General features: G+C 38.2%; 1 protein-coding gene across 1 annotated transcript; it reads right to left on the bottom strand.

Annotated features, from left to right (window-relative positions):
- Nucleotides 1-67,526: 67,526 nt before the first annotated feature.
- SYT9 (synaptotagmin 9) lies at nt 67,527-135,849 on the bottom strand. The gene is made up of 7 exons (XM_075712662.1): nt 135,702-135,849; nt 101,157-101,508; nt 97,652-98,198; nt 70,204-70,324; nt 68,973-69,144; nt 68,199-68,328; nt 67,527-67,634 (listed from the first exon to the last, which is right to left on the bottom strand). Exons 1-7 carry the CDS (start codon nt 135,847-135,849, stop codon nt 67,527-67,529), a joined length of 1,578 nt encoding a protein of 525 aa, XP_075568777.1.
- Nucleotides 135,850-144,179: the final 8,330 nt, after the last annotated feature.

The raw sequence follows: 144,179 nt of genomic DNA, 5'->3' as shown, positions 1-144,179 counted from the left end.
TTTAAATGGGAATATGCACACCTGTAAACCGTCTTGAGCTGGTATGACAGCTATTAGGGGATGGTATGACATGGAAAGAGAGAGCTCTTTGATAAAACTAGTTGACTAGTTAGTGGTAATTACAGATCCAACTATATGCTTTGTAACATGGAGAGTGGCTCCAGCTGGATGGTCTGGTAAAAGTGAACTCAATAATTTCTTTCGTCTTGAAGTTGCCATTGACTGAAGTGAGTTGAAACCCATTTTCCTTTCTTCCTCTAAACTTTACCTGGTTGCTTAGCGTTATTAAGCAGTTGTTATGTTTTTCACAGTTACTGCATTTCAGTCATAAACATGATAGGTGAAATACACTTTGGATGAAAGATGCCACAGACCACTGAGTGCTATTACAGGACCTGTTTCCAAAGTAGTTATTGGGAATGCAATTGTACACTTGAGAGTCTTTCTTACCTACCTAATTACCTAGTGTTTCTGTCTGCAACTGGGCAAATAAACTTTAAAAGCTGTGCAAAGCTTCTACAATGCGAGTGATACAAACAGAACATTTGCCTTTATTCTTACTGCTTGAAAGCTTCACAAGCTGTGCTGTCCCAATTACCTTTTTTCAAAGAACATCATCCCATGAGAAATTTCAAATCCCCTACAATCTAGCTGAATGTAGGCAAGACGGAAAATGCACATGGAAAAATCAGTTTGCCCAGCAGGACTTTTGCACATGCTAATTCTTAGAGAAGAATTTTAATTTACTCCAAAACACCTAGGGTGATTCCTTCGGGTAGCAATTGCCAATTTATGCTCAATGAGAAACACGGTTTCCACAACTACTTCATTAGTATGATATACTTCTTTTCTCTACAGCAGTATCCTTGATACTGTAGAATAGCTGTAAATTACTCTTTTTTCCAGATTGTGACATATGGGGGATGGTTGGCTGCTGTAATGCTTCTTTTGATAGTATCAGATGGGATTTACTTAGAGTAGCATTGGGGGCAGGGGGAACTTCTACAACCTCATAGTCGAGGTTACAGTCAAGCATGAAATGAGAATGGAATTCTACTGTTTTAAGGATAGCATTGCAGATTACAAGAGTTAATTGGTGATTAGTTATTCAGAAAATATGGTTCTAGATCATAAATGTAGGTACATAGTGATTGATCAGTTTGAACAGTTCACATACACATGGAAAAACTGCACAAAGAGGTTCAATATAGAACAGTGTGCAGATAGTTTGTGCTGGATTTAGATCCTTAGGGTAAACAATCCTTCTGTGGAATTGTATTTTTAAGTAAGCAACTGTCTAAAGTTAGGAAACATTCCTAAGATGGCAAAGTATTCCCCAGAATTCTATAGAAATGGTGACTACATTTGGTTTTATTTACATGGAATCTATCCCACCACTACTTTTTTAGGACTAGTGTCCCATTAAGTTGAAATTTACTCCTCTCCAACTTCACTCCTGCTTAGGCCATTGAAATAAGTAGTAATTATTCCTGGATCCGGTGCTCTTTTCAGTTTTTTTTTTTCCTTTTGGCTTGAGTTCGACCTTTTTAGGTGGTGCAGCTTAGTCAAGACTGCTTTGATGTCTGCAGTGCTCCCCTTCTGCAGCTTTCTCCAGTCCTTTAGTATCTTGAGAACCCAGTTAAGGAACTTGTGCAAACTTGCCGAGGTTTACATCATTCACTTACTTTTGCATTCACATAACATGTTCATGAGAATGATGCAGCTAGAAATGGTATGGGAAAGAATGTTGATGACTATGAACTATATCATTATGCCAATATATTGGCATTATAAAGGGTTTTGGTTTTTTGTTTTTTTTTTTATCCAAAAGCAGCAAATTTTCTTTTTTGGAATTGTATCCAATACAGAATGATTTTTCAATTGAATTTTAAAAGCCTCTTTTTGAAATTTATGCTTACCTGTTTTGGAATGTCCTGATGATTCACATGTTCTGATTTCCTTTTTCTTCACTTTCATAGCTGCTTGTCATGTTAACTATATACTTATAAATAAAAAAACAGCTTTCTTGCCTGAAGGAAGTTTATTGTGTGTTTGTAAAAGATTGGTTCAGGGAGTTGAATTCCACTAGACCACACATACTTGCAGGAGCAGTCATAAATTTTGCAATCGCAAGCATGGTTAAATCTTTTATTTATAAGTTAACGTACTTTTTATACTGTCAGAAAATAGTGAGCAGAATGTACTTCTAGTACATCTGTCTTAATGTCAGGAATGTCTGCCAGTTTACAGTTTTCAAACAAATAGTTTGTTGTCACCTCAAACATCAGTCTTCAGCGTGAACCCTTGAGTACTAAATTAAACAAACGGAAGCCCTGTCTTACTATAAACAGAAGGCAAACATGTTCTGATAAATTAATTTTAAAAGAACCTTAATTGTATGCAAAATATGGTGGGGAAAATATAAATTGTGAGGGTCTATTTAATTACAAGTGGCAAACAAAGGGAGCTGGATAGATTGTGGCTTTTAATTCTCAGGACTGCCTATGGGGGCTAAAGAACCGTAGTTCTCCCAGAACTGATTATAATACATCTGATGTAGCACTGCCATCTCAGAGATTTCGGAAAGATGTGAATTTTGAAGTAAAATTGGAACAAAAAAGACTAAATATGGACATCGGTCTGTGTTCTGTGGTTTTTTTAACTCCATCTGCTTGGCTTGTGTGCATATATATGTATATACACACTAATTAACTTAGAAGTAAGCTTTGTGTGTTTGAAAGCTTGCTTGTTTTTTTCCAGCTGCATCACTTGATCTAACAAAAGGTATTATGTCTCCAAATAAATCTTGCCTGGTTTATATCCTTAGGCTATTGTAGCTACAACAATGTTAGTTAATTTGCCAGCTTTTGCACATATATTGCAGCCAGGTTGTGGAGAAGTGTAACATAAGATAGACAGAATTTGATACATTAGATGATCAACTACATGTCAGTATTTAGATTATTTTTAGTCTTGCTGCTGTAAAGAGTTGGCAGCCAGGACAGAGCAGGAATAGCTGGAAAAGCTGCACAGCAGAAATGATGAGTAGGAAGGCTACTTGTTTATTTCTTAGCAAATAAATGTGCAATTTTGCAATTTAATTTTGCATTCTGCACATGAAAATCAAATTCTAAAAAGCTGTCTCTTCACAGCTTTCTGCACTGAATAGTTTTCAAATTATTAATTAATAGAATAGGAAATGTTTCTGGAATGCTTAATCTGAATAATAAATAAGCAAAATAATTTACTAGTCACCCTTTGGTAAACAGAGTCTCAACAATTTCAGTTAAAAGCTACACTCTGCTGCTGTTCAGTCAAGGCTGTATTATATGAGGTTCTGACAGTAAGAATTGCCAGCAGGAAATCTGAAAGGCATTCAGTAGCTCCATTTTTATATTACATACAATTTCTTTTTTTACTTATAGCCATTATAGTGAAGTAACATAGAAGTCCATTCAGATATTAGGCTTAATGTCCCTGAAGACAAAGACAGAATGGAATTTAATTGTTTGCTTTCATATATAGCAATATTTATAATATTAATTAATTACTGACTGAAGTGAGGGATACCAAATCTTGTCCAAGATTTCTATATCACATGAATTTAAATGTAGTTAACAGCACAGTATGGAATCAGTGATACAATAACCAAACAGTGATGGGCTTTGGCAGGGATGTTTTTCAGATTAATACAAATGCAGTAATTTTTTTGCACTATTTTTCAACCTTTTTTTTTTTTAATGTATTATCGGGGAAGAAGGATATGTGATGTAGGAATCAGACAGCAGATACAGCCCTGAAACAACTGAACAATAGAGAAAAGATTGTGTTTGCTTTCTCAGGGCTGAGTGGTTAATTGCTTTTCTTTATTATGGCTTTGTTTTGGCTTTGCTGCACAGTTGATTATCGCAGCAATCTTTATGCCATCTGCCAGCATGGCCTAACTTTTCTAATTGTGGAACTGGACCTTGTTCTGGGCTCTAGGCATGGGCTGCACCATGACCTTCTGGGTCTGAGAGCTTGTTCATGGACTGCCACTACATGTTCTTCTGTTCAGCCTCGTCTGCTACCTTGCCTTCTTTGAGATAGAGTTGGTGAGCCAAGTTGGGCTGTCCTATGGGCTCTTTTGGCTGCCAGCTGGACCAGCCTGCTGTGTCAAAGTGGTTCCACATATGAATTTAGATTATTAAAAGAATTTTCTGCTGTCAAGCCAGGAAGAATAGCCACTTTCTTCTCTTGCTTTTTAAAGTTTTACCACAAATCTCCGATCTATTTTCTCTTTTCTTTCATTATTCAGGGAATGCTATAGACAAATCAGAGTAGAATATCCATCATGGGATAGACCCTGATGACCTTTTACCTCTCAGATGTCCTTCAAACTAATTTGGACAAAAGTAAACAGTGGAATTTTCTGTCCTGAGTGCTTCAGATGTGATTGGTCACTGACTACCTCAAATGGGTATTTTGTCATTTGGCTTCTTCAAGTCAGGAGGGTAAAAAATGGATACTGCCAGTTGAAAGCACTCTAAATAGCTTAATAGCCATTACCTTAGGCAGTACCTCTTACTCTCCATTTTGTCTTGATTCCAAAATATGACTTTATCCTTACCATTTGTTGACTACTTTCTCAGATTTGCTGTCTCAGAAGATGAAGGTGCCTTCCTGTACCCAGAATAGCTCCCACAAATCTGTCTGAGAAAGTATTTTAAAAATGCACCACTATAAATCATTAAATATTTGTACAAGGGGGGCATACCTAACCACCCATTAAGTGAATGATAGTTCTTTTCAGTGCCTGGGCTGGAAAAGATACAAGTATATTGATGCTGTTAAGTGGAGTACTGATCTTTGGTTTCTATTCTTTTCACTGTGATATATGCAAATATATCCCAGTCCTTCAGAAGGTGAATGCATACCAATGTGGTTAAAAGTAGTTAGTATCCGAACATGTTATTTTCTCCGAATCTCACATGGTATTTAATAACCATAGTAGATTGCACATAAGTGCACCATGTCTGTCTGTTTATAGCCAGGGGTCTAAGAATATTTTATGGACAATACTTTGTGAACAATATGCAATAACACATATAGGGGAAGACATTTTCTTTTAGTTTTAATTCATCTTTCTCTGAGTTTGAAAATCCTTTTCAAGCATCTGGAAGTATTAGGAGCATGTTCTAGTGACTGAGATATTTGTTAATATCTCTGAGGACACAAATCACCTCGTTTTTTCGCTTGAAAGTTACCCAAGACTTGACTCTAAAATCTCATTTTAAAAACTAGAATATAAAAACCGAATTCCTAATTTAAGGCACTTTGGTATAGATGCCAGAGTTCAAATAATAAAACAAAATTTTATAATTTTATATTCTTAGATTTCTAGTAGTGTACTTCCTTGGCAAAAAGACTGAGCACTTAAGTGGCCTTCTTGAAATGCTTAAAAATTACAGGAATTAGAGCTGCAATTCAGTGATGGAAACTGCTTTTGAGAGACTGAAAGTGTTCTGGAAGCTGTCGAGCAAGGCTTTCACATTTTAAACTGTACTAACCCTTTTTGGACACTTAAAACGCACAATCTCAATGCTGTTCTATCACATCCTATGGAATACTGCAGAGGAATTTTCTGTGATTTTCATGCTGGGCTGAGTAACCTACTACTTACCTTGGACATGCACTGAATAGAAATGGCTATTCTTTAGCTGAAACTATACAATGGGCCGACTCACAGGTGCGGCTGCATGAGCAGGCATGTGCATACAATAACAGATGGTTGGGTGGTAGAGCTCTGTGTGGGCATACATGGTCATCCAAATCATCCTGTGCAGAAGTGCTAGGATCTCATATAACAGCGTGGAGTGATTTTTACCAACTTATTCTGACAACTCAGCATTTTTTCTCTATACAAAAGTAATAGAGCTAGCATGGCTTGCTGAAGTAAAAGAAAGCAGGATGGTAGAGACAGAAAATCCTTGAGATCAGTCAAGCTTGAAGAATGTGGTTTTTTGTTTGTTTCTTGTGGTTGCTTGAGGGAGTAGTTAGTACAGGCTCTGAAAAGGCAGTCTGTACAAAATCGGATGTATTAATATTTTGTCCAGTGCAAGTTGGGAGTTGCACTAATTTACATATGAAACCAAGAAAGGGATTGAGTGCCTGTGCAGCAAGCATAGAAAAACATTTGGCTGAAAATCACCTAAAATGGATACTGTGTGCTGGAACAACAGAGACAGCAGCAGCAGCAGCAGACTGTGCTACATGTACATTATCTGTACCAACCCTAGTGCCTTTATGATCTGTATACCATTAGAGGAGTGAGTGATTGCTTCTGTGTATGACCAGATGTTTTATTTGAAGACCATTAATCAAATTTCCCAAGGCAAAAAAAAACATTAGGCAATTAATTAAGATGTAATACTAGTCTTGTAAGAGGTTTCTGACTACACTAATTAATCAAGCCAAGTTGGAAGATTTTGTTCAAGGAGCTCTGAAACACTTTCTGATATACTTCAGAGAAAGGAGCTGTGAGTATTGCAGAGAGGATGTGAACTATTCAAGGCACCCATTTTGCACTCATGTCCGCTGTTGATGTGATGGATTGTATGTTAGAAAGGCATGGTGAAATCGAGATTTTTTTTTATAGCCACAAAGGCCTTTGTAATGAGCTGCAGTTGAGTGAGACAAGGAAGCCCGTCTTTCTGCTGAAATAGAAGAAAAATGCTTTGAATTTTGAAGGTGAGGCTAGGCTGCTGTTTTAATTATTCATTTTGGGGGAGTATGGAAAGAATATACAGTTAGGAAGAGCTATATCAATGATTATGTTCATTATTTTTAATGTTTAATGCAACAGCATCAAGGATTCGTAGCTTGAAGGCTCTTTCTTGTGGACATTGTACACTTTCTGAGGAAGGAAATGTTCCTGTGTCACTAACAGAATTTTAAAACTACAGAAAATTCTGAAAAAGGTAAAAATCAGACAGTAGTAGAGCAGTAACTAACAAAAATTACTGTGAAGTAGACTTTCTTAGATTCCTCTGCTGTATGAAAACAGGAACAGAGGCTTTGTATGATGAGAATCTGTTCCCACCTTGCCATATTTTAAGGATGTTAACTTCAAGAGAAGTTATTGTAGAAGAAGATTCCACTGCTGCATCTTCTTGGCAGTCCTGCAAAGGAGAAGAGTGTTCATGGCTGCTAGAGAGCCTGTGGGAACTTCCCCTTAAGTGTTGATAATTGCAAGTGACTTATGTCAGTAGTTACTTGAAAATTTCAGCCCCAGTGATGTAGGAGGACACTGCATGTTTTCTCATGATGGGCACAGGCAGACTCTTTGGAGGAAAGTGAGAGGTTCTTTAGGTTGATAGGAGCATCTGGTGCTGAAGGTAACAAGGACAGTTCTGTTATTTTTTATTTGAAAGCTTTTGAAACCAGCTCTAGATAGAACTCTTAGTTCTCGGTGTGTTGTCTGAAGGACCTGCACAGATAAGTTTATGAGAGGCTTCCTATGGTCAGTAATGCAGGAAATAAAGTAATTGGGAACAGAAGATCAGATGATTTGAAGACTATGTTTAAGAAAAGTGACCATTAGGTATGAAAATAAGTAAGAAAAGATCTTTTTTGACACATTACCAGTGATAGCAGTCAGGAAAATTAGTGAAATATTGTTGTAAATTTTCAGACTAACAGTTAATACACAAATGGGTGTACTTGTTTCCTTGGTTATTGAAACACATTTTGCTTGATATGTAAGGTGACTTCACAGAAACTGGCCTGACTGTTTGGATAGGCATTGTCTGGAGTTCTCTCCAGAGAATATGCCTGTGTAGAAGGCAGAGGAAAAGCTCATTAATCAAAAGGATCTAAAGCACTTAAAATTGAAAATGGAGAACCTGCAGTTATGAAAAATTAAGAAGTAAAACGTTTCAATGTCATAGAAGATCTTTGACAGCTAAGGTAGCAAAATGGATGGGGTTTTGACAGACTGAGTCAGATAAGAGGTTGGGAACTGTATTGTGTGGGTTTATGATGAACTGTGGCTGTCAACCAAAAAGAAATCTGCTAACTCAATCAAGGTTAAACAAATACCAATCAGAACTAAAGGGCAAGCAGTGGCTGTAGCATAGTTTCTCCAAAAAAGACGGGCATGAGAGTAAACTATGTTATGATGGTTAAGGGGAAGGTACCAAAATAAAAGAACATGACTGAGAGGCTAACTTGACTATTAGCTTGGGAAAGCTGCAAGATGTATGTTTCCATAGAAACAAAAATGACAGATTTATTTAAATGGTTGCTCCATGGGCCAGAGTCTTTCCTTACTGCCTAGAGAGGGTTCATTGGCAACGGATAGAACAGGCAGGTGCCAAACTGATGAAATCATCACTGGTAATGAAACCATTAATTGAGATGGAAATCTTGCAGGGGAAGGTATTACAGTAGCTGATACATATGGAATAATAAACACGCTATCATGCAATGCTCAACCTTCTTTGACAGGCTGTCTTTTTAAACCGTGTTAATTCATTTAATAAAAGATATTAGGTCTTCCCACAAACTTTATCTTTGTTCAATTGTCAGATTATCATGGACTGAACATTACCATTTAAAAAAAAAAATTGCTATTTAGTTAACGCTGTTATAGTTATTTATAGGACCTCTTTTTTTTCTAGAGATTTTTCAGGAAAAAACGTAAACACTAATTTTTCTTCAGAAAAGAACAAGAAAGTGAAAAAAAATAAATATATATGTACACAAATATCTGTGAGGAAAAAGCTCCTATAGCTTATTGAAAAACTTTTGAAAATTTGCACTGATTTTTGAGTACATAGTGAGGTGGCAGAAGGACATTTCTAGGGCCTACCTGTGTAGCATAGGATTAAAAGATGGGGCAAAATGTTAAATAATATTTGGCAAAATTTTTTAGGAATCACTTAATGCCAATGACATTTTACCATCTACATCACCATCTGATGAAAATGTGAAATTATTCTTAGCATTTTTAAACTTAGGGTTGTGAATATTCTAAGTTTTTCTTCAGGCTGTTTCTTTCACACTGGATCTTCTAGGTACTTCTAGAGAATAAGATAACCTGAAAGCAAAAGTGTGTCTTTTGGGTCCCAGTGGCAATATAACTATTATAAGAAGAAAGTTTTAATTTTTCTTAATTCTTTTCTTCTCAGGATGGATGCCTGGATAGGATTACACTAAAAGGAGATTTTAGGGTAGTTTAGTAAGCTAGCTTACTAGTTAACAGTAAGCTTCCCTTGAAAAAAAGTAAATCATATCTGTTCAATTAATTTCTGTGCAGGTAAATTTACTTAGACAAGTAAGAAGGTTAAAAAAAATAGATTACTGTTTTGTGTCCATTCATGTAGTTTTATTTACACAGAGCAATATGTGACATTCCTGAGATGCCATTTTGATCTCAGACACCAATGGGCAGACAAGGAAGCTGGTTCTACAATCACTAAGCACTTGTATATATACTGCACCCATGTTAAGGCTTAGTACCAGTGTACTGTCTTGGAAGAAAGAAACATAGTTCACTGGAATAGTGACCCCAATGTATCTTTTCTAGAGAGTCCATGTCTAAGGATTGCTCTGGCAGTATAAAAGGAGTTATAAAGCAGGCATGAATTTTTGTGCCTAACTGCAGTGCAACTGCAAAGTACAGAGAAAGTGAGAAAAAGAAAAAATAAGATCCCAAGTCTCAAAAGAGAGGAAAATATGCTGAATGAAGTACCAGATAAAATTAGAGGTACAAGTATTTGGCCAGAATTTCACGTTATATCTATGTAAAGCTAATGTAACCAGAAAAACATATAATATAGTAGTGTTTTTTGATGATATGCCATCACCATTTTCCTCTATGTTCCCATACTTTTTGCAGCAAAACTTCCATTCATGCCTGGGACCAAAGTTTCACAAAAGGTTCTAGCAACATTAGTAATAACTGAATGGTATGCCTTTTCATACTGTTTCTATGCAAAACTACTATACCACCTTGATCCTGTCAGTTTCTGCTTTCTCTTGTCTTTGATACCCTAATGATTTATGGAACACACTTGACTTTAAATTCATGTATAGTCAAGTTGAATTGATTTATTTTACTCTGAGTAGTAAGCTTGTCCCATATATCCTTGCACTATGAGATATTTGTGTATTTTGAATGTACACAGCTAATACAAAAATGTACTTAAAACCAAACAAAAATTCTGATACAAGGAAACATTCCTATCCAGAAAAACATACAGGTATATATACCTAGGACTCACTGAATTTATAAAATTGGGTCACATGTTTAAATATATGCTTTGTTCCTCATTTGAATAGGGATGGACTTAGACACATCCATAAGTGTTTCCTTTAGTCAAATATCAATAGAGTGTGAATCAAAGTGTGTAGGTAATAGACTTTCTAATGCTATGTCTAAATTGTTGGTCTAGGTGTTTACATGATTCCCTGTAAAGACAAGACTCAAGCGCAAGCCAGGTTTTCCTTTCTTCCATTCCTTGCTTTCCATGGGAAGGAAACGCACAGAAAGATCAGAGGACAGCTAAGGCACATGTCCGCCTAGGTGGTGTCAAGGAGCATTTCTATCTATCTTGTGGCTGTATGGAGTAAGATTGTTCAGGTGTTCATCTACAAAAGTATATGATGCATTTACTAACCCAGAAATATTTCCATTGTTCCTTTTGTGGAAATGTGAAGGGAAGTATAACTTCAGAAAAGCCTAAAGAAATGCATCGTTGGATAATGAGTAATTCTAGTGGTGAGATTGTTCAGAATAACAGCTTTTTGTGAATTCCAGTGTGAACGTCAAGAAATTCTGTTTTATGATTAAATATTGAGATAACCAAGCACAAACGAATCTACTGCTATTTATTAATCCTCATTTAGTAAGCCTCTTCCATCATTCTCCAGATATTTTTGTGTGGCTCTTTTCAGAGCCCTTACTTCAGTATAAATGGAAATGAAATTGTTATGTGAAGATGCTTTGCTTTCATTTTCTGTGATGACACCATTTACACAATTTATTATTTGTCTCTTGTTAACTCACATCCCTTCTCAGCTTTGCTACAGTTGAAGTAATTTACTGCAGTAACTGACACAGAAGTTGGCCTTTACCGGGTGTATTGTGCATGCAAAGACAAGCATGCTAGTTCAGAGTGTGCTAGGAGATTGAGATGTGAACAGCCCAAAGCCCTCATTTTCTCTAAAGACTCCTTCTCTCAGGCACAATCACACCAGTCACATCACTACCAGTATATTGACATATGTAGCAAGCCAACTAATGTCTTCCTTTGTCATTAGATGCGAGCTTTGTACTCTATGTAGCATGCGCGTCCTTTCCAGTAGGAAAAAAGCATGCTACAAGAAACATGAATCAGTATAAAATCAAGGAATTTGCATTATAATCTCAGTCTGGACATTGTCTTTCTTATGATTTTGGCATACAATTTTATTTTGACCTCTTACTGCCTTTCACAAATATCTGTATGCATCACTGTCAGATATTAGAGCAGGAAACACATCAGAGCTTTGACTGGGAAAAGCATGTGCTTTGTTATGGTAGATCTCTTTATAGTCTTTGATATGTAGTGTTGACAAGGATGCAAGTTATTTTGGAGTAAATGAGGTTTCACTTTGCTTAATCTGTTTGTTTTGTCATTTGGCCCTTTATCATGTTGACTTGGAGTTGACTTTTTGCTTTTTTCAGCCTTTATGTGACTCAGAATGAAGCAGTTGAGATTCCGTGGGCCCTTGCACTAGGGCAAGCAGAAGCCCCCTTTTTTCCCTGCTGCTCTGCTGAAGCAGAGCACCATGCCTCTGCCTTGTAAGGACACACTTTAATGTTTACAAGAAACTTCCTGAGATGAGGAAGCTTTGAAGTCACTCTTGATATTCTGTCACTGGAGAAAAAGCAAGTAGTGATGGCCCATGATTTGTCACAAGACAAGAAATAACCTTTGAATAATTGGTCTCATTAGATAGAGGCTTGTTGTTATGGTAATATTATCATTCCAGTCGATGCAGAAAACTGAACAGGGTCATAAAACAGCAATTACGTGACGTGTCAGAGTGAAAGAATTGGGTAAGAAATAGTCTTTCAGGAAGTGATTGTTGGCAGGTTTCCCAGGAACCTTCTAACCCAGAGATGCCTGATTCACCTAATCCCTTGCTGCAGTCCACAAAGCACAACAGTAATTGCCTGCTTACTGAATGAGGATCTTGAGATCAAGACCATTCACCTGAATGCTCCATACTGAACTAGGAGATTCTTTTCTCTACCTGTCCCCTTCAGGGACAGGTTGACTTTGTCCTACAGGCCCTTAGGGCTCCGATTATGATACTGAAACCTTTAAAAACATTCAGAATCTTGTGAATGATGTCATACTGTGTCTGTTCAGTGTGTATTATATGCAGAAAGATGCATGCAGAAGGGAAGATTTTGAAGTTGGTGCTTTTGAAAAGCTCAACAAAAACAGTGAAAAGTAAGAATGGATTTTAAAAGAGATAGAAGATTAAGCCTGTTGCTAGTATGGAAAAATCCTTTGTTGTGCTAAGATGAACTTTGTTAAATTCAATTTTTTTTTTTTACCTCATTTAATGAGTGAAGAGAAAGCTTAATTAAAACAAACAGCAAGATCTAACTGTGGAGAGTAAAATTTAACTGTAAGATAAATAATATCAATGGATTGCTTGGGTATTTATGAAGGAAAAATTCTCTCTGTCCTCTTACCTGTTACTTAGCCCATGAATGTTCTCATGTTTTATCTCCAGTTTCAAGTCATACAAAATTTAGTAGTTTTTATAGGTTGCAGGTAGATCATCAGCTGTTTTGCTGAAGTGCTGCACAGTAGGCACCCCAATTTCTGCACTGATACTGTGCAGAACCTTTCATTCACATGGAAAGAGAAACAATAGCCCAGTGACTGGAGTTCTGGACAAGGATTGGAGAACACTGCCACTACCTCTTATGGGAATTAGACCAATCTAGGAGACTTCTGATTAGCTGCATATACAGAACTGCAATATTTGAACACTTCACATTGTCTTTCAGTCCTGAAAGGCTTGTCCTGAAAAGCATTTCTGCTTCTCTTTTTTTTTTGATAGAGGATACTGCTTTAAATCTTGCCTTGGTATAATCTTCAACATGTTCATCCTTGTAGCACTGCTGTGAAATATGGAAGCACTGTTTACCCATTTTAGAAGCAAAACCAGACTTGAGGGCTATTCAGAAAGATTAATTTTGGCTAGAGAAGTTTGACTTTAGCTGTGCAATCTCTGGAGGCCTGCCTTTTTGGAAAGAGAGAGGCTTCTCCAGTGGTCTTCCCACAGGAAAAGCCTAGCTTAGTCACTCTCGGTCACCTTCTAGAAGGACCCCTCTTTCATTCTCCATTGACTAGTTATTTTTGGATTCTGTGAATTGAGGAAAAGAGGAGTTATACATTTCACAGGACTGTTTTGGGAAAAAATGATTAAGCTTGCATGGTGCTCAATTATTTTGTTTCAAAAGTCTTAGATGTTTAATAGATCTACAGGGCCTCTAAAGCATTTGCGTGATGAAGTCACATAAAAAACTTCATCTAAGTGTCTGAGCTGAAGTTTGTTGAATGGTCTTGCTTCAGCCCTTTAATGAGCTGTTTTATCTACTGTTACAAGTGTCTATAAAAGAAGTAGACCTAAGTATTGTGTGGCTATTTGAAGATCTCATGGGTACTTTTTAAAAAGGAAGAAGTGAACTAGCATTTAATCAGTTGTGACAATATGTCATATAGCTCAGTGCATCAATGTTAATTCTGAAATACCTAAAAGTGTACAGCTGGATCCCACCCTCACTATCAGGTTTATAGGTAGCCAAAATTAAGAAGCAGCAGTCACACTTTTAAAAAGGTCTCCTGCTCGATTTTGGCCTGAGCTCAGTGCCGCTTTTGGATACAATAGCTAGGCATGATTCAGGAGTCAGCATTGGTCAGGGACCCTTCCCAGTGTGCAGTTTGAATGCAGCCTTTTTTGGCGGGGAAGGGAGTTTAATAGTGTGGATATGAGCCATTCCATGCCAGCCGGCCAACAAACAGGCTTGTGTATATTAATTTACTAGCATAGCCAAGATCTACTTTTAGAAAAAAGTTTTTTTCTTTTTTTGTAAAATTAATTGTAATGGAATTCAGTTTCAAATTTTCATTTCAAAATGAAACGTCAAGGCCCTTGGTTTAAAAATGCCAAAATGAAATGTTTTGGCATTAATACACAACAGCTATTTATTCTTTGCTGAAATGACTCAAGAAATCATTTGTGTGCAAATAAAGCCTTTTTTTCTTTGAAATTGTTTGAAAAAAAGTTTTTCCAGCTTTAGTGCTTAGTGTTCTTTCAAAGTGTTGAGTACCCTCAACTCCCACAGTAGTCAGATAGGATTCATGTGCTCAGCCCCTAACTGGAGGGCTCTATTTTGAGACGTGTAGCAATAATATATGTTAGTTACACTTTGAAGAATGTAGGCATGTTTTGGTTTAGGCTTTTTGAAACAAAATTTACCCATTTTTCCTCTTTCTAATTAAACTATTTGTGAAAAAGTGCATTAACTTGAGAAGGGAAACAGTTTTAGTTAATGGATTTACATACTAAGTTTTATTAGGTTTATTTTTAAACTTTCTTACTTGTACAAACTAATGATAGCTTCTCTATTTCACCGGAGTATTATGATGATAAATGTGTTAAAACAGAATTGCTCAAATCTGCACTAAGACATATGTGTTCCTGAGATATCCACATACTTTTTAACTCTTTTGTTGCTAACAAAAATTGCATATTATCCAGAACTCACAGTGAAGACATTTGGGGTTACAGGTGCTAATTATAGTCTCTGCAAATTAAGGTACTTTATGTGTTTTCTTATAGGTACAATGTGTGAGTGCCTGTAACTAGACATATAAGAAAGAAATAATCCTTCCTGTTCATAATTTGCTGTATGAAGTCACGAAAAAAGAATGAAAATTTTCTATGATTTCAGTAACATTGGTCATTAGTAAAATGAGACATTCAGAAAGATATTAATGGTCTGATGAAATAATAGAAACATTGCAGGGAAGCAGCAAAAGCTGGACTCCTGAAAAAATGGAAGAACATGACAGAAATAGAGGTTGCATCTGGTTAACCCAATGTCTGTGAGCAGGAATGACATTAAAATTGGTGGAATCATGTCAGTACTGCTTAGGTAGGGCACAAGGATACAGTAATTGGAATTGATACTTGTTGGTAATTGATGATGATAACTCATGACTTGATACACAGCATCAGCATGTACACAAGTGTGTGCGGACATCCAGCTTCTGAAATGTGACCCTGTTTTTGTGAAGTCAGAATAAAAAGTCTGTCTCTGTCCAAAAAATGCTTCTTTCTGTCAGGCAAGAGTTGACAGAAAGATGCAGATGGATAAGGTCAAGTGAAACTCCACTAATTTAAATTTTTATAACAAAGAACAGCGAGTCCCTTTGCTCTTAGAATTTTAGGATTTTTAGTGAGCCAGATCCTAGAGTGTGGCAGAACCTCCATCTCCAGGGAGTGGAGCAGAGTCCTAAATATAGCTCAGTCTGGAAAGTATTTGGATGGCACTGAGGTAGGGAACGTTTTATGAGGTTTCCATATATAAATAAAAGATGAATGCAATTAGTGCTCACCATAGGATATTTCCTTCTATGTGACCCAAATTTGTTTTTTCTATGGTTTTCAGCAGGAGATGTGTCATCAAATGCCTTTTGAATATCAAACGGTTTGAATGAGCTGCCATAATCAGCTCCATAACCTTTTATAACCATCTTTGTGGATGAAAATTTTCCCTTTGAAATCCATATTGGCTATTCTCTTTCAGGTTATTACTTCAAATAGGCTCTGCAACTCTCTTCTAATTAGTGATTCCACCGTTTTGTAAGCTACAGATGAGCAGTGCTATTCTGGTTTCTCCAGGTCAGGACTGCATGCACTTTATAAACACTGAGGCCTCATCTTTGTACTTTTGGACTCTTCACACTTTATTTGCACTAGTGATTTTTTCATGATGACTGCTGCAAGCCTCTGAATTCACCCTGGTCTGAATCTTGACCATCAGAATAACTTAGAGCCTGAGGCTTCCACAAAGCTCTTGACAGTTAGATCTGTTCAACACCTCCAGTGGTCACACTTCATTTTCTTCAAAATGGATAAGATAAGCAATGTTTTGAACATTATTAAACTACTTACGTAAATTAATATTTTTGCTCCTGTCGATCATAAAATCACTGGCAGCAATATTTGCTTAGAAATTGAGTCTGCACTCAAGCCCAATGAATTCTCTAGGAGGTAACAATTTGAATGAACACTGAGAGACAATGAGGGTAATTTGGGGGGATGTTCTTAAGACTGCACTACTCTGCAATCAATTAGTTTCAATAAAATTGTCCACCATCACCCTTCCAGGAGTTTCAAATGCCCCTTTAATGATATAGTGTATGGAGTAAAGGACACTTGTTTGCACCAGAAGGGACACTAACTTGAAAAGAGCCTGTGTTCCAATTCAATTGCAAATTTAGTAACTTTGTTCATTCAGAATTTCTCTCTTCCTGATGCTAATTCCCTACTCAAAACAATGATTTCCTGTTGCTGGTACCACTGCCTCAGAAATCTGAAGTTATTATGAGGAAGAGATATAGAGGCAAGGGAATGTCATATTAGGAAATAAAAAAAAATTGTGGTTTTGTATGACCAAATAATATAGTGAAGACAGAAATAGCAAGTCAAAGCCAAAGCTATCACACAAAAAACAAAGCAAGATATGAATGCTCAAGATATGAAACTTTTGAGATTATTTTTCCAGTATATGTATTTCCATGTGCCTTGCGTTCCCAGGGACAATTTGAGTTTGGAAACAGAATTTATGAAGTCCCTTGAGAGTGTCTGTTCCATGTAGTATTTCCAGCCTGACCAGAATTACATTTTCTCAAAGATCTGGAGAGAAAATCTGTTTTTTTTTTTTTAACTCAAAAGCTACTCTTTAATCAGACAAAACCCTCTGTTTTGTTAGTAAGGTTGTCCAGTCAACCAAAGTTTGCTAACTCGTGATAGAATTTTGCCCTTTTCTGGTACCAGGCAAGTTTTGTATTGTTCTCAGCCCTATACTTTCCAGCAGTTGATTAGTTTTAGTTCTGATTATCTTCTGAACTTTTACTATTCTGTAAATTAAATGGAAGTTTTTGAGTATTTCCCATCATTGTGCTAGAATCTTCACTGTGGTTCCTCTCAAATGCATTTAATGTGAATGCTTGATGCTTAGTAGCTTGATACAGTATTCAGGAGTTTACATGACTGAGTGTCTCCTGTCTTTGTAAAGGTGACTGAGGGAACATATTTTCTAGTAGGGACATGCTGTACTCTGTGCTAATCCAACAGACATCTGCATCCTAGTTGAACAATGTACTCCTGGACCAACTCATAATATACAACCAGAATGGATGGCAAGAAAAAAGGAGAAAAATGTGCCATGGAAAATATATGTCTCCCCTCAATCTTCCCTCTATATTCTTAAAATTTTCTCTGTTACATCAAAATTAAGGGCTGAGATACCTGATTAAGCTATAACATGACAGCTGACCAATTGTAAGAGATAATAGACATGCCTTTAGCCTGTAGCAGAGAAAGAAATTCGAAGTGATCTATTTTATCTCACAGTCCATTACTGCAATTAACTGAGAACCTGCAATAAATCAGTCTTGTGCCCAAGCTCTAGCCCAGCTAGTTGTCCTTAGTTACAAACTGAATGCTTATAGAAAATGTGTATAAATCTCTAGTGCCCATAAATAAGCAGTAAATTCACCATACTCTTATGGCTAAATTCTTGCAAATTAAAAACCAGCTATTTGTGATGTTACTACTTTTTAAATTTTTTTTTTTTCATCCATCAGTGTTTTGCAATTGCAGTCACGAAATTATGTATATGGTACTCTATAAAAGGAACAATATTATAGCCCTAGCTTTTGAGAAGCTTCTGGGATAAAGTAGACAAAAACTCAGTGAGGTAAACAGGCAGGAGGCACAAAGTCATGATAGAGTGGCTCTAAATGGTTTGATAAGCACCAGTCAAAACAGACCAAAGTTTAGCCATGCTGTTCTAGACATTGTAGTAAAAGAAATTTGAATTAGAGTTTTGAAGGAAAACAATAGGACTATTTTTGCATAAACAGGTACACTGCTGCTTGAGAGAGAGCAGGTAGCAGACAAGATTACAAGTATGCTATCTTATTTTGTATGATACAACCTATCATGTGTATGTCACAGTATTCTTTAGCCCAGTTATGTATAGGAGATGTAGCTGGTTGCTACTGTCCCCCTGTGTTGTTTTTGAAATGCAATTATTCGGTTTTACAGAGGGAAACGTAGTTTTACAGTGTTCTTTGTCTAAGAAACAGTCTTCATAGAAGCATTACTTAGTAAGGCTATGAAGTGCAATAGAAATCTGTCATACTGCTTCAGATTTCCGCTAGTAGTTGTGCTATAGCAGTGGAACAGTTCAGTCTTCATGTCTGCAAATAGTATTGTCCGATAAATAGTAGTTAAGATTTTCAAAAATCCCGCAGGCTGACTGAAAACCAAGGAGAAAATCATTCCTTCTGTAGTGTTGAATAAAAGGGACTTGAACAGGGGAAATGAAAACCTTTATGTAAGGTAGAATCATCATCAAGTGAAGAAAGAACATTTGTCACACAGGAAAAATTTATAAGTGCTGAAGTTTTCAGTATGTTTCACTCATTGTGTCTTACCAGTACTGTAATTCCTTATATACTTGTGAGTAAACAATAAATTTTTACTTGATTTTGCATTTGATTACCATGCATTACATTGTATATCTCAGTCATCATAAAAAAATGTTTCTGACTATCCACTGTGTCTTCAAGTTTTTAAGAAAAGGCAAGAGAGTCATAGCTCAACACTATTGAACCCAGCTGAAAAATCCCAAGTATTTAGATGGAGTAGAAACCAGATAGGGACATGTCTTGTGCTTTTTGTGGAAACAGGAGAGAAACAGGTTATTCAGACTATGACTTGCTGAGACAAACTAGAGGAGTGCATGTTGCAGAAATAAACATTGAATAAGCGTAGAATGTGTAGGTTATAAAGTTTCTTTGGAGGTAAAATAAATGGACTGCAAGGTGTTCTTCTGTAGTACCAGTTCTAGCTGGAAGCACCTGTAGCTGACTGTGAATTTTAATTTTCTGATAGAGTAGAAAAATAATTTTAGTTTGATTTTTCAAAAGTAAAACTCAATTTTATATTAAGACAGCAATCCTCTGTTGAGTGAGATTTTAGCTCAACTTTGGACCATCAAGTGTTAAAAGAGTTCCACAATCAGTTGTGGTTGTCTTCATTGAATGCCACATTATTAATTTTATATGATTTATCCAATTTATCTGTAACATCTTGAGCTGTGGTCCTGTCCTAAAAATGCTTGCAATTCTATTTCATTTCATTAGAACATGTTGACAACTTCTGAGAAAAGTTTTTTTTGCGGGGGAAGGAAAGCTCTTTTTTTTTGACAAATACTTTGTGGAAATACTGTCAAGCACTTATGCTTCACACTATCATGGATGAAGCTGGAATTTTACACAGGGGGTTCCTGCTATCTCTTTTTTTAATCAGTAAAAACCATTAAAGACTTGTAAGCTTATGGCTTTTTAAAATGAGCTGCTGATTCAAAACTAAATTCTGGTACCTGCTCTAGGTTCAGATTCGCCATCGGCTCTAAAACAGAGATCGCTTTTTCATTTGACTCTGGTTGAAATAGCTGTGTACAGTGCTGGTGAGTAGTACTTTTGACTTGTTAGAGATGTCCATAACTACTTTATGTCTATGGTCGTCCTTGTAAAATAACCCATCATGCTGACCAAAACCTGCTTTTAAAGTCCTTTTCCAAACCTACGTTTTTTCTCAGGTCTTCATGAAGTAATGAAACCCAGCTATATCTAGAACTGCTGAGGGAAAGAAATGCTAAGGAATTTGCCAGTCTTATAGAGACATTATGTATAATATGTATAAATAATGATGACTATTTGGTGCTATGATACTGGGTTGTCAAAGCACTTCAAAATGCTTTTAGATGAAAAATACATAGATTATGCTTTTTGGATGTTGAACTGGGTGAATGTAATAATGTCTATCTTGTGTGATGAAATTTGTGTCATCTTTCCAGTCATTAAATATGGTATTCCAGCTAGTAGGATTTTGATGCTTTTTCAGGACAGAACTAGTAACTTCTTTAGTACAATTTGATAAGCAGAGAACCAAGCAGACTAAAAGATATGGTGCCATGAACTCTTTTACAGTTTTCAGTACTTCCTCTACAAATGTGTAAAGAATTTCACAGCTCTGAGCATCTTGTTCTTATGTACTTCCAGCATCCCACTGAGATTTCCAGTGTAAGTTAGAATCTTGAGTCTGAATGGTGTAGCTGAAACAGCATTTGATATGTTAATTTTAAAGTGCAGTAATTTGGTGCACTTCTGCAAGTTTCTGCAAGTTTTCTTCTGCAAGTCTGCAAGTTTCCTTCCCTAATTTATTTCCTCTCCCACATAAATTCCAGAATCTCTTTAGAGAATAATTTTTCTGTGAGCTTTTAAGAAAACTGCTACACAACAACATTAAACTGTAGTCCTCCTTTTATTTTAATAAATCTCAAGAAATTAAGGTATAATTTCTTCCTGCATCACCTTTTTTTCCATCCGATTTATGGCAATTGCAAATTTGTGTTACTATCTATATTTATGTCACTTAAGCCTGGATTCATCTTAGTGCTATGTTGTAGTCAACTAATTTTGTATTATTTTTAAAAAAATGCAAGTGAGCTCAAAAGGGCTTATTTTTGAACCTCAGCAAGGACTGAGCATCTCTGATTTCCCTTCTTTAAAAAGGAGGTTTTCTTTTAATTTTACCTTCTCACTTGCTCTCTCTGTACATTTAACTCTGGAAGGGTTCATTGCTGACATTGTGAGGTTCAGCAGTGCCTTGATTTTTTTTCCATTAGCAAGTTCCAGACTAATTAGGTAGTTGCTGAGAAAGTTCTGTGTGCTACACTAATTAGTTTTCCTGAGAAATAGTATGATCATTCTCATTCTGGGAGGCAACATGTTGTGCAGTTGTATGGAAGCATCATGTGTTAACTGTGCCATTCACAGTCTGGAATGGCTCCAGGAAGGCACAGTTTAGCAGCTTCTCTATCAAAGATGAGAATATCTTTATCTCTTCCCCAGTCAGGATGTTGATTCATTAGAAGTCTTTATGCCAGAGCCTGTATGCATCTGCCTGTTTTCTGTCACAAATGCCAGAGTTCCCTCCCTCCCTCCCTCCCTTCCTCCCTCCCTTCCTCCCTTCCTTCCTTCCTTCCTTCCTTCCTACCTTCCTTCCTTCCTTCCTTCCTTCCTTCCTTCCTTCCTGCCTTCCTGCCTTCCTGCCTTCCTGCCTTCCTGCCTTCCTGCCTTCCTGCCTTCCTGCCTTCCTTCCTGCCTTCCTTCCTGCCTTCCTTCCTTCCTGCCTTCCTTCCTGCCTTCCTTCTTGCCTTCCTTCCATCAAAGGACATCAGAGAAACATAAGTCTCATTGAGGACCATGGAGAAAGAAATGCATGCATGAGTGCCAGTATCAGAAGTTCTGATGAATGCATGGAGTTTGAATAAATCTAGATTTATGTAACTGAGGATAGTGTGTTTCAGTGAGACGAAGTTACAGGAAAGGATAAAATGGCACCAGCATTCCTGAGATGCATGATCAGAAAATAGTGGTCAAATGTTCTTTGTTGGGGTCTGAAGAGTCACTGATCTCATTTTATGATCGATAGACCCAAAAAGAATAATTTTGGTGAACTAGTATACATTAAGAATTCCCATTGTGGGACATATGAAATGATTTGCCAGTATGGTATCATCTAGCACATCTGGTACATGCAGAGAAACTTTCTAACAATCTGGAAGACTCTTTTTTCTACCAGTTACCAATACAGAATTTCTACCACCTGATACATGCTCCTGAACTTGCACTGGTAGATTAAATGTTTTAAATGTTAAAATTAAAACATAATGAGATAAATAAACTGCTATCATATATATATAGCATATATCCTGAGACATATTACCAATGTGCAGTCTTGTCTCATCTGGCATAAATCTGCCATTGACTTTACTTTCTCGTACTATTTCTAGTACTATCCTGTATCAACTGCAGTTAATATGCGTTCCATCACCACTAGATTCCACCACAACATTTGTTCACTTCTGTGATAAAAAGCCTGAACAATAGAAGAGCAGTAAGAATTAGAAATGAAATTAAGTGAAATTAAAATAAATTAAGTGAAATTAAAATAAATTAAAAAGTTACAAAGCTTCTTAACCACTTTTGTCCAGGAGGCAGATGTTAATGTCTTTAGTTCTGTTCACTACCAGTGAGTACAGAAATGCAGTCAATAAATTCCTGTTCTAGCTGTTCTCAACACTGTGATAAATGATGGAGGTTTTTGGGTCTTAAATATATGTTATAAAACAAGACAGAAGAGGTTACGCAAGTCAACTAACAGAGATGTTGTTGGCTCTAAAAATCTTGGCACAGAAACTCCCAAGGATTTCAGTCAGAGGGTCCATCACAAAAGAGTCTGAACAAATATTTGAGCTAGAAATTCACGGATTTAGGGGGACTAATAAGTAAGTTGAAGGGGTTATCATACCAGCTGTATAAACATTACAGATGAACAGTTTCACCTCTCAGATTCTTGACAACTACATCAGACCTTACAGTATTCATATATCCATATACCTTCTTTTTGTGCATTGTTTTTCAGCATGCAAAATATTTCAAATTTTTACTCACATTGCCCAATGAGAAAAGGTGTTTAAAAAGAAAGAAAAAAACCCCAAAACCCAACCATACAGGTTTATACTCAAGAGTATGCGAGAAAATATTTTTAATTTAAAAATTCATCAGCAGAGAGTAGTAAAACATTATATAATCAGCTAATTTTTAGAAATGATCATTTAGTTATTATTTTTATGCTGGCTGAATTTTTTTCACTGAAGATCTACTAGAAATGTGTAGTTTACACTGGTTTACTTCTTAGTGGTCACATCTATTTTCCCCATTCTTTATATTACCTATCAATGATGATGAGCAATTCACTTGTAAATAGTGTTCTCAGTAATGAGTTCTGCTGAAAATTGAGATATCGCAGAATAATCTGCAATTCTGGATGATGATCTCAGCATTTTCAGAACTGTTAATTTTTCTTTCCCTGTACAACTGTGTTGTTATCTCTGTTCTGGTGAGATAAGGAGAAAACTAAAGAACATGGAGATAAAAGCAAAAACTGAGAAATGAGCTTCTTCCTATGGGCTCTTTGCCTCAAAACCACTTTTCCAGCTAACTTACCCAACATTCACCTGCATCTCTAACTGCGAGGCTTTGTGGCATTCCATGTGCCATTGTATTTGTCTCACAAGAGAAAGGTGTACGTTGGCAAATTTTATGTCAATCACTGTAAACTTCACGGTGGCTAGGCAGGAGCCTGTGCAAAACATGACCAGTGAGGAGGCTGGCATTGCTGATGGACTGTTATGGCCATATGGGGTCTTCTGGGGAAATGAATGCAAGAGCAGGTGTGCTGTTGCAAACACTTAAAAACTGATAAGGCTAGTTTTGTGTGTGGCTGGAGGAAAGCGAACGGCAGTTTTGTCTTTATGTTTGGCTGTGTGTTGCAGAAAATGGGGTAACTGAAATTATGGTACTGTTCAGGCATGCTGGGTTTCTTCGATGTCCTAGAAGAGATTGGTAGCAGATTGCTATTAGAAGAGCTACTCCTAAAATCAATTAGGTTAACATGGAAAGCTGATAGTAAGCGTATGTAAGCCTTTTCTCCCAAAGGTTGTGTGAGAAAAAGCTTACGGGCAGCTATGCTTCTGCAGGTGTCCATCTGGGTGAAGCTAAGGGAAATTGAATTTGGAATTGGGTGCAGGAAACAAGGGCTGGGGTTCAGTGTGGTTTCTGAGTATTTTGCGGAAAAGCTAACAACTAGTGGCTTTTAGACAACTTCTTGAGATCAGATCGAAGGTGACAGCCTTGATTAGGGAGAGCATGACAGAAGGCCTCTTGGGATTTTGAGCCTGTGCATCTTCAGAGAATATTGAGATTCTTGTTCAACACATGCCAGAGAGGCCAGAGGCAGCTGTAGCTGTGATTGCACACCTCTCCCAGAGCCAGCCTGAACTCCACCAGACTTGCAGGAGTAGCGGAAGTGAGCCTGAGTTATGTGACATGTACCAGTTTGCAGATCTGGGTAAAGTAACATTGTTTGATAGCTGAAATAATAAAGTGTGTTCCAACAGTGTTTACAGTTAGATTATGAAGCCAACATAGCCAATTCCCCAGCCTTGCCTGAAATACTTCTTGTGCTCAGTGGGAATTTATATTAGATGAGATTTCAGACATAAATTCTCAGATGATGTTTATTACTAATTAAAGAATGTTTTCTGAAATTGCTGAATGGCTGAATTCTGGTGGCCTCTGATTATTTTGGATGCTATAAAGATACTGGAATATTCAACTTCACAACTACTGTTGAACCTGTTGAAATCAGCAGCAATTTTTTTTGGCTTGGTATTTGTTGCCCCTGTCTAAATGTGCTAACAGTGAAAGTCATATTTGAATTCCAAAAACTGTGCAAGTAGTAATCCTTGAATGTATAGTTTACATTTGTTGCTGTCTTGTTTCTCTCTATACATAATCTGCTGCAGATTCCTTTAAAAATAAATTCCTTTTATGTCAGAAAGATCTTGGGGGAAAAAATCTTGTAACATGGTTGAGAGTTAGTTCTACACAAAACTCTTTCAGAAGCCTTGTATTTTGGAAATCAGTATCTGGAACTGGAACTCCAAAAGCAATCTGCAGCATTTAAAAATAAATCTAGTAAACAGCAGTGGCTGTCAGACAGAGGGAACATGCAAGGCCTGGGAAGGGTAGTTTGCACGAGAAATGTGTGCCAGGAATGTTCAGGTTGGTGTCCATCTAGGTTAGTTTCCTCTTCTTATCAGACAGAGACTTCTGCGTCACAAATAAACATCCATACAGAAATTTTATGTGTATGTATTCAAGGCTGAATCTTGTAAGATGCTGAACATTTTTGTGCCAGCTGAGCAAAACACTTCATAACACACGTGCTTAGCTTCAGCAGACTGTATGTAGTTCTACTTGCATTTTTGTGATGGGTTGGATCAGGACCGCAAGTCAGCATCTTGCAGGATCAGTCCTTGTGTTTGCATAGAGCATTCCTGAGCAAATCAAACAACAAAAACATTGATGACAGCCTGCAGAAAGTCAATTAAAAATACCCCAAACCCAATAACAAGCCACATCTGTTCATGTATCCTGTCTTCTAAAGGTTTCTGGTACTATTATCACCTACCTGGACTTCAGCAAAGCCTTTGACACAGTCTCCCATAGCATTCTCCTTGGGAAGCTGGCAGCTCATGGCTTGGACGGGCGTACTCTTCGCTGGGTAAAAAACTGGTTGGGTGGCCGAGCCCAGAGAGTAGTGGTGAATGGAGTTAAGTCCAGTTGGCGGCTGGTCACAAGCAGTGTTCCCCAGGGCTCCGTTTTGGGGCCAGTCTTGTTTAATATCTTTATCAATGATCTGGATGAGGGGATTGAGTGCACCCTCAATAAGTTTGCATATGACACCAAGATGGGTGGGAGCATCGATCTGCTGGAGGGTAGGATGGCCCTGCAGAGGGACCTGGACAGGCTGGATTGATGGGCCGAGGCCAACTGTATGAGGTTCAACAAGGCCAAGTGCCGGGTCCTGCACTTGGGTCACAACAACCCCATGCAACGCTACAGGCTTGGAGAAGAGCAGCTGGAAAGCTGCTTGGCCAGAAAGGACCTGGGGGTGTTGGTTGACAGCCAGCTGAACATGAGCCAGCAGTGTGCCCAGGTGGCCAAGAAGGCCAACAGCATCCTGGCTTGTATCAGGAATAGTGTGGCCAGCAGGAGCAGGGAGGTGATTGTCCCCCTGTACTCGGCACTGGTGAGGCCACACCTGGAATACTGTGTCCAGTTTTGGGCCCCTCAATACAAGAAAGACATTGAGGTGCTGGAACATGTTCAGAGAAGGGAAACAAAGCTGATGAAGGGTTTGGAGCACAGGCCTTATGAGGAGCGGCTGAGGGAACTGGGATTGTTTAGCTTGGAGAAGAGGAGGTTGAGGGGAGACCTTATCGCTCTCTACAACTACCTGAAAGGAGGGTGTAGTGAGGTGGGTGTTGGTCTCTTCTCCCAAGTAGCTAGCGATAGGACGAGAGGAAATGTGCTCAAGCTGCACCAGGGGAGGTTTAGATTGGATATTAGGAAAAATTTCTTCACAGAAAGGGTAGTCAAGCATTGGAACAGGCTGCCTAGAGAGGTGGTGGAGTCACCATCCCTGGAAGCGTTCAAAAAATGGGTAGACGTGGCACTTTGGGACATGGTTTAGTCTAGTCTACCCTTAATTGGTTTAGTGTGGACTTGGTAATGTTAGGTTAATGGTTGGACTGGATGATCTTAAAGGTCTTTTCCAACCTAAACAATCCTATGATTCTATGATTCTATTCTATGAATGAAAAAGTGTTTAGGATAAAAAAATGAGACCCATGTTCAAATGTATGCTGCCTTGGTGTGCTGCAGATTTTTAATGGTGCAGGCCTGAATTACTGTGGGAAAATTGCTTTCAAGAAGACAGGTTCTTGCAGTCTTTTAAGTTTCTGGACCTTCGAGCCTCTTCCCCTCTGTGAAAGTACTCCCTTAGAAAATGACCACCGTAAAGGGTTGTGGAGTGCTCAGAAGCTGCTGTAATAAGGATTATCTCAGTACACCCTCTGATATGTTTCGAAATGAAACCATATGTAATATAGGGATGATTTAGATACAGACCACAAAGTTCCATCAATGCAATGCATACTGAAGTGTCTAAGCTTTAGGTGAATCAAAACTGCTGGCTGCTCTGAAGTCTTCTCTAGTAATCCGTGTTTTATTTACTTAAAGCCTCATGAGATTTTTCCGTCCTCTGAACACTGAGGGTTTCAGGCTTGTTCATACATACCTCTGCTTTTTGTTGTTGAACTTACAGAGCAAAATTTACTTTTCAAAATTTGGTTATGAGGAAGCATGTAGTTGAAAATAATGAGAAATTAATTAAATGGGAAGCTCATTTTAAAGGTAAGAGAATGTGTACCTGACTAAATATATACTGTAAATAATTAATCCTATATCTATTGCATAAATAATAATGTATGTAAGACTGCGCTAGCCTGAGGGTTCTGTAGGTGGTGTGCTGTGTGTGTATCCCATAGGGGCAGGAGAAACCAGCAAAGGTTTTGCATTTCATTAAACCTTTACACAATTTTGTAGATTTCAGGCCTGCTGGGATAGGAGATTGGCCTTACATGACTTTCTCAGATGAGGTGTAGTGTAAACACTTTTATTTGGCTACAGTTTTCAAAATGTTTTACATGATACCAGGTATTCATGTTTGGATGAGCAGGCAGCTGGCAACTTGTGTATGCTTTGAGCAAATGAACTATAAGGCATCATCGACCCTGCTGTATACTGATATAGGTCAAACGTAATAACGATAATATTCTGACAAAAGTAAAGAGGTTTTTGTTTTGTTTGTTTCTATGCATCCAAGATGCTATAGATAGCATGTCATGCATTTAGGCAGTTGATGAAATAATTCACATGTGCTGAAAATCTGTCAAGCACTGTAAGATCTAGAATCTAGTGTCCTGATTTCACTCTCTTTTACTTACTTATACATGTTATCAGTAGAACTTTATACATTTTTCATTTTCTTGTATTAGCAGGATCTGCCTTGTTAATAACAGCTGAACAAGATCAGAAATTCAGGATTAGTTTAGGTAATTTCTCTGATTATTTCATAAAGTAATCAAAGATATGTTTTTTTCCAGGAGCAATAAAAATACAGTAGCAAATCATATCAACATTTTATTTTTATAGCAGGCAAATTTAGAGGCAACTTTACTACAGCTGCTGAATATGCTTGAGCTAAAATCTTTAGTTACCTCTTTTCTTCACTCACTCAAAGCCATGACTCGGCAGTTTCCATGTCTGAGGATATCCACAGTGCTAATGGTGTTCAGCACTGAATAAAGCTAAGATCCTCTTGATGTCTTTCTTGTATGTGGTTGTAACTGTTTTGTTCATTCTAAAGAAATGGTTCTGTAATTAAGAAACAAATTTTAAATTCTGTTGGTACACTTTCTTTGGCTCCCCTACTCTTCAAAACTATGGAATTGTTCAATAGTATTTTAAAGTGATTATAAGTATCTCCCTCTGTGTTTTAAAATAAATGCTAATAGAGGAATAATTGAAAATACATCCTTATATGAAAGTAACACTACAGTACATGTTACAATAGTCCTTTAAAATTCCTATCAGTGACGTGCATTTTGCTTTATTGCTCTGCTCCTTCATGTATCAGTTCCTTAAGCTTTCAAGATTCAGAGGGTAGAATTATGCACTAACAGTGCTCAAGGGGCCCCTGCTAGTCTTTGATTATGATCTTTTCTGGGTCAGATTAATAATTCATACAATATTTCTCTGTGAAAAGAGATATGTTGCCTGTCATCTCCTGTCATCTTTTTAAGGTTTCTTTCAGCCTGCTAATGGGACTGAGGCCAGATAAGTTCATTTGAGGATTAAACTTCAGAAAAAGCATAATTACTAGGTTATGTGAACAGGCACCAAGTAAAAAGCATTCTTGAATGTGTTTTCTGGATCTTCAGCTATTAGACTGTGGAGCAACTTCTCATGGAAAATGATGGAAGATCCATTACATGAGACACTTAAAATGCAATTGATAACTCCTGATGGGGAAAAAAAATCACTGTGAGGAATAATTTTGCTCTGTGCAAGAGCTGTAGATACAACTAAATTTTGCAACATTTTTTGAGGGAAGTAATACTTTTCTCATGCATCCTTTGGCTGGGTCCTTTAGGCCATTTTATTACTCTTAACATCTTATTCTTATTCTTTGGGATACAAAAGGTATTTGATGAAGATGCTATATGTTTTAGATTTAAAAAATCATCTTTGATTTAAGAAAAGATGGACCACTTTACCTCAATTTTTAACTGAGTGAAGAAATCCATTTTCAGGAAAGAGCCTCAGGTATTTCATAAAAATGGGTTTGAACTGAACAATCCAGAACAGAAGGTGATGCCCGGGGATTTTGATTAGCTTTACATTATCTCATGGGTTTTCTTTTGTTCTTTGGTTGGTTTTTTTTTTCTTCAGTTACATGCAGTTTACCTGTAGTACTTGGGACACAGATAGTGGTGTTTGCTATCCCTTTGGCTGTTGCCTGCTTTCAAAAGAAAAACAGGCAAAGTGTAGCTTGACAGTCTCATTAGACTCCTTATTCTTTGAAATGAGGTTGAAAGAGAACTCTGGAAAGGAATGAGGAGAACCTCCCTGTGTAGACATCCACAGCTTGAGTATTCCTTCTTACAGAGCTAGGGAACAGATGAAGAGGAAGGGTTGTCCAGCCCAAGATATGGCAATGCGGGTTGAAATCCTCATCACATAACAGACTTTCTGTATGATGGTGAGAAAGTTGTCTGTCTTCCCCGCCCGCTCGTAAAACGGCCTAATGGGAGGAGAAATGAGTTAATCTGACATGACCTCTACTAGAAAAATGGGGCTATATATGTTTTTGTTCTCCTAGAACCATGCTGTAAGATGACCCTGGCAGGGAAGAAGGCTTCTTCTTCAAAAGCCGTCGTGATTAATTCTTTTACTAAAGAATATGGTAAGTTAGCTTCACATTAAATCTCAGTATCCAACACTAAAATGATCTGGAACACTTTACATTAAATTTAATCAAATAACTGAAATACGATTAATATTGCAGTTCTAAGATAAGGTCTTGATGATCTGTTGTTTGAAAGATAAGTGAATGTATAGAAGAGTAGTAAAGTTAATATTTTCTGCACAGGTAATTGATGATAACTGTGTGTTTTCTTGCACATTCCATCAGCCTGGGAAAGACTGATTTATAAAATATCAGCAGGGATTACAGCATAAAATAGACCAGTATAGGGAATGCATAGTATTCCTGTCTTTTTAAGTGGTATGGATATGATTAAGTTGCAGGTGAGAGACTAAACCTTTTTATTATAGCAGTGTAAAAAGGTAGACGGGGCTAAATTACTTTCTGAGGTACACATTTCAAGAACATTGCACAATCACACTGAGAGAATAGCAATATAACTTGCAAGGAAAGTATTAAGGACAAAGAAATTTGTGCAGAGATTCAAAGGTCTAATCACATATGTAAGTACTTAATCTGTGGTAAAGCTTGAGACAGCTTAAATTACATCTGGAAGAAAAGGAAGTAGGCTTTGAGATTATCTGTGTTATACTTTCTAAGTAGAACCCAGGACGGTTTTTTGAACACTAAAACTATCGTGTCTTAACCAGCAGCACCTAGTTAACATGAGCTGGAATTAAAGGTATCCTTTAGCACAACCTCCAAAGTATTGGCTTAGGAAGAACTGTCAGTATTTGCTGTGTTCCTGGCTCCAATTACTTTAACCTGCTCTTAAATTCTTATTATACTAGAAGGGCGAGAAATGACTGCCCTGCCAGTTTTGCATCGTCTGAGGATTTCTTTAAGCTGGGAGAATCCTGTCATTCTCAGACAAGTTTGAAAGCTTTCTGGAGGTGTTTAACTCAGACATGTTTGCCTCACACAGCAAAACTTGTGATGTACTGTGGTTGCTTGCCGTCTGTCTGAACTAGCTACAAAAGGAAGATTCATATTTGTAACAGTAAAGAAAGCTGTAGATCAAATCCCTAACAATTCATCAGAGTGCATATTTCTTTCTGGGGAAGACTGGAAAAACTATAGTTTTATGGCTACAACCCACTGTGTCTTTGTTACTTCCTCTAATACTTGTATGTAACTACAACTACCATCACGTCGTGGTTTAACCCCAGCCAGCAACTAAGCATCACGCAGCTGCTCACTCACTCCCCCTACCCCAATGGGATGGGGGAGAGAATCGGAAGAGTAAGAGTGAGAGAAACTCCTGGGTTGAGGTAAGAACAGTTTAATAATTGAAATGAAATAAAGTAGTAGTAGTAGTAATAATAGCAGGTTGAGGGAGGTGATTCTGCCTCTCTACTCTGCTCTGGTAAGACCTCATCTGGAGTACTGCGTCCAGCTCGGGCCCTCAGCACAAGAAGGACATGGACCTGCTGGAGCGGGTCCAGAAGAGGGCCACCAAAATGATCCAAGGGCTGGAACACCTCTCCTACGAGGCCAGGCTGAGGGAGTTGGGAATGTTCAGCCTAGAGAAGAGAAGGCTGCGAGGAGACCTTATTGCGACCTTCCAATACTTAAAGGGGGCCTACAGGAAAGATGGGGAGAATCTTTTTAATAAGGCCTGTTGTGACAGGACAAGGAATAATGGATTTAAACTAAAGAAGAATAGATTTAGACTAGACATTAGAAAGAAGTTTTTTACTATGAGGGTGGTCAAGCACTGGAACAGGTTGCCCAGAGAGGTGGTAGAGGCCCCATCCCTGGCAACATTCCAGGTCAGGTTGGACGGGGCTCTGAGCAACCTGATCCAGTTAAAGCTGTCCCTGCTCACTGCAGGGGGGTTGGGCTAGATGACCTCTAAAGGTCCCTTCCAACCCAAAGCATTCTATGATTCTATGAATAACAATATAATAATAATAGTAATAATAATATACAAAGCAAGTGATGCACGATTCAATTGCTCACCACCCGCCAACCGGTACCCAGACAGTTCCCAAGCAGCAATCACTGCCCCCGGCCAACTCCCCGCAGCTTATATACTGAGCATGACGTCACAAGGTATGGAATAGCCCTTTGGGCAGTTTGGATCAACTATTCTGGCTGTGCCCCCTCCCAGGTTCTTGTGCACCTGGCAGAGCATAGGAAGCTGAAAAGTCCTTGACTAGCATAAGCAGTACTTAGCAACAACTGAAACATCAGTGTGTTATCAACATTCTTCTCCTACTAAATCCAAAACACAGCACTATGCCTGCTACTAGGAAGAAAATTAACTCTATTGCAGCTGAAACTGGGACACATCAGTGTAAAGTCAACATACATGCTGGAAAAGCACAAAGCCCTCTCTCAACTCTTCTTGGTCCTCCCTTGTAAAAATATTTTTACAGTATTTTGTGTTTTATACCATATATTATAATATAATTTAGAATATATCAAAGTAGTTACAAGTGTATAGTTTTTTGCAGTCACTAGAGCTTCTGAATAGATTATTGCAGTATTTTATATAAAAATGCAAACAGAAGCAAAAAAAAATCAAGCCTTTTTGCTTTATCAGAAGAAAGTGCCAATATATTATTGAAATAAAGTACCTTGACATCACATACAAGAAATGAGGTAGCTTAGACTGCAACTTTCTCCAATACATTTTATTCAAAGCAGAATATTTCAATAAAATATATAAAAATATGTACTAGAACTGTAATTCTTGTATATAAAGCAGTATTGTTGAAAAGATCTGAGCTAACTAATTAATCTGAGGTGTAATGGCCGAGATGACTCTATTCACTGTTTAGAATATTGGATCCACTTTCAGAAGAGTTCTAATGATTACCAGTACAATACCATTAGACATTTTAGGAAAAAACCCCAACAGCACGGGATTTCTATACTGTTGTCAATTTTTCTGACTTTTCACTTATACGCTTGGTATGCTTCAAGAGGACTTTGCCATGTGGCTATAACAGTAAATTCACCCCTTGTGTTATTGTAAGGTAGTTTCCCAGGAAGAAGCTGCCCTGCTGTCATATTTAACAAAACCGAAACCAAACAAACAAGCCAAAAAGAGGAAAAAAAAAAGTAAAAAAAAAAAAAAAGAAATGAGAGGATGGAGATGGTCACAGTTGTTTGACAGGAGACCTATCAATGTTTTGAGTGTAGTCACGATTGTTTCCAAAACTTTCTATAAATTTATTAATTGAGCAGCAATTTAGTTTTCACAGAATTAAGTCATTTGTGCATGGCAAAACACTAGAGTCTCTGAAAAACACTGATGCGTTCTTTTGAAGGTAGCTAGCTATGTGGTGGTGTATGCTTTCTTCATAAAATACCCGGGGATGGAGTTGGAACCTGGGGTCAACTAAACCTGTTACAAATACATTGTTATGTGAAGAGACAGTAAGTATGTGAAGAAACATTCAGAAGAGGGATATGCAAGCCCTTCTCAGCTGGCAGTCTGTTATGACAAACCTAAAGAGAAGAAGTGCGAATACCAGTAAGCTACTTTCCAGTTGATAGCTTAGAAGTACGACTGTCATTCAAGGAGAAAGATTAAAGCTTTCAGAACAGGATTTTCTCACTGATGTGATAAGTTCCGACAGAGCATGCAAATTCCCATGTTTCTTCCATGGAGCGTTGTCAATGCATCATGAGGAAACTTGACTTCAACAGAAATACAAAGGAATAACTTTTTGAGGAGGCCTCTGATGAGGAATTAATATACAGAGCTCCCCATCTACATGTTATAGAGCAAGTTCTTGAGCAAGCCTCTCATCTTTTAGATTAACTGTCACCAAGTCTAGCCATCAGCTTTGCATGATTTAAGATCAGGCCTGTTGGTAAGTGAGCAGGCTTTCTAATAACTTTTTATGTTTTTAGCTATTACTTATGTTGTCGTCTAATTAATAATCTTATTTTAAAGATTCAGTCTGGTGCATTTTTTGTTTGTACTTATCTGATGGCCATAGTTAGCCAAAATAGGATAGTGGCATAGCTGCTGCCCTAGTTCAGGAGGGTTCTCTGGTTTTAAACTTTTGTTGGTGGCAGTTAAACAACTGGTACCCTTTGTGAGATAATGCAATTTTATTTCTAATTCTAAAGACTGTCACTTAAAACCATGGCTTGTTATGTTCTAAAATCTTTTCTCAGGTTTCACGTGTCTGAAAATGTAAAAATAAATGAAAATGAAGAAATGTTAGTACATATCCACTGTTTGTGCTTTCTTGTGCCATTTTCAGTTTTCTGATAAGCAGATGTACAACCAGGTGAATATGAAAGAGCAGGAGGTACCACTGGACTCCCTGAGTTACAATGATTCATCTTATGTGCTTGTTTCAATAACTGGACCAGTTTTTGTTTCTCACCTATGTTATTTTTCCATCACATTTTTACCTGCAATTTTTTGTAGCTCATATATAGACAACTTCTGGGGTTTAAGTGTATTTTGAGGCTTTAAGTTGCATTTGTTCCATTAGTATTTCCTGCTAATAAAACAGAAATTTTGAAAGAATATTGAATGACAATTTTCAAAAGAAACTAAAGCTGATGACAATGGTATAAGATAGATACTTATGGTAGTGTATGCTGCCAGCTTGTTCCTGTCCAAGCAGTCCTGGCATGTTAAAATCGTAACAGACCTGCTTTGTCATGGTCAGGGCAATCCTATGATAAGAAAATATCCTATAGATCTTTCTGTGTAAAAGAAGCTCTTTGTACGGATGTTGCTGTTTGATAGGGATGGCATTTACATAATTCACTTTTTTGTCCATGCATAGCTGTTACCCACTAGACATATTATGCTGGAAGTAGCACAGTGTTACAAGACCCTCAGTCATCTCAGCACGTTTTTAATGATCCCTATACTATGTTATTGGAAATTCTAGTTCAGTTTCAGAGATATGGTAAGGGAATTACATCTGGTAGTTCCTAAGCAATCAGCTTAGACAAGACTCATGGAAGTTCTTCTACACTGTAGTTTTCTTCAGTAAGGATTACTGAACTGAATAGGGCACATCTATCACACTTTGTTTCAGATCCTTTATAGACTCATGAAAGTCCTCCTGCATTTTTTTGCCTTTTGTTCACGCCATTATTAGTGCTTTTATTTTAGGCTGAGATTCTGCAATGAAATGTTGTAATAGAATCATAGAATGCTTTGGGTTGGAAGGGACCTTTAGAGGTCATCTAGCCCAACTCCCCTGCAGTGAGCAGGGACAGCTTTAACTGGATCAGGTTGCTCAGAGCCCCGTCCAACCTCACCTGGAATGTTGCCAGGGATGGGGCCTCTACCACCTCTCTGGGCAACCTGTTCCAGTGCTTGACCACCCTCATAGTAAAAAACTTCTTTCTAATGTCTAGTCTAAATCTATTCTTCTTTAGTTTAAACCCATTATTCCTTGTCCTGTCACAACAGGCCTTATTAAAAAGATTCTCCCCATCTTTCCTGTAGGCCCCCTTTAAGTACTGGAAGGTTGTAATAAGGTCTCCTCGCAGCCTTCTCTTCTCTAGGCTGAACATTCCCAACTCCCTCAGCCTGGCCTCGTAGGAGAGGTGTTCCAGCCCTTGGATCATTTTGGTGGCCCACTTCTGGACCTGCTCCAGCAGGTCCATGTCCTTCTTGTGCTGAGGGCCCCAGAGCTGGACGCAGTACTCCAGTTGAGGTCTTACCAGAGCAGAGTAGAGAGGCAGAATCACCTCCCTCGACCTGCTGGCCACGCTTCTTTTGATGCAGCCCAGGATACGGTTGGCTTTCTGGGCTGCAAGCGCACATTGCCGGCTCATAGAATGTCCAGCTTTTCATCCACCAGTACCCCCAAGTCCTTCTCCGCAGGGCTGCTCTCAATCTCTTCATCCCCCAACCTGTACTGATATTGGGGTTGCCCCATCCCAGGTGCAGGACCTTGCACTTGGCCTTGTTGAACCTCATGAGGTTCACACAGGCCCACCTCTCCAGCTTGTCCAGGTCCCTTTGGATGACATCTCGTCCTCCTGGTGTGTCAACCGCACCACTCAGCTTGGTGTCATCTGCAAACTTGCTGAGGGTGCACTCGATCCCAGTGTCTATGTCATTGATGAAGATGTTAAATAGCACCGGTCCCAGTACGGACCCCTGAGGGACCCCACTTGTCACCAGTCTCCGTTTGGACATCGAGCCATTGACCACGACCCTCTGGATGTGACCATCCAGCCAATTCCTTATCCATCGAACAGTCCACCCATCAAATCCATATCTCCCCAATTTAGAGAGAAGGATGTTGTGGGGGACTGTGTCGAACGCTTTACAGAAATCCAAGTAGATGACATCCATTGCTTTTCCCTTGTCCACTGTTGCAGTCACTCCTTCATAGAAAGCCACTAGGTTGGTCAGGCAGGACTTGCCCTTGGTGAATTCGTGCTGGCTGTCTCGAATCACCTCCCTGTCCTCCATGTGCTTGAGCGTATCTTCTAGGAGGATCTGTTCCATGATCTTCCCAGGCACAGAGGTGAGGCTAACAGGTCGATAGTTCCCAGGGTCCTCCTTTCTTCCCTTTTTAAAAATGGGCACAATGCATCTGTAGTATTGCAGTGTAGAAAGAGACCTGATGGATGGCAGAATTACACATGGGCTTTCTGTGCTCTATGATGTCTTGCTCAGTAAAGACATGTTTAGATTAGATTAGTAGTTATTAACTAGTCTGTAGAAGAGGAAAAACCTAAATTCCTGCCTCCCAACTGTCTATTCTTTGATAAAATTGTTGATTGCACATACATACACTTATACATAAAACAGGTTTTCCTACACCCCGTGATTTAACATCATCCTTGAAATTTAGGTTCTATTAACAAATGTTGATATGATCCTACCAAAAGAGTAGATTAAGAGGTACTGTGTAACATCACAAGGAATAAATATGGTAGGTAATAGATGAAAAAAGGACTACTATTTATTTGGTAATTATTACTATATTGTAAGAGCTAGGCTGTGCTCAAAAAATAATTACTGCTAGAATTTACAGGTTTTGTTTTTTATTTCATTTTAATCAGAACGTCATTTTGTGAAATTAATTTTATTTAATACTTGCTTTCTGTGTTCTCTTTGCACATGATTTTCTGTTTGGACTCACAAATTGACTTTTCAAAATTTTACAGATGTAAATTTGGGATCAATGCTTTAATAGAGAAGACACATGAAAATAAAATGTGAATACTGTAAATGCACTTTTAAATTATATGACACATCATCACTGCTGGTATCATTGATGACTAAGTGTAATAACTTGTTAGATATCATATGTCTTAAAAAGGATTTGAAATTACCTTTTCATTCTCATTCTAAGACTATCAGATACACAGTTTTGTGTTTTATGAAAACACGTTCAAATGGTAGTAAGTTGTAAATGTGTAAAAGAATTCTAATTATACTCTTTAAAAATTGCATTAGCTGATAAAGTGGAACTTATGGATTGTCATATTTCAGAATGTAAGTGTTCTGTGGTTTAAGTACAGCAAATAATCTCTCAGAGTCAAGTCATCATGCATATATGAAATTTTAGTAGAGTCACAGAATCTCTCTTAAGCTGTGAAGCACAGTCTGAAGAAAAATGTTGATAGGAAAGAAGAAAACCTGTTTCTTAAATCATACAGTATGACTGAATCACCCATTAAAATTATACTTCTGACCCTGTCCAACACTAGTAAAAGTTTTAGTATTTTCCAATTCAGTTCTTCTCTCTCCCCTTGTTATGCCTTTCTTTGTTGATTTTTCTAAAGACTATAAAATAAATTTAGTATAAATTTAATATAAGTTAATATGCTTTCATATGTTACAGGGGTGTGCTACATGGTTGAATGGTTGTAGGTATAGGAGAGAAAAGAATCAACATAAGAAAGACCTAATCTTTCCAGGTTCAACCACATGAAATCTCATTATAGGACTGTGGCAGTGTTTTAAGGAAATCTTTCTTTTTTAAGATGTCCTACAATTGAACTTCTGTTGTAGAGAAAAAACATCTGATGAGTCTGATAGACTAAGGAGGAAGACACCTCTGCTGTCCAACTGCTAAGAGATGAAAAAGTGTATTTTAAAATGCTTGATATCATTTCTATTGGAACATATGTCAGTTTAGAAAAGATGAGACTTCCGTTAAAGAGAATATCCAAATTGCTGTTCACAATATTAAAGTCACAGTTCTGTTCCAGCATATCTGTTTAATATATTTTGCGAATAATATTTCAAGAAATATTTTTGGCTTATTGATGGTGAATATACTGGTTTATAGCTTTGGTGTCTAGGTACTTGGCTTTCAATGACAAAATTTGTTTTGACCATATCTTTTCTCCCAAAAAGCAAAATATTTGGTAGGTTCATACTATGTATTTTACTAGAAGAAATAATTAAGAGAGGTGTGTCTAAGGCAAGCATAGCTCAGTCGGCAAACCCAGCACATCATCTGCAGAGCAGTCATTCCTTTTACAGGCTCGGCCTATCTTCCCTGAATGTACATTACATTGGGGGGGGGTTAGACAGAAACAGGGCCAAAAACTCCTCTGCAGCAGGACTGACTGTTAGTTACTACTGATGTTTAACTGAACATACTGTCATCTCTGATATTCTGCATATGTGTAATATGGATAAGGAAGAAGGTAGTAGCAATCAAGGTACAATATTTTTACTCTTTACTGAATTTTTCACAAACCTCTATTCTTCTGGATTCATTCCCTATTTGCTAACTTACTGAAACATTCTTCAGCTTCTGCTAATAAGTTGAATAATTTTTAAATTACTCCAGACTTTGGAGTGACTGTGATAGTCAACATTGATTGCTGCAGTTCAGTGCAGCAATAAGAAGCAATTTTGGGTACCAGGAATGGGTTAGTCACAGCAGCACAGAGTAAATGCAGAGTGTTTGATCCTTAAGTCACGCACACTCTAATGTGTGTGGCTAATTGTTTATTTTTTAATAATTTTTACTGTTAAACAAACAATTGTGTAGTGCCATTACTAATGATCTTCTGAGATTATATTTGCACTTCAAAAGTAATAATTGTAAAATTAGTACTGTTTTCCTGCATAGGATCTCAAAACATTTTGTAACATGACATTATTCCAATGCACAAATGGGAAGTTTATCGGTGTTTCTCCTAATCAGAATTATTTCTGGAGACCTGTTCTTTGCCATTTCAGATCAGAGCATTAGTCTCCAATATGACCTACCAGCTTGTTTTAAAGAAAAGAAGAGGGAAAATGAGATGGAGTTACCTTTACATTGAAAACCTACCAAGAAATATGTGTTTCTTTTATTTATATTAAGTGATATGTGAAGATGTATTGAAGCTAATTGGCTTCCTTTGAGAAACAGGTTCAGACGATTAAAGGAAGGTGTAAATTATTAGAAATACATAGATTGTAGGTAGATCTAACAGTCAGGAATAGCTCATTTAATCTGAAGTGTTAAAAGCACATAACAGCTTTTAGCCTGAGTGATTAATCTCTTGAGGTTTCTATTTGGAAGCATATATTCTTTCCAAAAGACCTTGCTAATTATAATACATCATTAGATCCGCACCTCAACACAGAGATGTAGGTTAAAAAGTTATTAGAATTACTTCCGTGCACCCCTTAATGAAAGAAAGATGCATAGATATCCTGAAAGCTACAGAATTCAGCTTCAGTCTGTATAATCACGAATAAGGAGTACTGTCAAATCAGAAACAGAGTGTATATCTGCTGGAAATAGACACTTCTCCACAAATCCTTGATTACTCTTTTCTAATGAGAGCTGACTTGGAATAATAACCATGAAAAAATACTGTTTTCTTCACTGAAAGTTTAAATAAAAGCAGTAAATGTCTTAATTCAAATCCATTTATGGTGGTCCTTTTTGATGCCTTACTTTTCACTATGAAGGACATTTGTGGGAGAATATAATCTTGCCATGATCTCAATGTGGATATGAACATATGCTATTTGATGCTGGACATTTAGCAAGTGCTAAGTTCATAGGCATCATCTGTGGAAGGCTGAAATCAGCATGCAGAGAGCCCCTGTATGATAACAGTGGAGGCAGAGATGCCGTATTAAAAAATGTCATTTAAAATCGTGTGAGATTCACCTAAGATCTTAGTGCTTGTTCTGCACCTGCTTGCTTTCCTATAATGAAAATACAGAGGTAAAGTGGTCTCAGATAATTATCATATTTAAATGAATATCATTGTTCAATCAATTTAGATGTGTATTTTTCTAATGGCTTTCTGTAAAAATTAGAAAATCTATCCTAAAGAAGGTTACTTATAAGGTGTTTTAAATGAAGATAGTGCTTAATGAAATAAAAGAGCAAGATGTTTAAGTCTATTGGTCTTTCTACACAGGAGTATTACTGCTGTTTATATTTGTCTGCTTTGACTTTTGTTAATATATACTATCTGTATCTTTCACTTATATTCAGTTTAGTGCTGCTTTCACAATTCCTATTAATGCTTTTACAGTTGTACATTTCTCTTGTACCTAACATTTTTTACAGATAGTTTCATTGATCACCCTTTTAAAATTAATTGCTGGCTTGTTGTTTTTTTTTTTTTTTAGGTTGTTGTCTAAACAGCTAATGGTCTCCTCTGTCTGCAAAAAAGGAAAATAGGTAGGAATACATTTGAACATAATTCTGCACTTTATAGCACTTTATGACAAGAATGTGATATGTTACTTTTTACATGCTGGTATACAGGTGCAAAGGGAATCCAAACCATGCATGTATGTATAAAATATGTTATGAAGGACAGAACTCAAATGGCTGTCAAAGAGCATAGGTGTCAGGTCCTCAGCAGTTCACTTCTGCTTTACAAAGCCGCTCCTATTGAGCTTTACTAATGCTACGCAGACCGAAGGTCCTGTGGTTACAAAATCCCTTTCTTCTAAAGCAGTAAATTATGAATGACATGGGCCTTGGCAGAGCTGTGAGGGAATGTGACCAGGAACAACAGGTTATTGCCAGCCCACAACCAAAACAAGCTTGATGAGCATAGTCATATCATCCAAAGCCTTAAAAACTAGAAATTGTCTCTCCCTGAATCTCTCAGTTTCAAAAAATGAGATGCCTGACAGTTTGGTCCATTGGTCTCCATGTACAGTGGTCTGTTGAGCTTAGGACATCGGCTCAGTTTGTGATACAAGTTAAGGTAAGTGTCTACTACAACTAGTACTATTATCTCTATAGCATCTTCATCCGACTATTATTCTACAGCACTTTCATGTGTAAAGGCCCTGAGAAGTGACAGTCCTCTTGTGCACCCTCAAAAATGTTCTCAGCTCTTGTACTGAAATTGTTGTCTCCAGCCAGATTCTGAGCTTTGAGAATTATAGTCCTTTTACACACCTTGCAGTGGCCAGAGTAAGGGACAAGAATTTAACAGATGTGGCATAAACAAGATGATGGATGGGAGAATAATGTTTGAATGTAAAAAGTTGCACAGGTTTTTAGTAGGTGAGTAAATGTATTCACAGATAGATTTGCAAGTGTCAGAAGATCTGAGAAAAGCACATCCCTAACTTTCAAGGTTAGTCTGACAATGCAGCTTGTTAGTGAGTACTGGTTTAAAATTACCTTCTATTATTCACTTCCTCTTATATGTATGTGTGCTTGTGTACTTACTGAATTTGGGTGCAGGTGAAATGGTGTCAGAAATGCCAACTAGTTTATTTACATTGCACATCTTAGAATCACAGATTCACTGAGACTGGAAATGACTTCTTGAGATCATCTAGTCCAATCTCTATTTGTAAAAAACAAAGTTACTAAGTTTTATAAATGTGAAAGTTGCAAACATTTCCAAAGAATACAGTCTTTAGCATGTGGAATTTACAGACACTTTTACAGAACTCATGTTTTTCTGTTGACATTTGTTGCATCCTGTTGGACAAGGATTGTGATTCACAGACCAAAAATTAGCAAGCAGCAATTTTTCAGGTAATATCTGAGTCAGTGTGGAACACTTTTTTTTTTGCTAGGAGCAATCCATGTGAAAGAAAAAATAATTTGCATGGTTGCAAAATCAGAAAGGTTTGAAGAGAAAAAGAGAGAAGATTCCTGTGCTAACTAGTTGTATTTTTTAATCCAGTGTTAGAAAGTCAAAGATGAAGGTTTCCCTTCTATAAATTCAATTTAACATATCAGAATGAAAAGATATTCCTCCATAATCATTCCTTTTGAACACACAGTAATATATATATATTGGCTGAAAAAATACAGACAGCACAAATAATTATTTCAGCAGATCACTGCATTGCTGAAACTCCAAAAGGTTCAAATTAAAGTGTTTGAAAGCCATCCTGTAGGCTAATTGTGTTTCCTCAAGCCCCAAGGCAACTCATGATGTCTCCATGGCAACTGTTCTTTACTTTTTTATTTAGAAAACTGTTTATGCTTCATACTTCACATACTATTGGGTATAACGAAAACCTAATACTGGAGAAGTTTAAGAGTCAGCAGATTTTCCTTTTGCAGTATTTCCCTTAATGCAGATATTACAGTTGTGATTTCTGATCTTAACTAGATTTTTATAATCAAGTGATCATTACATTTTATTTTTGCACTGCAAAATACATATTCAATAACAAGGAAAATGATGTCATGTTTTCTAGCATTATTGTAGGGGCAACTCAGCAGATTCTAACTGCCCTTCATTTGTGTACAATTTTTATGTAATTTAGCAGAGGTATCAGAGTTGGGATAGTGATTGACATCAATACCAAATCTGAGCATGATGAACCTGGTTCTTTTTGGTATTTCAATCCATGTCATATGATCAGTACCTGGCTATTTCATTGACTATAAACTGAAGCAGAATTAGGATTAATATACTGAAACTGAAAAGGAAACCCAAGTTACTGAGAGTGAATGGGAACCTGACAAAGCTTTCTCTGATGTTCAGGCTGGCATATTCAGGAGATGAACGCCTTCCAAACTGACTTGCTAAATGACTGCAGACAACTCATTTCACCTCTGTAACTCAGTTCCTGCATTTACAGATAGTATTAATGATTCGTTTTTGCAAAACACTGCAACATCTGCACTTTTGAAAAGAGGTTCATTATAGCTCAAAGCTTTTCACTCTTTGTGAATACTAACCAACTTGCTTTCTGGAAATATTTTGCTATTTGTCAGTTCTTGCCCATTAGTTTTTATTTACGCTAACGATATCAAGACTCTGTGGTCATTTCAGTCACCTGCACAGCTTTTGTAGTTGCAGGCATTCTAGAGAGCTACTCAGCAATTGGAGTTCTAGCTTCCTGCTCATTTTTGTCAACACAGTATTTTTGCTAGGGCTACCCAATTGTATTTCTTCATATTTGACAAAGACATTGTTGGAGAGCTTTTGGCCAGCTGGTACTACCTCTGCTTTTACCTCACAGCTAAAATTCGTGCCAACATAGTTCATATCATATGAGCTTAAAGTGATTGGGAAGGGTTATATCTTCTGCGTGTGGTCTTCTGGAAGGGACTGGGTTATGAACTGAATGAAGAGGAATAACTGAGAGTGTCGCCTATGCTTGTAATGGTTCTGGAGCTCATAGCAGGACTCAACTGAATTCAATAATGAGTTTGGGGAGGCAGTGGTAGTGACACCTGTGAGCAGTTCTGGGCAAATATCCGTCAAGGATATTTTAGGTATGGTTGATTCTCTTGTATAAATGAGGATGGGAAAGAGATCTCTTTGACCTGTTGGGGTCCCCTCCACATCTATTTCTACAGTTTTATGGCATTTTTCAATAAGGTATAATTTTTTTTTTCAATTTTTTTCTTTTTGATATTAAAAATTCTTGCTTTAGTATTTACTGAGAGGTTTTTTTTTCCTTCAAAGATTTGAGTTTGAAGTTTGTGTGAGTAAAACTCACCTTAATGACAGGCTTAAATGTAAGCACTTATTTAGATGCTTTATTGAATTGAAGTCTGTACTCTCAGTGCCCCATTCTGCCTTCTTCACCCTCTCCCTGAGAAATATGAGACCAGCATGGTGATGACTAATCCTGCTGCTATTGTTGTCATAGTGTTTAGATGCATCAGTGAGGAATATTTTTAAGAACATTTCCTATTGTTTGAATTAATCTTTAATAAATCAGGGAACAGCAAAACTGCTGTGTGACCTTGAACAAAAATAACACAATTCAGATACCTAGTATAGAGGAAACAGTTCCCAAGCAGCTTAAATTGTTGGCCCAGAGTAATCATCCAGGAATGATCACATCTATAAAGAATTTGTAACTTGTTTTTATGGCAAATATACAAACAACACCTTTCCCCAAATGTGTAATAGTAGTAATTCATTTATCAGTAGCAGCTTGATAATAACAAACTGCCAGTCTATATTCTAGCTTGTACTAATAAGAAATTTCAGTCTCCTGTACTAGTCCTAAAGAAATACAGTAGAAAGCAGAATTAGACATGCATTGTGCATGAATGAATGCCAGTTGATTACAATACTTCCATTAAAGCAGCTAAACAACTTGCTTGTGTTTTTTATATGCCCATACAGTACAGTTATAAATGTGTGCATTTCCATGAAACTGAACACAAACTAGTTGTTAAACAGTTGGCAGGAGAGAAAAGTATTGGCTTCAAACATATTTATTGTATTCTTTTTTGATTTGTTTTTCTAATAGCAGTTATAAGCAAGAACATGCTATAGAGTGAATGCATACCATTCATAATGGCATTGCTTCTTCTAAAACCTAGTAGCAATAGCCTTGGTGGTATTTACTTTATTTTTACATTTAATATCACCAAAAAGATGAACACCAATGTTCTAGGAATATTACAAATATATAATAAACAACAGTCCCTGCTTGAGACTCTTGGATGATCTATTTAATCTAATCATGATTTGTTCGTATGCCTTGTTTATTACAAATGATATTTCTTATATTTGACATCTCCATCTCTGAAGTCTTCCTTTAGATCAGGAGCATTCAGAGCTAAGGCTTCAGATATTTTTTATCAAAAAAAGTAAAGTGTGATCTGCTTTAGGAGCTTTTGGGCCTCCTAAAGAAGCCCAAAGAGAACAGGGGAATTGCACACTATTTGTCAGAGGGGTGGCTGTAGAAATCAAAATACTAACTATACACCTCCTAAAGACTCATCTCTGCAGACAGAAATCCTGGTAGAAAAAAATCTGGTGTATTTCTGGTGCTTTGTCAGTGCTCCTATGGCACAAGATAACAATAAAGAATCTGCCATTTTATATATTTTTAGCGATCCTAATAGATTGTACATCTATAGAAATGTTGGGGCTTGTCCGTTTATTATACAGTGTATTTCTAAAAAGAAAGAAAAAATGAAACTATATGAAACAGAAATGAAAATGAAAAGCATTCAAGAAGGCATAATCCTCTCCTAATAGCAATTTTAACTCCTTTGGCGAAAGTCCAGTCTCAGAAACACAAATGTTGACTTCAGTAAGCATTTTGAGCATGGCTCTTACATTGTGTTCAGCCCTCTAGGCTTAATTTGAAATGAATAGAAGTTGAATAGTCAGTGGAAATCTCTTTCTTAAGTAATATTTGTGTCAGGTAGGATGTTTCAAATTAAGGATTTAGATACCCATAAACATGCAGGGCATAGGGAGCAATGATCATTGACCAATAATCTAAATTATGGGATTAGGGGTTGGAGGTACTGAATAAATTAAAATGATCCTAAGTAAGAATATAACCTACTTTTTTCCTAGGCAAAGCATTATGCGGACTAGAAAAAAACAAACAAGCAGTTAATTAACACTCATTTGGTAATATTCATGGTCTGGATGTCTTTGTATAACTTGCCTTTTAAAAAACAAAATAAAACACAAAAACATGGTGTCAACAATATCTAACATAGGTTGGTGTTCCTTTATTTTTTTACAGAGCTTAAATACAAGCAAAAATCAAAAAGTTTTGCTGGCACAAACCTTAAAATAGTAGATCTCATATGCAGCATCTACCTCATTTTACTGACTAGTGCTGTATTGACCCCATTTATCAGTACAGCACTAAACTTTGGAGAGTAATGGTGGGAAGGTTGTGAAAGATGAAAACAGAATAAAATGCAGAAAACAGAGAACAAAGGGCTACAATATTTTCTTGAATATTTTACTAGTTTTCCATTCCTTTTGTCCATGATTCTATGTACTAAAATGATAAGATAATTTGTATGATTGCCATTTATTCACTAATAACCTTAAAAATAAAGAGACTTGTTAATATTAGGCATAAGAGGAAGTTTAGGGAAGAAATGTAGTTATGTGGTAACATCTGGATGCTAGTTTGGAAACAGAACTCCTGCTGGACCCTCAGCTTTATTGCTGCTACCCCATACTATTCACTGGTGCAGAAATACCATGTAACATAGGGATTGCAACCAAAGATAGAGAAGGAGCAGTAGGAATCGATTAACTCATAAGAAGAAGAAAAAAAAAAAAATCTAGTTTCCATAAAAAGACCTTAATTTAAAAAAAGGGTAGGGAGGGGGGAGGAAAGGAAACACAGAACTTACAGAAACAGATTGCTTTTCATGGCTGTATTTTTAGCACTTTTCACGGGTGACAATTACTGTTGAAAAAGAGCTCCTTAATGCACTTTTTCCCAATACTGAGTATGGTACAGTGTGTGTGTGAGTACAAATATACATAGATATAGCACTAATATTGAAAGATTTTTAGCATGGCTTCAGCCATTTAGTACATGTGTTAATTCCCATTTAAACTTTATCTGATCTTGTCTTTTAAAGCTAAATTTCTCTAGAAAGGTAATGGAAAATAACCTGTATTGTTTTTTCATTAGTTACAAACATCATCTGCTAATTTAAATCTACCTGGGGTTGGTTATTCTGTACCATAGAGGCACACAAAAGCAGATGTGATTATCATAGAAATAAGCATTCGCCTCTGGGGTAGAGAAACAAGTGTATTCCTTCTGATATGCCTGAGGATGTAATGAAGTATCAGAAGACCCAGTTGAATCCCACATTCTTTTGATGGTGCAACATCATCCTGATGTAGGTCAGGGTTTAAGGACCACAGCAGAGTCCTCAACGCATGATTTGCACTTTTCACTTCTGAAATGTTTTTCTTTGGTATTGTAGATATATTGATTACAACTGATAATATTAAAGAAAACACATTCCTCCTGCTCACCAGCATGAGAAGAAGCCACACATGCATGTGCACTTACATGCATGCACATTTGCTGTATGTAGTGCAGTTAAGCAGAGTAATTAATCAATTTGACTATATCCAAGAAAGATGGAAAGCATAGCATTATTATAGTTTCTTAGCATCAGAGACCATGGAAGCTAAGAACTTTTTGCAGGAGAAACAGACTGGAGAGATTTTGATGCAGGCTCATCTTTAGAACCAGTACAGGTTGCAGATGTGATAAACTAAAGCAGCATTTCATAAACACCATTGTCAGTTTATTAGGTAGCGTAGTTTGATTTTGGCATCCTGAAATAGAAGATGAGATACTTTGCTCCATTTTCATTTCTGTATATATTTATATGGCTCTGCTTTTTTGTTTCATTTGTTTTGGAGCCTTTGGAGTTCTTCTTTGACAACCCATTAAAGTTGTCAGGATTTTTTCTACATCATTGCCTTTTATTCAAGTCCTGTCTCATTTTTTCCATCATATTCTCCTCTCCTCTCCATCTCTCTTGCTGTTGTCTTTTTTTTTCCCCTTCCAGCTGTCTTGCTGCTTTGCTTTCTGATTCATTATTTGAAATAATTTTTTTCTCCATATGATGAAGAATCACAGGCATGATTTACATGATATTTGCTTTCTTCAAATACAGACATTTATTCCAAATTTTAGGCAGAAGACTCTGAGTAATGTGGTTTAAGAGTATATGTTGAATCCCTGGAGTTTCAGCAGAACATTGATTACTACTCTGATAATGTTGTTCAAAGTTAAAAAGACTGTCTGTAACGTAGAAAAGAAAAGATAAGCAGGAAGACCATTCTGAATTGGATGTGAAGAGAAAGCACACTGGAACAAAATAAAATCACTTAATAGCAAAGCCTTGTAAAAATAAACAAGGCTTAAAGGTGGGGGTGTATTTATTATGGCATGTGTTGCAGAAGCTCAACACTTAGATGTTTTTACTCCTGATCTCTTGAATAACTGGGATATATATGAAATAAATACTGTTTATGTATAATATAGACAGAGAGATAGATAGATGTAAAATGTCTTGAGCGACAGGAGCTGTTTAAAATCGTGCCCCTGAATTTGTTGCACTTAGATGGGACAAGATTTTCAGAAGTCATGTGTAACCTTGAGTGTCTACGTTCTTGTGTCACAAAGGGACTTGTGCCTTTGCCCTTGCTGCAAATTATATTTATCTCTTCCCCTAAGTATATTCCCAGCTGGGCACACCAAAAGTGGGAGCACATTGAACCAGTAAAAACTGTTAATTTTGCTTTAAAAGGAATTCTGACAAAGAAAATTCTCAGCCTCCTCACCTGGGGGCTTCTGATGCAGAAAGGTCAAGAAGATGAGGGTTTTTATAACAAGAGAACAAGACTAGTAAGAAAAATTGTTAGCAGCATTAATTACTGCTCCTTCAATGGTGTCTGTGGACAGGCTTGGCAGGATATGGGGCAAATATTTCCGTTTAATAATATGTTACCAATGGGATAAATAGACAAGAAGGTTCTGCAGCATAGTCTTCATATGATTGCAGTGTAACTCAGCTGAAAACGCAAGTGAATTAGTTGTAGAGTGACTGCTTAATAATAACAGAGCTGTTTTCATTAGATTGCATGGTAAGTCACATTTGCTAACTCATGAATGATAAGCCCTTGGGAAAGTTATTAATTTGTTGTTGAACACTGTCATTCCAGTCTCTGATGGGCTGAGGCAACAGAATATACATCTTGAATGGTTAAAAATGTGAGGTGGCAGGAATTGCCTGTGGTTCATAACGGATCTGACAGAGACTATTAATACTTTCCTTTGCTACCATCCAATCATTCTACTTCTATTCTGACATCTATGAGTGCAACATATCCCTCCAAAAAGGATGGCTTGCACACTACCAAATTAGTAATACCAAGTTATAATATCCTTAAACAAGGATTTAGGTTTTTTAATACTGAACAAAAAGCAACACTGCAGTCTTTTTTTAATGCCTTAGTTCTGTCTGCCCTATGTGCTCAGGTTCTTATATTTTATGTATAAAAATAAATGAACAGATATGCACCATGTTAAACAACTTGTTGACGTAGTACTTTATAAACTGAAACATATATTAAACTAGGTATTCTTTCTCTTCACTATAGTCAATGGCAATATTCCCGGTAGTGTTATTGAGTGCAAGAATAGGCCAGAAAACTGGTTTTGCTTGAATTAAATGACGGTACAATAGATCATTCTTCCAAGAAGTTGGAGCCTATTTAAAACATTTGTGTGTTTTGTTTTAGTTTGTTTTTTTTATGAGAGTGCAACATGCAGTCATTGTTTTCATGAAAAGTGCACTAAAACTTGACTAAAACATTTTATTGAGTCACTGAAAGACTGTACTAATGCCTTCACCTGTTAGGTTATATGCAAAATGAAGGACTGTATCATTCAAGTTCAATGCTCTGAAACAATGTAAATCTCTAACAGGGACTGTTCACTGTAATTAGGAAGCAGCAACAGTTGTTTGAAATACTGAGAGTCCATGTTAGTGTAGACTAAAGGCCTTCTAGCAAAGGTAATGGAAAGCTTCCTTCAGAAACTAGATGGAGTCAGTAGCACTTTGTGGTTTTTCAGTTTCTCAGCAGATAGCCAGAAAGTCTCCAAAAACCAAGTACGAAAGAAGAGCTCTAATTCTGCCATTTCAAAGGACTTGACTTGCCATTTCAAAGTTATGACTGCGACAAGGTTACAGCATAGCCTGAGAGCACCACAGAATCCACCATGAGAGCTCCACACCCACCAAATACTTAAAACTATGCAAACAGAAAAGCCACATTTTATCAGACAGTCACTACATTGAAAAATTGTAGATTGTGTGAAGATCACAAGAAAATCACTTGAAGTCTAGAAGTAACTAATATGGATGGGTTAATTCACTCTCTGATTTCTGAACACTCCAATTTATTTAGAAACCTCAGAAACTAAGTGAAAGCAGAGATACTCATTCAGTGTCTTGGTTCTACCTTGATTTTAAGGAAAAATGCTGAACATGTAACACTGATGAAAAAATTGTGATTTTTTTGTCACTAGTGATCAGAATGGATTTAAAGGTGTGAAGTAGGCATTTGGATGGAATCTAGGTGCCTAAATCCAAAGCTGCAGTTTTGAATATTTTTGCTCTATTAAGATATTTACAAAGGGTTTGCAAAAGCATTAGATCTGTGAGATACCAAGGTTTTAAGTGACTTGCCAAAATTATATGTGGAGAATCAGTGGCTGAAGAAGACCTGGACATCCAGTTATATTTTATATGAAGAAGACAATGAACAAAATAAACAAACAGCCTTGGACCAGATCATGGGTTTGACTCTTCCAGTTAACAGACAGAACCTTGACTGTGATTTTTTTTTTTCTTCTTTTACCTATTCAGCCACTCCATTTCACTCCATTTTTTCCCTGCAAACTTCAGAAAAATGGGTGGTATCACCACACTCTCCTCACATAACTTATTGCTACATTATAGTCTAATCTATTACCACATTAGTTAGTGGCTTTGTATTCTTTTGGGAGGTGGCAGCTGGTAGGTTTGAAACCCCCAGCTAACAAAGGACTTTTGGATCCTACATACATCTTTTATTTCTCTACTATCTATTCCAATTAAAAAAGAGTATCGCCATTAATTCAGATCAGAAGTTCACATCATCTTCATAGCATCTGGCTATAGCTAGTTAATATCTACCATTATTATAAAATCTACTTTTGCCTGGCTGGTTTGACTCATCTTCAGTTAGCATCCCATTGTGAAATATGCATCATGCTAACTCCAAAGAGGCTGTTTTCATGAAACACCGAAAGTGATCATTCATTATTATCAAGTGTTGTATTTGTCATTTGATGCCAAATAACTGCCTAATGCTAAAAAGAGGCAAATAGCTATGCAATGATATGTTAAAAGATCTGAAGTAGAAGAACCTGTTGTTACTTCAGAAAAATTACAAGCTATGGTACATTTTACTATTTCGTTTTAACTGTAACTTAGCTTGAATATTTTCACATCAATTACTGAAGTCATATTTAATTGACTGTACACTGGCAGACCTTGTTCAGATCTTAAGAGCTAATTTAGGAAATAATATTAAATGACAAAAATTCTCTAATAAAACATTTTGTTTTGTTTTGTAAATTTATAAGTATTTCTGTGATTTCTATTATTACTTATCCTTTGACATTTCCAGTAATTTGGATGATCACACTTCTAAAAAATTTTGAAGTTTATAATTTCTTAAATAATGTTTATTAAGTTTTGTAAATATTCCTTTTTCAAATTTTTTTTAAAATTTAATGATGGTTTATTTACAACTGGGAACACATAATGGGGGGTTCATTAAAAATCTATGCCCATTTTCTCTGAATTAGTTTCAGGAGTAATTTAGATTAATAAAGCAAAACTAATATTTATTTGATTAATTATAGAACAAACTGTCACTCAGCTACAGTAGCCCGTGCCATAGCACCGCTTGATATATTTTACAGATGAAAATATTTATCCCTGATTTACAGAGAGGGAAATTGAGGCATGGGTTGATGACTCAGACTTATGGAAACCAACACCATAAATGAAGGAATAAAAGCCTGTTTTGTTGTTCCATTACTGGCACCCTGTCCACTTTATCATCCTGACAGAAGCAAAACCATCTAATGCGATTCCAGTTGAAGCTGTGGACAGCAGCTTGTACCAGTGAGGCAACACTGGGTCTGACCTCAGTATAAATACCTAAGAACTTTTATGGATAGGCTTGGATCTGGAGCCAAACTTTGAGATTTACATCTGACATCCAGTTTCAGTGATAAGAAATACTAGAAACAGACTTGCAACTGTGCCTCTTGGAAATGATCTCTCATTGATCTTCCATGGTTATGTTTAAGGCTTAAAGCTTCAAACACATTCATATGAATTTGTATGAATATTCACATTTGTATGAATGAGCCATGCAAAATTCATCCTATAAAGGTGTTATTCTGGGGGACCTTTTCTGATGCAGTAGGTATGAACAAGGGCAACATTACTTCTTGCTGAGAAGATAAAAATGGCTGATCCTTTGAAATACATTTTGCTAGAGAAGACACGATTAGTGGGACAGATTTTAAATAAATTCTATGTGACTGTAGGAGAAATACTCTTCCAATGGAAAATATGCATACCCAGGGAAAACCTTCTAAGTACGTGCAGCCCAAGGAGGTACAAGGAGGCAGAGGAAGGAGGACATCACTTGTAAAACAGTGAATGAAGATTATTTTGGAGATGAGAAATAGACCTACACAGTACTTTTCTTAGTATTTCCCAGGATATGTCCTGTGTTTTTCATTTTATGGCCTAAGGGAAATGAATTTAGCTTTTATTTCCAGAGTAGAAATCATGGCATAGAAGAGGAATGCCTCCAGTAGGTAATGCAAAAGAAAATGTCAGGGGCCGAAGGCATAACATTCCTATCAGATTGCATTCACTTGTCTAAAGTGATGCTGGAATTCATTCATCCGGTTCAGCAAAACCCAAACCTTTGTCTTTCAGAGATGTAGTACAAGTCTTGTTTTAGTGACATGGTGAATGAAATGAGGATGCATGATGGAAGAAGGCCACCTTCATTGGCTTGATTTGTTCAGTATCCTCTGCATAATCAGTAGTGATGTCCATCACTCATGACACCAAGAAGTTGAAAATTAATTTATGACTGATGTAATTAAAAAAGATAACATTAAAGAGAATTCGTTTATAGGATTACCTACCAAACGCAGGTTGTGATTAATAGTTAAAGATAGACCAAAGGAAATACTGCAAAGCCTTGAGGTGTCTGTATTGCTGTTACTTACTGGAAATGGGACATTAATTTGTGTCCCTGCTGTTGCTGTGCCCAGTGCATTCTACCAGAATGCTAGTCCCCTTCAGTGATGCCACATAGATATGCATTGTGGAGCACTCATATGCTTCAGATTTGAAAGATCAAAAATGTTACTGCTATTATTACTTTTATCATTAATAGCCAATCCTACAAGGATTCAACACAGTTTGGAAAAAAGTGAGTGGAGAGTAAATCTGGTGATGTTCTGAGTGTCCAGCCTTGGACTCTTCACAGTGGGTTCCTATTCAGTGATCTTTGTCTGAGTGTACAGGAAATCCTGAAGTAAAGGGAACTGTAACAAGCTGAAACTTTCTATTTGTAGATCTAGAGGAAAAATACAAGAAAAAGAAAATGAAACACCCATGCACAGTACAAGTAATGGATGGGTTTTTTTTTTAAAAAAACAAACAAAAAACCAAACAAACAAAACCACCAAAACCCTGGCCACTTTATCAGCTTTTGGGCAAATATCTCAGAGTGACTCAGATTAAAAGGACTAGGCATCTTGGGTCTGTGGTTCATGAGTATTAATGGCCACTGATAGTGCAAGCTGATATGCACACATTCTTGTCCCCTGAAAAATGATCCTGAGTTAGGTGGTTCTTAGCCATACCATAAAAGTTAAAATTGCAGTCTAAGTCCTTTCCCCATGTGCACATGAGTAGCCAGTGTCTCTTCCTATTTGTGTTATCCAAACCTCACTCTCTCACTCACTTTTCAAATGCTTGGTGCATTGCTTCTTCAGCTAGTGCTCTGAAAAGAAGTCATTTTTTTTTGGAATGCCTAGCGTGGCAGGCCTCTCAGAATTACCAGAACATAAGCACTGGATAATAATAATGATCATATGAAATCTGAAATAGTCCTGAAGCTTTTTGATCTCTTACTAAATGAGGATACAGCTGTAATTGTCTGTTCTTTTTATCATGGGCCAGGCTCTACATAGCAAATGAGTGTTAGTTAACTGCTGCTTTTAGAAGTAAATCTATGACTGACTTCTGTTCACATTTCTGTTGTTGAGAGGTGTGTTTTTCAAGTAAATGCAGATTGCTGGAAAATATTTCATGTAAGTAGTAAAATGGATCGGAAAAACATTTATTTGAAGATCGATATGTAGTCCCTGGTTTCTGCTGAAGTAGCTTTGTGACAATAAAGCAGTTTTGCCAGCTGACAGACAACAGAAATTTAGTGACTTCAACAATGCTATCCTTTATAATTATTTTTCTCCCTTAGCTGTACAACATGGGTTAGGTAGCTGAAAACCCAGACCAGCTGGCCGGCTGACTTCCCAGGCTCTCTTTTTTGTGCTGTTTAAAAGTAAACAAAGTAGCTAGGTTTATCTTAAGTGAATTAGTAAAATGTCTGCATAGTTGAAATTTTTGGACAGGCTTCTTGCCACAATCTAATTGCAGCAAAATTGGAGTCAGTAGAATGACACTAAGGGAAGTTGGGTAACAGTTCCCATTCTAGATACCTTCCTTTGGCCATCAGTAAAGGGATGAAGAATTCTTTACATTGGAGAAAAAGAAGTCTTTGTGTCAGAGATGATCTGTATTTAAGACATTGCAGCATAAGGGAAAAAGTTGAAAAAAAGGTCTCACACAGCCTTTCTAGCAGCTTCAAGGAACTGAGGGTGGTGTGAAGGCTTTAACAGCCCATCAGAGAAGAATAAATGCCTCCTCCACCTACTCTAGTCTGGTGGTTCTTTCCACAAGTTCCCCAAAAGGGAACACTGAGTTCTCCACTGACTCCCTGCAGAGCATCCCTGGCATTATGCTGGTTTTGAGCTGTCACATTTGGCATAGAAATTGTGTCACTCAGTGGAAGGAGATCAAGAAGAGACCAAGCATATTTTTTAGGCTCTTCAAATATATACTAGTCCCTTGAGTTTGTCTGAAATACAGCCCTGGGCAGCACAAAGATGATGTGTGTCTGCTACCATTCTACTGTCCTGTTCCTTTGGTGAGCATATCAGAACGAGGAATTGGGCTCAAAAGTCTTATGAGTGTCAGATGTTTGTGGCCAGTTGTGGGGAAAAAAAATACTGTATCAGTGAAGGTAGAAACTAGGAAGTCTGGGCAAAATTCTGGAGTACAAAAGCTGTGCTGCCAGACTGAAGTTGTGATGGCAGATGCAGCTGTGATTTGTGTGGTACCCTACAAAACTCAGCATTGCACACAGGTTTGAGTTGAATTGGCCTTTATGCCACCTACCTGCAGTGTATAAACAATACTTGATTTTACCCCTCAGTTAGCAACTTGGCAATTGTATGTCCTTTCATTGAGAAAAGAGATAAAAAGCTTTGCTTGCAGCCCTGATCTCCATAGAAGAAGTATGCTTTTCTTAAGTCATTCAATAGATGTGGTAACTTTTCATTTGGAAACAAATTTTTGTAGGTTCAGGAATTTGGGAATCTGTGAAATTCCATTTATGAGCAGGATTAGATGGTAATGATTTAATTGATGGTTGAGCATGCGGACAAACTATGCATACAAGATCTTTTCAATAATTATATCTTTTCATGGAGCAACAGGTTTTTGTAATTTAGGTCTCAGACAGTAATTACAAACCAGATGCCATTTTAGGCACAGTCTGCAGCACACCCATGGTACTTATCTTGGAATTCAAAATAGACAAAAAACCACCATTGGAGCACTTAAGGCAGAAATATGAATTAAAGTCGCTTAAGGTAATGTGGCATCATGCATAGATACATGAATTGCTATATATATTATTATAATAATCTCTATCTGGGTTCACCATCATGGAGCATAATAACATTTTTGGTGGAATTATTTTTTTTTAAGTTCTGTCTTGAATCTTCTGGATCAAAAAGCTCAGGTTTCATTTGCAGACTGTGTTGCATAAAAATCACTGTGTGTTGGTATTTGGGGGCTTGGAAGAGTCAGGGTGAATTGTTTCCTGATAAAAATTGAGGCTTGTTAACATAATATGAAAGCCCTGCCTGTAATAGTATATTGGGAGAGTCTGGATAAGAGACATAATGCAGCTTAGGAACAAGTTAATGTCATATTCTACCTCTGCTCCCCATGCTGCTGCCATATTCAAAGCAGACTGCATTCTCTGGAGTAATGAAGGATGTGTGGTAATCAGTGGTCTGTTAGACTGCTGCCTTGTTTGTTGACGCAACAGGAAGGCTGTGGTATATCAGGCGGGAAATTCTCCAAAGAGAAAGGAGGGTCTCCTGGCTGAAGGCAGTAACTTGGGTGCTCTGTGCCTGCTTTTTCCAAAGAGTTCCTATACAATGCTAAGCAAGTTATGTATGTTGCAAATTTCATGATTCATCACGCCTTGTATTTGGTCTGTGTCCAGAGTGCTTTCCTTAGAGGGAGGCTACTGAACTCCTAGCATAGCACCTGTGCTTGTGCAGTACTCTGTTTTGAGGAAATAACATGATCCAAGATGGTTATTATTGCAAACCCACACCCTTAGTTTTTGAATTGGCACCTGAATGAATATATTATTATTTTCTCTGTGTTCCTGAACTCCATATAGAAAATGAAGATGATGTACCAAGGTACTTTCATCCTTCCACTACAGCAGTTCATTTTACACCTATTGCTTTGAGTACAGGACAAATAAAGAGAAATCTGTGTTCTGGAGAGCCAGAGAATTCTCTCAGAATGTGCTATAGAAATTTTTTATGAACTTAGAAGGCAGGTTGTTTCTGTGCTGTTGAGGTTGATCATAGAGTCAGCTCATGTGGGATTGGCTTTAAATGTTTTCCTTCTATTGGTTTACTCTACATGGGAAAGAATTGAGGGGAAGCTAATCCAACATGCCAGATGCTAAGAAGATAGGAAGATTTTCTTCTACTCCTATATCTTGCTTGATTGTCATCTGCTGCTCTGAATAATGTAGAAAGAAACTACCAAGATGCATTTTTCTTTATAGCAATATGTTTCTATCTGTAAAACAAAGGACTAAATGACAGGAGATGTGAGAACAGGTCTGATACTCTATTTATGTTCCTACAAGAAACCTACTGAGGAGGGAAGGGCAGTGGTGGCTGTAAGCTGGTTTGGTGTTTCTCATATTATACAGGAGCTATAGTTTTGTCTCGAGCAAAATAGATTCAGCCTTCCTGACTCAGGATTTCCCTAGTTCTGTGTTCCACAGCTTACTATGTACCCAAATATTTCTCTGATGTGCATATGGGGTGTAATCTTTATACGGCATTTGAGCATGCATATTGTACATATGTTGTTTCCATGCATGTTTTCAAGAAGTTATTCAGAAGGATATACCTAAAAGGATGTGTAATGGGATCTTGACAGCAGAACAAAAAATCAGCTAATTCCTTTACTTCTGTGAGTAGCTAGCAATCATTAGTACTAAATGCATGATGTTTTGCATTCCTCCCACACTGAAGAGCTGCTGACTTGTCTTACCCCCTGAAATGTGCTTTTTACTCAAGCATCCCAGACAAATAATGATTTAGACATTTCAGGTTTTTTGCTTTGCCTCATATTATTAACCTTTTTGAAACAGACCTTAGAAGGTGCAGGATGTGGCAGGATGTGAGGAAATTAATATAGAAAATTAATATAGAGTAGTAAATCCAAATCTTTCTTTAGAGGTCCTTTCTCTTAAAGACAGTAAAGTAGAGGTTTGCTGTGCCTTTGGTTTAAATAAAACTTCCAGAAGATATTTCTCAATTAATTGTTGTTATTTGGGCAGTTGGATAGCAGAAGTATTATGCTAGTTCACCTGAATCCTATGGTAACACCTTTTCTAAACACAGCACTCTTGCCTGTTCATTTGCTCTCTGAGAGCAAACGTTACTGTGTTGCTGAACATTACTTTTGTCAGAATGCTCTGTCATTTCAGGCTATGTTATGGCCTGAAACATTTTATTAATGTACTTTTTCAAAAATCACTTGTATTGACAAATGTTTGATGTCTCTAGGAACAGACATGAATAGCTATTGATTTTGTGATTTGCTGTCACCTTGGATTTTGCAACATTCATCAAAAGTGTTTCAGGCCTGGCTATTACTATTAACTCATTAAATTTCAATCTGGCAATTTATTCTACCATGTTCTGACATTCTATATCAGACCTTATGTCCCTACACTTTTGGTCTGTTACCTGAAGACAAAATACACACTTTTCTAATGAAAATGTTATTGCTGTGAGGTAATAGCAGGTGAAACACGAGTAAAGGTTGAAACAGCTCATTGCCAGCTTTGTCTGTTGGACCTGGTCTCACTGGGAAAACTGCAGGAGAAATCAACGTGTTCGGGAAAGTTTTCGTATATATGAAGAATGAGAATGATTGAAGCCGTCTGTCTAGTAAAAATCACTGAGGGAAAGATCATGAGGGAAAGCGTTTGAGGAAAGAATAGGAGGAGAAGAAAAGGCAGATATTAGTGGAACAAAAGTAAAAACAGTAGACAATTAAAATGAAATTCTATTGGGCATATGTCTAGATGCAACTTAGATGTTATTGCTACTTGCAATGGAAGGTCCAAGGCAAAGCATCTTAGGTCTTGTCTGAAAAGCTCCAGGCATTTTGAAGGTTTTGCTGAAATCTGCTGTTCTGCTTTAGCAGGGTGACAGCAGAAAGGGCAATGGGAGAGAACGGCATTCCAGTTCTCAGACAGATTGGAGGAAATGTAAAAGCGATTCAGCAGAGCCCCACCCCCAAACCTAAAGATGCTCCTGATGAAAGGAAGGAATTTCTTTTTTGAGTGAGGTCAACCTATTATTTGGCAGTGTTTGGAACAATGAATTTTAATTTAAAGTGGATTTAAATTAAGAGTAGGAGGAAATAGCTTCCTCTCCTTTCTCACAGAGAGGAGATTCCGCTCCAGTGTCATACTGAGAATTCCTACTTTCATTTCAATCCACTTTTAACTTTTCAAGTAGTTCAAGTAGTATAGAAAGAGACAAAGTCTTGGGAAATTTACAAACAACTAGGTAAAGATGCCATAAACTAATTAATTTGGGAAAATATGACAGAAAACCTTACCTCCTGCTACCAATAGCAAGAAAACCATCCACAGTAGTAAAATGTTTGTTCCCAATTACCATTGCTGGAATTGTATGCTACTGAACAGAATCTAGTCATCATCCCAGGCGTACAGTAGGCTTCTGCTACCTTTTATGCATAGTACTAATTCAGGGAGTCTTCTACCATTTATGATGGCCTACGCTTACTTTATTTATTGACCAAAAATGTACATGTGTTTCTAATTGGTGCAACCATAGGACTCACAGATGTTTGCAGTTTCTGTAGCTCCCAAATTCTTTTTCCATTAGGTTTAAAAGATTCATTTATTTGTAATATGTTAGTAATGAAATTCAAAATGAAGCAGAATATCTTTTAAAAGTTATTTGAACTTCACCATTATGTGTGTTGTTGCATGGCCTGCCTAAGCTAGAAGCTGATGAGATTCCTCAAGAGTAACTGAGGAGAGGGGACCAGGGCCAGACTTAGCAAGGGCTTTTTGAATTCTTAACGTTCTTTTCCTGAAACATGTGGTATATATTAAAACGCTTTGAACAGAAAGTGAAATGCCATCATGTTCAGAGAGCTGAGGTTCTGAAGTGAGGAAAAACCAGTAGTACGGTCAAAAGATTGTTTTCTGGAAGAAGGAAGAGGTATTTCTACTAGAACGGTAAAGATTTGGAATTGAGTTTCAGTAAGGTACAAGAACTGATTGATGAGTTTGGAATTGTTCGTTAAGCTAAGTTATGTGATTATTTATCAGATGTTATTTAGTAATTTATTTTTTGATTTTAAGTAGTGAACTATCACCTTTCTTTTTTTAAAAAAGGTGAAAGTCACTCCAAAGGTCCAAAACTGTTGCATTTTTAAAACATGTTTTTTAAAATTATATTTCTTTTTTTGGAGTCCTAATGTCACTAATCTGTTGTTTTAAGAATGTTTTTGTGTCAGTTACTGGGATATAAATGATATGGTTATAATAACATTCCAGGAACAGAATTGTGCCTGCTAAACTGAAAATTACAAAAAATTTATAAAGGATCAGTATAGAATTTTGTTGTTGTTATTAAGAATGTTTCCCCAACAAAGATAGTTTTATGAACATTTTTTTCCTTTGGGTAAGGATCTAACGTTAGCTGGCTTATTGACATTTCTCACACTTCTAAATGATTCTTTGTTATTAAAGCTGCTTTAGTTAAGCTCTTTGAACGAGACTCTCTGTTCAGGCACATCTTACATTATGGAACATTTACAGATTTTCTTACTTGTGCTTGTATTTGAACATAAATTCACTGAATGTTATTTGCAAGTTATTAAGTGGTTTAAGGCCATGACCTTTTGGATGGTGTGGTGGACCAGATTGAAGTGTGTGGTTAATTAACTTGGAAATTATAAATGTGTAAGTATAGCCATCAAATTATTTGATGCTGTTTAAATGGCAATATTAGAATACCAATCAGGGTGATAAAAACAGTGGCTTGAAATAGACTTTTTCCTTGTCACTACTAAGGGACAATTTTGGGTCTCAGTTCTGAATGTTGGAACCTTTTATTTGTACAAGCCATGCAGGGGAAGGATTCAGCCCCGATCAATCTACTGGTTTCTGTTTCAAGGCAGAAAGGTGGGGTTTTTTTTTGCTTAGAGTTTACACCACAAGTCTTATAAAAATTTCCTGTTGCTTGTATTTGAAACCTCTGTTAGGGCCCACCATGACAAATTTCAGTGACAATATTGTCAGATGTGAATGGAATTAGTTCACGGTACAAAACACTATGGGATTTCCTTCCCTGGAAAGGTTACTTTTGGAGTCACAAAGTTTGCCAACTTGATCATGTCTTTAGATGCAGAGGTTCAGCCCTGTTCTGCATCTCTACTACTTTCTGAGATACCGATTTCTTACTGTAACAGCCCGTGTCTTTGGCTCTTCAGGGTCATCACTCTGCACTCACACTCCTGCTCCATCACTTCAGGTGCTTTTTAGAATTTGTTGCGTGCCCTCACTATGCATTCCCCCTGTGGAAAGTCATAGTCAGCTGCTAGTAAAGCTTGTTATTAACAAGGTATCTCCCTTAATTTTCATCTCACTGGGTATTAGCTGTGCAAGACAAGAATATCGCCTTTTTAGGTGCAGTTTGTATGGTCTTACCGGATACCTCTGTTTTCTTTTTTCCATTTGTTTCTGGGGTCTGCCAGGGGACCTCTGGGAATTTCCCTGAGCTACATGTCAGGTGTTGACGGGAGGATTGCTAATTTTGCTAGCCTGCCATGCTAGAAACTAATTTTGGTAATTTAACTCACTGTCACTTGGTAGAAGCTTCTTGATTGAAGCAAGTAGCTTCTTGATTTTCTTCTTAATATTAAATACATATGAGATTCACGTTTGTAATCTCTAAAAATCTTTCTGTAATGATAATTATGGCCATGGGATGAAACAAGAGGAGGTTTCAGTATCCAAATCCCCAAATTATGTTTAAGTGCTGTAAAATAACTGTCATATTAACAGCTTTGTCTCTCTGGTTTCATTTATTTTATCAAAACACAACATCTATGGAGAAGAATTGAGTTAAGACATTTCTGAAGTGTTTGCTGTCTTTCTGAATCATGAATTGAACTTTAATATATTAAATACAAAATAGTAATAAATTACAATTGCACAATTTCTTACAGAGTTTTTATTAAGAACAAAACTTATTTGTTCAGACTAGATTTATATAAATAAATCACAGTACATTTTTACCTGTGTTTAGAAGATTGGTATACATATTATAAAATTAAGAAATTTTTTGTCCCTCAAACCATCACTGCAAAAGGAATCATGCATTATTTCTACTGAACGAACAAAATGCCCACCTAACTGAGAGAGCCTTGATACAGGTATGGCTCTAGTCTCCAAAATTAGACATGAAACATAGAGATACCAGGACTATTTATTGAACAAGAAATAATAAAGCATAGTACAAAGTTCATGTGTTATTAAAAACAAAAGTATACGAAAACAACACAACTCTCTTCACGCACCTTTGCAATGGGTATTAAAAATGACAGCTGGCCAGCATGCAACTGAGTAAAACATTCCAGTTTTACAATGTCTACGTTTGAGCAAAAGAAGGAGGAACTGAAAAACCCAGACAAAACAAACAAACAAACAGCCCAGATGCTTACAAGTCCTCATGTCATCTTCCCCTCTGTGCCATGTGTGCTGTGTTCAGTCGGCAGTTGAGGTATGTCCTGATGACACCTTGCCTGAATAGTGTCCATCACAGCCATCTGGATTAGTGCACTTTATGGACCTTCAAGGAGATGGAGGTCCTTTCAGAGAACTGCAGGACCCTGGAGAACTTCCAGCTGTAGTTCCTTGCCCAACCCACTGTATTAGAAATTAACTCTAAACCCAGCTCTTGAAACTACTCAGCCCTGAATGCGCAGTGCCCTTAAAGATAATTCACACTTTGCACAGCTTGGTTCACATATTGTGAGGCGGTCACTTCAGAACAGAATTATGGTTCCAAGCAAGACCTTGCACTAATTACATCAAGATTCAAGGTGACACTGTTACGAAGTCTGTCCTGCTGTCATTTTTCCTAGCACAGAGGGCTTCTATTAAATTCTACAGTATGGTGGATTACTTTCTCTACATGCTTTTTTGTCTTGTAGATAAGAAATCCATTGTTTTCTCACTTGATACTGAGATGGAATCATTTGACAATGTACTGTTCTAAAGGGAAGAAAGCATTTAATTGATGAGACTTCAGATTGAGTCACCTAGTCTATGTTTTTTTCAATTCTTTCTGCTCAAACAAAATGCATTAACAGTAATTTCAGATAGAGCTCTAACTGGGTCAAACAGATTTTTCAACTGAATTTCCAGTCCTCTTTCTCCCTTCCCATTTATTGTTTGTTACTTTTAAACTAAAAGAGCATTTGCACATTTTTTTTTTTCCAATGGCAAATAGGTCCCCTCAGTGCTCTAATGTTGCCAAGTGATAAACATGTAAATATGTCTCTTGTACCTCTGACTGTGGGTGCTCATGTTAATATAGCTATGTATTATGTTTGATGTTTAAAACCACACAAATTAAACCAAACTAAACAAAAAAAACCCAAGAACAAAAACAAACAAAAAAATCCCCCCGAAACTATCCCCTCAAGCCAAGAAGGGTGGACTAAAATAACCTCTTATTTTTCATTCTTTTGTGTTGCCCTTTGCTGTCTCACTATGGATTGAACCAGCAGTTCCCCTGCTGGTAGTTAAATTGGACCTCTGTATAACAAGTTTCTCCTGTGTACTGCTTTGCTGTTTTATGGATCTGCTGGCATAGAAAGCTGAAGTGTTCATTGGCTGGTAGGAATAGTTTGAGCACTAGGTCTTTTATATTACATGTTTGCTTTCTGTTCTGGTAGTCCCTGCTTCTCCAGATTGAGATGCATGTGTGTTTGTCCACTGCCAGGATTATTTACAGGGAAAAATGAAACAAGAGAGACCAGAAATGTTTTCAATGTCTTGTGATTTCAGTGGAAACAGATAAACAAATATTTGAGCACTCAACTGCAGAAGGGTTGTGCTGTGAGTATTTTGGCATGGGAATATCACAACTGCCCATTACACTCTGCCTCAGTGTCAGTAGCTTGGAAGGCTTTCCCATTGACACTCACTGCTTTTTCATAAAACAACGTCTGAAATGGTGGCTTGTTATGGAAAACTAAAAGTAACAGTTTAATAGCACATTGTTAATGAGTGAACTGGGATTAAGATCTTGCTGAGATGCATTTCTAAGGGATTTCCTTTTCTATTTCAGAATTACAATACTTGTCATACAGCATAATTATGCATTCACAAGAAATAAGAAAACAAATGAGGGTTGCAGATTGAAATTATTCTTGTGAGCTTTCTACTAATTTACCTCTGAGAATCATAGTTCAGAAAAGAAAGACTGAACAGTATTGGGATCATAGTTTTCTCTGGGTTTCCATGTGATTTTGTAGCAGTAGAATCTCTGTTCCTTCCAATGTGCTATTGTATTACTGTACTGCGGTCCAAAGACGGCAGCAGTGTACTGGCCCACCAGAACCATAACATGAAAATATTTCAGGTCTAGAGATTTGCATTGGTTAAGTGGAGTATAAAGGTAAAGAGTGAAGTATCCAAATATAGAAAGTAGCTATCATTCCATCTATGCACTGCTATGATAAAGCAGATATTTGTAAAAAGCACATAGTAATGCCACAGCCTGAGTAACAGTTTGCAAGTCATGAAACAGCAAGAATTAGGAGAATTTAATAAAAAATTAGATTTTTTTCCTCATCCCTAAGCCTTTGAGGTGTGCTGAATTCTTTAAATGCTTTAAATGCTCTATATGCTCACTGAACGAGATTTCTTTTTTTTCTTTTTTTTCTAATAGAACTGTGTTCAAAATCATTCTCTTGATGCCAGACCCTTGAGCATTAAATAAACTCAGTATGGTAATAAAATAAAAACCACTGGCAGTTGTTAACGATACTAATTTTCAGTTGATGCCCCTTTGAGTTGCTAGAGACAAATCTTAGAAAGGCTTCTGCACTCTTCCATGAACCCAAAATGAGCTTGCTGCATAGATGTTTTCCTTTTTACAGAAGCTACTCGTGCTAACATTGCAGTGGGAAATCATGCAGCTGCCTGCTCTGCATTCCAGGCAGGGATGCATGTATAATGATTTGTCCATGAAATCAAAGAACTCTACTCCAAAGCAACAGGTCCTCCTTCTTTGCTCATGCACATCTCACCTTTTTGACTGCCAGGAGATGGGCCTGAGTAAAGAGTCAGAATTTTGCCTGAAGTGAGGATCATGCATGAACAGGTATGAAAATTGTATTGGCCTGTGGATATAAAGCTTCAGCTGAAAGTGTAGTGAAAAAGTTCCCAGGGCAGCTTTATACCTGCATTTTTTGTTCTTCTGGAAATGCCCAGCAGGTTTTGAAGAGTTGTTTAGTTTGCCCGGGGTATCCTTGTGTGTAGTAGCCATATTGTCCATAGCATGACATGAGATTTTTGAAAACCACTGTACTTACAGGACTTATGCTTTAGCATAGCTGCAGCACATTTACAACAGATCCAAGATTTTCTGCAAGTCCCAAGCTGTGCTTTACCCATTAGCGATTCTGATTTTCTGGAAGATCCTCAGTTGATAGGTTATAAAACTAATTTTTCAGATTTTGGATCAAAATTTCAAATATTTTCTTCAATCTGTGCATGCATATTTGCATCAGCAAAATTGCAAAACCAAAATGCTTGGTGAGCATTCAACACATACAAGATATGAAGCAATGTGTGTGCACATAAACTTATTGGAACTATATATAAAGACAAGGGCTCCTTATCTGTAAGTATGTAGCAGGCAACTAGATTGTATAAAATACCCATACTTTGCATTTGCATTTTAAAAATAAAAATCCCCATGTAAAAACTTGAATCAAATTCTTTCTGGAAAATTTGAAGGAAGAGAGAACTCCATGCATGGCTAAATAAGTGGCAAAAATTTATCCCAGGGACCCTTGTTCTGGGGCACAGATTTCATCATGTGAAAGAGTTCAGTGCTTTAGGTTTTTTTTCTTTTAATGGTCAGAATTTGTCAGCATTTACAATATATCATCATGTAAGATAGCCCTGTTAATTCTACTACAAATAATAAAGACAGACTTCACAGGCACTTTATATTTGGAACAGCATTTTAAAATTACATTGGGGCGGGGGGGTGTGTGCACATGTACGCACATGTGTGTGCTTGTGTGTACGACAGAGCATAGCTGTCTGTGATATGATTCCAACTTTTTCCAGTATCATGGACACAACTAAGAAACATTGACTGGAAAATCATCTACAAAGGTTGAGGATTAACAGCCTCTATGTTATACAGATGGTTATCTTCTTTCTGAAAGAACATACTGTCATTACAAATACCATATGTATCTTGTTCTCACCCAACAGAACTTTTTTTCAGTTTTTCAGATTTGAAGGGTTTCTGCAAAGAACCATATTAAATTGTTTTCATGTAAGGTGAAAGGAGGCACCAACCAAGACCGAGGACACAACTTGTCATCAAAAAATAAATGTCTGATGACAATCATTCTTGAAAAAAGATGATTTAGAAAGCTATCCATTTACAATACTGCACCTTTTTTTCAAATACAAGAACCGTATTTGTTGCTGCCTCCCATATTTGTTGGTTTTCATTGCTATCATGTTGCTTGTAAAACCTGGGTTATTCTAATGAACAGAAATTATGACTTGAATTTGGGTAATGCTTACGACCATACAAATAATCTATCAGTAGCAATAGTGTCAGCTGGAGAACTAATGCTACAAGTGGATAACATTACGCTACTTGAAACCAATAGCTCTTCACACAGTAGAAGACTGAGGGTCCTATTCAGCAAATATTCAGGGTCCTATGGCCGGGGCCACAGAGGTTCCAGAAGCTCTCGCTGAGTCTAATCCTGATTCAGGAACCAAAATGATATGCTGTGTATATATTTCTCTGCACAGCCTGGATGCGCTGGACACCCTCCCCCACTTGATTCCTGGGAAGGAAAAAAATATGTCTCTGTTTAGCTCAGTGACGTGAAAAGCAATCCACAGTAATGAAATCTAAAGAAGTTAGCCAGGCATGTATGAAAAGAACAGGATGCCTGTAAAAAGGGAAGAGCTGTCAAAACCTAATTGTGGGCTCTGGCTGCAATAAAATTTATCAAAGAGGGAAGATGGGTTGGATATAAGGATGTAGACAACTTCTACTAAGAGACATTTCTTCTGGGAAATAGTAACCGTTACACTACTCCTCACGTGCTTTGTCAAGCCATTCCTATCAATGCTTGCCTACAGCTGAGAGCTTGGTGATGTGTTCTCTAAACCCAGCTCCCAAATGCCCAGGTAGGCATTTCAAATGTGGCACTTCAGCCAGTACCTAGCTTGTCACTGAGGGCACAAAAATTTAGGCAGGGCTCTACTATTTTGCTCGATCTTTCACAGCATACTTGCATATTGGCAGCACCCATGCTCTGAAAAGGCATGGTGCATTCCCACTGCAACAGAGCCCGTGAGGACTCAAAGGTCTCCCTGCTGAAACTGTGCTGCTGTGGTCCCCAGGCACCAGTAAATGTAATTGCTTATGGAGACAGGGCAAGACTGTGGTGTTTTTGCCATTTTGCTGCACATTCCTATTGCCTGACAATTGTTTATGGAACTGCCTAGGTTTAGTGCTTACAGCCAAGTGGGTAAAGTCCTCAGTTGCATTCTAGTAACGTGGCTGCACTCTCATGCATAAAGTACACGCAGAGAGGCTGCAAACTGCCTGCCTCTATATATTAAGTGCTTATGGCATTCTTCCTGGCTTGATATGAATACAACGGTCTTGCCTGTCTTTCAGCACTGGGGTAACATTGTGGCTATTCATAAACATAGTAGTTTCTTTTGACTAGGATTACTGCCTGACTTTAGCCAGTGATAACAACAATAAAAGTAAGTCATGGTAACTCTCAGGAAGCAATTTAGTTAGATCTTTGATGAATTTTTGTGTCTCATGAATCAGGATTAGCATTCCCTGTATTGGGGAGAGGATTAGACAGAGGGATTAAAAGGACATCTTTACCCCACTGGACTCTGTGGAATAGCCCCTGAGGATATGGCTAAGAAAGAGTTCAACAGGAATGCCAAATTTCTGCTGAATAGGTTAAAAGGGTGAGGAAGCCTCTTCGGCAGCCATCCAAGCGCAGAAGACCTGCATAACATTTCTGCTGAATAGGGCCCTAAAGACAAAAAACAAAACAAAACAAAACAAAAAAACATAGGAACCTTGAAAAGCTTTTCTGATTGTGTGGCTTCTTATCAACTCCTCAGATCTCCAGAGACACTTAAACATTTTTTTTTCAGTGCAGTTAGGCATCCCTTGAGATGTGCTAGTGGCATGGATGATATATTCTTACAAGAGAAGAAGTCAGATCAGGTTGCTATATATATATAAAAAAAAAGGTCTTGGTAAACGAGGTCCGTTTCTTTATATCAATTATCAGTGAAAGTTACCCAAGATCCTATTTAAAAAACAAAACCAAACCCTTAATCCAGTGTATAATGTTTGGTGTTTTCATGTATATATTAAAGACATTAATTACTTACTGTCCCCCTAAAATTGAAAGGAGCAGACTTAACTTGCTTATGTTTGACTTTTAACATCATTTTTTCCGAGCCCTTTTCTAGGATTCAGTGCATGCTCGTGGATCTTGGTTTTGTTCATAACATTCTATTCAACTTCTAATGCCATATGGAAGAATTTTCACAATTATAGTAATGGGGAAGCAAGAAATAAGTCTTACCTCTGCAAGAGGATGCCAGTGAGCAATAGGTTTCCGAGGGTATGAGAGCATTTCATTCCAGTGGTCGCGACCTAGACTTTCTGCATCGTTGCCTACTTGACATACTCCAATGACCTCATTGTGACCTACACTGTGAAAATGTTCCATATTTTTTTCTTAAAATTTTACCTTTAGAACCATATCATTTACATATTTCATTAGAAACAGTCACAGATTTTTAGAATTAATTCTTGCCTGAAAAATGTAATGAACTATAAAATACATAGGTTTGCTCTTTGCATTTCCCACTAATCAGAATAATTTAGTATTTTCCCCATTATAGCATACACTGTGTGTCTGTGTGCATTTGTTTCTTATTGTTGTATGAAGAATGTAAAAAGTTCTTTGCCTGTGTTCTGTAATTAGTTGCAAATACAAGTAAACTCTAGGCCACAATTTTAGAAATGGAGGCGTGTGTCTAAGGCATTAGTGTAATTGTGCACAAACAGAACATCAGTGTGTGGACTGTCTGATTATATATTCAGTTATTTCAGTTCTGGTAAGCATATATGCAGCTTAGTTATGTCAGCTATGGATGCAAATCTGTATTTTAAAAATTTAGAAAGGAAATTCTGCCTGGCAATACAAGAAATTTTAGTCTTCTACCAAAGTCAAATGACATTAATTTCCCATTTATTGGGAAAAAAATGCTAACTTTGTTTCTGGATGCAAATCTACTGTGCAAGATTTTATAAGCCAATAGATGATGTTATTTTACAGCTACAGGTATCTCACCGGTCATAATCCATAACAGCTATCGACAAGTTAATTTGGTCAATGTTTTCTGGAGGGACGTCAAAGACTATGGCTTCATTGTAAACGGGATTAAGGGTATTCCTCTTGGTGGAAGTTTTTCTTTTCTTTAGTCGCCTTCCTTCACACATTAAAGAAACCTTCACGTAGGGATCTGTGTGAATCATAAGAACAACGTTGGTTTTCTTTTGCTGTTTTTAAGCAAACATAAATGGAAATTGAAGGGAGCAGCCTTCTTGTATGCCCATACCTGCTTGCGGAATTAGTCACCCAGACCTGACTGGAATTTGGGCTTCTTTATTAACATGGAATGCCTGGGAGGCCGTGGAGCTTTGAAAGCTTCACCTGGTTGACTGCTTATAATGAACAATTTAGGATCAAGAAGCTTCTTGTTGTGTACCGACTTCTCAAAGGGTATTAAAATATCCACTGAACTGTGTTATACATGACCGTTTTATGCAACAGCCTGTGTATCAGCCTATTTATAACAGCCTAATTACTTGTACAGATTTGTAGGACAGACAGAAGATGACAATATTTTACACAGTGGGATTTCCTGATGTATGGTTAAATATAATTCAAAGTGTAACAATTAGTGGCTTATATTTCTCAAGAGAATTATAATTATTTTTAAACTCCTGAATGTAATAAAAAAATCTATTTCTTTGTAGCTCCTTTCTGGGAGTTCTACAACTCCCTGCTAGTATTCAGAAGTTGTCTATGAACTCTTATTTACATTAGTTTCTTGTTTTCATCATCAAATTTTGAAAGGGTTGCTGAAAAGAGTCTGGGATGATCACTGCTTTGCCCACATGCCAGCAACAGCAGAATTGGCTCAGTGGCTCTTGGAGACTGTCAGAGAGGGTCAGTCTGCCTCTGTGCCATAGCCGTAACAAATAGTCTGCTGTACAAACAAATTCCCAGTGTTACGAACACAGTTTGGCCAACTCATGCTATTTTGAATCACAGTGGCTTTAGAAATAATATTCTTGCTGGCTTTTTAAGAACAGATTATTTTAAACTGTTGGTTGCAACAGAACAAACTAAAATATGTTATTTACTTCTGAGAAACTCCTGTACTCAAGTAACTCAAGAGCTTGCAGTATAAGAACCCTTTTCTCAAAAATCATTCTGGGAATTGACAGTGCTGAGTTCTGTGACTCAGGAGGGAAATGGGACAGAAATCCACACTGAGCATTAAATTCATTCCTACCTGATGCTCCTGTGATATCCATTGCCTTTAAATTTCTTGCCTTTATTATTGTAATAGTTAGTCTGCCAGCTGTTGGAAGGTAGCAGAGTGAAAACATCAGGTCACCAAGATCCACATTATCCTGTTCCAAGGAAAGAGAGACAATGTGAAGCAGAACAATTTTCCCTAGCCATAACAGGAACTAAAGATAAAATATACCTTTGGGGATTTGAAGTCATGCAAGCAAAAGCTGAATTCTCATTGTGAAACATATCTGGAAAAATAGGCACATATCTGCATACAATGTTGAAGTCGCTACATTTGTTGCTAGAGCACCTAAGTTCCTCAAGTGTAAATGTGGTTATAGTTTCTAGCACTTAGTCCTTGGAGATGAAACACATTTAAGTGATGAGGTACACCGTGAGGCACTGGAATACCTTTGTTCTGTTTTATGTTTTGTAGTGATTTGTGTGTATCATTGACAAGTTTCAACAGATCTCTGTGCCTTTCCTTCTGGTTTGCGGAAGGATACCCATAGAGAGGTTTACAGAAAGAACATTGGTCGGGCAGAGCAAAGTTTTATGCAGCTCTCAAGCTTGCATAAACTCAGATGTGATGGGGTGAAGTCAATATGGTAATGGGGCAGTCCCCACCAGAAGTAGAGTAAGGACATTACTTCCTGGGAATGATTTGCAACCCTTTACTCTGTTAATGGCATCAGGGTTTCAGCAAGGTAGTAGAAAATGAGCAACCTGTTTGCAGTTACAAAGCATCTGGCTTTTTTTTTTTAAAGGAAATCCAGCTCTTTTATAAAAGATATAGTGAATAAAGGATTGTATTAAATGATTTCTGGGATTTGATTTGCATTTTTTTGAGCAGTGAACTAGTACTTTTATAGACCTATCTCCTGTAACCCAATATTTCATTCTTGACTGAAAAAAGTTATCCTGTCCAGCAAATTCAAAGCTTTGTTCCAGGTTTCATAGGGAAAGGAGATACAGCTGTTGTGGAATATACGTATCTTGCCCACTTAGCTTTGTGCAATAGCTTCTCTCCTTTCCCAGGTTGGGTGCTTCTGTGTCAATCACCAAAAAATGAGGGGTGGTGGATGACATAGAAGGTGAGTGAAAATATCTTGAAACAGCACCTAGCAGGTTAGTGTTTGTCTCTGAGCTAGCTGCTGTATAGACCAATGCCCAGAGCCTATGCAGTCACGTTACGTAGTTTCATGAGTTAGCAGGGGAGACATGCAGGACAGAAAGAATTGCTGTCAGAGCTGTAGAAAAATGTTATGTTGGAAGAGATTTCTAGAGGTCACTTGATCTAACCCCTTGCTCAAGAGAGGCATCTTCATTTTCGTTCTTCTCAGCTCAAGCAAGGGAAAAAAAAGTCATCTACATTCATTCAGAAACAGGTCCTTTCCTTGTGCTGTTATGGGAGACAGCTGCTATCAAAGAAGGAAAAAGCTGATATTATGGGCCCTTTGTCAGTAATAACTAGCTTTTAACCCTGACTTGACTTCACTGACTATCATCTTTTCCATTCTGAAGATCAGTGTTTTGTGGTAGCTGTAAAGCTAATAAAGGTTGTGACAATATCAAGATAGCTGATATGACTCACCCTGTTTAGTGTCTCTTGACGGATCACACTTGGAAGCAGACCTGCTGCAACAAACTGTGTCACTGACTTACTTTGACTGTGGGAGGATCAAAGTGCTGTTTGAGAAGGTGATGCTGTAAAGAAGTCCTACAGGCTAAAGTGATGCCAGCACATCGAGGAGAAATTTCTCTTGGCTAACACCTGCACTTAACATTACAGGAGTAATAACTGATCTCTGAAATTTTCCCAGTGGTCAGCTGGAGCTTGATACCTATAACCTGGGGAACAGGAAGCAAAGATTTCACTTATCCTTCCCATTGTGAGGAAGAAAAACCTACAGAATTTAAGTGAAATTCCCCAGCTCTGAGGTACTGAGATTTGTAGCTGTGGAATTCTCTCTCGTGCTGCTAACCATACAACTCTGGGTCGAGCAGAATTTCATAAGCTATTTAAAGAAATTACTGAGTGAAGCCAGCTTTTGGCAATTTGGGGAATTTGCCACTCTGGCAGACTTTGAGAGGTTATTTTTCATGAGTTGGTCACAAACTTTTAGGAGAAGATAGCATTGTTGAATCCCTCAGTTTTTCCCTGACCATAAAGCAGCCCATCAGGCATCTGTTGTTCTAATTCTGTATCTTGGTATTCGTAGATATTGTCAACCATGTCAAAGTCATTCTGTATTCAACTTCAGTGCTCCACTTGGTGACCAGGTAATTCATTATGTGAGTACTGTAAATGCTTTACTGTTACTACCAAATGCAAGAGTTTCCATTCCAGACTTATCATCCTGAATGAACATTTTAAAACCTTTTATCAGTTCTTATCAAGAAGTTAATAGGTAAATGAATTACTACACAATTATTTTAGATACAAATTCCAAGAAACATGTTATCCCTCTGCATAAATGAATTCATTAGGAAAGAAGAGATCGCATGCATTGAATGTAGTATTAGGAATTATGTCATAATATACTTATCCACAAACTTTGCCTTACGTTTGAAAAGTAATCTTCACCTACACTCTGATGTATTTTTTATCAAATGCTACAACAACAAAAATAATTTGTTAATGCTCTTCCAAAAATTGCACTGGGCATCATACAGAGAAACACTGTTATAACAGGAAACAGAGCCTGCAATTTCTTCAGTCTTTTCCAGTTCTAGAAGTTGTAGGTGTTGTAGCAATAGATCACAGATGATTGTGAGATTCAGTCTGTTCATAAGCCAATGATAGTAGTGATCGAACCATGGTAGTCTGAGAACGTAATTGAAGAAAAGCGTGCAGGCAGAAGCAGGAGAGAGACATACTTTTTGGCATGCAAATCCTTCTCTGAGTGTGAAAAAAAGCCTTGTCTTCTCACAACTTCATTTTGATTTGTAGGGAATTAACTACTACTCCATAATACCAGTTACTTGCAAATGTTTTCTTAATTTCAGAAAGACAGATTTGCTAACAGAGTGAGCCTTTCCCAGTGCCCTGGCTATTCTACCCTTCTTATCCCTATTTTCTGTAATTGAAGGGCAACATTTTTAACTGTTGCAAACATTGTAAATTTTGCTGTTGGGGCTTCAATGTTCAACTTAATGAGGGAATGTTCTTCAAAGAGTACCACAAACCATGACTGCACCACAGAGTCTGCATGTGTGTGTTCACCTGCCTGGGTAACTGCAGTGGAACAGGCAACATGCTCTGACTGGAGATCAGTGGTGTCACAGGCATGACCATTACATCCAGCAAACACAGGTCCTTACTATAAATTCAGTTTCTTGACAGAACCAAGGTCTATGTGACAGAGCACAGAAGGGATTATTGCACATCTTCACTAGTGTAAAATCACTAAGCCACATGGCTTAAGCCATGGATTGTCACTAAAGGTGTACTGTATTACCAAGAAATACCTTTAAGGAACAGAATTAAGAAGAACAGAGGGTAGGATCTTCTGCAAGGATTATGCTTCTGCTTGAATTGAGTACTTATGTGTTACTATGTATGCTTGACAAAATATGGTGATATAAATATTACACTACCAGAAACATTTTTAAATTCCTGCTTAGAAAAAGATTTCATAATATTGTAGGTTATCAAGTTATGTATTTTGTACATTCCAAATCTGTGTCTAACTTTATTTAGTGTGGTAGTAATACCATACTGTGCAAGTTACAGTGCAACCAGGACAGCCCTAATATAACCAGACCAAAAGTCTGGTTAATAGTATTAATAACTTAAAAGAATATATTTGAAAGATAATTAAATTACAATAAGAGTAAATAAATAAAAAAATATTTATAGGAGTATGGCCTGTATTATTTTTATTTTGGTCCTGTTCAGCAGGAAGGATATTGTAAGAACTGAATAAATATGCTGTGATAAACATACCTAAGGTCCAAGCTCCTTTCCCATTGTCCTCAAAAATTGTCCACAATCAGAGAAAGAAAGCACTGCCTCCATTTTTAAAATATAACCTGCTCATTCCCATATTCTAAAAAAGGTAGAACAAGATTGGTGTCTGCTTTGCTTTTCCAGCACCCCAGGCTTGAGCTTCAGGCTTGCGGTGATGGCTGAGTGCCTTGATGTTGTCAGACATGCCTTGAAGTGAGCTGCACAACCTGTCTGTTGTCTGTTTCTGATAATCCTGCCTAGATTTGTTTCTGAGCCCGTGCTCTGTTAATGTAGTCCTTTATTCAACAAGGCAGGAGCATGAAGTTTCTTCCTTAAAAAATTGCCCAGTGTTACGTGGGAGACTTAGATGTGTCTTCACAAAAGGAATGAATGCCTTACTGGAACCTCAAGATAAGTAAGACCCTTTCACTGCCATTGGGAGCATGGAGACACGACCTCCTTCTCATTATGCTTCCTCCTTGTTCCATTTCTAGTGGAAATACTTGTTATATCATAAAAATCGTTATTTGAATTATTTTCAGCAGCTTCTACTGAAAGGTTTATTGTTCCTGCTTTTCCCAGAAAATGTTTCTGTTTCCTCCCCTGTAAAACTAACAAAGTGATACTATATCTTTTAAAGTGCTGAATTCCAATAGTAATGTTAATAGCTTGTTAGTCTATAGTCACACAGTATTTATATATCTTAAAATGATTAATTTTGTTAGAGATTAGCCTGCAGGATAAATCACTCCCTTAGTACTGTGTCAACAGCTCCATGCTGGTGCTTAGGTGAGTGTAACTCAGCATATTAAACAGGAAGATGTGTAATCTTAAAGAAGACTGAGACCATGGGCCCTTAAATAGCTTCACCTTTGGTTCCTTGGAGGCTGCATTAAGAAGCTTAGGGTGGATCAAACCTTCTCAGTGAAACCTGTAAGTTACCTGGTAGATGGGGAGTTTCTGACAAATGGGAATGACATTTGGGATCAGATTTCTCCTCTCCTCATAAATACATTTGGGTGCAGAGAATGGATATGTAAAATCATGCAAAACAGGCAGTAAGGGATAGAAGGAAACAAGAAAAATTATAGTTTACAACTTCTGCTTTTGCCTCTGGTCTAGTAGAAGATATGTTGTCCTTGACTTAGGCAATCATAAGTTTTGAGCCCATTTCTTCATAAACTTGTGTTTTGTATTTCTGGAGCAGACAAGCTGTATAGGCTTGCTATCATGCAGTGCCTGTGCCACTCTAATTAAAGCATATGTCTCAATTATACCAGGTTCCTCAGTTCCCCATCTATAAAAAGACAGACACTACTTTTTTACTTTTCTGGTATGTTGCAAAAATAACATTAATTATGGATTGTGAGGTGCTCAGATGTATTTTTATGCTTCTCATCAACTTACCATTAATGGGAGCACTTACAGGCAGTGATGCCCTTGCTTATTTCATTTGAAGTTGCTAAGTGTTGAAAGAGGTTTTCAAGGCACTAGTGATTTTAGAGATTTTATAAATTCTTATGCTATGTCAGAGCTGTACAGCTCAGGCAATGGTAACTTTGCATACTACCTTCTTTAGCAGTTATGCATGTCTGCAAAGGTCACTGGAAAAGAGAAAAATAGCAGAGGTTTCATGAAATGAGATTATATCATTTGAGCTTCTGAAGCACAGAAAGGATTGATTACCAGTATTTAATTAAATTCTCTCTTTTTTTTTCCTCCTAGCTGAGCAGTATTAGTTGTATTTTGAACAAACAAAAAAAATCTTTCTAGTTATTTCATAATCTTTACTGGAATTAATGGAATAATACTTCTGTAATGCAAGACAAATTTTACTGTAAATCCTTCTAATATTTGATAATGTGGGGTTTTGAATTTTGCAGGGATTTATTTTAGAGAAGGTTTACTCTGCTAAGATGAGGATAATTTAAGTATACTAGGTATATGTGTTAAGTCTAAATGAATTAAAAATACTTTACGAAGTGTTCTCTGCTCTTTGGGATATACATTTATTAAATTGTTCGTCTGTGTTGAGAAGTCTGGATTCAGGTTTGAGTGAGCTAAGATATTCATTCAGTTCAGGTACCTCTCCAGGACACAAATATTATGCAAATACCATACTAAACAAATTTGAGACTCTAATCTGTTTGGGAAAGATTGTAAATCTAAAGTATCTAACATGATGAACTCAAGAAGTTAGCTCTACATTTTTGATTATTTCATCATAGAATTGTTTTGAGTTAGATGTATGAGAAATGTATATAGAGAAAAACTCTTTAGAAATGTTTTATTTTAATTGAATTTGCACATGACTAGAAGAGTGCCAGCTGCCTTCTCATTACACATTTTAAGATGAATAGAGAAGATATGACTGGAAAATTCTATTTTCATGGCATCTTAAATCAAAGAAATAAACTCTAGTAAAGTAGGCATTTATTAATGCCTCAATCAAACTATATCTACAGAGATATGATTAAGTAAAGTTTGTGGAAAATGGGAATGGCCTATCTTTCACAATTATTCTTTCAATTCATCAGTGTCAGGCTATTTTTCATGTTTTAAGTTAATTTGCAAATTGTATTACTTTCTCTGTGATTCCATTTTTTTGCATTTCATTGTCTATTTCTTTTATTCATGGTTTTCTTTAAAAATGAAAGCAAATAAGTAAAGAAGCTTTTAGAGCTAGGTTTGCGAAAATTAGTCTGATTTCACGTACTAGGGAAGAACATTAAAAAGCAATTCTGAAACTTGGTTTCTCTACAGTAAAGGAATATAAGAAAGCTGAAGTGTTTGAATGTAATTCACTCTGGATTTTATACTGCTTTGGGTACACAATTTTCATGCTAAGTCACAGACAGCCTATCAGCTTATAGAATCATAGAATCATAGAATCATAGAATCATCTAGGTTGGAAAAGACCTTTAAGATCATCTAGTCCAACCATTAACCTACACTACCAAGCCCACTCTAGACTAATCAAGGGTAGACCAGACTAAACCATATCCCGAAGTGCCACATCTACCCGTTTTTTAAACGCCTCCAGGGATGGTGACTCCACCACCTCTCTGGGCAGCCTGTTCCAATGCCTGACCACCCTTTCCGTAAAGAAATTTTTCCTAATTTCCAGTCTAAACCTCCCCTGGCGCAGCTTGAGCCCATTTCCTCTTGTCCTATCGCTAGCTACTTGGGAGAAGAGACCAACACCCACCTCACTACAACCTCCTTTCAGGTAGTTGTAGAGAGCGATAAGGTCTCCCCTCAGCCTCCTCTTTTCCAGGCTAAACAACCCCAGTTCCCTCAGCCGCTCTTCATAAGACTTGTTCTCCAGACCCTTCACCAGCTTCGTTGCCCGCCTCTGAACACGCTCCAGCACCTCAATGTCTTTCTTGTAGTGAGGGGCCCAAAACTGGACACAGTATTCCAGGTGCGGCCTCACCAGCGCCGAGTACAGGGGGACAATCACCTCCCTGCTCCTGCTGGCCACAGCATTCCTGATACAAGCCAGGATGCTGTTGGCCTTCTTGGCCACCTGGGCACACTGCTGGCTCATGTTCAGCCGGCTATCTACTAACACCCCCAGGTCCTTTTCGGCCAGGCAGCTTTCCAGCCACTCCTCCCCAAGCCTGTAGCGTTGCATGGGGTTGTTGTGACCGAAGTGCAGGACCCGGCACTTGGCCTTGTTGAACCTCATACAGTTGGCCACGGCCCATCGATCCAGTCTGTCCAGGTCCCTCTGCAGGGCCATCCTACCCTCGAGCAGATCGACACTCCCACCCAATTTGGTGTCGTCTGCAAACTTACTGAGGGTGCACTCGATCCCCTCATCCAGATCATTGATAAAGATATTGAACAGGACTGGCCCTAAAACAGAGCCCTGGGGAACAGCTTGTATGCCTGTACAACTGTGTGAAGTGTATATGTAGAAGCTAGTCTGATGGGATGCACAAAAAGGCAGGATAAGAAAGGGCACCTTTGAATCCCTAGTACTGTCTCCATGGGCTTACTACCATTTGCTACTTAGCACACATTGATAAAAATGCTAGTCCTGAGAGATTCTTGCATGACTAATACAGTGAAAAGTATAATCAGCTAAAGAATCTAACCAAAAAGCCTTACAAGGGGGAAAGAAAGCACTTAGGCCAGCTAGCCAACAGAAGGTGTTTTGTGTTCTGGTATAAAAAAAAAAAAATCCTCAGACAGCTAAGTTCAAGTTCAACTTTGCTGCTTAACTAAGTATGTAGGTTGATTTTTCTCTATTAGGATTTATATCAGTAATGCCAAGATGATACCACAGCAGAGTTTCTATTACCTTTTCTCTGAGGTATTCTGGAGCACCTAATAGTCAGACAGACCTGACAGACCAATTCTGAATACCACAACTTTGTGCTGTACTTCATAGGAGCTGAAAGAAGTAGGAATCCTTCCTGCAGACTGGGTCATAGAGAGCCACTATGATTACCAGCTCAGGGAGTGTATGTTCTTATTTTAAATTACTCACAGTTTTCCCTAGCATCTGGGCAACTTCTATATAAAGACAGTATCAAAAGCAAAGCATCCAGCAGATAGCATATCCTCCATCTCTGCTTCAGAGCCTGGAGATCTTTTGATGTACATTTTGGGGTTTTTTTCTCTCCTGGCTCTACCATCCTTGTGTCATGACTACTTTCTTTAAGGCAGATCACTGCAGTCCACATAAGCAGCATCCTTGAGACATGACTTTGTGTTGTGCTGGTCATCTTAGAGGTATCTTAGAATGTGGGTAGCTGGAGTCAAAGGATAAGCCCTTTTCCTTCATATATGTTTCAGAACAATCCAGTTAATGTCTTTGGAAAGAACATACACATCTTGCTGTTGCCACAACGTCCTTAGTGAATCAAGGACAGATGCCTTTTCCTGTAGGCAGTCAATGTACTTATCTCTCGAAAGACCCAACATTTCCATTGCCATAATTTATATCCTATAAATAGGATGGCAGTGATTAACTGAAACTGCCTTTCCAATTGGTTAGCTGCATATTGCCCTCAGTTATCTGAATGCATTTACAGAATATGTTTGTTCTTACTTTATTGATAAATTATTCTGTAATAAGATCCTTACTTTAAAAAAGCCTCCATCAAGTAAAGATAAACTTCATACACATACTTATTTTTAAACGTATGCTTAAATCCTATAGATTTTACTGGCTTTGAATCCTTTAACATAGATTTTCAATTCCCAACAACTAAAGTGCTTTGCTGAATCTGGGCCTAAGAGTGAATCTAATGAATTATGCTGTAGCTATTGAGATAGAGATAATGTCTTAATTTGTTTCAAACTAAATTGATGAACTGGGGAGATAGTCTGAATTGAGCTAATGAAAATTGGTAGAGGCATGATTGGAAAAGCTGGAGTACTTGTCCTGTTTGTGTGTGTGTGGCCATGTCAGAAACTGATATTTCACAGGAAAACCAGAAATGAGTAATTCTGAAAATGAAACTTCTGTAGGAAGTTAACATAACTAATTTTTAACCTCCTCATCAGTTATTAAGAGGAGGAAAGAGTGAGTACACAGAGTTATTTCTGAAGGCTTGCTAGATGGCATTGCTGGTCAGAGAAAGAAGTTGTTAATTAAAGTTTAAGTTTCTCCTTGCCAGTTAAACTGTTCTTCTGAAAAGTATTTTGTTTTCCTGAATTGTTATTGTGGTATGCAACTCTTCTTTGACTTGTCACTTTCTACAAAATACAAAGTGCACTATAGATTTAATAATGCAAAAAACTCTTCCCTGACTCTTCCAGGCATTGCCGGCTGCCTTTTATTACTTTGGTTGTTACTGGGAGGCAGGGGGTGCGTGTGTTGGGGGGGAGGGGAGGATAGGGAACACTAGAGAGCTAGAGAAGATCCTTGTATCTTCCTGATCTATTATTTGAAAATGAAAATGTCATAACCTGTAAGACATGAGTTTACAAGTGAGGTGCTGTGGACAGATTTGCTCCTCCTTTTCTTCCAGGATATCCCACTTCAGTGTATCCCACCTTGTCAGTGTTTACAGATTGCCACCTTTGGTACTGTGCTTCAACAGCCTTTTCAAATGGAAGCCTCTTGAGGGTGGGTTTGATTTCACAAAAAAGCTTTAAAGGAGAGTACTTTAGCACAGAGCTGACTCAAACCTTTCTCTCTGCAGAGAAGGCAGTGGTGCTTTAGAAATGTTGACAAGCTTGGGAACAGCAGTGAAATGTAAATTGTTCTACAGAGGAATACATGTTTGGAGGGCAACTGTTTTCTCCAAAGGAAGTGTAAGGGAGAGCTTCAGCTGGGAAACATAAGAGTTTTGATGTTAGGTGAAGATGGTAAAAATGGAAGGACAAGTAGGTCAGACAGACAGGGGATGCCTCACAGAGGGAAGTTGCACAAAACAATCTAGCAGTGTAATCTAGAAAAATGGGCAGTAGTTTCCCAAAGTGAGGACCAAAGCTTTTAATGAATGTCCATCAGTATCTGTCATGTCAAACCCAAAAATTTTTCATCAGGCTGTAACTGATTTGGATTAGACCTCAATTTTTTGTGAAATACTGAGATTGAAAAAACAAAGAAAAACAGAGGTTAATGGCATTATAGTGTGCAGTATCTTACGATACAAGCTAATCTGGGTGGGCCAACCTTGCTGATTTAAAAGAAAACTCTTGATGAACATCATGCATGTGGAAAGAGACAAGAAAATAAACCCTCATGGTTTCAAGGCTAAATGCTGGCTTGTTCTAAGAAGGGGAGACTAAATTACATGTTAAGTGTTCACTGTCTCTGGGCAAATGTGAGCTTGAAGAAAATGAAGCGGCAAATCCATTCTAACACATAAAATTACTTCTACCATGAATTATTTGCCAGGTACGTCTTGCTTCCATTCTGACATAAGTTGAAAGTAATGTTTAATTATCTCAATATCCCACTAATAATGAAAATCTCAAATACATCCAAGAAGAATTGCAAGGGAGGAAACTGGTTTTAAAAATAAGTGAACTAATCAAAATATTTTGATCCAAAATGTCTTGCCTGTTAAATTTTTTTCCTAGTGTGTTAAAATGAAAATGTCAATTTAAACTAAATCTCTATGCAAATGAATGGATTGGCCTTTCACTCTACCTTGAGTTACAATGGCTGCATGTGAGCTTACAGCTCCACTAAAATATCAAAAGAAGCTCTGTCTTCTAACCCCACTCAACTATCTGTTCCTGTACAGGGACTGAAAGCAATCGGTATGGCAGGGCCCGGAGGGCACTAACAGGCCTTACGAGCCCTGACCAGCCCCAGGGCCTCCCCCGACCCTGGCCATGGCCCCGCTCCCCATTTCAGCCCAGCCCAGGGCTGTTGGCCCCTGCCCCAGTGGCACCGCAGGGCGCTGGGCTCCAGCTCCCCACAGACCTGCCCTGCCCAGCCATGGGCCCCGCTGAGCCAGGCCCACCCATGGGCTCCTGTCCTGGCCTGGCTTGGCCCATCCCCGGGGAGCTGGCTGATGCCAGGAACTGTCCCCCAGTTCCCCAGCCTGCCCAGCTCCCTGGCTGGGGCGGTGGGATGGGACCTGACTGGCGAGGTCCTGCCCAGCAGCACCAGGGTCCCCCGCTGCTCCTGGCATCCCAGCCCCAGGGAGCAGACAGCCCTTGTGCCCTGACACAGTCTTATTCAAGAATAAAGTCTTGCAGAGTGGCCATTCTGTATTAAAAAAAGGCTAATATGCTGCTAAAAATGCTGCTGGAATGAGATGGAATTAAAGCTTTGGGCCCTACTAACAGTTCCTCACCTTTCCTTAGCACTGAATGTCATTCTCAGTGCTTGCATTTTGTCTTGTGTAAAGCAGCCGTCTTTTATATCGTGAATTCTGAGCGCATCATCCTGAAAAGGGAAGAAACTAAGTATCTAGGTAGTCCTGAAAAGATGGAGAGAGTCACCGTGTCAGGAAAAAGATGTTCTTTTTCATCTTTGTAAGCACCTGTATTGTTTTGTGGACGTATTCATTATACTTACATTACGTGTTCTCTACTGACTTCCTTTCTACCCAGGCTTCGCACAGGTTGTACACAAAATAGGTAATAAAGAAAGGCCATTTTTATAAGTCTAAATCTACTTCTAGTCAAAGTAAAAGTTTGCTCTACAATTTTGTTTTTGAAGAAGTTGATATGAAAAAGAGAACAGTCCAAATAATACACTGTGCTTGAAAACTAGAAAGCTAATGTCAAACTCTATGTTGCAGTAGCATTCCAGAGCTTTTCTCTGAGATATGTTTTTTGGGTTTTTTTGTTTTTTTTTTTTTTAAATCAAATACCTCTTGTTGGGTTTTAGCCATCTGCTGCCTAATTCCATCCCAGGTATAATTTCAGTAGAAAAGATACAGTAGTCTGCTATCCATATATCTATGTACGTGACCTGGGAAGGCCAGGAGGGGATCTTTCTGCTCAGGACTCTAGTGTAATGAATGCAGAAGCTGGAGAAGCACATGTGCATTGTTCAGTGCAAACAGGCAGTGAAGAAGCACTTTGCCCCTAGATTTTGACCACTTGAATATAATGGGCTCCTTTCACAGACCACTAAAATAACTATTAGTGAACTGTGTATTGCCATTAATCCAAACAGTCTAATAATTTTAAAATTCTTGTGATATCTGGAAATCAAGTTCAATGAAAACCCTGGTGTGCCCTTCCTCTCCCTCTTTCTGATCCTTTTTGGCTTCTCATGTCATTACAAAATAATAAAAGAATTATTCCCTCCATTAATAAGGTATACCTAAGGCAGACTTTTGAAAAGTCATATTTTCTATGTGCATCTCCCTTTAAGTTTGGTGCCCATTTAGCAGGTGGGGAAAGAAGCATGGGTTTACGAATCTATTTCTCCTTTTTTTTTTTTCCTAAGAGTTTCAGAAATTTTCTTCATCATGATTTAGAGTAAAGTTATTTTTTCTTTCAAATAGGTACCTTTCCTGGGTTTCCTTGTCATTTTAAAGACCAGGATCAAGTATCTTTCCGTTGAAGTTTCTCCATGTGTTTTGTTTCTCTAGAGACAATTCTGTTGTGTCATGTCATGCGTCCCCACAGGTCAGGAACTACTGAGAATTTTTCGTGGTTTTTTGTGTCAAAAGTAGCTTTTATTCTAGAGCTGCCTGAAGTTGAAATCCTGTTACCTTTGAAATTGACTTCATTACTGTTACGTGGTGTAACTAAATAGAAGAAGTTGGCTTGTGATGTCACCTGTACAAGCAATAACACTGGTGGCCCTGCCAGACTGAGATGCATCATCCACAGAAAGTATCAATACAAGAGAAATGGATTAAAAACATCTCTGAGAGCATTCCACGTAACCTTCCACTAGACTGAAAGCACAACTAAATTTCACAACATGCATTTTACTAGTAACACTTCTCTATAAAATTACCCACTTTTAAACAACAGTAAAGCAATTTCCATAGAAGTTTCATTTACTTCTTAGTAATTTATTTAAATGGGTCATATAGAAAAGAAAATCACTGCAAATTTCAAAGTGAAGCAGCCAAGGTAAAGAGACTACTTCACTGCTAGCAATATTCTGTTAATGGATTTGGTGAAAAGGTGTGCAGTTGTACTGCTTTGATTGTCCTTGCAGCGCAATTCCATTTTCATTGCAAGTTAAATGGAAGAAGAATATAATCATGGATGTTAAGGTTAATCCTCCAAAATACATTTATTAAATATGTCAAAATAGACAAAACCCCTAAATCTTCAATACCACAACATTGTCTCATTTTATACCTTAGAATCTCTCTGGTTTTCTAATACAAAAGGAATTAAAATAATAGAGGGAGGAAGGAAGAATAAGAATGACAATAAAATTAATGATAACAAGACAGCGTCATTCCAGAAGTGTGAAAAAGAGGACTGCTTTCATCCTTTATTTCTCAAACCATGCTACAAAGAAAACTTCACATTTGAATCAGGACAGAAGTTGGGGGTTTGGTGGTTCTTTTTTCGAGGCGGGGGGGAAAACATGGGAGAGAAGGGAGGCTCTTCTGTTTCCTCCCAGAGATGCTACTGACAATTTCATAACAGACTGCTATGTAAAATTTGCTGACGGCATAACATGCCGATAAGCTATTGGTATATAACCCTCTCAGGGCAAATCTCCCTGACTCACCTCCTGAATCAATCCCGTGGAACCTGTGGTGATCTAGCAACAAGGGGTTACTTATACCACTTCTCTTGGGCAATGCCGGGAACATTTCAGTGTTTCTCAGTATCTTAGCTGCTGATGCTGCCCAAAAGCTCATGCAAATCCAGCTATCCTCTTTTCTTTGGAGACAGTTCTGGACTGCAGCCATTAGGACACTTAGGCTACATGGACGTGGTGAAGGGGAATTTATGCTGTTGCTGTATATAATTCACCTACCTTGCAAAGAAATAGAATATTTTAATATTAAAGCTGTTAAGCAGTTTACCAATTCAGTACTACATCTACTTTGAAGCTGTACAAAAAACAGCTTTAAAATAAAACTAAAGACTGTGAGGAAGCTGCAGGAAGGGGAAGGAAGAAGACAGAAATCCATTTTAGAAAATGCAGACTCTGAAATCAAGTGTATCATCCAGGTGTCTACAGCATGAGCAGGGGAAGAAGTGATTGTGTAGAGTGTGATAGCAGTTCTTTTTCTGTAATACTTATTCTCTATCAGGTACGCTCGTGCCTCCCTATTATATTTAGACGTGTATTGCAGGCAATTTTAAGACCACTTTAGTGAGCATGTTATCTCTCTTCAAGAATGCACAGAGTGTAGTGTAAGATGTGAAATAAAGAAAGCACTAAATATAGAATTGCTTTAGTGCTTTAAGTCCATAGAAGAGAGTCAACAGAACTTCCTCCTCCTAGAAGACTTTTCTTCTAACTTGTTTTACTTCACATGTGCTACATGTGAAATGTACCTAGAGAGGAAAATGATTTTTTTCTGTGGCTTGTTTTACCCTCTTCCTGATGGCGTCATGTGCATTTGTGTGACATGAGTCTGGTGAGCTGCCCAGACTTTTACCTGGTTATGTTTATATTCAGAATAACTAGTGTTATTAAGTACATACTAGCCTATGGGTAGGAAAAAAAGTTGCATTTTTAGAAAGTTTGTGAGTGATTTAGTAAACAGTTATCTCACAGTCACTTAGATTCCTTCTCAAATTTTTGGTTTAGTTGCTTATAATTTAAATAATTTCACAGTTTTGAAGAAATCAAAGTTGTGAGTTAACTTGTCCTAAATGGTGAGTTCACTTTAGAACTCTCTTCTACTTTGAGAATGATCAATGATTTCAGGTACTCAGTTTGACACCTTAAAAAGGCCTGACTTCAATTTTTTGGAAGGAAGTATGATTTTGGAAGAATTTAGTGTAGTTATGTCTGACCATCCTGACTCATAACTTCTGGAACATGACTGTCTGAAAAGAAGGATAGTATTCTCTCCTCTTTTTTTGTGCTGCTTTAGCACTGAAAGGTTTTCTGAAATAAATTATTTTTGAGAAGAACAAGAGAGTGGATGGATGGGGGTGATGAGAGTGAGCATCTACTGCTATATCTACTGATTTGTTTTTTAAAAAATACCCATATTTTGGTGAAAAAAGTATTACAGTTATAGATAGCATGAAAAGCTTTTTATATGTTGTTTTATAATAAAAGCTTTGTGTTGAATGAAGTGTTTCTCACAGCTTTCCTAAGAATGCTGACACTCTATATACTGAGTAAAGTGAAGAATTTGGAAAAGGAGCTGGCAGATGAGAAACACTGCTGAGCTACTGAAAGGAATGGGTCAGGAGTGCTCACTGCAGAAACCTTGAAGGAAAAGAATCTATTCTGTTTTCATTCTATTAGGACTGCTGCAGCCAGTCAAAAGTTGAAGGTGTGGATGTAGAGCTCAGGTCATTTCTAATGGAGAGATTTCTATCAGCTTTCTCTGGGACCAAATTTGATCGCTCACTCATATTTTAGCCATCAAATTTGGAGGGTGGCGGGGGGAGAAGATTTAAATCTTTGCTGAGCAGGTGATTGACATGTATTTATTTTGTAGACAGGAATAAAAAGATGGTAATTTTCTTGTTCTGCTGTTCTAGTGAATTTTCTGATGTACATCTCAGGTGATTTGTTTACATTATTTCATGTGGCTCTTTGTACTGTTTACACAATACTATTTCCAAACTAGATCAAGAGGGTATGCATGAAATCTGAGCTTCAGTGGGAATTCTTTCCCTGTCTTTACAGTAGAGTCAAGATCTCATCCTGAGTAACACTCATGTCTACCTGCATAAAATGTTGCTGTCCCAATGGACTGAAGTTTATTGTTAGATTAGCATTTACTGTAAGATTCTGTGCTCAGTGGAGTACAGACTTGGAAAGGTTTTCATTATTTTAAAGTGATGCCTTTCTTCCTGATGATCATGAATAACTCTCTAGGGGGCTCGAAACCAAAGTCTGCTGTTTTCTTCCTATCTTTTTTGTACACACTTTTGTTTCCCTTTACTGCATACATATTTATTTTATTGTTGAGGTTTTTCAGAAGAGTTATCATAGTGTAGATCAGATGGTTGATTAAACCACAGCTGGCTTTTAAAAATGTTTATTAAACCCCAGCATGCTTTTAAAAAGAATATATGTAAAGAGTTCTATGAATTCTGAAAACAAATATACAAAATACAGTGTGGGAATTGTTCTTTTGCTCTTCTGTGTTAACTTTCACAGTGTTTGGGTAGCAGTTTCTATACGAATAGAAAATATTAGATATTACATGATATTGCAAATCTCCTATTCATTGCTCCTTTTAAAATAATTTTACTGCAGGAAATGGAAGAGGAAATGTTAGGTGGGAGGAGCAGTGGATTTCAGCCACTCATACTGTGTTGTTAGTAACTGGTTGCCTGACAAGCAAGGTTATGTTTTCTGATGTGATAAACTGCTATTTTTAAGAAGCCAGATTTGGCCCAAGAATCTGAGTGGGGAATTTTATCCCAATAGTTCATATAATCAACTGTGAAAACCTCCAGCTGTCAGTTGTTTTCTGCTTCCCTACCCATCACAAGCAAGATGCCACCACTAGTCAGAAATCTTCTTCCAGATGGTGTATGTAGCTTTAATTCTGAGTTTGTCTGATGAAAGGAGTAGTGAATGGTTAGCCACTCACTAAGGTAAGCTGTAGCTTGTGACTACTGTTTTCTTGAGTAAATAGAGCAAGGTGTTTAATCAAGCAAAAAAGTGCCAGAAACATGTAGCTATACAAATCTCAAATGTCATGGTACCACAGACGTTGCTAATGCAGTCTCGTCATTTGAGCCTGTCACTTCACCAAAGTACGTGGTGTGAAATACTCATTCTAATTCTCTGCTAGGGAGCCACAGGAAGGCTCAGACACTACAAATGACTGTATGCTTCATTTACCCATGTGAATACTTCCAGTGACTTCAGTGGGACTAGCTACAGAAGTTATTATATCTATAAGTCTAGAATTTGAGTGTGCATTGCAAAGTGCTTTTCAGTGTTTATGAGGACTAGTGTAGAATTCAGAGGTTTGCATTTGTTTCTCATTTAATCCTACCCAGGCAAGCACAAATGTGATGTTGCAGTGGCCTGTTGGATTTTTTTCAGGAAACACTATACTTTTTATGTTGTTCCTGATACACATATATCTTTCTGAATGTTTAGAGAAATGTATATGCATAAGGAGAAATTAAATAAAATAGTGAGTTAAAATGAAGATCTCTGCTGTGAAAAGGTAGTAAACCTGGGACTAATAAATCTTGATGTAAAGCTTTTAGTGAGGTTATAGGTCCCTCAGTTTTGCCATTGTTTCTTTCAGAAAAATAGCTCAATTGTCATGAAAGAATGATGCCTTTCTGTCCCTCTTCCCTTGGATAATTTGGCCGCCAAGTAACTTATTTTTTACAAAGTGAAAGAATGGAAGAGCGTAGCTATGTATCTTTCTGCAATAATCTGAGCAACGTTGTCTACAAAGCCTCCAAAGTGGCCCTCATGCTCTGAAGGGCCAGCGACTGAAGAGAGAAAAGCTGTCGTGTACACCTCTGAGGCCTTCCAGGGACAATTAGGGCCTGTATAATATCTGGTATTATACTTAATATCTGGTATTATACTTGTTGACCATATAACCAAATCTTAGCAAAATGTATTGTGTGTCTTTTAAAGTTTCTACTCTCACTTATGTCAGTTCTGTTGTTTCATCTTTTACTTCTTTCAAACTACATGATCAGCTGCTAAAAGTCTCACTCACAACATGTCCTTCACCAGTCAGCTCAAACTTCAGGGGCAGCTTCTAAAGTTTTCCCCCAACAAAGCCAGTGGGGAGGTCTGAAGAGAGCCCTTGTGTGATTATTTAGCAAATGGTATAGCCTTATCTTAATTTCAGCAAGCTCTATAATTGAGCCTGTAAGCACAAAAAACATGCCTCCGAAGAACTACAGTTATGGTCCAGTAATTCCTTCCTTCTGTACAGACGGTGGTGTTTTGTCCTCAATAACAGGACTCTGGAGAGATCCTGGAATCCTGAATGGTTGAAGTGTGAGACACATTACGTCCTCTGATGAGAGTTTGAAAGGGGACAGACAAACCTTTTGGTGAGAAGAAGAGCCTGTGTATAGTGGCACTTTCTTTTCTACCTATTTACCTGGGGCACAGGTGGACTAGAAAAGATGAAGGCAAGACTGTACCCCAGCAAGCACACATTTCAGGTTGTGTTAGGATGCCAGCCTGTCAGGTATGGTGTGCAGGAGATGCTTCCCAAGCAGCTAGGCGATCCGCTGCATAAATATCCAGTATGTCTTTGGTAAGAGTTCGGAGCAGAGTTACAGTTAATCACTAAGTAAATAATACACAATAACAAAAAAGTCCACCTATTGCTTAAATATAAGACCATGGGAAAATAACGAGAACTGGGTAAACAGACTGTGCACAGAGGAAAACTGTAAAACTCTGAAATACCCTGTTTGGTGGAGAAAGATGCCCGATGGCTGCGATATCTCATGGGGATTAAAGACTAAGAATGGCTTGAGGCTTTTCACATAAGCACACTGTGTTCAGAGGGAAGAATACTTTCAAGTTTGACTCCAAATATTGAAACTAAATTTAAAGAGTAGGATTTTTCAGAAATTCTGATGAATCCATAAGCTATTGAAATGCTTTCTGTGACCTCTGCTAGAAAAAAAGACAAAGCAAGCATTCCCAAAACTGTTCAATAATTAAATGTGTGTTTGAAGTGATTTTTTCCCTGCCTGGCTAAATACATGTTTAAACTGAATGTTATATAACCCTGTAGAAAAAAAGGCTATGGCACAGTCAAATCTTGAATTATGTGCAGAATGGTTACAGCCAAGATCATCTTAATACAGCTATTTTAGCCTTAACACTGTGCGAGTGCTCTTTGCTTATCTTGAAGAATTGCTGCCTATGAATTGAAAATATTAGAGCGATTATTTTGTGTCTGCAGCTCCCACTAACACTTTTGAATGCTATAATTGAAGGACAGGCTTGGCTGACCGGGATCACATTTTGGCTTTGCTTTATGTGCAGTGTGTATGTTATTGTGAGCTGTTTCACTGAAAGCTCTTTCTGAGAGTCTTGTTTAGAGAGAGATTTCTGGAAAAAAAGAATTGGCAGAAGAAGGCGAGAAGAAAGGGGAAGGGCATGGGTAGTAAAGGTATAGTTACAGACTATTCCAGTAATCTAGAGAAACAGGAATGTAGGATTGGGTCTAACCTTTTTTTAGCATGCGGCTAATGTGTGGAAGAAAGTGTTTCTCATACACTATTGCTGTCCAGGACTGGTGCTCTGGGGAGACATGCAGAATACAAAGACAGAATTGTGTGTTCAAGAATATGCATCATTGATGGGTGGGGGGAGGACTAGCGTGGAAACCAAGATTTTAATTTCATAAGGGATTTTGAGTTATTCCCATTTTGAAGCAGAATATCCCTCACATGACTTGAAACATTTTGCTTTGATAAAAAACGAGGTATTTTTTTTCCTATGTCAACTTTCAAAATATTTGAAAATATTGCAGTAGAAGGGCATTCCAAATGAGAAATTAAAACATCTTATTCGGAAATTTCAGTCTTCTCAAAATACTGACTTTAATTTTTTTTTTCTTTTAAATTCTTTAACTGAAATGGTCCCATTTCTGCTACATGTATTTTTTTGCCTGCTTCAGTTTTGGTTTTGGTTTTGTTTCTTTTGTTTGTTTGTTTGTATGTATGTATGGTTTTTGTAAAGAAATATCCAGGCTGAAAAAGCTCATTTGGAAACTCAAATGGCCATACTCCTGGGTTCTGTTAACTTCAAGTGGTACATACACATATACACAATTCTCTGAATTACCATTTTCTTAAACTGGTCCCAAACCCCCAATAAATGTTAGCTGAGGCTTCAGTGATATTACAAAATTCATCCTGTTTCTGACCATGCCTGTGGAGCTTGTAGCTCCACAGTCTGTAGCCACCATTATTTTTAGAGCCAAGCTTGGAGTGCTTCTACCACTGACTCAGGACCAGCCTAGCTGCATCTCAAGCTTCAATGCTCTTGAAGGCATTTGACTTTTTTTTACTTCAGACCCTTCCCAAGTTTTATTGAATATTATTCTCATAGTTCCCCAGTTGCTCCAAACAGAATTAGGCATCTGCTGTCTTTAAGTTTTCTGAAAACACATGTCAATATTTTATCTCTACCCCATATATTTGTATATAACTGTATCTGTCCTTTGTTTAGCCATGCTGAGGCTATCTCCTCATCATTTAAACATATTTTCTGACAAATCTTTCCCTACAAAGTAATTAGCAAAATCATTAGATTAAAAAAGAAACATAGAAAGACAAAAGGAAAAGCCCAGTTTTTAAAATTAACCCATTTAAATATGTGGTTATTAAAAAATGTAAAAACTGTAGGAAAAACACTGGCTGCAGCTGTTCTCCAGTGTACGATGACTACTATACCTGTTGTGCTGATGCTGAAGGCTAATTAATTTCTTTTTCAGCCTTACTGTGGTGGTCCTTAGAAATCTGAAGGATTAAAGATCTATGCCTTTTCAGCATCTTTTGGCTATGAAATGATTCATTACACACGGACTTCTATTTTTTCTGTACATTTGATTAAGTAAGAACAGTCAGAAGAAATCATAAAACAGAGTGACCTTTGTGACTTAGGACAGGATGAATAGCCACTGATCTGCCTCTTGAAGGTAATTATGCTTTCTGTATTTTTTTGAGTACCTCTGGGTTTGGTTGTGGGTTTTAGGTTTTATTAATAAATCTAAAATTTAAGGGAGGTGAATCTTACCTCTTGTGTTCACTGCCTTAATTTGTCTAGCCATGAAATAATTGTTGTTGCTCCTTAAACTTACGGTATGCTTTAATGTGGGCAATATACATGGGTTTGCAAATCTATCTCTTCTAGAGAGACTTGCATTTGCAAAGCAATTTAATAGGTACACGTCCACATCAACAACTGATTGCCTCCCTGATGCCAAATCCTACCCGTTTTAAACAAATGGAACATCAGGTTAATACTGGATATGTTTTCTGTATTACAAAAAAATCAACTAGTGTTTCTTGTTTACTGCTACAGTCCTAAAAAGTGGATACAGCACTTAACATTGATGGCTTGGATTTGAATTCATACGTAGAGCCAGAGATTTGGTTTCTTTCTGTTCCTTCTCAAACTGTTGACTCAAAAATTTTTGTTAACCATTGTAAACATTTTAAATGTTTTTCTGAGATCTTGCTCAATGCCATCACTTTTCTAAACCCAGCAACTTGCCAAAACAGGAATTTTAGAAATACGGGCTAAAACATCTTGGCAAGTTAAACATTTTTAAAAAGTGGAGTAGGTGGACTTGATTGACTTACTGCCAGCTACAGTATCTGTACACTGTTGAAGAAGATAAGAATTCATTGCTACATAGAGTGGATTAAGGCTGGTGCCAGGAATCTGCAGATTCTGGACTCAGTCTCATTTCTGCTATTAAGTAGTGTCATGTCTTAAGCAAGTCACATCCTTTTTGTCTGAGTCTGTTCCACTGTCCATGAATTAGGGACAGTATTTACATACTTCTTTGAAAGAAGGAAGTCTATTTTCCTCAAGTTTTGAGGGTGTAAGCCCTAAGGATTATGAACTGCACCTATGCATGTGCATTAGCACACAATGAATTGCTCACAGCCTCTTAGCAGGAGTGGTCCTGAGCAATGCAACCTTTGAGGAAGTTTTTTTCAGTTTGAGGGCAGAATAGATTTGAACTGCAGAAAATCTGGTAGGTTTGGTCAGGTTTAAAAATTTTAGACTTTTATTATGCTTTCCATAAACAACTGACTGAAATAATTTAGTCTGTCTCTCTTCCACACATACTGTTACTGCCAATAACATCTCTGAAACAGGGAAACTTGAAACTTCTGGTGATGTTATGATTCCAGTTGCATCTCAGTTATACAACATAAATGCCTAAAAATACAAATTCTCAAATCTTTCTTTCTTGAGCAAACTTGAGAACATCAGTGAACAATTAGCATTTCTAGAATGCAGAATTTCAAATACTTAGAACCATCCTACTTTTTAAGTCTCTCTTTGTCAAAACACTAGCATGTATACCAAAATGCAACTTAAATTCATTATTTTATTTTAAATACAGTTTTGTTTACTGCGTCCGTGCAAAAGGAACTCAGCATTATCTGACACACTGTTGTATTCTTGACCACTACATATACCCTAAAGAGCTTGAAGATTCTTAAAAACAGATGCAATCACTTTCTTGGCTTTGCAACTTCTAGCATATGCTGGCTCTTTCTGGATGTCAAAGTAAACAACTTGATATACAGCTTGTGTTTCCCTATAGCTTTGAACTCTCCATAACTATCTCTTGGGTTTTCAGCGAACCATACACATTCTCTAAAGCCTGTGACACGTTACTTCTCAAATTCTATATGTATTACCCAGGGTTTTCTTTCTGTAATCTTTTCTCTCTTTCTTTTAGAAATACTTTTCTTTGATATTTTTCACTCTCCTTTTGTACCCTGATATATTATTTTTTAACTTTGGGGGCTGGATTCTACACTCTTCAACGCTTAGTTAGAAACAACAGCGGAAGTACTTCAAAATAGCCATATTCAAAACAGAGTAACCTTTTGAATCCTTTGTAGTACGCCGATTGTTTGCAGGTAAAGAATAAACCACGGTTTGAATCTGACCAACTGCTTTCACCCTTATCAGAGTTTCAATTTACTTCACACATTCACAGGAGGTGGATACAGCAAAGAGCCTCAAAGGAACCGCAAGATAAGGATAAATAGTAGCAGACAATATGGGAGCTACAATTTATAGAATAGTAGGTACATAATTACTGCAAATCTTGTTGTAAATATCCTTTGAGAATAGAATGTTATAGAAAGATTCATGAAAACCAGTTAGTCTGGGATGCTCAGCCTTGGGGTGAGATGAGAGAAAGATACCAATGGGGTGTTATTAATAAGATTTTTTTTTTTTTTACCTGTATATATATGCTTAGACTTTCAGAAAAAGAACAGTTTTCATTGTACCATGCCTAGATCTCAACTATATTTGACAACTGAAAAGATAGCATTAGTGTCAAAAGCTATATATAATATATATATATATATATATATATAAAAAAGACCAAATTCACGAATTTGGCTTGTAAAATGGGTAGTCATTTTGGAAAATGCTGGCCCAGCTAAGAATGGAAATTTACATTGTTCTTTCTTGCTTTGATTATCCCCCTGCTCTAAGTGGAGGCCACTTTTAAATACTCCTCTTGTCTAGAAAGATCACCTGCTTAGCAAGTGACAAAGGCTGAGCATTTTGAGAATCCAAACGGCTAGTATGAACCAAAGCTGGATTTCCAGTTCACGGAAATCATTCTCTGTGCCCTGTATCTGCCTGGTGATGTTTAACAAGCAATTCTTGGGAAAAGATTTTCCTTTCTGGGTGCACAGCAAGTTATGCAAGTGGATATTTAGCATCTTCTGAAAGAGAAGGTTCTCCTTTATCTCAAATGGACTATCTGACAGCTTACTGTCCTTCACAGTTGTTTATTTTATTTTGTTTTGGTTTATTTTATTTTATTTTATTTTATTTTGTTTTATTTTATTTTATTTTATGACAAAGCCATGTATTTTTGCCGGATGACATTTGAGTTTGAAGATGGCAACCAAGGAAATATTAACAACTCGTTTCTCTTCAAAACATGCCATCAATCTATGAACATTACAAAACCAAACAAAAAATGCCACACCCCAAACCCTGAATATGTTCTAAAGGCTACTAAACAAAACATACCAACTACTAAAACCCAGACTAAAAATAAATAGTACCTTTTTTCTTGATGAGCCAGAAACCAGTGTAATCTGTCTGGTAGATATACAAAAAGCTTATCTAGTTCATTTCAAGTTCATCTAAAGTTGATCCACTTAATTATTCCTTCCATTAAACAGACCACTGCTGCTTTTTTCTGGTTGGAAAAATTGTCAGTGTTACAGGAGAGAGATTTTATGCTCAGAGGACCTGGGATTAGAAGAACAATCATTTTGATATTGGAGATTTGTGTTTGGAGGCAGATTGCTTTTGAGCATGTAGAAAATTTTTATGCTGTGTTATGAAATAATTTCAAACTCTGGGATAGTAGCAGATGTTGTAGTCCAAAGAACCAAAACTGTTGGTTTTCAATAAGAAAATCTTCTGGTGTTAAGAAAGCACATGGCATAATAGGTCAATTTAATGGCATCGTTTGCAGTAAAGCTGACATTTCAGGCAGTGCTCACTTAAAGTAGGCCATTTTGCTGGGCAGAGAAGGATTTGATACATTCTTTTATATTACTGCGTCAAATTGGATTAGAACATAATAAAATGGAGAATATAAAATAAAGGCCTTTGGGATCGCTGGTTATGCAGTGTAATAAGATGCACAAGGAATTAAAATGAATGTACTCTTCAGAAGTATGACAAACTTGTCACATGTAGTTGTGTGGACCTTCCCTTTTTCTAGTCGGTTTGCTTGGTTTATCCCTCCTGTGCTCCACTCTTTCTTGATCTACATTGAGTGTATTTCCTTCAGTAAGTTTGCCCAGCATTTGTCTGTTTTGTAATTATTATTTGAAACAAGAAGACATTCAGAGATAAAATGATTGAAAGCTTGCTACAGTTGATACAGTTTCTGTTTGCAACCATAAACTGCCCAACAGTGCTCAAAACTTCGCTAAAATTTATTTCAGAGATTCACTAATACTGCCTGCTGGCCTGGTTTGGAGTGCAGCCACACGAGTAGTCACTTCAGCAGCTTCACCGAGTAGCCCGTAGGATTCAGCTTCTGCTGTCAGTCTGTGAGATATCTAAGCTACACAGACAAGAAAATGTGCTGAAACTTGGTTTCTTAAATGACGCTTGGAGGGTTTCTCATAACTTTATGGAGTAAGTTCTAACCTTTGAAATTTTGGAAATGTTAATTGGTAAGCTGAGTACTCCACACTTTCATTTATCTGATACTCTTATCTCAGAACTCACATTAGCCAAAATTGGATTGTGTCTCCCATGTACTGTGAGTCATCTGCTTTGAAAAGGTCTCTGTTAGCTGAAAACCCAGTGACAAGTCTAGATGGAAGGTCATGTGTTCTGTTTGGATAAACAGGGTTACACTTCACACAGGAATTAATATTGGTAGGAATTAATAAATGACTCATGTTTCACTCCTGAGTTTAATTTCAGAGATTACAGAAAATCTGAATACAAACTATATGCTGGATCACTTTTGAAATTTGGAAGGGAAAGTGATTAAAAGATAAATACCAAAGCCAATCTTTTGCCTAAGTTAAAGCATGCAAAAAAGACTAGTATGTGTCAAAGTAACTCCAGTGTGCATGTGCATTCAACTTTCAGTTGACTGTAAAACTGAAAAGTTGAGTTTGGGACACTTAATGCTGTATGAAGGCAGCTTTCACTTGGAATGACTGTCATCTGCTCTATCAGATTCTTACTTTTCCCTTGCAGTTGAAGAGCAGTAACTTTTCATAGAAAAGCCAGGTTCATCCTTCTCTGACACTGAGTGTCCATGCCCCTGCCTATACCTTGAGTGAGGGAACTGCTAGTGCTGCTGCTGCAGTTCCATCCTAGCGTAGAAGAGGATTGTGGAGTGGATGCACAGCATGTTCCACACACGGGTACATAACACTGACTAAGAACACTAGGAAATCACCTCAAAACAAGGACAATATCAATTTTCAAAAAGAAATTCCAAACAAAAAGATTGATTTAATCCATTTGGTCTGTAATATGGGCATGCTACCAGACCACAGAGGTACAAGGTGAGGGTCTGAATTCAGGAAAGTATTTGCCTCAGAACATCCTTTACTTTTTAACAGCTTCTTATACTCAGCTAAGCATATGCTTAAATGCTTTCCTGAACTGAGGTCTAACAAACTAACACTGTGATCTTACTGTTAATGAAGTTTGGTTTATTTGACTCTAAAGTGTGCACTCCATTTGAGTATGGTTTGACATAGCAAATGAAATACTTACTGACTCCTGGCACTAGTAGCTTCACCTTTGTGAATTTCTGTCATGTATCGTTCTCATTGAAGGTCCCTTCTCCATAGGACACGTGATTAATTTCTAATAGCACTACAAGGAGGTTGGCTCATGCTTTGAGAAGAAAAGAAAGCTCTTTCTTTTCCAAAAGTAATTTTTGTGGTTTTGTACCTAATCACTAATGGGATTCCTGCATAGAATTTGATACCAGAGACTTTGGGACAACAGAAATACAGACTTATTTTATAAGTTTCCCATTTCCCTATATAACAAAGTGATGCCAAACAAAGAGTTAAACCAATTCAGTGTGTTTCATTGCTTTCATGGAACACATGCTGAGGTGGTTGTTATGTTTTTAAGTTTGTATAGGCTCTATAGTTAATAGGCTTTATAGTTTTTATAGCTTTAATTTTTATAGGCTGACCGAAGACACTTGTGTTTTAGTCAGCATTGTCTGCACTCTGTTTGCCCAGATTATAGATGTGGTGTTATCTCACTTTATGAGAATATAGTCTCTAGAAGGACTAAAAAGCACTAAATAAGAAGTCTTGAACCCTCAGTACTGACTGATTTGTACTCTGTAATTTATGTGGCAAATAATGCAAAACACAGAAAGACAGGCAAAATAATTAAAGTAGTATTTCCTTAAGTAAGTTTTAGATTAAGTAAGATTAAGAGAAGAACATTCTCCAGCTTTTCTACCCTATCAGCAGGGCAATGACTAAACCCACTATCTCCTACATAAGACATTCTTTAATACATCCAAAGAATGAGAAATGAGGACTGAAAATGTACTGTCAATTTCCTTGGATTAAGGTCAAAGCTTGAGAGAGAGAAAGAGTATTTTCCTTCATAAATTTATCAGACAATTTAAGTCATAATCAGATTAAGGAAATAAAATCAGAAACAAAACAAAGTCTCAAAAAGAAAAATCATAATACTTACATTGGTGACATATTCAATATCCTTCCAAATATTACATTCCCTGGGAAAATCTGCCAAATCTAAAAAATTATCCACTATCACTTGGCCAATCAAGTCATGCCTGGAGAATCTGTCAAAGTCATACACAGAGAAATGGAGTTTCCTTGCGTTCAGATCATTGTATGGGACAGTAAATAAAAAAACTTCATCAAATACTGGATTTAGGGTCTTTCTGTGCACTTTAGTCTGGTGTTTTGTTTTCCTATCAGGAAGCAGATATATCTTCACATACGGATCTGAAGTTCCAGAGAAGTCCTTTGCTGGCAGGTTGATGGCCTTGTGTATCTTCACTATCAGCTGCTCTAAATCACAATCATATTTCAGAATAAAGTTCAGTTTTCCACATGCTTTGCTATTACTCCTCCGGCCATCGTCTGTGTCCACTGATCTTTGTTTATATAGCTCTGGTTTAATGCGGCCAATCCCCGTCAGTTGCTCCTGTTTCTGAACCTGCTGGATGTTGAAGTCAGGGTTGGAGAGGTTGAGCTGTCTTCGGATTGAATTATGCCTTAAGTGAAAATGAAAGAATTGAAATAGATTGTGTTGAAGATTACAAGAATCTGTGCACACACACAAAAGATCTTGTTCTCATTTGACTTGTTTTTGTAATGTACGCCAGGGTCAGGTTTTTACTCACATGAAGTGATAAAGCATGATACTCAACAGTTATGAGAGCTCACCTTCAGCATTAGACTGCCAATATCACATAATTTTCTGTTCCTATGTCTCAAGCTAGTGGTAAGCACCCTCCAAACCTGGCCGAAGAAAGTAACAAATGCAAATTCATGGCCATTGCAAATCCAAAGGATCTGCCTTATTGGCAAGTATAATGTGATACGATAAGAACTGTAGCTGTTCTTATCAGTTACCATTTTCAACTTAATCCTTTGGATTTTTGCCTATGAAATGAGTTACATTATGTAAATGGCAGCGGGATCTGGCCTATTATGCCAGCTGAGCTTGCTGATTTCTGGTTCTAAGATAAAGCTGGACAAAGGAGGATACTTCTGACATCTCTGCATTTTAATTTCTTGCTGATCTCTACAACTACTTCATTTACAAGTGTTCTGGTCTGAAATGGTTTGTTGACCACCCCAGCAATTGTTTTGTTTTTTCTCTCATACTTGATGTAATAATCTCTGTGGTACTTTGGCTGACATGCTCCTTTAGTTTCATTACTCTGAGGAGAGAAAGTTGCTTTTAGCTTCGGTCCAGTGAAATTTATTACCTGGAGTCACTCAGTTATTGTGATTGAAATTTCCACTTCATGAGATGATAACAGAAATCAACTTTGCAAACCCTGTCAGGGTAGTGGGATGTGAAAGTTGGATTAGGTACAATCCTAATCTTATATGAGTTGGTTTCCACCTTTTTGTCCTATTCATATGCAGCAATCATTCAGTGTATTGGAGTACCATGAGCTGTGGTTAAACATGGGAAGAGCATGTGGAAAATGCTGGCACAGGATTAATCCAAAGCTATTTATGTTGAATATAGTCAGCAATGGTTCCTCTGCTATCGTTGTTGCTTAATTCCTTGTAAATATATGTTTACACGTGCTTAAAACAGGAAGTCTCTTATATACTATCCTAATTTTTTTCTCATGTTGCATAATAAATACATAATTTTATAGTTATACATTAGTCATTTCCATGACAAAATATTATCATGTCACAAAAAAAGATTTATATTGCTCAACCGTTAAGCTCCTCATCACAGTGCGAGGTGCAGAATATCCTGGGGAGGAATAAGAAGGAGGGCACTGGAGAGACAGCTTAACAAGGATTGTAGCAAGGGCAGGTGCCTGATCTCTGTGGCCACCCAGAAAGCCACAGCTGGCTACCCAGTTATGCCAGAAAGCAGCAGAGACAAAGGTGGGCAAAAAAAGGATGCAGTACAAGGAAGATGGGCCCCTCCTGCTCAGTGAAAGAGTCTTTTGGAGAAGACCTGGGCAAAAGTAAGGGGCAATGAAAGAGAGCAAAGCCTGTATCAGCAGACGGTATAGGGCAGGGGTGGGACCTGGACAAGTCATGTCCTTGTGGACAGAGAGCCACTATAACACCTGCTGCAGAGAGCCAGACTGGCAACAGTTGCCAGAAGAAAGATCTTCAGAGATTCACAGGAGGGAAGACATTGTCCATGCACTCAGGATGCTGAGGCAAGTTCTTTTATGGATTGGGATTGCTGCTGCTTCTTGCAAGATGGCTATGCTCTGGCAATACTGTGCATTTGTCATTTGATTAAGTGTCAGAATTGCTGCCCTGTTGTAGCAGAGAAAGCCTGTATCTGACTCAGTACTTTCACAGTGTCGAAGACACACAAGAGCTCTTGGTGTTAGATGTCGGATATGAATCTTCTGTTGTTAATGGATCTCGTGAGATGCTTATTTCCCAGCAGTTTGAAAATACAGCAGCACCAGCCCTGTACTGTGCTTCTGGGCTATTAGTCCTTAGTTGGAATTCAACTTTGCATGTGGTAAAGTGAAGGATTCAGTATCCATAATTATGGGTTTGACCTCCCCATGGATTCCTACAACAATATAAGCCCAAGCCATTCTTATGCTAATCTAAGGAGGAAGGGCACCTGGAGCTTTTGCTGCATACCATTAATAATGTTCTGGGGACTTCTCAAATTCTTTCTGAGGCATGTTCTGGACAACTGGCAATTACTGAATTGGCTGCTAGCTGCTGTCATCTTACCCATGTTCAGGTGTGCCTGCAGGCAAGAGTCTTGGCTAAACTTGCTCTCCCAAACGGCCAGAAAGGAGGCTAGCAAAGAGCAGTTGGGCTAGTGCTCTACCTTCTCCAGCTGAAGTGCATCTGCTTTGACTCAGAAATTTACTGGCTCTTCACATGCTGATCCTTTTTCTTACTGTGTGAAACATAATCCTTTTATCACCTGCCCCTGCACATACTCTCACCCTCCCTCTTTCCTCTTCCCTCCTGTACCGGTTCTCCAGTTCCCCTGGAGACCTCACTGACTCTTGTTCAGTCACTTTTCCCCCCACAGTCATGATTGTGGCTAAAATCTATGATTTTTCATCCTATTTCTAACTCTTGCAACTGTTTCATTATCTTGCCCTACTTTTCTTCTTTGGCTGTTTTAAAAATCTTTGAGGAGATATTACAGCATCAGTGCCAAGTGCAAATGAATATGCTTTACAAGCTAAATCTAGGCTGTTCCAGTGCTTTAACAGACACACAGTACTCTGTGTTGTCCAGCTTCTGAGGGAGAGGCACAAACAGGACAGTAGTTGATAGAAAGAGTGGAATAGCATAGTGATCCTGTTCTTTCAACCCAAGAGGTTTGTGCACCTCAAAGAATAACTTTTGTGTATTTTTTTTAAAAAAACACCGCAGAAAGTACATTATGCATTTTTAATAGATCAGTGTACTGGATAATCAATCTGTGCTCTTCTGACTGTATCTGTATTCATTAATAGCAGAGACAAATTGGAGTTACTGACCGAGCAGAAGAGGTTGGTTCAGTGGTCTGACGATGCATTTGCACATTGCTTATGCAGTTCTCCTTCATTCCCACTTGAGCATCTAATGGAATATCAGGGGAGGTGTGGCTGATCTTCATGGAGGACTCTGGATAGGCTGTAGGCTGACCCAGATAATCCTCACTGTAGTCATGATCATTGGTCTCTGTATCTGTGTAGTTCAATGATTCTTGTTTGTTGTCTTTGTTCCCAAATGGCAGACCACGCTCTCGCCAAGGAATCCAACAAAGCTTCCAGGACACGAACAGAGAGACACCAAAAAGAGCAAGACCACAGGCTGTGACAACTAGGGAGAGCAAGCTTATTGAGATATCTGCAAACAAGAAAAACACATGCATGTCACATCTTTGTGCTTTTTGGAGCTCTGCATCTCCAAGGCATACAGTATGGGAAGTAAACATCTCTGGATTGCAGGTCTACAAAAATTAAATTCTGGTCTCTGCAACAGTCATACAATAGAAACATATTAAATGTTCTGTTCTTTTTTTTTTCCCCCAAGAAAAAAAAACTAACCTTGTTTGGAATTCAGTATAAATCTCATCCTTATAGAACTTAGTTTATATTTTCCCTCCAAAAGCTGGGTGGCTTGAAGGGTCATCCTAAATATGAAAAGGGCTCTTCACTTGTTCACTCAACTTTCTACTGATGAAAGAGTAGTGCCTGCAGTACATTATATTTTTATTTTCCTTTGATGTAGTGCAGTTTCCTCTATCTCCTTTAGCAGATCTTACCATCTTCTCTTTCAGAGACTGTGAACATATGCACACATACATGTGGCATGAATTTTTTTTTAGGTATTTAACTGAAGTATCTTGTTTCACCACTTTAATTAGAAGAAATTCAATTCTTTCTAATCTTAGATTCATTCTTATCTTTGCAAATTATTTTTGACTACCAATACATGTCTTGCTGTTCATCATTTAGTTTAGGTACCAGTATCTCTTCAAAACTGAGGTTTTTCTTGGGTTTAACTCCAAAGGCTCTTTTTTCTGTTTCCAAATTTCTGGTATAAAAGGAATGTGGAGATGAGTTTTCTGTTGTTTTTCCCCACATTGCTAGCATTATCTTACTCCATAATCATATCAATACAAATAAGTTACAACTGGGAGAGGCTTTTTCTCTGTTTTGCTTTGTTTTAAGTTGCACATTGGGAAAATGACTCAATGGAACAGCTGTTTTTATGGTTACAGTGTTTCTGAAATGAGTTTCTCTGTGGATTACACATCATGCCTTAAACACAATTAGTAAGAATTCTATTTTACTGCCTCAAATTATAAACAGAACCTTATCAAAGCAATTTGTCACACTGCGTGTAAGTTCAGAATGTCAGGCTGCATCTCTCTAGCTAACAGGTAGCCTAAATTTTCAAAGGATGGCATGAGGTTGAAATGTACTGCTCCTACTAGGACAATTATTTAAGAATGACAATTCAGAAGAAATAGCCTCAGTCAATTTGAAAAAAAGAAACAATTCAAAAAAGTGGAAAAGTCAATAACTTCTGCCCCTGCTGTGAGTCTCATTCTCACTAGCCAGACAGATTAAATTTCTGCAGAGGGGGGAGTGACACTACAATCAGTTTCACGCAGGAGCCGTCCAGTTTATTTTGCATTCTGAAAACCAATTTTAAACAATCTTAGCCAGCGTGGCTCTTTCTGTCCTTCTCCCAGTCATATGAAGACAAAGCTCATTAACAGTGGGGACAGTACAGCAGCTGTTTGGAATTATAGCAAAGAGTTTCAGAGCTGAAATTAATTAAAGAAATTCCTCCCATGCATAAAAGACAATTTGGGAGAAAGTATAATGGTGGGTCTTTGATATTTTTTGAATATTTACTGGTAAACAACTCTGGCAGTGGAGGCAGAGCACAATCTCTTCATTTGATTAAAAAGCAGAGGAACTTGGATGCAGTAGTGAAAGAAGACCTTCACAATAAACCAATTTGTCTTGGATTCCCTGGAGGAGAAGGAAGAAATACATCAGAGGTCTGCAAAAAGGTCACTTTTTCAAAGAACTGATTCAAGTAAATGATCCAGCATTGAAAGAAATGAGAAACTGGGAGTTGTCGGAATCAGCCAGAAGATTACAAGGTGAGAACTGGAGACTGCCCAATGCCAAGGATGTGTGAAGGTGAGGAACAATTTGACAGGTAGACCAACAGCCCCCTACCTGGAGGATGACTTTAGCAGAGGACACAGTCATCTAGAGAACTGACATCATGAGAAAAAAATACATGAGAGCAATATGAGCTACTTTTCATTTGGAGAGTTTGAAGGGCTTTAATAATATACCTCTACATTTAATAACATAGCACTGAGAACCCTTATCTCACAGCTTACTTTCAGAGCAGCTGGGTAATAAACAGTTCAGGTAACTTGCCAAGTTGCAGAATAAGAAGGCGTTATTTTTCATCATCTTGGTTTTACTTCTTTCTGAGTCCTTTGGAACCATTTTTGTGTGAAATTTTTGTTTCTGCGGTTGGAAAAGGGACAGTCATGTATCCATCTTACTTCTATGAAAGACAGTGGGGCTAAAGGGCAGTATGCTAAACTGTTACCTTTCACTGGACAGTATTTTTCAGATACTGCACACCTGGCTGGCAGTTGTCAGCAACTGGGCAGATCCAGTGTGAATACCTGGGGTGAGTGCAGTCCCAAGTGAAGAGATTTTTGGCTGCATCCTGGACCTGCTTTTACATTAGCCATTTGTACTGTTACATACTGTATTTTCTGTGTAATTTTTACTCCATCTTTCCAGATGTCTCAGTTTTTCTAAGTCTGTTTATCTGTATTCTCATGTGGTCGCAGTACTCATCTGATGCCAGTGATTTCCTCTACTTTGTAATGAGAGCAGGGTAAGTGTTTACTTGTTTGTCCTTACAAAAATAAGAGATCTGCAGTGCAGAAAGTGTTCCTCAAAAATCCAGCTGCTTCTCAATTCACTCTGCTTTCACCAGAATTAGTGCAATGTGTTTTCCAGAGCAGTATCTGATGCACGGCTAAACTGCAACTGTGAATGAAAGTGCAGGCAAGTACTATAGGCAAGACTGAGCAGTTTACAGGTAGGCGTGGATGTTGGGAGCAGTGAGGAATGGTACTAAGTATTTCAGAAGGAACAGTTTTTTTTCAGTAGCATTCCAACATATAAACTTAGTGTGCACATTTTGCCATGTTTTTGATGATCATCTGTGCTCACTTTTAGCATTTGGCCAGTTCCATTAGTGGCTAACTGAAATATCTACTCTGTATCTACTCTGCATTGATACAAGCTCTTGATGCTCTGCAATGGAGAATCTCATGAACACAAGGAAGACCACTGTGCCATAGGTACTTGCATTGATCTCTTTCCTGGCACAGCCATGATGCTGCACCAAGTGTCCTGAGGTGTTGATATGAACCCAAGTCAAAATTTTGTAACTATAGCTTCTTAATCATGGCTGCAGCGTGACCTGAGTACCCAAATTCCAGTGTATCAGAATACCTGGACCATATTATAGCATGTTAATAATGGGTAATGTGTTCCATAGAAAGTAAGCCCAAATTTTTTGTTTAAAACATGTACCTTTAAAATGGGTAACAAGTACATCCCCTGCAATGCACTTTCATATGTCAGTAAAGGAGGCCTTTTGACAGACAGAAAATAAGAAAACAGAGCAAGTCCAGAGGAGGGTCATGGAGATGATCAGAGGGCTGGAGCACCTCTCCTATGATGACAAGCTGAGAGAGTTGGGTTGTTCAGCCTGGAGAAGAGAAGGCTCCAGGGAGACCTTATTGAGGCCTTCCAGTACCTGAAGGGGGCTTACAAGAAAGCTGGAGAGGGACTTTTGACAAAGGCATGTAGTGATAGGACAAGGGGTAGTGGCTTTAAACTGAAAGAGGGTAGATTTAGATTAGATTAAAGAAGAAATTCTTCACTCTGAGGTTGGTGAGGCACTGGAACATGTTGCCCAGAGATGTTGTGGATGCCCCATCCCTAGCAGTGTTTGAGGCTAGGCTGGATGGGGCTTTGAGCAACCTGGTCTAGTGGAAGGTGTCCCTGCCCATGGCAGGGGAGTTGGAACTAGATGATCTCTAAGGTCCCTTCCAACCCAAACCATTCTATAATTCTATGATCTTCAGGGTGGCCCCAGATTACACACTCTCAGGACTAGGGAGCTTAATCTGATTTTTTCGTCTATTAAGACTGTAACTTCATTGTTAGAGGACTTGAAAGACACTGCTATTATTTCCATGCAGTTTTAACAACTTGGGTACCTCAGCAGTGGTTTGCAGTAAGGCCATGGGCACATAGGCTCTCTGAATATCTTGCTCATGGCATGTCTTACAGATATTCTGATGTACTCATCAATTTTTGACCAGGTTATCATGTTTGAATCCCTTTTACTCCACTGACTTTCAATTTCTTATTAATCTCCTATGCTTTTAGCATAATCAGTGCATTTGTTCATTTTTTGGTAGCAATCACAAGGCTAAAAACAATGCAGAAATAGCAAGTGAAATAGAGTTTTCTACCAATGGATCATATCATCAGTTATTATAACAGACTGGAGAGATGAGCATGGCCTTTCTATGACAGATTTTATTACAATCACTTCTACAACAGCTTTATCAAAAAGACTTAGTTTATTTGTGGAGTCATTGCTGGATTTTTTTCTATTTTTTTACTTAACTTTTAAAGTAGGTATGTTATACAAAGAAGAAAAATCCCACTTTTTATGTCAAGAGACTGTATGATGGGAATATAAATTCCCTTCTTCAGATTACCCTATTAAACAGAATCACAGAATTGCTGGAGAAGGGACCCTCCAGATCAACCAGTTCAACACCCTGCTCAAGCGAGGTCACCTAGAGTAGGCTGCCCAGGACCGTGCCCAGACAAAATTTCTCCAAGGATGAAGACTCCACAGCCTCTATGGGCAACCTATTCCAATATTTGATCACCCTCAAATAGGCTAATAACATAATTTTATTTTGGTAGGGTTAAGATACTAAGTGGGTAACATTTTTTAGATCACAGTACAAAAGTATCAATAAAGTTTTAAGATATAACTGCACTTTGTAGATTATCTAGTTAAAAAAAGAAATAAAAATATGCCTCTTTATTTTGTGCAGGTTTTTAATATTGATCTACTGAACATAAGCTTTTATATTGACTTTGAATGAACACAAATTGTTCCAAAAGAATCTGAGTTAGTGTTGAATGTATACATATATATTGCATGTTTCTTCTTTGGTACTGAAGGTTGTAAGACCAAAGGTAAATGTATAATGATTCCATTCAAAATCTGACAGTACAAAATTGCAGGCCCGTAACTTGTTTTTTCCTGACATAAATGATTGTGCCTTACCCTCTAAAACTCTGATGTTGAAAAAACTCACCAAAAAATCAAGATGTGAAATACAGAAGTGATAGTGGTGGTTTTGTCTGTTCATATGTGAAACAAGTAATGAATTTTTTTTTTTTCTTCTGCTTATTAAGCTACCATTTGGATTCATAGTTCCTTAGGGTATATAAAGCTCTTGTCTTGATTAAGATACTGTTCTAATCCTCTGAGTAACTTGCATATATTTTTATTCCTAAATAGTGTTACAAATTCCAGTTTATCAGTGTGTGCTTTCTCTTCATCTGCTTTGCTTGGGTTACAAATTTGTGTAATGTTTTTTCCAGGTATTGCTTAAAGTTAACTAAATTTCATAAATGAACTAGATCAATGAATTATTGTTATGAATTATTATTATATAATCCTAGGACTTCACCAAGGTAATTATCAATTGGTTTAAATGTACATAAATTCCATAGCACAATTTCAGTATGAAATCAGAATTACTATATAGCCATACAAAATACTCACAATAAAAAGTGCATGGGCAATAGAGATTTGTCTGCTCAGAATATTTTTCCAGCAGCAATTGCTGTGATATAATTCAAAACTGACACAAGATTGACATAATAATTTATTGGTAAGATTGCAAAATTAGACCTTTAAGCAACAAAAAAATTAAAGCAAATTGTTCATGGACATTCATAAACAGAAAAAAAGGACTCAAAACATAGCAAAATATTCTCTTTTATTTTGTAGCAGCAGAAAGATTTTAGTTTTGCTTATTAAGAGGAAAAGTTATGTAAGCACAATGTTTTGTTTGTAATTCAGGTAACTTCATATTGAGATAGTTTATTAATTGCAATCAAAATTGTATGTGAGCACAACACTCAAAAGTATACTTGCTGAAGAAAACTGATCAGTCTCTATGATAAAGCTTAACATCTGGAATCCAGTAAGTTAACCTTGTTCTAAGAAGAATTTCTTCTTGTTTGCACATCTATTTCTTCTTAAAATACATAGTCTGCATTAATGCAATTTCCTTGACAACTTAGTTGACACATAATATTCTGCTAGAGTTTGTAAGTGACAAAAAATGTCTTTACTAATCAGACGGCTGGCTGAATGAGCAGTGATTCTTAAAGACACAGTGGAGAGGAGTCATATGTTCAAGGGCTTGCATTTTTCTTTCTGACATCTTGCAGTAGTATCTACTGACAAAGAATTATGGTGTCCCTCTTGTGAAAGCTAAAGCTTCTGTTTCACAAGAAACATGGATACAAACAAAGCGTAGTAGAAAATAAAATTTCTCATGACTGCATATACACAACTGCAGTAAGTTTCATCCGGGTTCCCATGCCTCAGACTTGGTTCTTTTTGGTTATTACCATATTCTCTTTGAATACATACTTTGCACATCTGATAAAATATGCAAAATTACTGTATACATTTGGTCTTGTATATTCAGTGAAAAATATTATATAGTGTAATCTGGAAAAAATGCGTAAATAATAACATAACAGAAGAGAGGACTCCAGTTTTAAAGACACCGTACCAGACTGTCAAATACTGTATGTGTAACATGTCACAGAGATAGCTTAAATGGCTCTATTGCATCCTGTTAGGCAGAATCAGTTAGGGTGCTACATTTGCAGGACAGAAAATGTAGCTGGAGTGAATGAACATGAAATTTTCTAAAAGCCATTTGGCACTTGAGACACACTTGTAGCTTGTTAGCCAAAAGGAGAAGCTGGTGATATGCTGGGTAGGAAAGAAATTTTGGGGGTATACATTTATACTGCAAATTCATATGACCATCAGGCCTGTTAGGTCCTTCACAGTGCAAAAACTGAGTAGCTGTGCTTTGTAAAAGTTACCGTTCCTGCAGCTGTAGTCAAGAGCTGTAATGTGTATTTCCACTATCCATTTGCTCTGCTACTTCTTGGGATATATTAAATAGAATCAGATTAATTATTTTCTTGGAATAAATAATGATACACTTAGACTTTTCTTTTTCTTGTATGATCATTCACAAAGTGAACTGAGTCACTAATTCATAATTTGCAAATGTTTACCCTGTTTTTTTAGGGGATGGAAAATAGTAGTTCATAGGGTTATTGAAGAATTGAACTTCTCATCTAGTGTAAGAAGTGACTAGTCACTTTTGGCAAATACTGTGTATGTTCCCTCATTGGCAGAATGAAAGGTTTTAATAGAGAAATGAATGATGAGGAATGAATAAAGAACAACCATGCTTTCTAGCAGAAATTTTTGGACAAATTGTGTGTGTTAAAAAGTATGAAACTTTTGAGATTTGTGAACATTTTCATGAATAAGCCATCAGAGCAAACAATAACCTTGAATATTATGACCCTAGGAAGTCCCCAGGTTATGGAAGAAGAGCAAACAGCTTACTTGAACCATGCCAATAAACTTTAAATTCCATTATAGTCCTTGAAAGCCCAGTAAGTTGCAATAAATACTAAAGAAGCATTTGAGAGCACTAAATGAAATGACAGAGAAGCATTTCATTTCCCACTTGTATAAAACTGCACAGTAATATTGTACCAAAGTTCTCAAAACAGTAGTTACAGAGGTTTGTTATAAAAAAAAAAATAATGAAGTAGCAACATTTTCTGCAAATTTTTAACAAATTCCTTTTAATTTTGATCCCCTTTGGGGCACAATCTTTCCAGGGGAAAAACGAAAAAGTACTTACCCAAATGTTTCACTAAATTACTTTCTTTTCGTGGGAAAATTTGTGGAATTAAATTACTTTGAAGGACCATGGGAGATGTGGACAGACCACTAAAGGGTTTAAAGGGCCGTTTGACCTTTAGCAAAGTTTAAGTTTCACATTCATATCTAAACACATGTATATGTAAATATATATATACACACATCTATAATATGATGAATACAATGTAATATGATGAAAAAATATTTTCACAGAACTAGTCATAATGATTACCAGTTGGCTACTTGTCCCTTTAATTTTCTTATGCCCAGTGGAAACCATTAGCCTTTCTAATTTTGAACAACCTAAAAAAATTATCTGTCTATTTTTTAACCTTACTTTCTTGCATTTTTTAGGAAATAAATAAGTAAGAATTACTCTTCTGGGCAATTTCCGTAGAATAAAAGTGCAAGCTTCTCTTTAAAGTCAGATTGCTTGGAATGGAAATGAGGTCAATTATTTCATTAGCTTCCTTTTCAGAATCAACTACTCTAAGCCTGTATTACGGGAGTTTGGCACATCACAGTGGTTCAATATTTACAATCCTTGCTTTACATTTAAGCAAGAGGCAAAATTCATTTGCTTTCTGTACAGTGACAGATCATAAAAAGGTTGCCACAAGTGTTGAAACCTCACAAGGGACTTCAGGAAAGTTGTCTGCATAGAGTGATACAGATAAAGAGGAAATTTATTGCTTATCTTGACCTTCATGAACCTAATGAGATGTTTATATCTGTTTTTCAGTTTGGTTGGTCTTTTTTTTTTTTTTTTTTTTTCCCCCTGAATGACTGCACTCTCACCCCTATATAATATCTAGACTGGAAAGATAGTTTACAATATTCTCAAACTGCTCTGGTTGGGACTTCTTCATATTAATAGATTGTCCTGGACTTATTATACATTATTTTTTCTGAAAAGTAAACTATCACAAACCACTAGCATCTTAAACCAATTAAATAGCCTGATTATTCTTTTAGGAGGGAGGTTGGCATAAAGGGAAATAAAGACAGCTTTGAAAGCATTTATCCTTCTCAGATGAAGAGCCAGATGCACTGTAATGCTCACAGTGACTTTTTTTTTAAAAAAGTATTTCAGAAAATGAGCCATGGTAAATGTATTATGTATCTGTTGTTCTTTGTGAACTTAGGTTCCCTTTTATAAAATGAAGCTTTTTGCCCTGATCCGTATGTGTTGGGGTGTGATGGAAGTCTTACTGATGGGGATGCTTACTACAAGGAAAGACAATGAATGAGTAATTTACAATCAGATCAAGTTTGCTATGAATTTACTATTAAAAAAAATATACGGAATATACTTCTTCCCCATCCACACTCCTCTTCACCTCCAGAAAGCAAAAGAAATAAGTTCAAGGCTTCTACAGACTGTTAGTAGTGGGTAGTTCTGGAAATCCCATCTGTCTAAAATACTGTCTAAGAGAAAATTGTAGAACAGATATGAAAACAGAGAAACTCAGAGCAGAAAATCAAGAGAAATCTAAAGTGAAATAGCTTAAAAACATTAACGGCTAAAGAACAGAATTGAGAAACAGGTTTGATTAAAAAATTATCATTCAGACTGCTCTTCTGCTTTTTCATTCCTAGGAAGTAATTATTTTAAAGCTGAGATGCTCTTGGAAGCCTTCCTAATTTTGGCAAATGCAAATACAAAGGAGAACTTTAACTTGCTTATTTTTGCAAAGCATATACTAAATAATGTATGCTTTGCGTAAGAATTGAACATATCTGGATTTCTGCTTTCCTGGGTGTAACTGTAACCTCATGCAAGACATTCCTTATATTAAAAGGAATCTGTAAAAAGAACTAGTAGCAACAACTCTTCGAAGTCTTCTTATGAACTACACACATATTGTACTTAGTTGTGAATGTAAAATTTAAACTGGAAAGCTTGAGGGGTTTTTCTTCCTGTGTTTAACTAGTTCTATGGAGAGAAAAGCTGATACACTGTAATCATGACCAACAAAGCAAATATTAAACACCATGTAGTAGTGACAGATGCCCACCCATTCCAGATTAATGGACCCGCCCTTATCAATATTTGTTGCCAAGAAGAAAGCAGTGGAGTCTAATCCTGTTGTTCCAGTGAGTGTACCCAAACTGCACACTGGGTTACAGAAATTAATGCATTTAAGTTTTGATATTGAGAAGGATGGTAATGATCTTCTTGCCCAACCTTCTCAGGTTTGTCAGTATTCTTACTCCATATCATGTATCATGCAGGAGGTGTTCAAATATGTTGCTTTCTCACTGAATAGCAAGCTAGTTGACTGTATGGATAAATTCAGGGCTTTACTCTCTACAGCTGCTGATCTAAGCACTTTTATTGAGCTATAATAGATTAAAAAAAGAAAAAATCAACAAAACAATAAATCAGAACAGTGCATTTTAGCATCCATTTACTATCTGATCAGTGAAGTAACCATGGGATTACTACTCTCCAAAATCTAGATGTCAGTCTGAGTCACAGATGTGATGTTAACTGTTGTCAGTGACTGCTGAAGATTAATGTATTAATGAGTCCTTAAATTCCTTGAGTAAAATTGGGCAGAGTTATACCTGGAGAAGCCTGGCCCTACCACAAGATCAAAGGGGCACACTCAACAAACCAGTTACTGTGAAAGGTCAGGAGTTTCTGAGAACCTGTTGGATTCACAGGGAAAACAAATCTTTAGAAGGAGAAAAATGGGGAACAAGGGACAAAGATGAAAGCTTGATATAACCCTATGTGCTGTTAACTTCTAAATTTTCCAATCGCTCTTATACCTTCCTGTCAACAATACCCATAGCTGTATTTTTTAGGAATACAAATGCAAACGGATTATAATATATAAATGCCAAAGAACAGTATCAATAACTAGTTCATAAAGGCTAGAAATTCTGGTAACTGCTGAGATTAAGATGTTTCAGCTTTTATGGAAAACAGCTTATTTTTGCCCTTACACCTATATGTAAAACCAGGGACATTTTCTAACACACACAAGCCTTCAGAAAGGCCTACTGAGTCAGAAGTTAATTTGTTTTTCATTCATCTTGACATAGAGGTCAAGATACTAACACTTCAACATTTCAGGGTTTTAAGGCTGATAGGAACTTAACTGAATACATTAGCTTTGCATTTGTCTGGAGGTTCCAAAAGTTGCAAGGGGCCTCATGGTGCATTTTGCACCTATGAAAAGCAGGAAGTCTTTTTATTTTACATATTTAAGAAACACTGTGAGCCTTTTTGCACAAATAAGGAAACATCCGCTTGTAAGCACCAGAGACTAAGGTCAGTGAAAGGATCAGAAGCTCTTAGATTTTATACAAGAAGTCATCTATAGCAACTGCCTGTTGAACCCTATTTACCAGTATCAAACACTGTGAAGAAGTGTGTTACTTCAATGCATCTAAAAAAGTTCAGCAATTAAAAGATTAACAGTTAATATTTTAAAAGTGTCCCAAAGATTTTTGATCTACTTCCCTCAGTGCTAATGAACAGGAGCAGTTCATACACTCCATTTTTCATACGCTGCAGACTCAGGCAGATGGCTCCGTACCGATTTACACTGTTGTGTGTGTTCAAAGGTTTCTCCTGTGCTTTCTGTTCTTCTCCCTCACTCCATCCCGCCCCTCTGATACACACACTCTCACACGTGCATATCCCAAGTCTAAGATATATCAGTGTGGGTGGAAAGCTAAGATTCTTAAGTATATATTAAATTCATAGAAAGTGACCACAGACATAAGCTTAATAAATTATGTTGCCTCTAGGACTTTGGTATTTTAAAAAATTACCAAGTTCTGATGACTAAAATAGATATTGAGGTGGACAACTCTCAGATCTGTAAGGCTGGAGCCACAGTTTACTGTAGGAACCTTGCTGCATTTTGACTGAGTTGTGATGAGTTGTGTGAGAAAGCATTGCCAAATGCAAGCTTCCCTCCTTGATCATACAGGTACTGAGTCACCATTCCTGGAGGTATTTAAAAGATGTGTAGACGTGGTGCTTAGGGACACGGTTTAGTGGTGAACTTGGCAGTGTTAGGTTAATGGTTGGACTCGATCACCTTAAGGATCTTTTCCAACCTAAATGATTCTATTCTATGATTCTATGCAAAAGTCATCGGATGACATCACAGTGACCTCAGAATTACAAAAAGAAATCCTCTGTGCACCTAGGATAGCCTGATTTTTACTAGAAGCTAGATACAGGCTTAGTGTATGCCCAGGAGTGTAACTATTCAAGGAGTGATTAAAATAAGGGGTTGTCTGACACCTTTCTTGTCAATGTCTTCAGACTACCTCTCTGATGCACAATGTATTATTCATCATTACTGTCCATCAACTAACAGTATGCCTCCCACCCTCCTGGATGATGACAAGAAGGTCCATTAAAAATAAATATTTTCCTCCAGTAATTTCAAATATCACACAAATGGGAAAAGAAATACAAATCCAGATTTTTAAGAGAAAGATGTAATTTAAAAGATTTTTAAGAGAAATTTGCAAGCTATCTGTGGTGGGTTAACCTTGGCTGGATGCCAGGTGCCACCAAGCCACTCTCACTCCCCTCCTCAGCAGGACAGGTGGGGAAAAAATGAGATGGAAAAAAACCCTCCTGGATCAAGACAAATGCAGTTTAATAAAAAAGCAAAAGCTGCACGTGGAAACAAAAAAGAAAACAAAGATTTTATTCTCTACTCCCCATCACCAGGCGATGTCCAGCCACATCCTGGGAAGCAGGGCTTTGGTATGTGTAGCGGTTGCTCCAGAAGACAAATGTAAATAACAAATGCCCCCCCTTCCTCCTCCTTTCTCTTAGCTTTTATTGCTGAGCCAATGTCATATGGTAGGGAATATCCTTTTGGTCAGTTTGGGTCAGCTGTCCTGGCTATGTCCCCTCCCAAGCTCTTGCCCCCCCAGCCTACTCGTGATGGGGGGAAATGTTGGAGAGACAGCCTTGATGCTGTGCGAGCACTGCTCAGCAGTAGCCAAAGCACTGGTGTGTTATCAACACCTTCCTAGCTACCAATACAAAGCACAGCACTATGAGGGCTGCTAGGGGGAGGATTAACTCCATCTCAGCCAGACCCAATACACTATCTTTTTTCAGATTTTTTTTTTTTTTTATTTAACAGCTTAGTGACCTCTGCTATATATCTATGAAACATAAATGACAGCCTTTTCTCCTTATTTAACTAATTAGTAATGTTGCCATTGCTGGTAGGATGAGTAAATTATTTTTTAAAAAATCAAGGATTATTAATTAAAATTTCGTATGTATTCACTCTGAGTGTCTGGACCTATACAGTTAAAACCATTGGGAGTAAATCTGAATCTGACAAACGTTAATGGAATGTAAACAGTGCAACAAATGTGTTTAGAAACCCTAATGGATATTTCAAGAATTGTTTATGGTGTTTTTCTATCCACATTATCAAGCAGCTTGTAGAACAAAGCTGTTAAATTATCACAACGATTAAACTGTTTATCATTAAGTAGCTTTTTCCCTCCTATAAATGTAAAAGTTATTTAAATGTCTTTTCACAAATGGGCAACAGAAACCAAGATGCAGTACAATTGCTCAAGGTGAAATTACATAAATCAGTTGAAAAGTTAAAAGTTAAAACCTGGATCTTCCCACTTCTAATTTTGAGTCTAGCAACTTTCCAGTTGCTTCTAGTGAAACAGCATGCAACTAAATAGAAAGGGATGCAGAGATTTTAATAATCATTGCTTAGCACACAAGCAGGATTTTGACCACTAAACAGATGGTATGGCTTTTTCAAATAAACTAGGTATAAATGAGTCAATTAAATAATTGAGTTCCGAGAAAGCTGTCATCTCTCCAAATGCACCTGCTTTCTATGAGACAACAGGCATATTGCCACCACACGTAAAGTACCACCTGACACAACGAACAGATTTTTACAGAAGGTGGTACAGACAACTGAAAAGCCATGTCACCATACTCTGCAGCAGAAAGGGACTGCTGAGTATCAATTCTTAGGTTGTAAAACAAAAGAATTTTTTTTTTTCAGAGTAGATCCCAGGAAGCCTGAAATACCACAAAAAGCAATTACAATCAACATCTGTAATAAAAAAATGAAACATAGGTTTCAATAAATGTAAAAATGCTGGAAGATCTAAGCAGAAAATCCAAGCAATGGTATTTATGTACAATCCTAAATGACTACTCCAGTAAAGATTCATACTAGTCTTCCATACCCCATGTACTATATTTCATCTTCTTGTGGTATATACATGGACATGTAATTGCTATCAAAGTTAATAGCCTCTTTTAACTTGGAATTCTGCAGATTTCAATCTTGCTATGCCTTCTTCTAAAGCAAACTCTGCAGTATTTCTTTTATAATCTTTTATTATCAAAACATGATTTTACACATTATGTAAGAACTTTAATCTGAAAATTAATTGAATGGAGACTAGCAAAATAATTAACTGGATTAAAAGTAAGGTATAAAATAGTTTGAATGTGCTGGAAATCAGTCCATGATGTTTAGGCTTGTCTTTCTACTCGCAGCAGGTAAAACAAATTCAAATCAAATAGTCTCTGTTTTCATCCTACATTCTGATAGAAGATATTTCTAGTATTTCAGATGTACAATTACTGTAATTATTTGTCATATCCAGACTCTTGGAGAGATTTTGTGCTTGCAGCAAGTAGAATCTATACTCTCATTCTACTGGATTTGCATTTTCTTTAAGTTAGTTAATTTAGCTAGATCTGTATCTTATCTCCTGAAATAATTTTCTCCAGAAAAATTAGAACAGCTAGTTTCTTAATACGAGGAACTAAAAAGTATCCTCTGCTTTAAAAAGGATGCAAGGAAACTTATGATTAGCTGTTCCTTGACCAATCCACTATGAAATGAAAGGCGCTGGCACTGTCAGTCTAAACTTGAAAACCAAACCTGTGCTCCAACATCCAAACCCTGGGTGATATCAGGAGACAATGTAGGTCTCCATTCCCGTGAAGGTAAATTTTGCAGATTCCTGTCCTTTATCTGTAGGAAGGGCTTCACTTTTTGCTGTCCTAGACAGCTTCTTGGCAAAGGTCTTTCTTTTGAGGTTTCTAGACAGTCCATGTTAATTCTGGAGCTTTGGCTGTTTAAATAGAAAATATTGCCAGGCTAAACTGGCAGATGAATTGATGTGAGCAATTCAGTGCTTCTTCCACCCTGTAACCTAGACTATGCGGAGGAAATATAGTCCTTCCAAGAATTACTGTACAGTTCCATATGCAGAAAACAATTGCCCTGTCTTATAGATGGCATAACAATTTGTTTCAGCATCATTAGCCGGAGTCTTCCTAAATAACATAGGATGTGTCCACATTAGTGATTTAGCATTGGAGAACAGAGGGGGAAGGATTCTTTTTTCTGCAGCTTTGCCTTGTATCTATACTTGGAGCCTGGCAGTACGCACTTGAGTGAGACACACCACTGGTGGGTGTGTTTGAAGTAGTTTTCTTCCTGGTGGAACCAAGGTTGAAGCTAGACTCCAGAGTTCGGCAACGTGGACACAGTGTCCTCCTGCAATCAGTGCTCTAGGCTTGCCTGATGTGTGCCTTCAGCTGGCACAAGTTTCACTGCTGGTAGCAGCACAACGGGGACATTCGGTCCTATAACCAGAATGGTGTGCAGCAAATCAAACTCCTCTCATTGTGCCACACAAGCTGGTAATGTAGATTTACCTGTCGTGTCTTTATGCACAAGTTACTCTTCCTGAAGTTAGTGAAATTGAGTATGAGTATAAGCCATATGGTATAAGCCATACCATCACAGAAATTAGTCTATGAGTTTGGAACATGAACTATGTTCAAATCTTCGTATTTTTCTACTCTGAAAAAAAAAATTCCCTCACCACAAAGATCCCCTTATTTTGAATTTTATTGTTGTAAGCAATGAACTCCCCAATTTTGAGATCCAAACAACAAAATAGTAATGTATTGTGCACTTTAGAATAAATACAGTATAGCAATTACAGTTAATTGCATATGTGATTCTCAATAAGACCTCGGATGCAACAAAGGTGACAAGCAATTTAACAGACTGCAGTTTCAGTGCCAAAATCAATTAGGACATTCCAAATCCTGTAAACATTAATAGTAATTAGTAAGCTATGTGTCACTGTGCGTCTTTGACTGATGTCCAGCATGTACTGTCTTGTTGTGTTTAGCTACAGGGAAGACTTACTAAGAAATCTTTTAAGAGACAGTCTACAGCACACATTTATAGAGAACAAAATATCCACATGTATATATACTGCTGCTGCTGCTGCCAGCGGCTCAAGCATGTTTAGGCCAGCCTCTGGATGTCATTGATAGCATAAATACAGAATAATAATTAATTACTAGGCAATGCTAACTAAAACAGAATGAGGCTGAATATGAAGCTGTGTTCATAGCACTGAGCTTATTACTCAATTTGGCTCACTATTAGATGATGTTAGTACCACGGGATTACAAATCCCTTCAGGGGTTATGCTGCAGTGAAATACCACCAGTTACACAGTATCTTTCTTCTTCTAAAACACGGTTTCAAATGTATTAGGTTCACTCAAGCAATAAATAAGAAAAAGAGGATAAACAACCTTACCAGACAAATTATAATCATGGTATATGGCATAGTTTTTTTAAGACTAGTTCAATTATAATCACTGATATACCCTCCATGTTATATGATAGCCCCTCTAGGTGGGTGTACATAAACAAATGGGACATACAGAAAGGACCATGAACTTTGCAACGTTCTTCTCGCAGACTCCCAGCTGCTCTTCCTCAGGCCTGTTCCACAGGGAGAACAACTGCTCTCCTTACCTCCCTCTCAGAATTACAGAAAGTATAAATAAGAAAAAGTTGGCACTAGCCCCTTGGTCCCAGAAACCGTAACACCACAGCACTGGGATACTTAAGAAAACAGTGTGGAAACTCTGACCCATGGCTTCCATGTCTTCTCTCCTTCCCCAAGAATTCCTCAGCTGGATTGCTCTCAGATCTGGGGAATTCCCTGGGTTTTGAAGAACTCCAAGAATTCTACTACTTCTAAGGCAAAAACAAACATACATAACAGAGTAAACTGATGGTAAATTTCTAGCCACTGTTTTGCCATTTTCTGGCCTCTACATTTTTTATTCTTGCCCAGAAAAAAAATACAACTAAAAATAGTAAAGTGGGTTTCTTCTCAGCTCCCCAGAGACAGCTACAACCCACTTTTCTTGCTAACTGGAATGTGCTGGTGGGATTTGCTGATTTTTCAGCTACTTCAGCTGAATGATTTAGGATTTTTTTTTTTTGAATACTTGGTACTTTTTTCTTTGTCATCCAACATCCTTAGGTAGATAAGGCACCCACCAATTTCCACTACTTATCGTGGCCTCGCATGGCCCCCAAACAGAAATAAAGAAAACGAGATTGAAAAAAAAACCACACACACACTTCTGTTTGACTATATGATGAAAAAATATACATAAAACTATTTTACATGAACATTATTTTAAATCTTTTTAGAATCAGGTGCTTGTATACATCCTTCTCTCAGGAAGTATCTGTGATCCTATTTCCTTTAAATTAACACTATTCCCACCCTGGGGTTGACACTTAACCTATATTTGCCTCACTATGTTAGCGAAGATTACCTTTCACACTGTAAATTTCTAACTTTTGCTGAAAGTGCATAGCATTGAGGGGAAAAATTGATCAAATTCTTGTATTTTTGAGGAAGAATTTCTTAACTTCTTGTTATAGCATACATGTATTACTCAAGTAAGACAAAATGCAATAAATGAGATGAGACCATTCAAAATGGATCACTATAACACTGGCATAAGTATTTTGAACAGAAGCAGTCATTTCTTAACTTATGCAACCACAAACTTTAACGCTTGGATTTTAAAACATACATGAAACCTTATATATCAAATTCCTACTCAGTTTCAGTGGGGTATGAGTAGTTTCACTCATGTATGTTTCTTTGCAAATTTTACTCTCCAAGATTATTTTGAGTGAAAGTAGTACTACAAAAGTCATGAGGTCAGATTTAGTGGCTCTGGTTTAGCAGCTTTTGAAATTTGACTGACAGAAGGATTAAGTTTTTCCCCAAAATGATAGAAACTCAGATGAATGTAGGAAAAAGGACCATTTTTTGCATGACTAAAATGTGAATGTTAAGGAAACAGAAAACATTTCACTTGTAAAGATAAGATTACATTCACTTAAGAAAAAAACTGTCAAAAAGGAAGAAAAAGGGAAGGGGGAAAGGAAGAAGAAGGGAAAAGGACTATGCACTTCAAAGAGCTGCATGTTCCAAACTTCCAGACTTGTGAAAGTTGGGCTGTTAGTGGGTTGCTGAGTACAGTTACCTCACTGTTAAACGATTTCTCTAGAGGACTTCCATGAAAGGGGTGGGTGATTCATTTTATAAGTTTCTTAAACATGAGCAAAACATGCATGTTGAGGTATACAGCTGAAATTAATAAACAAATATATATCCTTAATAACAAGAAGTAAATTGAATCAGTAAAAATACACTGCTTAATCCCTAATCCCAAGCAGGGGGTGGGTGGGGGGGGTGGGAACTGGGGAATGAGGGCACGTTAAAAAGCTTCTCCCTCCAAGAAACATACTTTGTATCGTGCATTTCTCCTACAATAATGTGAACAGGATTACCTTTACAGTAGTCCTTTCAGTTTCAGTCTCAAACAGTATCATGCCGAGATGCATATTTGCAATCCAACTCAGGCCATCAAAGTAAATGTTTGAAGCTCTTATGCTGAAAAAGGGGCAGTAAACAGCAAAATGCTGGGATATGCAAAAGATAACTAAGTTACTTTGTTAGTACTGTTGCACAGTCAGATGCAGGCTAGAGCGTGGGGTGGGATTTAGGTCTAAAAACATAAATCCAAGCTTGTAAACAGATATCATGAATAAATTCCATAGCTAAATGTTCAGATTAAGCCCAGCACAGAAATAGAGGTTTTGAAATCCTCCTTATGCTTTTATTTATTCCCATTTGAATGTGTATTCCATCAAATCTCTGCCTCTCAATTATGGCTTCCTTGCTGGTAACAGAGGCGCATTTCTACTTACTAGCCTACACAAGAGGAAAATATATTCTGTTTATTATTTATAAGGGTAAAGTGCTGGGAGGCCCTGACAAAGCACAGGCTTTTGTTGCCTGTTCACTATGAAAACAGAGAATGCCATATTCAGGAAGACTACTTTCCACATAAGTCCCTGGGCCTAATGTTTTCTCTTGGCTGCTTTTTAGGCAGTTTTCTGCTCAGTGCTTTACTGACATCACACTTGAGACATGCCCTGCTTTCTCCGCTGATTACAGACAGGGGATTAGCTGGAATTTTAACTGCGTATCAGTACTGAAAAGGCAACTGAAAGGGCAGGGGAAAAGCAGCACTAAGATTTCTCCAAGATGACACCCTAAGTCACTGGCACAGTTAAGAAAAGAGCCTTGGTTTTCACAGTCCCCAACTATTAATCTATTCCAGCCAACTAAACCATACTGCTGTCTCTAAACAACGTCCCTGAATCACACATGTTTGTATGTGATTTGCAGGATTTACAGCCAGATATCTCCTATGCCTTTTTGTATGGTCATAGTCCTCCTCAGCTAAGGCTAAGTCCTTCCATTATCTTGAACCAAGCGTGTCAGCATCATTCCTTTCATTCAATTGCTGAGTCAGGAAATACTCTGTAAAAGCTTGCGGTTTTTTCCTCCTCTTTTCCAAAGACTATCTAATAGGTAAAAGAATAAGCAACACTGGGGGTTTTAAACGCAACAACACTAATATTTATCTCAGAAGTACTTAAGGACTTAGCACCTATCTGTTGTCATTGACTGGGGACAGTACTGCTTGAATCATTGTAAAAGGGGTCCTTCCTTGTTAATCAAGGGCTATTTATGCAACACTTCTCTAACAGTTTTTCTACTTCTGTCTGAAGAAAACAATTTTTATTTATTAGCAACATTTCCAGATTTAATAACCCTGGCACATGCTATACTATTTACAATGAATCCAAGATCTTATGTGAATACCCACTTTGAGGTGATGTTTCTTTTAACATCAATGATGTTATGATTGCAATAAATACATTGGAATGGCTGCCAACCATGTTTCAAACTGCTGGGGCTGCTACCGAAAAGTAAGAATTGCTCCTCTTTTACAGCTTTGGATGTTTTATACTGTTGGAGTCCATGGACTTGTGTATTTCCCAGATGCAGCTGCCTGTTCTTGCTGTCATGCATTCCACTATACTCCTTTACTGATTTGTTTATCACATCTAGTTTGCTCATACATCTTTGAGATAGCATTTTAGGGCACTAATTTTACAGCTTTCTGATCTGTTTTGCTTACTGAGAAAATGAAAAGGGATTTTTACATGGTAAACATACTAGGTCTGGATGCAGCAGTGATGATAGAAGAAGGGAAAATAGCAGAGAATGGAGGGACTGCACAGCTTCTTTACTCCCCCATCTCATATACAGCGTACATCATACTAAATACTGTTAACAGGGCTGGGGAGAAGAAAGGGAGAATGGCGAGAGAAAAGTGAAGGGGAGAGGGCTGAACTCATCTCTGTATACTGTTAAATTTACCCTTGGCAAAAGTATCTCACAAAGTCAGCAAAGCTGTCCTGAGAGGAAATCCAGTGTGGGAAACAATTAGGGATGCTGCTCAAGAGAGAAGGGCCTGGTGAAATAAAAGGCAGTACTGATTTGGGGGTTTGAATTCCCTAATTCCCCTCCCCTCCTCCCTGGCTCTCATGATTTTGAATGAAACATTAATATGGCTTCAGATGCTTCTTCCCTCCAAGGCCAATCAGCTGCTCAGCAGGGCGTGAAGCGGTTGTTCATTTGAACAGCTAACAAGACAGTGGAAGGACAGAGCTAATTCTAAGGCTTTCCCAGCACTGCTGAAGCTCACACTTGCCTTGACACATGGGGAATGACCTGAAGAGCCTTTCTCCGCTTTGGAGTAAGAGAAGTGGTGCTGTATTAATTCTGCGTAAACAAGCCTGACTTGTCAGAAGAGATAATTTTTCACGATACAACCATAAACATAGTATTAAGATTGGAGTAGACACCTCATGCTGCTTAGTACCATGGCAACAACTACCACTGGAAATCTTCCTTGTAAGAGGGGTAACAGAAAAAAAAGAGGTAAAACAGCCAAACCACTGAAAAAATTTCTGTTCCTTCTTCTCTTGGTACACAGAGCCTTTAGCATGAGAAGTGAATCCTGAGATTGAATTTTAGATGTTCCTGAAGGTGAAAAATTGCTTCCCCCCACCATTTGGGAAGGAAAAAAAGTTGAGGTGGCTGAAGGTGTTGCTGGCTCTGTTGCTATTAAGGTCTGTTCTGGTTTCCAGCTCCCAAGAAAAACAGAAAAGAAGGAAGAAAAATACGTCAAAGGAAGAAAGTGCAGTTTTTATTCACAGTGCCGGGTCTCACTTGTAACACTACACCACAGGAGGACAGATACAGTAATTACTATCAAATCATTCTAGCAAACCTATACCTGTGCACTGCTATTTTTGGTGCTGCTTTTAACTATTTTATCGCCACTGGCTCATAGCAGCAGTATGAAAGAAATCATCTTGACTAATCAAATCACTCTTTATAACATAACAGCAACAGAATAAGAGACAGGAATAAGGTAGGCAGGAACAAGACATTAACTTGAGAATGAAAGCAGATATAAAAATATTACACCTTCTGCAGTGAACAGAAGCTGGCAGAAACAGTGATGCTGCTGCACAGGAAAGAGCCAAGGTGACAGGTTCTCCTTACTAGGTGAAGTCATGATGGCCAAGCTTTCTCTTTCCTGCTTAGCCACAGCCCCACTGTCAGTGTCAAATTATGCTTTCTCAGGCAGGCTTACCAAACTATGAACCCTCAAAAAAAAAAAAAAAAAAAAAAAAAAAAAAGAAGGCAGTGAGCATCTGATGGGACCCCAAGATAACCAAAGCATTTAGACAGATCTGTTTTTACCTTTTTCTACAGTGAACTCCCCAAAGAAGCTCAAAAGGCTTTTAAATTCAGAAAAAAAGGGCAAATTTTACTGTAATAGAAACCAGAAATATAACTTCTTACAAAAGAGGTATAACAAGGTATATCCACAACTTTTCCTGTCTACTATGTCCCTGTAGGCAGGTCCTCAAAATCCCAGGCTTCAATTCAGTTAACTCTAATTTCCGAGTGACAGCAAATCTGCTCGGTGCTCTTTGGTCCCTTAGGAACACGAGTGATGTCACCCTCTTCAGAAGCTTGGGCATTCCGCTCCTCACATCCATCTCTTGAGCAGCACAAGTGACAGGCTTCCTGCTTGTGCCTGCTGCACCAGGAGGTTTCACCTCTCTTTCTTTGTGGGACAGCTATAAATTTAGAACAAACAAATAAAATGAAAAAAAAAAAACAAACCAGGTCAACCTCTCACTTTTCTGTTTACCAGCTAAGCCTAATTTCTGGTCTCCATTTTCCTGCCCCATAGTCATTTTCTTCATTAAACATGATGATTTATCTCACAGTCCTTAACTTGGATGGAGAAAATTTTTGGTTTGACTCATTAATCATCATTAATACTTGTCAATTAAAAAAAAAAAAAAAGGAAAAGTTTAAGTTAGATTTTTGTTGCCATGGATGCCTTAGTGGCATATGTAGAAATAGAAGCCTTTCCTGGTGGCATGATCTACTGCAGGAGAGAGGACAATCATAGAATTAAAGAAAATTGGAGCTATTCATTTAGATTTGTGCCTTATATCACCCCAAGCAAATTGGTAAAGCTTAAAAAAATTAGTACTGATAAGAGAATTTTCTGTTCAGAGCTTTTTTCCAAGCCACACCAGATATGTTTTCTCTTGTATTTGGTTGCTAATGGACCTAAAAGCTCTTTTCAGCAGGTAAGAATTGCCATAATGCCACTGCTACATATCCTACATCAGCCCTACTACAGGGAATAGAATAGCTCTCAGCAAGAACCAACTCAATACCTGCTTTATTTCCCTGTAGCCAGACTCAGGAAACACTCCCTTCCTTTATGCTGTGCAGAGAGACCTTAGCGTAATGAATACTTGAGATCACCCTATTTATGGTAGGCTTCCCAAAAAAAGATAGAATAACTAGGCATTAATTTTATCCATTAAACTTCTCCAGGGAAAAAAAAAATTAAAGAAATGTCTCTTTTAAACAGGTAAAACATCTGCTACAAATGGAAACAGAAGATCATAAGACTGTTGGTCTCATTGATCATTTTCTAATTAGCATTGTACATTCCTTTCTATATATTACTGAATTACAAGTTGTAATTATTTATATAATTCGATACATGTGAGAAACACCTTTTGTAATATCTTAATATGTATGAGTGAAACCTTTAACTCCATAGATATGAACCTCTTGCAAATTACAAAATAAGTAGAAAGTTTTAAAAGGGAACACTAAAGAGAACTTGATATAGCTGTGGCCAGATGCCCAATGAGATAATCTGTGTGTAAGATGGGTCAAACATTACAGGGATCTTCTTAGGTCATGCAGGGAGGAAATTAGAAAAGCAAAAGCCCAGCTAGAACTCAATCTGGCCACTGTTGTAAGAGATAACAAAAAATGTTTTACAAGTACATCAACAATAAAAAGAGAGCCAAGGAGAATCTCCATCCTTTGCTGGATGGGGGTGGGGGGGTGGGGGGGGGGGGGGGGAGGCAGAGGTACTTAATGCCTTCTTTGCCTCTATCTTTAATAGCCAGACCAGTTATCCCAGGGTACTCAGGCCCTTGAGCTGGAAGACAGGGACAGGGAGCAGAATGGAGCCCTCATAATCCAGCAGTTAATGACCTGCTATGCCACCTGGACGCTCACAAGTCTATGGGGCCGGATGGGATCCACCCAAGAGTACTGAGGGAGCTGGCAGAGGAGCTTGCCAAGCCACTTTCCATCATCTGTCAGAAGTCCTGGTTAACAGGGGAGGTCCCTGATGACTGGAGGCTTGCCAATGTGACGCCCATCTACAAGAAGGGCTGGAAGGAGGACCCGGGGAACTACAGGCCTGTCAGCCTGACCTTGGTGCCGGGAAAGATTATGGAGCATTTCATATTGAGTGCGCTCAACAGGCATGTGCAGGTCAACCAGGGGATCAGGCCCAGCCAGCATGGGTTCATGAAAGGCAGGTCCTGCTTGACCAACCTGATCTCCTTCTATGACCTGGTAACCCACCTGGTGGATGAAGTAAAGGCTGCGGGCGTCATCTACCTGGACTTCAGCAAAGCCTTTGACACAGTCTCCCATAGCATTCTCCTTAGGAAGCTGGCAGCTCATGGCTTGGACGTGCATACTCTTCACTGGGTAAAAAACTGGCTGGGTGGCCCAGCCCAGAGAGTAGTGGTGAATGGAGTTAAGTCCAGTTGGCAGCCGGTCACGAGCAGTGCTCCCCAGGGCTCTGTTTTGGGGCCAGTCTTGTTTAATATCTTTATCAACGATCTGGATGAGGGGATTGAGTGCACCCTCAGTAAGTTTGCAGATGACACCAAACTGGGTGGGAGTGTCGATCTGCTGGAGGGTAGGATGGCCCTGCAGAGGGACCTGGACAGGCTGGACTGATGGGCCGAGGCCAACTGTATGAGGTTCAACAAGGCCAAGTGCCAGGTCCTGCACTTCGGTCACAACAACCCCATGCAACACTACAGGCCTGCGGAAGAGTGGCTGCAAAGCTGCCTGGCCGAAAAGGACCTGGGGGTGTTGGCTGACAGCCAGCTGAACATGAGCCAGTAGTGTGCCCATGTGGCCAAGAAGGCCAATAGCATCCTGGCTTGTATCAGGAATAGTATGGCCAGCAGGAGCAGGGAGGTGATTGTCCCCCTGTACTCGGCACTGGTGAGGCTGCACCTGGAATACTGTGTCCAGTTTTGGGCCCCTCAATACAAGAAAGACATTGAGGTGCTGGAGCATGTCCAGAGAAGGGCAACGAAGCTGGTGAAGGGTCTGGAGAGCAAGTCTTATGAGGAGCGGCTGAGGGAACTGGGATTGTTTCGCCTGGAGAAGAGGAGGCTGAGGGGAGACCTTATCGCTCTCTACAACTACCTGAAAGGAGGTTGTAGTGAGGTGGGTGTTGGTCTCTTCTCCCAAGTAGTTAGCGATAGGACGAGAGGAAATGGGCTCAAGCTGTGCCAGGGGAGGTTTAGATTGGATATTAGGAAAAATTTCTTCACGGAAAGGGTCGTCAAGCATTGGAACAGGCTGCCCAGAGAGGTGGTGGAGTCACCATCCCTGGAAGTGTTCAAAAAATGGGTAGATGTGGCACTCTGGAACATGGTTTAGTGGGCATCGTGGTGTTGGGTTGATGATGGGACTGATGATCTTAGAGGTCCTTTCCAATCTTAATGATTCCTAGTTTTTGCTTTCATTATAAATAATCCAGCCAACAAGCCAGGAAACATGAAATTGCTACTCTACCCTTAATTGGTTTAGTAGTGGACTTGGTAATGTTAGGTTAATGGTTGGTTAGTGTTTTGTATACACAGAAAAAAAGGTCCATCACATAGGGAAATGAAATATTTGGGAACTTTCACAGACAGTAAGATAAAATTAAGAAATTTTGAACAAACTTCCTGATGGAAACGTAGCAAACTGAGGAAACGTATTTCCAAGGGAAGTCAGCAAGGTCGTCTTTTTGTGTGTGTGTAAAACTCAACTGGGAAAAAACAAGTGAGGAAGCATACTGGAAGGAATGATCCTATTTCAAATCATAGTTCTTACTATTTTACATGCCCTTTCAAAGTTTTAGCTCCAAAATCATTAGTGCCTGACTTTTTTTGTTAGTATGGTGGATTTACATGAATAATCTAAAAGCTTTTTCTGACAGATTATGTACTCTTGGAGTCTTCCAACATTTATCTTTGGTAGACACACATCAACTGTAAATTTGCTTAAGATATACAGTCGCATATGCCAGTGTCAACTGCATGCACTGTATTTCTGAATTCCAACTAACCACAGGAATTATACAAGATAAAATCCTGTACTGTACATGTCTGCCAAAGGAAGCCAAACTGATTTTACTTGGCTAATGAATGTCTAAATAAAAAAAAAAAAAAATGCAGCTGAACATATTGAGCAACTTAAACCACACAAGATTCAGTGTGATTACAATAGCTAATGTAACAAATGTGCGAACTCCCAGCCATTATACGTAACATTTTCTTTATGTGACAAATTTTTTCTGTACTCTCCAAATAAATGGATCAAGTACTCACTACTTAACAGTACTACAGAACATGCAAAAACGATTTATCTTGTAAGATGATGAACTCTAGGAATTACAGATTTTCTAAGTTGCCACTGACAGCATTTTTATGAAAAATCCTTCCATCTGTAATTAATTATTCTAAATTCTTATCCCTTGAACTAAAATTTTGTTAGCAATATGAAAGGGACATAAAGCTTTAGAACAAAATAATCTCTCTTTATCTCTTTGGTCTAAATAAAGCCACAAAAGAGCTTAAATTAATGACAAAATATAGCAAAAGATGCACAATACCATGTTCTTAAGTACAGCTTTGCACTAAACCAACAATGACCATTATTTTCAGTGGGGGAAGAACTAAAATCTATAAATGTGGTTTTAAACATAAATACATATTAAGTTCATTGTTACACATTTTATGTTTATGTTCAACCTCTGCTTACCACACACCAAAGATGCTATAGTGCTGCACAGCCTCAAGACTGAATTTAACTGGATCTGCTGTTATGACAGCAATCATTTTGGACTTACATTTCTAGGTCTCTGAACTGTCAGTGTAATTAAACTCTCAGAAATTAGTTTGGAAAGGAAATGTCCAGAAAGCTATCTGGGAGGACATGCGGCCAATCATTTATACTTGGGTCACTAAATGTATGGATCACACAAAAAGGTAACAATTCCAAATTCTACCAATACTGAAAAACAGTGTCATTGTAACACGGGTTCATGTTTTTTGAGGAATTAATGACCCATAAATCCATTACAGTAACACCTCTACTTAAGCGATCAGAGCTTTGTGTCTCCAAATGTAAATTGTTGCCTGCATAAAGCTTATGGATGTTAGGAAACTATAATTGGCAAATTCTTTCCTCTCTCCCCCCTATCTAGGAGGAATGTGCAAATCCCATTGAAATAAGAGTTATGACAAATGCAGTGATAAAGTTTTAGTGGCAAGTACAGTCATATGTACAAGGGCTAAATTTAGCCTACTGGGTGTTTTTTCATCAGCAAAATTGGCATTTAAGATGAGAATTCAGGTGTAAGACAGACTGTATGCTATTTAGCCATCCTAATTTTTAAAATTTAAAATTTAAAACAAAAAAAATGATGTTTTTGTCATTACTCTTTAGGTTGTTTTCTATTATATAAATTTTTGTTACTCACAATTCAAAATAACCGTTTTTTTTAACATTCACCACACATTTGGAAGAGACTTGCATAAACTGTGGGATGACTGTAGAGGTAACTGAATTCTGATTCAATTCATATGTTATTCTAACTTTTAGGATTACTTCACAAATCTGCTTACAATGACTTCAGTAAATAAATATTATTTGTATATATACACAATGAATATAGTAGACGAGTAAACATACTTTTTTCGTTAAATACAAAGGGGTGTAGTTGGCATCAGTCTATTTAACACAAGCATAACACAATGTTATGCTATAGTTTCAGTGCATAAGTGCATACTGAAAACAACAGACATTTGGTATAATTCCCATGTAAGTGAAAATTAATAACAAAATGGAAATGGAAGCCCCAGGAAGCTCTTGCTTTCCACACCTATACTGAATACGGGTGCAGAGGCCAAGAGGGCTAGAAGCCACCTTCCTCTTGTCTTTTTCTCATACAGTTAAACTTGCTCTCCTCCCCACAATGGCCAAGAGCAGCCACGGGACAGCAGTGGCATGAATCTTGGTCAAAGGGACCACAGAAAACCTACTCATGTTTGTCTTCTCAAGTCAGAGGAAAGTACTACTACACTGAAGTTGCTTTGCACCGCTGAAAAATGCAAAGTGATTTCAGTAGTGCAAGGATCTGTCCTTTCATGTTTGAACAGTGTTTAATATGACGTGCTCCAACCTGATCAAAGCTCAAGATCAGTTTTATGGGAAGAATGATCTCTGTAGTCTTCCTTTTCTCTGGTTCTGAAGTGTAAATTATAACTTAAATATCTATACATCTTTAGGTTACCTGTAAAAAGAACAAAACTCTATTCTAGGAAAAAGTTATATGCAGTTACATTAAAGTAAAATCTTTACTTTAATTTACTTTACTTTTATTTAAATTCATTTAATTATGGCTTCAAGCTGTTATTAAGCACACAGGTAGTCCCTTTTCTTTCAACAAAATTTGCTGTTTTCTACACTTTGTTGCAAAGTTTAGTTACCTGTTTAAAACAGATTTCACAGGAAAAACGAATACTAAACTCTTTAAGTATGACAGGAAAATCTCTGAGACCCTATTTGTTTACAGGGAATTAAACTAGCAGAGCATCTTAGAATACAGGCAACAGGAAATAATTATTTTTACCTTCTGCAAACTTGTTCCTGACTTTTCAAAAGAGAAAAAGAATACATATTTTCAGTCTAAAATATGTAATGTGATTGTATTTTTTTAAAAAACTCCTTAAATAGTACTTTGGTTCTTGAAACCCAAAGAAACTTGGACCTCATACTTCTTCATTCATTTGACATGTGAATACGATTCATACTTATCCTCTATCTTGTGAAAAGTTTTGCACTAACATGACATATAGAATACTATCAATTTTGAATGGCAGCATTTTACATTCATTTTGGAGGAGGAAAATAAAAACAAAAACATGGAAAGCAATGGCTCATAATGAGTAAAATAAAAATTATACTTCAAGTTATTTCACCCACTCAAATCCTCTTCATGTCTTTACAACTCTGTAAATGCTTTCTGCATTTATCTAGATAAATCTAGATGTATTTAGCAACTTGATGAAACTCTGCTGCTTGTTATGTTCATGGAAGTTGGGGGGGATATATCAGTAAGTCATTTGAGTTACAAAAATTTTAAAATGTCCTCTTAAGAAATTAAACTACTTTCTGAAGACAGGTGGTGTTTTTAAACTCAGTTCTGAATAAAAGGGAAGCTTGCTGGGCTACTATTCAATTGCAAGTATTAGCTTCCTAGGGAGTGACCAGTCTACCAGAATAATACTGTCCACAGAAAACCTTGACTCCCACATTCCACTGGTGGGCTGGAGGCCCCGTTTATGCCCGTTAGACCTTTTTGTTTCTTCGTGCTTTTCTCTTTCCTGAAGTTGAAAATAGACATTAAAAAATAAAGTACTGATTAATAAGGTTCTTAAATTCTACTGCAAGACCATAACTGTACCTTCTCATACATTGGTCCATCAATATCCATCACATTTCCGTGCACACATTTTTTAGTTTCTTGATTGTCAACTATCTTTACCTCCATCAAATACTAAAATCTGACTTTCTGTCACTGTACAATACTGATCTCTTACTTATGACCTGTAGCATACTTTATGCCTAATGGCCATCACTATACCCACAATATTCAGCATGTATTCTGGTTTAGCATCTATTAGTCAATTTTAAAGCACATAACAAAGAATACTGTAGACCTTACTGGCTTATCCTCAAGATGTGCAATCCAACACAACAGAAAAGGATAGGAAATTTTACTTTTTGTTTCTATTTATTTTTCCACTATGACACTAATGAAAATCCATTAGGATTAATGGTGTAGACTTTTTTAACATCCCTTATCTTTGTAAGCATCTTTTTTATCCAGTCCTCAGGTTCATAACAGCTTCCTCTGACCTTTGTAAATTTTTTATTCCAAGTTTTCAAGGGTTGCATACTTTTTAATTAAAGGAAGAAAAATTCAGTCTGTAGAATGTGCTAAGGACATGAAGTTTTGTGTAAGGCAGTCTCAGTGTGCAACTCTTTTATACTTTTTGTTTATATAACTTAATTTTATGGATGTTTGGCAAATGCCAGAGAACATGTAAATGCATTAAGCACTTTGTTGCTGTATCTACCAGTCACTGGAAGGTACGCAGGCATCACAAGTTGCTGTAAAGTTGGCAAAACACTACAACAAAAGGCAGTGCAGAAATCCATCAGGTCTACAAAGAGCAATGGCAGCCTACCACTGCTATCTCTGGGAAGCTGTTTTTTTAAAAACCAAGATTCACTACAGAACAACAACAACAAAAATCCCCAAAAGACCCAGAATCACCTACACCCAAGAACTACAACAACAACTAGTGGCAAAAGCTTTAAGGTTGATTTCTGAGATGTCTGAAATGCAACTCTAAAGCAGTCAAATCAACTACAATGGAAGAAGTGTAATTCACAGTCATGTACCAGGCAGACTGAGAACAGGGCACTGGCTCCAGCCACCAAAAGACTTTCTTTCTCTCTTCTATGCCAAACTCTAAACTATCCTAAATCAAAACCATGTAACTCTTCCTCTTGATTTTTTTTCCCCCCCAAAGTGTCCATCTTTTAAAAAGTCCAAAGTCATATGTACAAAAACATATATGCCCTTTCTAGCAGGCTTGATTCATGCCACACCAAGTTTTTTAGTTAAGTTGCAAGGTAAATCTATTAGAGAAATGGTCCACAAGGAAATGCAACTTTTTTTGGTCTTAATTCCTCTTTGAATGGTCAGTCTTTCCATTAAGATTTTCTGCCTTCGTGGTTTTTGTTTGTTTGGTTTTTTTTTTCTTTTTTACACATTAGTATAATTCTAGTCAAGCAACTTCCATTCCTCGTCTACAATATTTGCTTTATCTGGTGTCATGGGGTGATATTACATGATCTTGAGTGATTGTTTACAAATGCCCATATGACTAACATGGTTTTCACTTGAGTATCTCCAAGAGGTCCATATGACTCACCCTTCCGAATGTATTACATATTTGGTATGCTCAGACTTAGCAATTTACACTCATAAAACCCTTCTATGATATAGAAATATTATCAATTTCAAATTTTATCAAATTTTACAAGTAGGGAACGGAGGAATGGAACAGAAAAAGATCCAGCTTATTAAGGTATCTAAATGCTTAAGGATGTCTATTGGGATTTTCAAGGGTGCTCTGATATATAACTCTTATTGAACTAATTGAAGATTTTTCATTAAATGTCTAATTTGCATTTTTAGTTTTCTGAAAACCTTTAAAATCTGACTTACCCATGTCACCCTTTAAATCCAGTAGAACAGCATGTTAAACCTGGAACTCATTAGCCCTTAAACTTATGCTCTAAGCACTGTGCAGTACTTCCCATAATAGGGCAAATTACGTGAAAAATAAAGATGCTGTGCATACCACAAGCATCCAGTCCCCTCCTGTCCCCCTCCCTCCTGCCCTCTGGGTCTGAGTCACACACCAAATACTCAGACAACGGGGAGCCACACAGCCAACTGCATCAGATGTCATGCGAGAAAGGAGTGGATCTCCAGGGATCTGGCTGCTCAGCACTGGGACTCAGGGGCGCCATGAAGTTGAGCTTGTAGACAAACCCTGATATCAGGCTCAGCAACCCCTCAGCTCACTTCCATTATTTTTCCGATAGCTACTGCACCTGTACAGCCCCCTTACCACTCATGTAACAGAGCCAACATACATGAATGGCTCAAACCAAATGTGCTGGAAAATCATCTGTATCTACCATGTAGTTGGGTTCAGGCCAGTAGCCACTTTATTGGAGAAAAAACTCCTACAAGCATGGGGAAATGCTTTAATTTCTGTACAAAAGCTAATCATGTATGTTTTCTAGCTGCACTTTTCTCAACTCTAACAAAGTTGTACACGTTTTTAGATAGCTCTTTTGTGTCACCTAGGAGGAAGATGTTTAGTTTAGCTCATGCACATCACCTTCATACAGGAAAAAAATAGGTTATAACAAGTAAAGCTTCATCTTTTGCCTAATTCTGCCAAGAAGATGCTGTCTTTCAGCACAGGCTTGCTTCACAGCCCCATGTTTAGACCACTAGTGGCTGGAAAGGGAATGGATCTGCTGTCAGGGCTTTTTAATGACATTTCACCATTGTTAAGTCAATGAAACTCACTATGTACATCAAGCTGGATTTGGTCAAGGTATTACCCTTTGATTGTGAATCACATTACTCTTTTTTGGAAATCATGTACAGTGTCTTCTTGCAGCCCATACCATCACATCCAAGGACCAGCTAAACAAACCTCATGGGCAGGCACTGGGACAATATATGTATTTTAATCAAAGAAATATAAGACAAGGTAAATTAATAAATTCCTCACATTGCTACCCTACAGAAGTGGTTTCCGAGTCAGGGCTTCTGGATAACGTGTTGCCTGCTAGACCCTCTGAGACTGGCTGCAGCTGCAAAAAATAAAAATGTTAAAATTGAGGCCAATAGGAAGATGCTGCCTGCAGCATAATTGCGCACTGCTGTTGCACATTGGCTGGCAAAGGTTAGGGACCGCTGCTCTGTGTAATTGAGCAGGTTTGCAACAATACCGGAAGGCTGTTGTACAATAATGGCTTAAGAAAAACAGGTAGAAATAAATACAGGTTTATTTTTTTTAGCATCAGGTAGAGGTGGTAAATTTTTACTGAGCATGCCATGTTTTAAAAATGCTCCCAAACAGATGCCAGGTACTCTTTTTGCCCGAGGCTCATGGAAAAAAGCAGGTAGCTTCTGAAAGAAATCTGAAGAGCTGTTATCCAAGTAGCTGAGGGTAAAGTCTCCATAAGCATTTCAAGTAATTTAGTATTCAAAGTGAGCACTGATTTAAGTAGACATTTTTGGAATCATCACCCGATTAACAAATATGTGATTGATCCCTTGGTAAATGAAAATTTCAGAAAATCGCAGGTGTCTGTCACAAAATTACTGCTTATATGAACAAAGCAATTAAATCTGCCTATATGAACAAAACAATTAAATTTGCCTAATTTTAAAGAATTCTTATCAAACACTGCATGAACCATTTCAATCTGAATATTTTTAAGTGAATGAAAAGCCAGAATGGCTGCAAATAGCTTTGGCTACAAGCAAACTGAATATCAGAAAATTCCTTATTCATTTATGGTGATAGCAGATCTTTTCCCCCCCCAGTTTTTTTTCTTAGTTTTACTTGTTTCCTTCAGGCCTTTTAGCATATCCAAGCATTTGTCAGTAGGTTGCACTGTGAGTGTTACTTCAGACTCACCAAATTACAGAAAAATATTTAAAAATAGAGCATCATTAGACTGCCCTATGCTAAATGAACTAATTTATTTCAAAGACTATTAAAGAAATTAATACTGTGCTGTGATGATCAGCTGATCTAACAGCAAGGCTTTCCAGTACTGCAAATGTTTATCAACTTCTCTTTTAACTCTCTAAATTTCTCCTCATACTGAGCAAACTCAACTTGACGGTGTGAAAATAAATATAATAAGCTCCTACTTCAAATTGCAATTTGCCTTTCCCTTATAGCCAGAGACGTACAGAACGTACATTAACAATCTTTCAACATTTTTGCGCAGCTGGAGCTCAGCTTCCTTATTAAAAAGCTTCCTTAAGTTAAAGTTTTTAAGTCAGAGTGTTATGCCAAGATATGAAAAGGCGACCATAATCCAGACACACACACACAAAACCACTCGGTGTACGTCTTGTCAGACCTACAACCCCCACATCTGCTACAGAAATGCAAGACATAGTGTTTTTAGCGTGCGAGATCGAGAACTGGAAAGTTGGGTTAAATTGTGTTGCATCTAAACTGAGCTACGAAACGCCCCTGCCTTTACAATTACACCCCGAGTGATGGGGAGGGCCAGGGGAGCACAAGAGGAGCCCCCTCGCCCTGTGACACTGCAGCAAGCTACGGAGGAGGCAGCGCCGGGCGGGGAGGCTCCGACCCGCCCCAGGGCCAGGCTGAGAGGGGGCGAGCGGCGGGGGCCCGCCGGGCAACCGAGGGAGAAAGTTGCCGGCCCCCTGGCCGCAGCCCGCGCTGCCGGCACTCGGGCAGCTGACAGCCGGCTCCCGCGGGGAGAGCCGCCCAAGGGCGGGCTGCATCTCCGCCAACAGCTGGGGAGACGGAGCGGAGACCCGGCACCACCGCCCGAAAGCACCGGGCGCAGCGGCGGGCAGCCGAGCCCGGAGGAGCGTCCTCCCCCGGCCAGAGCGGGGCAAATCGCCCCAGCCCCGGGCCCCTGGGAGCCCCCCCCGATCCTCCCCCCCGCTTCTTCCCTCCCCGGCCGCTCGCACCCCGGGGCGGTTCCCGCCGTGCCGGCAGGCCTCGCCCCGCGGCACCCGGCCTCCGAGGGATGCCTGGGGATGCTCACCCTCCTCCCGCAGCCAGGGGCCGGGGGAGGCCGCCGGTGCCCGCGCCCGGCCCGCACTCCTAACGGCGGCGGCCGTACCTGAGTCGCTGAGGCGGGGCCGGGCTCTGTCCCGCAGGTAGTAGATGAAATCCCGGCAGTTCTCGTTCTCCACCGCCCCGACGGAGCACAGCTCGGCCAGCAGCTGCAGCGCTTTCTGGCAAATCTCGTCCTCCCTGTCGCCGGGCATCGCCCCCCAGCATCCTCGGGCGCGGAGCGGAGCCCTGCGGTCAGGCGCCGCGCCGCTGCCCGCCGCCCGCCTCCAGCCGCCCGCGCCGCCGGGCCGCCGCCCGCATCCTCCGCCAGCGGCGCCCGCCCCGCCGGGCCGGGCCGGGCCGGGCCAGGCCGAGCCGAGCCGAGCCGGGCTGGGCCGGGCCGCCCGCCGCTGCCCCCCCCCCCCCCCCGCGCTGCCGGCTTCGTCCCGCCGCCTCCTGCGCGCCGCGCCGCTGCCGGGGGCGGAGGGGGGGTCCCACCAGTTGAACGCGAGGGCGGGGAGGGCCGGCGCCGCGACCGCCCCGCCGCGCTGGCGCAGCTCTCCCCCCGCGGCGGGAGCGGGCGGGGGGCCCGGCCGCGCCTCCGCCCCACCGGGCTGGCCGCCGCGCCCCTCCCCGCCCCCCGAGGGCAGGGCTGCCCCCGCTCCCCGGCCCGCGCCCTGCCCGGGGGGCCCCGCTCGGCGGCGGGGTCCGGTCGCGGCACCCCCCGAGCCGAGATCCGCGGCCGTGTCTGAGAACAGGCGCGGAGGAAAACTTGGGAAGCGGCGCAGGGTCTGGGGAAGGACGGTCCTGAACGCAGGTCCCGGTGGGCAGCGCCTCGTCCCGCTCCTCTCCATCCCGAGCCAGGTCCAAAGCTCCCCTTCGCTAGTCCGCCTTTAATGTTAGCAAACCGCGTTAAATACCGCATGCTTTTTGTGTCTCACTGCCTACTCCTATCCAGAAACTATTCCGTTCACTCAGCTAATTGTCTTGAAATGATCTCTATAAATAGCGCGTGCCCTCGCTGTCGGGAACCTGGCAGAGGGGCAAATGTTAGACATTTCCCCTGGACAGAACGGCGCTCGGCACCAGGTTCATATTTTGGCCTGGGCGATGGGTTAGGAAGAGTTAAAGCACCGATGAGAAATCCCAGGCACCTGAGAAGCGGCCATAGCTTGAGGGGAAGGCAGCAGAGCCTTCGCTGGAGGAGGTGGAGGCTGCGAAGCCGTCTGCCATTAAGCATGTTTATCCTGACAAGTGGATTTGTGAGGTGCTGCTTCGCTTTCTAGAATTGTAGGCTGGTGGGTGTCATGAGGGGAAAAGCTGAGAACTGGCTGCTCCATTTAACTTAATTTCCCCCCCCTCCCTCTCTCTTTTGTAATAGTTTAAGCAAATACCAGAGGCCATAATGAGCTTGGAAAGTTCAGACTGGCGTGGATGTTCAGCCTCCTGTTGATAATGGTTCTAGAAATGGTGTAGACAGCAACATCTTCTAGTATAAGCTTTTTTCTGTTTTATGGAAAAAAGGTATATTGTTGACATATGTTAAAAGTATTCTGCAAATGCAGTGGATGTTAACAACAAAAATTTTTTACTATTATAACTTGTCTCTCCTGGTGCTGTGGCAGCATTGCTTATGTCTCAAAGGCATGACTTTTTTTTCCTCGCTTTTAATAGAAAAATTATGTCTGTAAAACATGATTGTATAAACCAGGTATAATTCCATCAGTAAACAAGCAACTCTTTCACGCTGGCTTGTTCTTAGTAGGAACTGATAACAGGTAATAAAATGGTATGTAGCTGTTATAGTCGTTGAGGTCATATTTTTGAAGCCCAGAGATTTTTATGACATAATTGTATATTTTCACATCTAAGCATGGGGAAACGTCCTACCAGTCTCAATAAATGCTGCACAAATATTTATCTTGGTGCTGGAAATACCAATGTGATTGGCTTGTCTCTTCAAGCATGCAGGGAAGGAGGGAAGAGAGACAATTCTGAAGAGGTACTGTCAATCACCGCTCTTTCTCTGAAACTAGGGACCAGGCTTTAGCAGTGCTCTTCATACTTCAGTGAAGAAGGGGTAAAATTTAAAGAACTTGGTAGAACCAGAAATACCAGAATCCCTTTTTGGGAAAAACAGCTGCAAGAGGGCTAGTGAATTATTCATATGCATGTAAACTCTCTGGGGGTAGAAACTTTTTCCATCTATAGCATAAAATCAAGTCCTGGCCAATGTTGGCACTATGTAATAAAGAGGAGGAAAGACAGAGGAGCCGTCAAAGATCACTGACAGAGGCATCAGTGAAGTACACTCCAAGTAGTCCAGTGATCGCGTGTGACCAGATTTTGAATTACTGTACAATTTGTGCACTGTGACTCATTTAGGCAGATTATTTGGCTATATTTTGGTAATTTGGCCCTGACCTAGATGGCTGTGCTGTTATATAGTTTGTACTCCGTCCAGGATGGTCAAATATATCAACTGCAAAGTGATATTAATGCATTTACTAGAGTGTGGTTTTTATCCTGTGGGACCACAAGCCCATCGCTAGCCTGGGATTCTAGCTTGCCGCAGAGTGAACTCTGGACAGCCTGGTGATGAAGCAGTAATTTCTTTATCTTTCTCCTATAACTAAAATATCTTCTTTCATTTTTTAAATAGCAGCAATTTGAAGGTGCTGAGATGTTTGTAAGGCAGATGGTAAGGGTTAGAAATTTTTCAGTCTGGTGGAGTAAAGACCGTGAAATTGTTTGGACATCACTGCTAGTAAACAAAAGCATCTATTTTCAAAAGCTCTGAGGAAGTACTAAGTGCACTGTGTAAGCAAATGCCCATGTCTCTTTCTGGAGATAAAGAATTAAATGTAATCTGCTGTGTCTAAAGGCAAATGCAACTTTTCTTTCCTGTGGTTGTTTGTGAAAACTGGATTATATCTGCCATTTTGTTGTCATTGATTGCATGTTTCTGTTCTTGCAAGCACCCCTGGTTATGATGAGTCTACTCTTGTGTCGGCTGCATATTTTGCCCATTCAGGGGATTGTGTTACGTTTGAGATCCCTAGTGAATGCTGTACTCATTAACCTTGGTCCTAGAAGGGCATTGCGTGATGCAGTGGGACACTCCTGTTAACCTTGAGAGTTACAACTTGTACTGACCGTAAGTCTATTTTTTACTGTTTAGCTCAGAGTTGCCCTCACACAGTACAGTGTACTCAGAAGTCAGAAAAAAATCCCCAAGCCTACTACACGTGGAGTCAGAATAAGTTTGACCTACAACAGTTCTGTCATCATCAATTGACATATTCTTCTTTCTTTTCTTGAAATAAAGCTTTTCCCCAGTGTTCTGGCAGTAACACAAGGGTTGCTTGGCAATGAAATCATCTTCAAAGCTAAGGCGTTCATGAAATGAATGCCTTTCTGGAAGAAAGGAAGGCAACTTGCATCAGAATTTTTATTATGGCTATACTGCAACCAGCACCAGATATTTGTATCAAGTATTTATAATTGTTTGAATGACATTCGGCCTCATATAGGTGGATATAGCTCATCACGTTAATACTTTTTTTAACAAAAGGGAAGAAAGAGGCCACGTGCATTTCAGGAAATCAAGGAAAAGTGTAGAGCAGTAAACTTACTAGATGCAACATGACAAACAAGGTTTTGTTTTGTTTTGTTTTGTTTTAAAAGTCAAGGTGGGTGAACTCTGCGATTAAAGAGTAGGAAGGAAAGGCAGAGATCAAAGAGGACATTGCTGTGGTTAAAGGATGCCATTGTGCTAAAGTCTGAAGTCCAGGTTGGAGAAGGGAAATGCCACTGTAGGGTCAAAGATTGATACATCTATCAAATCTTTCTGTTACTGGCTGTGCCAGACTTTCTGCCTCACTCTCCCTCATGTATGTATATACTCTTTACCTTCTGTTCTTAATGGATATATCTTTTTATGCTGCTGAAAGCTGGAAGATGTCTAGGTGAACATATAAGAAATAGGAACATGGGTAATTACTACTGAGTCTTTGTGAGATGGTGCATTTCTGGGTAGCTTCATTCTTGAGATGCATTAGTTATTCTTCACAAAAGGTTTTAGGAATGCTTTTGGGGGAGGATTGTTAGGTATGCCCCTGTCTGGGCTTTTTAGTCATCATTGACTGCTAGAGGTCATATGGAAACAGGTTAGTGTTAACTAAAGGAAAGGTGATATCATCCTTTTGAGAATGTCTTATAATAGCTGTTCTTGGGTGCAGCTAATAATACAGAGTTGTTTAAAGATTTTGAGATCAGTATTAAATACTGTGATGAAGGAACATGAGAAGGGATGGTGGTGTATTTTCATTATGGTATTTATAAAATCTTAAGGCTTTTTATGTGGAATCACGTCACTTATTGACATCTGTTCATATTTTTAAAACATAATGCATAAAAACAGTGTTAAACACTGGCTAGTACAAAGCTTTGCTTTTGCCTCTGCAGGAGGCCTGTAAGCTTTTTGTACATCAGACTTATTAAAATGTCATTATGGAGTTTTCTTAATAATGGTAGGTAGGTTGCTTTCTCACAGCAGGTCCTGAAGGAAGAGCAAAATGTCTATCCTGTCTTGAGCAGAAAAAGTATGTCAAAATCTCTTAGATATCATCAAACATCACTAGAAGCCATGCTGTATTTGAGAATGAGGAATATATATCTGACAGCCAATGTCCTGATACAACTGGGGCTCAGCTACATTTTATGAAGTGGGTTGAAGGGGTGTAGATAATAGATGAGTTGTTTGAATGAAGGTTATCAGAAAAAGCAAGACAGCTACTTTAAGTCTACTGCAACTCATCAGTGGGATTTCCCCACCCCACCCCACCCCACCCCACCCCCATCATGTTGCCATTGGACAGAGCTTTATTGCCTAGGGAAGAGGAAGAGATGCAAGCTCAAAGCAGAAGATACTGTCCAGAAGACTGTAAACAGTGTAATATGAATACAAGCTATTTCAGATGATGGATCACTTCCATGACCTCTTTATAGCAGATAACAATTTTTTTCTTGATTTTCATACCTCTCATGTTATTAACAGAGAGGACTGGGTTCTGTAGCTTGTCATCTGCTATTTTCATCTATCTTAAGAAAGCTTCCTCAAAACTAGAGAAAGAGGGAGGAAAACACATCTTCTCCTCTGATTTGACTTTAATTCCACTTTGACAATCTCTTCCTTGACAGCTTTTGCAAACACTACTGGGAAAAAGGAAGTTTACTGAATAATTCAGTCTTGAGACTGAATTGAGCTTGAAGAGAATTGTTGAATTCCCAAGTCTGTGGTCTGTGTTTTTTTTTTATTGACTGCTCACATGGATTTAAAGTCCTGTCTCTGCAGTCAGTGGTTTTTATCTCCCTTTTGGATGCTGCAATTTTGTCTAGCTTTTCATCCCTCAGTGCCAGTTCCCTGATCTTGTGAATAACCATATGAAGAACCGTCAAAGGACCTTCCTGCTACCAAGGGGAGCCATAGCTATCATGCTACGCTAAGCTGCTTTCTAGCTGCAGTTGTGCATATATCTATCCAGCTATAAATCAGAATTTGACCCTGGACCTGAGTGTTGAAGAGAGTCCAATGAAAGCTGATGGAGTCAGTACACTGAGTATGAAGCCAACTTTTCTGACTTCTAAGGTCTGGTGGGTTTTTTCCTGTTTTGTGGGGTATTATTTATGACACTTTCCCTTAATGTTTGCTTGTTAGTTGACGCTGCTTTTATTACTGAAGTTTTAATCTTACAAATACACATGAAGGCACGGTGTGAAAGAAGGAAACTGTTATCCCAAACATAAACAATCAAATGAGCACTTTTGTTTTACCTTGCAAGTAAAGGATGGTCCAATAACCAAATCATCACCTGTGATGTCTGTCTTTTACTGATGAAGTGTGTTCCCTAAATTGCACTATAACTGTAGCTAGGTTGGAGGCACACCACCATTTTTCTCTTTAATAGCTAGAGTTATTCTTGAATAAAGAGCAAAAGTGTTGACCTTTGCATTGCTTGGTAGACTATTGATTAGAAAAAGGAAATATGCTGAAAAAAGTGTTCCTACATTGACTTGGACAGCCATCACACTGTCCTTTTCTGAGGCATTGTTCCTAGTATCCTCCCCTCATGTGCTGAAGCATCCAAGTCCTTAAGGAAGAGGAAAACTTTCTATCAGAAAAGAATCCTCTGAAAATGGAGCGTCTTACTCATTCCAGTTATACCCATGAAGTCTGTTATTTATACTAACATGCTAATGGGAGACAGATGATAACAAGATAGGAGTTGGTCCTGTACTTTATGCATCTACAATCAACAAATAACAAAAAAAAATCTTTATGTCATTTGCGTATTTGTAAATGCATAAAAAAATAGAGCCCATTTTGTGCAAGGTGGAATGATGATGTGATAAATGTCACTGAAAGTAGCTTGTCCAGAAAAAAAAAAAGATAGGAGTCTAGCTAATATTCAGGACTGTATATAAAACCTGAACCAGGCTTAGCAAACTTTAAAGCCACTGAATAAAGTAAATGTTATTATCTCTAAAGTATTTTTTTTCTAGTTCAAGAAGCAGAATCATCTAGGACAAAAATTGGTATCATACTGTCTAGTAGGACCTTTATATAATTAACTCTTATTGATGGTCTCACTCGGTACAGTTCATATGAGTAAATATATAAGAGCTCAATCATAATGTGGACTGCAGGAAAGCTCTTCTAATGTATTTCCACTCAGCTGCTTACAGCTACATGTTACTGTTTCCTAACCAAAAGAAGGAATTAAAAAGTTTTGTGGTTTTATGGCTTATAGCTTGATGAATTTGTAAGAGAATGCTAAGAAAGTATCTTGCAGTGAGGAGGATGTAGTCCCCTATTTTTGAACCTTAAAAGGTTACATACAGAACCTTGAACTAAACGAGAAAAAAAAAAAAACACCCAAAAGAAAACCTTTTTTTGATTTCTGGTAATGTAATGCTTTGTAAATTATAGCTGTCACTAGTGTTTCTGTAGTCATGGCCTTCTTTGAAAGGTAGTTAAATTTAGAAAACATTTTTAATTAAGTGATAGATCAGATGGGATCTGCTTGCAAGTAAAATAAATCCACAAGTCCCCTTGTGGATTGATGAAAAGTTTTATTCCTTTCAGATCTACCTTTAGTTCTGGTTATGTGCTCTATAACATATGATCAGATAAGATAGAGTCCATCTAGAAGGCAGCAGTGGTTAAAAATAGTTGATTAATTGCATCAAGAATACGCTTTCTGCTAGGTATTCTTGAAGCAGAAAATGTAGAAACAGTAACTGAAATAATGGAATAAATGAATTAATATTAGTGTGTTTTTGAGGATTCACTTGGACAGAAAATTCAACCTTTGTATTACAAGAATCTGAAAAGTCCAGGTGGCCTCATTTGGCACGTTCTGTTTCAGATCCATGGTTTCTAGCTACTATGGTTGTGAGCAGATGTGAACCAATGCTGTCTCTGGTAAAGAGAGTACATGGACAGAGAAGGCAAGTGTTGATCCGTTCCTCTTCACATCTGTTGAAAAGCAGCATTTTCCTTCTCAGAGTTGTTCCTGTGTCTTTATTTTAAACAGGAAAATTTCATGATTATTTATTTTCAGTCTCATTGGAGTTCTTAATTTTTTTAACATGCATTTGCTACTTCCTTTCTATATTTTTTTGGACATGCCTAAAAGAGGAAAATCTGGAAGAAGGAGGGAGGAAGTTATGAATTTAGGTTCTGGCAGTAAATACCTGTATAACACTTGTACCTATTCTTTTTATATGCTAACTAAATTTTGGAGAAAATGTGAACAGAGTAGTAATGTTGTTACAAGTATGGTGTCCTAACAGGCATGTTGGACCTTTGGGATCAGGCCCATATGTTGGAGGTAAGGAATAATCTGCTCGTTTCTTGAAAAGGTTACTCAATATTCTTCTTTCATAATAAAAGAGCAATATAAAGCAGAACAGTGACATGGCTTTTGGCCACAATATAGATAGAACTTAATGCAAGCAAACATCTTATCTTCTTGAGAACCACTCTTAACTGTTCTAAGGGTAATGATGTTGGCCATGGCTCTGACAGCACTGAGGACAGGGATTGGTGTGTATGTGTGTTTCAGAAAGTGAGGTGTTCTGCACCGGGGTGAGGAGGGAGCGAGATGGTGCAGGGCTCTTTCTGCACCTCAGTAAGAAATGCCCAATAAATGGCTTGATAAGAGAACCGCTTTAGTAAGACAGAATAAGAAGAGGTAAATAGATAGAAAGTCTTAACATCCCTTTGTGCCACAATGGGTGGAGTCTGGATGGATTTTCCTATGGTGCACTGCGCAGAGTAGAGCAGCTCCTGTCCGTGGAGAGAAGCTCTCCCTTCTGGTCATCCAAGCTATTATAGAATTTTCTTACAAGAAAAGAACCTGAGAACCTGTTGCTGCTCTGCCAGATACTGGCAGGGCCAGGCGGGTGGCGCAGTCGCCAGTGCTGAGTGAGAGCTGCCTACGGCTCCTCTGCTGCGGTGAGCTGGACGAGCCTGTCCTGC

Source organism: Pelecanus crispus, chromosome 6 (genome assembly GCF_030463565.1).
Source record: "Pelecanus crispus isolate bPelCri1 chromosome 6, bPelCri1.pri, whole genome shotgun sequence".
NCBI classification, from domain to species: Eukaryota; Metazoa; Chordata; class Aves; order Pelecaniformes; family Pelecanidae; genus Pelecanus; species Pelecanus crispus.
The sequence above is the reverse complement of the archived record's forward strand: the minus strand, read 5'-3'. Positions and strand labels throughout refer to the sequence as shown.

Bases quoted from the DNA above. Each gene is read 5' to 3' on its own strand.
- SYT9 (XM_075712662.1), bottom strand. From the start codon at position 135,849: ATGCCCGGCGACAGGGAGGACGAGATTTGCCAGAAAGCGCTGCAGCTG. The intron at 101,509-135,701 runs GTACGGCCGCCG...TCTTGTTTGCAG, and splicing joins GCCCCGCCTCAGCGACTCAG to ATATCTCAATAAGCTTGCTC. The intron at 69,145-70,203 runs GTAGGAATGAAT...TGATTCACACAG, and splicing joins GGATATCACAGGAGCATCAG to ATCCCTACGTGAAGGTTTCT.